The sequence below is a fragment of the Electrophorus electricus genome, chromosome 6, assembly GCF_041902795.1.
Source record: "Electrophorus electricus isolate QZ-2024a chromosome 6, ASM4190279v1, whole genome shotgun sequence".
Lineage (NCBI taxonomy): Eukaryota > Metazoa > Chordata > Actinopteri > Gymnotiformes > Gymnotidae > Electrophorus > Electrophorus electricus.
The window spans coordinates 18,173,744-18,317,922 of record NC_137502.1 but is presented as its reverse complement, the minus strand read 5'-3'; the positions used below and the strand labels follow the sequence as shown (position 1 = coordinate 18,317,922).

The window sequence follows — 144,179 nt, the reverse complement described above, 5'->3', positions numbered from 1 at the left end:
TATTGTTTTAAACCAAAGTGAATAACTTACAATATTTTAAGAAAACATATATTTGAAGTGAAAAGATTTTATATAGGGGAGAACATATTTGTAATATGAACATTTAAAGTAGTTGCAACTCTTGTTTTACAAGTCTAAGCACAACGAAACAGTGTTTCCACGCAATGTAAGCGGCTTATACACCGTTTCAAAGCAATACTTATTGTTTTAAACCAAAGTGAATAACTTACAATATGTTAAGAAAACACACATTTGAAGTGAAAAGAGTTTATACAGGGGAGAAAAAGTTGTTTGAAATATGAACATTTAAAGTAGTTGCAACTCTTGTTTTACAAGTCTAAGCACAATGAAACAGTGTTTTCATGCAATGTAATCCGCTTATACACCGTTTCAAAGCAGTAGTTATTGTTTTAAACCAAAGTGAATAACTTACGATATGTTAAGAAAACACACATTTGAAGTGAAAAGAGTTTATACAGGGGAGAACATGTTGGTTATATGAACATTTAAAGTAGTTGCAACTCTTGTTTTACAAGTCTAAGCACAACGAAACAGTGTTTCCACGCAATGTAAGCGGCTTATACACCGTTTCCGAGCAATACTTATTGTTTTAAACCAAAGTGAATAACTTACAATATGTTAAGAAAACAAACATTTGAAGTGAAAAGAGTTTATACAGGGGAGAACAAGTTGTTTGAAATATGACCATTTAAAGTAGTTGCAACTCTTGTTTTACAAGTCTAAGCACAACGAAACAGCATGTCCATGTATTGTAATCGGCTTATACACCGTTTCAGAGCAATACTTATTGTTTTAAACCAAAGTGAATAACTTACAATATGTTAAGAAAACACACATTTGAAGTGAAAAGAGTTTATACAGGGGAGAACATGTTGGTTATATGACCATTTAAAGTATTTGCAACTCTTGTTTTACAAGTCTAAGCATAACGAAACAGCGTTTCCATGTATTGTAATCGGCTTATACACCGTTTCAGAGCAATACTTATTGTTTTAAACCAAAGTGAATAACTTACAATATGTTAAGAAAACACACATTTGAAGTGAAAAGAGTTTATACAGGGGAGAACATGTTGGTTATATGAACATTTAAAGTAGTTGCAACTCTTGTTTTACAAGTCTTACACAACGAAACAGTGTTTCCATGCAATGTAATCGGCTTATACACCGTTTCAGAGCAATACTTATTGTTTTAAACCAAAGTGAATAACTTACAATATGTTAAGAAAACACATATTTGAAGTGAAAAGAGTTTATACAGGGGAGAACATATTTGTAATATGAACATTTAAAGTAGTTGCAACTCTTGTTTTACAAGTCTAAGCACAACGAAACAGTGTTTCCACGCAATGTAAGCGGCTTATACACCGTTTCAAAGCAATACTTATTGTTTTAAACCAAAGTGAATAACTTACAATATGTTAAGAAAACACACATTTGAAGTGAAAAGAGTTTATACAGGGGAGAACATGTTGGTTATATGAACATTTAAAGTAGTTGCAACTATGATTTTACACCTCTATGCACAATGAAACAGCGTTTCCATGCATTGTAATCGGCTTATACACCGTTTCAGAGCAATACATATTGTTTATAAGCAATGTGAATAACTGACATATGCTAAGAATACAAATATTTCAAGTGAAAAGAGTTTATACAGGGGAGAACAAGTTGTTTGTAATATCACAATTGAAAGTAATTGCAAATCTGTTTTTACACCTCTAACCACAACGAAACAGCGTTTCCATGCAATGGAATCAGCATAAACACCGTTTCAGAGCAAGACATATTGTTATTATCCAAAGTGAACAACTTACAATATGTTAAAAAAAACACATATTTCTAATGAAAAGAGTTTATCCAACTGCAAACAAACTGTTTTAACATGTTTGCAATGTGCACACTGCAATTGTTTCAAACTCTGCTCTTTCACCTCTGCCCTCTAAGAAAAAGCATTTCAAAGCATTCTAAGTGACTTTTACACTGTTTCAGTGCAAGGCAAACCATTTTTGACTAAAAGGAAAAACAGGTAGTAACTCGTATTTCAAGTGAAAAGAGTCTATGCAGGGGAGATCAAGTTGTTTGTTAAATGACAATTGAAAGTAATTGCAACTCTGGTTTTACAACTCTAACCAAAGCGAAACAGCCTTTCCATGCATTGTAATAGGCTTATACACCGTCTCACAGCAAGACATATTGTTTTTAACCAAAGTGAACAACTCACAATATGCTAAGAAAACAAATATTTCAAGTGAAAAGAGTTTATACAAGGGAGAACAAGTTGTTTGTAATATGACCATTGAAAGTAAATGCAACTCTGGTTTTACAAGTCTAAGTACAACGAAACAGCTTTTCAATGCAATGTAATCGGCTTATACACCATTTCAGTGCAAGACATATTGTTTGTAACCAAAGTGAATAACTTACATTATATTAAGAAAACACATATTGCAAGTGAAAAGAGTTTATCCAACTGTAAAAAGTTCTAACATCTTTGCAATATGCACATTGCAAGTATTTGAAACTCTGCTCTTTCACCACTGCCGACAACGATTAAGCGTTTGAAAGCATTCTAACTGACTTATACACTGTTTTAGTGCAAGGCAAACCGTTTTTGACTAAAAGGAAAAAACATGTGGTAACTCGTATTTCAAGTGAAAAGAGTCTATGCAGGGGAGATCAAGTTGTTTGTAATATGACAATTGAAAGTAATTGCAACTCTATTTATACACCTCTATCCACAACAAAACATTGTTTCCATGCATTGTATTTGGCTTATACACAGTTTAGGAGCAAGATATATTGTTTTTAACCAAAGGGAATAACTCAAAATATGCTAAGAAAACACATTTTTCAAGTGAAAAGAGTTTATACAAGAGAAAACAAGTTGTTTGTAATATGACAATTGAAAGTAATTGCAACACTGGTTTTACAACTCTAATCACAACGAAACACCCTTTCCATGCATTGTAATAGGCTTATACACCGTTTCAGAGCAAGATATGTTTTTGACCAAAGTGAATAACTTACAATATGTTAAGAAAACACATATTGCAAGTGAAAAGAGTTTATACAGGGGAGAACAGGTTGTTTGGATTATAACAATTGAAAGTATTTGCAACTCTGTTTATACACCTCTAACCACAAGGAAGCAGTGTTTCCATGCAATGTAATCGGCTTATACACCGTTTGAGAGCAATACATATTTTTTTTAACCAAAGGGAATAACTCACAATATGCTAAGAAAAGACATTTTTCAAGTGAAAAGTGGTTATAGAAGGGAGAACAAGTTGTTTGTAATTTAACCATTGAAAGTAATTGCAACTCTATTTTTACACTTCCAACACTAAACTGTTTTTACATGTTTGCAATGTGCACATTGCAGGTATTTGAAACTCTGCTATTTCCCCTCTTCCCACTACGAATAAGCGTTTCAAAGCATTCTGACTGACTTATGCACTGTTTCAGTGCAAGGCAAACCGTTTTTTACCAAAATGTAAAACACTTAGTAACATGTAATTCAAGTGAAAAGAGTACTGTCACAGTGTATTTAGTCCAGTACAATGCTTGTAAATCCTGTTTCGTTGTGTTCAGGCCTGAAAGAATAGACATGCAATTATTTACAAAGTGCAAATTACAAATGTTTTAAAAGACTTTTACATAGCACATAATGTTTGAACGCATTTCATCCTAGATAGTCTTTTCTTAATATACATTACATTTTGCTTAAAAACAGTATGTCTTGTACTGTCACCTTGTATTTAGTCTAATACAATGCTTGTTAACGCTGTTTCGTTGGCGCCAGAAGTCCAAGCACAGAGTTGCAGCTACTTACAAGGTGCACATTGCAAATCTGGTAAAAGGCGTTGTTTTAGATTGCGCATACTGATTTCACGCATTGCATACAAAAAAAGTGTTTTCTTAATATACATTACATTTTGCTTAAGAACAGTATGTCTTGTACTGTCACAGTGTAATTAATCCAATACAATGCTGGTTAATGCTGTTTCACTGGTTCCAGAAGTCTAAGAACAGAGTTGCAACTATTTACAAGGTGCACATTGCAAACCTGGTAAAAGACATTAAATTTTTCTTAAAAACAGTATGCCTTGTACTGTGTATTTAGTCCAATACAATACTTGGAAATGTTGTTTTGTTGTGTTCAGACCTGAAAGAATAGACTCACAACTACTTACAATGTGCAAATTGCAAACATTTTAAAAAGCACATACTGTTTAAACGCATTTCATCCTAGATTCCTAGGATGTGCACATTGTAAGTAGTTGCAAGTCTATTCTTTCATGTCTAAACACAGCGAAACAGCATTTGCAAGCATTGTATTGGAGTAAATACACTGTGACAGCACAAGACATACATTTTTTAACCAAAATGTAATGTATATTAAGAAAACACTTTCTTGTATACAATGCATGAAAACAGTATGTGCAATCTAAAAGTCTTCTACCACGCATGCAATTTGCACATTGTAAATAGTTGTGAGTCTATTCTTTCAGGTCTGAACACCATGAAACAGCATTTCCCAGCACTGTATTGGATTAAGTACACTGTGACAGTACAAGACATACTGTTTTTAAGCAAAATGTAATGCATATTAAGAAAACACTTTCAAGGATGCCATGCGTGTAAACCGTATGTGCAATCTAAAACAAAATATTTTACCACGTTTGTAAATAGTTGATAGTCTATTCTTTCAGGTCTGAACACACAGAAAGATAATTTGCAAGCATTGTATTGTACTAAATACATTGTGACAGTACAAGACATACTGTTTTTAATCAAAATGTAAGGTATATTAAGAAAACACTTTCTAGTTTGCAATGCGTGTAAACAGTATGCACAATCTAAAACAAAGTCTTTTACCATGTTTACAATGTGCACATTGTAAGTAGTTGCAGCTCTGTTCTTGGACTTCTGGGCCCAAAGAAACAGCATTAACCAGCATTGTATTAGATTAACTAAACTATGAAATTACAAGACATACTGTTTTCAAAGCAAAATGTAATGTATATTAATAAAACACTTTCTAGGATGCAAATGCGTGTAAACAGTATGTGCAATCTAAAACAAAGTCTTTTACCACTTTTGCAATGTGCACATTGTAAGTCGTTGGGACTCTGTTCTTGGACTTCTGGCCCCAACGAAACTGCATTCACCAGCATTATACTGGATTAACTACACTGTGACAGTACAAGATATATTGTTTTTAAGCAAAATGTAATGTATATTAAGAAAACACTTTCTAGGATGCAATGCGTGTAAACAGTATGTGCAATCTAAAAGTATTTTAAAATGTTTGCAATTTGCACATTGTAAGTAGTTGTGAGTCTATTCTTTCAGGTCTGAACACAACAAAACAACATTTCCAAGTATTGTATTGGACTAAATACACAGTACAAGGCATACTGTTTTTAAGAAAAATTTAATGTCTTTTACCAGGTTTGCAATGTGCACCTTGTAAATAGTTGCAACTCTGTTCTTAGACTTCTGGAACCAATGAAACAGCATTAACCAGCATTGTATTGGATTAATTACACTGTGACAGTACAAGACATACTGTTCTTAAGCAAAATGTAATGTATATTAAGAAAACACTTTTTTTGTATGCAATGCGTGAAATCAGTATGCGCAATCTAAAACAACGCCTTTTACCAGATTTGCAATGTGCACCTTGTAAGTAGCTGTAGCTCTTTTCTTCGACTAAGTCCAAGGAAAAAATTGATGAACAGCTACAAACAGTAAGGGCTACTATGTCAAAACAGAGGTGTTCTTTGCATGAAACAGTTTCAAAAACAGGAAGCAGTGTCAAAGCTGTACTGTGAGAGTACATGATTTATCGCTAATAACTGATAATCATTTCCCCACATTTAGGGTGGTGCCCCGGAAGCAGATGAGAGAGGGAGGCAGTAAAACAGGAAGGAGTTGTTATTGTAAAGATCGTTTTTGGCTTGCGTTTGGTATTCATGTGATTTTTGTGTTTGACCTTTTTCGCCCCCATTTGGACATCATTTTGCTTCATCCTTCCTACTTTGGTTGCTGTACATATTGTATAGATAGTGTACAGTGTAGATATTGTTTGGTGTATACTACTTTGGTGTTGGATACTGGCAGTAGGCATTGGCCACCATTTTTGTTGGGTGTGGGTTTTGCCTGTTTAAGTAATAATCTTCTTGTTGTAAGGATTATTTAGTGTGTATTTTCTTTCATTAGTGTAGGTCTTGTTTGTTGTTTTGGCCTGGGTCACTCCTGAAGCAAATTGCACCAGTGTGTTTTTGAGTAAATACAAACCTCTGTATTATACACTAATACACAAAAAAAGACTACTATTTGTGTTTGTTTCTTTTTTTTTTTTTTTTACATTTACATTAACAATCCACTAGCCATTGTCATCATACTTTTTCCTTGTTAAGGCCTCACAGCCTAGACAGGGATACATGTCCTTCAATAATTTTATACCTGAGGCATTGTAAATCTGGCTCCCATAGCACACTATGACAAAACATTATTAGCATACTAGTTCACCTGAGCACAACCATGTTTAATTCAAAGTTTCTCATGTTCATTTGCTAGGCTCATGAGGATACAATTTAATAATAGCAACTAAAACATTCATTGAACTGGCTTAAATAAGGTTACAAAAGACACAGATACATTTCCTTTATCCTGGAAGACACATGGCATAAAGAAAACAAAATTAAAGAAGAGAAACACATAAAATTTATAAGGAAATAGGAGCCAGATAATTTGATGGCTATACTAATTTGTCAATATTTAGGATTATGACACAGTTCTATGTCATTATGCATACTGAGCCAAACTTCTCATCTCAAATGTATACATATATTTTGAACCATGCTGGTCCTTATACTTGAAGGTTCACAAAAGTTGAGGGTACAGCATGATTGTCACTGGGTGGCACTGTAGGTCCATAGAAGAAAACAGTTCAACGGCACAAATATAACTTTGGGAAATGTAGAATGTGAAAATGTGATCTTGGGATGGAGAGATACGTTGTTGAAGCATGGAATTCACAAGACAGCTGAAGGTATCCTTTGGTAACGGGCACCAAGATTTTGTAAGACGATCCTTTAAATCACCATCAAGTTGCATGGTGGGTCTCCATGGATCACTTGTTTTTTCACAAAGGTTCAAGGTGATTCCCACTGATTGAAATATGGGGAATTTTGTAACTTTTGTGAATTTCCTGCAAAATGGGCCCAGCCCCCCCTCTATAGAGTGAATTCAGGGAGAAGCATGGCAGAGCAAGCTATAGCAGCTGTGGGGAAATTTGTCTCTCAATCAGGTACCAAATAAATTCTCATTACAAAGTAATTATGCTGACTCTCACCATTTACAGATCATTAGCAGATTTAAACATGTTAGCTTAAGTATAATAAATTGTAGATGTTATCAAGCAAACTTAAGTGAATCACAGGTGCAAAATTACTGATAATAGCCCATTTTGTATAGGCTGGTTAGCATTCAATAGTGCCAATCAAATATATATATATGGGTGTGTGTGTGTGTGTGTGTGTGTGTGTGTGTGTGTGTGTGTGTTTTGTTTGGGTTTTTTTTTCCTCCTTTTTGTAAGCCATCTGTGTGCCATGAGGTACAAGTTAATCAGAGCATTACTGATAAAGCAGCTAAGAGCTACCTGAGGGTTCTGTTCCTATTTTTTCTATATTACTGATTAAGGAAGACTATAAAATGGATGACGTGGACATTTTCTATGTATAATATGGAATTTGAGTATGAGTGTTACTGTTCCAAATATATAAGAATATGTAAATAAGAATATTATGAGCTCATTATTTGAGCTCTTGCAACGAAAGCCATACTCTACATATTCCTCTCTACATTTTCCATATTCTACAAAATAAAAACAATAATAAAAAGCATTTTAATGTAATGTTAATGGAAAAACTCGTTTTAATGTAAAATGGATTACACAAAAAGGGGAGATTATTGCAATATGGTTTCTTGCTGCAAGGGCTCATTACATTTATGGCATTTACAAAGCCACTTACAATTATGACTGAATACAACTCAAGCAATTGAGGGGTAATTGCCATGCTCCAACAGTGGCAACTTGGCAAGTGGTGGGGCTTGAACTAGCATCCTTCTGATTACTGGTAAAGTACCTTAACCACTGTGCTACCACTGCCTGTAAGAAAAAAAATAAGACAAAAACAAATGCCAGACTATGAAAATAAGTTGGAAAAAGATTTTATTGCAAATTTTTAGAACAAGCAATAGGAAAATTTAGAATTTGTTAGAAAACATCTATATTAAAGGTTTAAATAGGAAAAAAAACTGAAACAAGACAGTAACACAGAGAGAAATGGTCTCCCACGATGCTGCTAAAAAAAAATCATCTCTATTGTGCTTACAGAACATTTACTATGTTCATGTTCTAAAACAGAATGCATCTTCATTCAAATCTTTATGGTCTTTAAAATAGGCCAATCACCCACTTTACATACAAGCAACATCGTAGAATAAACATCAGTTTTTAAGTGCTAAATATAGAATAGTAAACAAATTCCATCATTAGCACTAGGTTTTTCTTAAAGGCCACTGCATGATTTTTCATGCATTATAAAAATGGTTTTGGCAGGATGACAAACTGGAAAACAACAGACCACAGAGGGATCCTTCATTTATGATTCAATAAATGTGAGGCAGCAGGAGCATACTTAAGTAGCCACCAGCACAGAATGAAAACCAAAAGAGTAAACTACTATAAAGGGACTCTCCTAGCTGTACCACTAATGACTTAATAAATGCTACCAGAAATATTCACATCTCAGTAGATCCTCCTAGTACCACAGACATATGACGTACCATTAAACCATGATTTCGAACATCACTTATCCATGCTGCATTTACAAAATATTAAAATAAATAAAAAGAAAAGGCAAAGTTTCTTTTGAATCTTTCCATGAATGTTTTGAGTTTTGAAGCAATAAAAAAAGACATTAAAACCTTTAACTGTGGCTCATATAACAACAAATGAGAGACTGAAATGTCTGGTCTGATATAGTCTGAATAGGCTGTGAGAACAAAAGTAGTCAATCACTGTCTGAGGAGGGGATGCTTGTAAAAGGCGAGATAATGTTTGGTTGTATTAATGAATATTTTACATGTTCACAACTAAGTAGGTAAGGAGGTCTGATTAAATAACTACAACTGAAAAAAGCCAAAATCTTTTTGCAAAATCACAAAGTAGACCTAACTGTGTATCCACATGCATAAAAAAGATAAATGTATATTGTCATGTTACCCAATAACAAACAAACAGATAACCATTTTCCTTTTCCTGAAAAACTGCATTAAAACTTATACTCTTAAATCAAACACTACAAAACAACTTCTTTGGCTTAAGAAAAATAGCTATTCAATCCCTACATAATATGAATGCTATCTACAGAATATGAATGTTATCTACAACAATGTAAGCAGTGATCATTTAACTGATCAATAAAGTTGAAAAAAGATACCAAGTATCTAAAACAATTTCATTTGGAATATACCAAATATCTAAAGTGCTTTTGTGTTAGTCCCTAATCAAAAAGGCACGTGTAGGATTGTAAGAACATCCACTGATTTTATAAGCCATAATTTCACAACTTCATGTACAAAATGATATACCATGTAGAGAAAAAGAAAAGACTACAGAGAATAGAATGGAAGCAATATTCCCTGACATACATTGTTTCCCCACAGTGTTGACCTTTAAAAAGGCATGTACTAAAACTCAACGCAGTCTAAACAATTGTTGAGAAACAAAAACTGAAGATCTAGTTCATACTTTAGCAGCCATATTCTCTCAGACTCCGTTTACTGTCTAATCTGTTACAGTGTGAGGACAGCAAGGAGAGCCAATTGAGGGTTTGTTTTCATTTGTGCGAACAGATGAAGTAAATTAACAAACACCCCCTCATTCATTCAAGCTTTAGGGTAGACAGGCACAGAGAAGAAGGAAAGATTTATGTACTAGATGACCTGAGCTGCCAGTTTCTTGAATGGCCTCTTTCGTTAAACTGGATCAGGAAACCAGACTATACCAGCACCCAGCTGGTCACTACCCACTTCTGGGCACATCTGGGCACCTCTTGACATTCTTCAGGTATGCAGTCTGGGCTGTTTCACTCTGTTGCTGATAACACAGCACCATTAGCTAGGTGGCACTGAGAGCATTCACAGAGGCAGAGCTGTTAAGACATTTTCCCCACAATGGGATTCTCACTGTAAACAGAAAAAAGAATGCCAGTAAAAAAATGAGTGATGTGAAATCAGACTGGAATTAATTTTAGAGAACTCCCAGACATTTTGACAAAAAATAATTGATTAATGTTTAATTGTGAGTTGATAATAGTTAACCAAAAATGTAGGGGTCTTACATGGTGCCAGGTTGGACTGAGAGTGCTCCTTTGGCAGCATGGTGAGCCGTCAACTCTTCCACAACATCTCGGATCTCTTTTATCGTACGGAAGGTCTCTTTTGGGTCCTGTATAATAAAGGCTGAATACTCCTCCTGCTCTTTCTGCTGACCCAGATACACCGACATACTGGCACATGCATCTACGAGGCACACACATGCATGCACAATTACTTTAGGTAATGTTTAATAGTTACTTTGTTAGGCCCTCCAGCTTTCAAATGTAGGCTATGTAGGTAAGATCAAGTGTACCCTCATAATTTATGTTGTCATGGCTTTCTATTTTGTTTGTGTCACTTCAATTCACAAGCATTCAGGGATTTCTGAAATGATAACACCTGCAGCAAAAATGACCCCTAGGATATTAATAAAGCATATGCAATCCAAGTATAAATAAAAATATTTATAGAAAAGAAAATGTAAAGCATGTTTTTCATAATTCAGCATGTCAGTGTTAAGTAAGCCAAATGGACTACTTTTTTAATAGATGAACATACAACTACAAAAACTGCCTCAACGGCTTCGCTTCCATGGGCTCTCCCTGGGTGGCTTGCAATATGTGGGCTTTAGTCCATCTCAGCACATCTCGATCACATGGTACGGCATGGAGTCGTGTTTGTTGACCGATTTGTTGACTGCTCACACCTTGTTAGCACACACCTGCACATTGTTTGTTCCATCTATGTAAACCCCTGTGTTTTGTAACTCATTGGTCATTGTATCTTGTCATGTTCAATGTTCAAGTTGTTCTCAGGTTTATGTATTGTTTATATCACACTGCAACGTTGTTTTTTGTTTGTGTGTGTGTGTTTCGTTGTGTTTGAATAAATGTCTGTCTTCGTCAAGAGAGGTCTGTGCACACTGCTCCTTGCCCTGTGGCACTCAGGCTGTCACAAGGGTATTACCAAAAAATAAAGAAATAAAAATCCAAAATTCATAGTCCTTTAATTTTATGTTTTTCCAAGACTATTCAAGATTTAGTTTTCCTAGGCCACACTTTTTCTTTACCAAGACTTTTATCAAGACTTTTTCTTTACCAAGATCTTTATCTGAAGGCCTTGTTGTTATATAACCATACTGTAGTTCTGCAAGTGTTTCCCCATGCTAGGCACCCATTCATATGTGCCCTTTTGTAGTTTACAGCAGTTAAATAGATTTTTTTATGCAACAGAGTAAAACTAGGCACCATAATGCAAGAACTACTATTAATGACTGTGTATTACATACAACACTAAAAACACCTGACAAAGTTGTTAGCAGCTGATACTTTAAGTCCTTTAAGCTGTGAGTTAGAGCCTCCATGTATCCAACTTGTTTTCTAGCACATCTCAAGCATGATTCCGGCTTAATCAAACTGAAATTCAGAGGACAATTCAACTCAAATTCATGTTTGGGAATACTGCTGCCATGAAGGTGTGTACTTGGTCTGCAACAATGTTTAGGTAGGTGGCATCAAAGTAAAATCCATAGGAATGTCAGGATCCAACATTTCCCAGCAGAACATTGCCCAGAGTTAAGGTTCCCTTGATAAGCAACACGTGGATGTCAACATGATGTTAAACCATAATTCATTAGACCAGGCCACCTTGGTCCATTACTCCATGGTCCAGTTCTGATGCCCATGAGATGTGGCTATGCAATCTGTAGCTACAAAGCCCAACACAGCAAGTTGTGTTCTGGCACCCTTCTATCATAGCAAGCATTAACTTTTTCAGCAATTTGTGCTACAATATCTCTTCTGGGGGATCACACCAGACAAGCTATACTTTGGTCTCCACACACATCAGTGGGCTTTGGACTCTGACCCTGTCAATTAGCCATCACAGTTTAGCCCTTGTCCAAGTCGTTCACATCCTTATACTTGCCCATTTTTCCTGTTTCAAACACATCAATTTCAAAAACTGACTGTTCACTTGCTGCCCAATATATCAGAACCCTTGACAGGTGCCATTATAACAAGATATAATTACCTTCTCATGTAAATCAGATTTGTATCCAATTTGTGGACATACAACTTGAGAACGGTCAGGTTGGCATGCTTGTAAATTTTTTACTATATGCATGCACTTAGCGCCGTCATTGTCAAAACAATAATGCAGGAGAGCAACAGCAGTAACAGTAGCTGTGAAAACAGAAAAAGTTGTCTGGATTTTTTCATCTTCTGAACCTTATGTACATCTGACCATTTGCTGTCCTCCAGAACCAAATGCAATGCATTGGTGAGTTTCTAGTGTGGCTACCAGATTTAATACCATGAATCATCTCACAAATAAGATGTTTTTATGTTGTTGGTGATGCAAGTGACTTGTACAAAAATGTATCAATCCTAGCATGCATGCCGTTTCAGAGGACAGACTTGTTCACATTCATACAGTGACCTTTAACTGTCTATAATGTGAACCATCAAGATGGGTCAATCCAATTAGGCAAAAATGTCAGAACTGAACAATATGGTTTGGAATGTGAACATAGCCTTCATAGCATTTCAATTTTTTTAAATGACCTTTATTGTCATGTATTCATGTCTATTCCATTTTTCAAACTTCTAGCTGTGAACTTATAATATGGAACACAACTAAATTACTATTTTCACATGGAACATGACGACATTACTATTTCATGTTTGTACTTTGATTTCTCAGCTCTTCATTCTTCCATAACTCTTCCAAAAACAGTTTTGACTCCATTTGCTTTTATTTGGTAATTCTTTAAACAATTTACTTACCAAATTATTTTTAGATGCAAATGCATACTGAAATCTATACATTAAATGAAGTCAGTCAACACACATTGGTTTAAGTTCATAACCTTGTTTTAGTCTGTACTAAATTTAAACTTGGTTATTTACCTCTGCATCTGCCTGCGTGTGTAAATACAAAACATGTTTTGCAAAGTCACATTGCTAAAAATGTAGTATAAACAAAGAATAATTTTGGAAGCACTTGTGAAAGTTTGTAGTAAACCATACAACATGTTTACCTGACACTGACTCTAGCCTAACCTACATTTTAGACAAGAAACCTACATTTAGACAAGAAACAACATAGTAATTCATGTTAATTAGTTACTTCTCTGCTAATAGACTGAACATATACTGATAGTATTTATTTCAAATGCAACACATCCACCCATTTAACTCAAGGCAAAACTGCCATCAAGATGGAGAGAAGGCTCTCAGTGATGGTATTCAGATCACATTGGAGACTTCAAAGCTACTAAGGTACTGACAATTTCAAATGAATGTCAATTGGCGTATCTGCTGGTTTTCCAAAGAAAAAAAGAAAAGAAAAAAGAAGCCTCATCTTCTGTATCGCACCTGCAAACCAAACTCATAAGTGCCACAAGCTTTTCGCAGAGTTTCAAATCGTGGCAGCATGTGTACATGCTATACAAATTGTGTACACGTTTGCAGGTATGCACTGTAATTAGTCACGGGACAAGATGTGAAGTATCCTGTGCCAAACCACTGGAGTTTCACATGAACTTCATTCCATAACCACATCACAACTCTTCACAGGGGTCATCACGTAGGCATCTCCCTTCATAAGCGTTTTGCTGAAATAAGCCCACAACACTTCCAGAAGGTTCAACAGCGAGGTTTCGTGTCCCATCCCCAGTCCCCTCCAAACTCACTTTTAATCCAACCAAATGTCTTTAAATGTAAACCCAAACTGGCCTCCATGGTGTCTAATGCAGTACACAGCTCAAATGTCACCATTAATGCATGCTCAATACCACCAGTTCCATATTGGCTTTACGAACTAAACACTAGCACCCATCTCTACAGGTCTTAAATACACCTGCATTGTAGCAAAGATTGTTTACACCTTATTCCTCTGAACAAAATTGTTTTGGTAAGGTTGAGTTGTCTCACCTCCTGTCCATGGACAGGAACCAGGAACTCTGTGGCTCCATGATGTCTAGCAAACACAACAATAAAACGACACTAACTCAGGGCTCATCACCCCTGCTTGACCATTTGAATTTCTGCTCCCTTTTTTCAGGACATCGAGAGAGATAGAGAGATAGAGAGAGAGATAGAGAGATAGAGAGATAGAGAGATAGAGAGAGAGATAGAGAGATAGAGAGATAGAGAGATAGAGAGATAGATAGATAGATAGAGAGAGAGAGAGAGAGATATAGATATATATAGAATATATATTTCACTATGCATCCCTGTTTTCTTTTTCCTCAGTTTGGACAGAGCACTCAACCATTTCACTGCGAGTTATACTGTGTATGACTATGTATGTGACAAATAAACCAAACTTGAAACTTGAATATGTATAATAAATCTATTCGTCTTTCATAGATCCATTGTGCCACAGAGATGAAATGTTGATACATATTTCTGTGCCCACAGGAATAAGCTCTACATCACTGTCCGGGCAAACAAGAAACCATGGATGACATCTGAGATTCAGGCATTGCTGAAAGAAAGGAATTCAGCCTTTAAATCTGGCAGTGCTCTTGCCCTTGGGTCTGCACAAGGCCATCAGAAGGATAAAAAGAACCTATAGTCAAAAAAATATAGGGACACTTTCAGAACCATAGACACTAAGAGACTGGCAGAGAATTCAGGTTGTCACGGACTACAGATCTATTCCTCAAGCCTGTGATGGTAAAAGTGACTTTCTAAACAGTCTCAACAACTATTTCAGTAGGTTCTAGGCTTCTAACAATATACCTGCAATGAAAGCCATACCGCATCCTGATGTTCTTGTAGCAAGTCTAGACCAGGAGATATCAACCGGACCCTAAGGAAATTAAATCCACGGAAAGCTGCAGGTCCTGACAATATACCAGACTGTGTTCTAAAGGGATGGGCAGACCAAATGACTCATGTCTTAACAGACAAATCTGTGCCTCACGCATGAACCTAACTGCTTTATTCATATCACTGGTAGACAAAGTATTAACTTCAGAGTGCTTATTATTGAATAAACATGCTAATGTGCTAAGCAACTGATTATGTCTCCATTGATCCCGTGACAAACATTACATACTGCTCTCCACTATTCCTCTGGCTAACATCAGTTTCACCTTCTTGTATACCTGTGCTGGAATTTTCCTCTGATATGCAGCGAACTGTGGAATGTAACTGGACTTCCACCAATTAGCAAGTATTGTTCAATGTGGAGCCCCTGTACTCCCTTATGCAAACACCTTTTTCCTTGATAAATACTTGGTCCCTTTGCTGACATCACCTTTCTCCATCTGTACCCACACCCACACCTCCAGCCTCTTTCGTTCTCCTACCACTATTGTTGCTTCTATGCTTATCTCCTTTGTCATAGTCAAAACTGTTCCAAAGTCAAGTGCCATGTAATCCTCCTCTTTCATCACTGATCTCACAGACTCATGGGGTATTGTATTTATTTGCCTCACTGTAGCTCAGATAGGTTGCATGCACATGGTTGAACAAACCATGGATGGTGTTGCCATGAGTTGCTAACCTATGCCAGCCCCACTAGGTGATCTGCTACTAGGGGATCTAAATAAGCAATTGAAACATTTTACTGGTTAATGACTGGTTAACTTACTTCCCCTGAGGTTTCCAAAATAGGATTACAAGAACATAAGGACACCTAAGCACAACACAGTGATCACACAGTGCAATGATGGCAGGTGTCATTTACCCCAATGCTAACCAGGTTAGCTATTTTGATTAGCCAACTTTGAGCTACACATTTGAAGTGGATATAAACTATTCATTTAACAGTATAGAGTACATCCAGATGTTTACTGCTATTGATTTCAGAAAAGCAATAAAATATGAGACATATTTTCATGCCACCAATGTCCACAGCACATACATGCAAATATTTTGATATTTCGACTCTTTAAAATTACAGTTCGGCATAGTGACAGTCACACTAGGATATACTTTGAGCAGTACAGTACATTAAAAGTAAATATAGGGCATATGCCAAAGAACCTTGCATTGCCTTGTATATGGCTTAATTACTTGAAGTGATCATTCTGGTTTTGTTGGTGTCACCAAGCTAACTTTGCTAATTGCAACAAAGTAAAGGAGCATCTAAAAAGTCACACAATAGCTGCCAGAGAACCTAACATAAAAATCTAGCAAGATAATCTGCCCAGTGAGGTACTAGGAGTGGCATATAACACCGCCAAGTATGAAAATAGAGGGGACGACACACAGCCAGGCCACACATATGTAGATTTTTCTGTGAACATTTACTCACATATTATTTACTTGCACAAGGACAAACACACACTCACACATACATGTCCATACACCTAGTGTTGGAAATGTTTGTGTTGGATCAGTTAAACTGGGAAAGCATGCCCATTTATGTGACTTGGACAAGTGCCAAAATTGTGATCGCTAGATGACTGGGTAAGAGCCTCTTCAACACTGAAGGTCTGGTGCAGTGTTTATGGTATGCAGTGATTAGATATTTCCACCACTTTGGACTGCCAGTATGTGCACATTTGCATGGCTCTGGAGGCTCCATAGTATTTTAGCCTTGTTGTTCACTTAGACTTTGTGATTCTTCCGATTTGAATTTGGGGTGGTCTAGCTCATAAATCTTGCATATGTTTTTGTACATATTGTCTCTCAGTATATGCTTTCCATGCTACTAGGTGCTGGATTGTCTCAGAAGCTCATTTGCACTGTCTACATCTTGGCTCTTCTCTGGCGTGACACACTTCTGCTTGATTGACCTAGTGCTTGATCATGTCCTGCCATGATCAGTGCCTTTGGGGTGTCCTTCAGTCTTTCCATCTCTTGATAGGATTATCTGTAATTATTTATTTATTTTAAAAGAATGGACACTTTCTTCCACCTTGTAGTCGCTTCCCTTAACTTTTCAATAGTGGTCCAATAAAGGTGGCTTATGAATTATTTGTACACAAGGACAATTTTGAATTGATTGTTAATGGTTCAATAACAGATGATAATGTTTCTCTCTCCAATAGATTATACTTTCTGTTTACTTTAGGTCTCATTTTTAAAAATGTAGGCTGTTTATTTATTAAAAAAAATATTTGGTGGCTGTGTAGTTTTGCAGTAATGTTTATTCTGGGGGCTTTGCAGCAATAGGCTCTCTTATACCTGCACCAGTTAAAGGCATAAAACTGCACTAAACATTTGAGAAAGGTTTTAAAATAATAACATTTATTAAATTATTTAGAGTTTAATGTCTTACTTTGAACTTGATTTTAAATGAATACTGGTAAAATGATCAGTTAAGACTGCTACTGGCCAGAAAAAGGTGCTAATGATCAGTTATTGTATTGGCTAACAAAATTCAATATTGCTGCATCCCTAGCTGTAAAAAAGCAGAGGTAGTTGGAAAAAGACATGTGTCCATGCCTTGTCCTCTTTGGAATACAATCAACAGAAGTCCATTGTTTCAACTGAGAACTTTATTCCCTGTGTACAGGGTTGTGGCTGATGGTAGTTCTGCTCCTGAATTTCACCCATACCTACTTTTTTTGATAATCTGCCTGAGAGGATTCAGGCTTATCCAGAACAGCAGTGGCGACAGTGAATCTCCTTGATACATACCACACAGAGTGAGAAACATCCTGTTTCTCTGTGAACCTTGTGTAATTCCCTGAAATTTCGACTACATCTATCCCTCTATCTATAATACAATATAGATTTTAGGGTAGGCCATCAAGACTCCAAGTGAATATAACATGGCAGACTAATACAGTCTTATTCTATAGCAATATTAAGATTAATCTGTATTGTCATTGCTTACTACAAGGCAATGAAGTGCAGTCTTTGCATATCCCAGCTTCTTTTTTTGGAAGCTAGGGTCATTGTAGAGCACCCCTGGAGCCTTGCTCAACAGTGGCTGCAAGGTTGATCCAGGATTTGAACCCACAATCTTCTGACTGAATGGCCAAAGTCCTACCGACTAGGTTACCTCGACCACCATTGCTTCAAAAAGAACAGTGTGTCCAGAAAATGACCACTGAAAACTCATGAGGTCCACCAGGTCCCACTCACCCTCCATCTTCTGCAATCGGGGCAAACTGGTGTTGAATAGGGAGAAGATCCGCTCCGTTTCCCTATCACAATCAATCTCCAGCTGGATGTTAGCCAGGGTGGATCTACAGAACAAACCATATAGACACCCCCCCCCCCCACACACACACACACACACACACACACACACACACACACACACACACACACACACACACACACACACACACACACACACACACACACACACACACACACACACACACACACACACACACACACACACGTTTGTTTGCAGCATAGCAAATGCCAAAAATAAAACAAAAGGGGTGACAGTATATTATTTCATACGCAGTGCAGGGCTTGCAGCCTGGAACACTTTCCACAGTCCCCTTGCAGCAGAGCCACGCTCCATTCACATAGGCTGATGGGTGGAAAACGCTGAGTCGTTCAGGGTTACAGCGGCTAACCTGGTTCAGGACTTCTATCCACTCACTAGTCTCCACACAGTTACCAGCCTGCACATATAGAAGCTTCTCACTGTGGATTACCTGGTACATCTGTGGGGGGAAAAGCAGCAGAGAGCAAGTTTTAATAAAGTGTAACCTCTGGCAGTTGAATTCTGGAGGCATGGAGGACCCAGTACTGATGCCAAGGTGACCTCCCATTAAAAGGGCATGCACGCTCCTCTAATGAACCTGCTCAGAATTGCACACAGGCTGAAACTCACATTTTTACGGTTGAAGGCACCCTCATCCAGTTTTTCAACTCCCCGGATGTTTTGCACAGGAATGACACAGAGTGGATCCTTCCCTGCAAATACACAAATATATAGAGAAGAAGCAAATATATGTTTACCATTCTATAGGCACATTAAGATTCTCTATAAAAAATATTTAAAATAAACAACGTCCATGTGTGGGCCACTAAAAAACTATGTTGATTAGCTACATTTCACAGCATGTATTAAATAACACTTACCTACACAGCTAGCTAGAATAGTAATAACTTGGCCTCATTGGCCTCACCAGGCTAGCCTTCAATGCTAAACTAATAGCCTACCTTAGTGTCTGAGTGGTAAGCACTGAAAATCAGGAGATGGTGTTAGGCTTCATTCTCTCTCAGAGAGATGAGAATACTTGTCTGTGATTTGACATAGCTCACTCCATCCAGGTCATTGAATTGTCAATAGGCAGCACCATTAACTAACATTAGCTTAGCAAGATGTCGGAGCCTCAAACAACTTCCAAAATATACAATGTTTGTAATTGTAAAAAAGTTGTCAAAATCAGGAATGCCAGTGTTTATTAAACTGAAATCCACATCAGAAATCAAAAGCTGAACTTGTGTAGGTCAAAAATTCATAAAAATATGATGATCTTGTCTGACATGATTTCAAAGCAACAGAAAAAAAGTGACAAGTGAAGGCACATATCCGATAATTTGTTTTCCCCAATTTTCCGGCATTTCCTGCAAGACTGTCATGAGCGAGTGTGAGACATGTCTAGACTCTGATTTAACTTTTAAATCACATATTAAATGATATAGTAACAGTGAGTCAGGCAGGGGAGGCAGGGTCGAATGCAAGCGTGTAAGCGATAGTTTTTTATTAACATAATGGGTAGACATCTGGATAAACTTAAATTAACAGAGAAAGAAAACATAGGCTAATGGAACCTCAAAAGGGGAGACAAACAAAATGGAAAGAGACAATAAACCGAAAGCAAGTAAACTGAAAAAAGGAGTACAACGAGCAGGCTAACAATAGAAAAGCTCACAAGGGGAATAACAGGGTGCATATACAAAGAATGAAAATGGGGGAAACAAAACACAGGACTTAAGATACAGAGACTAACAATCATAACTAGGAACAGGTCAAAAACAATCAAGGGTGGAGAACCGAACAAGGAAGCAGAAATGGAAAAAACACAAAATAAGTAAGCACATGGAAGGATGTCACTATGGGATCTGCAATGCCCAGGAAGGGCAAAACCATTACATTTATTAAATGATTAAACGCTTGGAGTAATAATACAAGAACTTTAGATCCATACTTTTGATTTTTCTCAACAAATACTGTAATGTATTGCTCACAGAACTTCCAGCAAATACAATAAATAAATACAATAAACAACTTATACAATATATAAACAATTAATAAATTAACAGTTTGTTTTTTTGCCTTTGGTTATTAAGGTTGTTGACAATAGCTGTTTTTATATTTGTTTCTCATGCCTCTTTATCTGCACTCGTGTGAACATGAGCCTCACTTTAGTTTGTACTAAATACACATGTGCTTTATATTATTGGTTTGGTGTGACTCACTGTTATAAAACAATGTTAATATGTACATTCCTAAATGCTGGATTTGTTAACAGATGATAGTCACACTATTCTTTACTTGTTTGGCTTTTGAATGTCTCTGCATTTCTAAACAACAGTGAAATACAAGAGAAATATTGGCTTATTTGGTGCATTTTCCCCCATTTTTGTTAAGGACAATTTTAGTTACAATTAAAAGTTAACATATGATGCATTGTATTCTTTTAAAACTGCTTGCTCCTTACTTAGTTTCATGCTTACATATCTCAGTGACTAGGGCCAAGCATCACAGAAAAACTCACCAGGAATAATCAATGCTCTTGAGAAAGAGAAGGGGAGATTCTCTTTATGCTTTGGCTATTCCTGAGAAAATACCACATCCAATTCAAGTACTGAAACACATGCACACAAAAATAAAAAGTCATATGCTGCTGCATACACCCACACCCACACAAACTGTACTCTTTGCATGAAGAATGGAAGCATTGAGCGAAAAGAGCTTGGTAAGGAAAGAAATAAGGGGGGAATCAATCAAGAGTTTCTGTACTAGAAATCTCTACAATCAAATTTGACTACATATTTATTGTGTCTGCCATCATCAAACTCACAAAATGGACAGAACAGGGGTAGAGGAATGTCTACTGTACAGAAATCTGAAAACCTTTTGCTTGCTAAGCAGCAACTTGGTTTATGGAAGAGTGATAACTCCAGAGTGCACTGGCAGTACAGAACTTCTTACCTATTGAGAAACTGGCTTGCTATGTCATATACTTCACAAATGTTTGAGAAACAAGTGACTGCAATTATTCATCCAGTGTCCTTAACATCATTAAAACTTGTTGCTGCACCTGGCCCCTAATGATCCTGCAAGCGGTTACGATCTGCATACCCAAACAAATCACTTAATAGCACTGAATATTTGTAAAGTACAGTACATCTATAACATAACATTTCTTAGAAGTAATACAAACACCTGCTTACTGATTCTCAGCTGTTTACATGCATCCATTGGCCAGAAATCTCAGGCTGAATACACCATGGTTTTTTGGTAAATTTCCACAACAATCACACCTGTCCTTTTAAAACATGCTTCCGGTATAAGATAACTTCAGATTGCCATAGAACATTCAATTACCATCAAAGTAACTGCATGACATGTTAAAAAGTATATAAAATGCTAGTAAAGTTCTTTATTTGCTTGTTCACTTCTTTGCGCAAAAACGTGTTCCTGTCCTTTGTAAATTCCTGATTCACCAGGGTCTTGTCTAATAAAAATGTAACACTTTTGAACATACACATGAAATTACTCAGGAAATTACTCCGGAGGTACACAGTATTTTCCACTAGTTGTCCTAGACATCTTCAAAGTGTGCAAAACCTCTCCAAATGTCAGTCACTATACATCGTGTGTGCATGATTGTTGTGATGTTTTAGTAACAAGAATGCTCAACAAATTAATAAAAGTCCATTTTAGCTTCATAGCATCATAGTTATTAAGGGAAAATACTGTAATACTGTAAATGCTGGGGAAAATACTGTAAATGCTGTAATATTGTAAAGAAATAGTGTTCTCATTTATACTTACAATTTGTAGCAGGATTATGAATTTTTACAGCATTGGATGGAAACATCCAGTGATCTGTGATGCAAACATCGTAGATAGTCCATGCTAGATGCCACTAACTGTCTCTCAGCTTCCAGCTCATAACTGTACCCAAACAACTCCACACAACCTTCAACTAAAATAAGCATGATCAAAACATTATTCACTAAAAACAGTATCCATGACTGCATCAGTTTCGCCAAACAGTGTCACATGCATGCACTACACTTTATCTGATTACAACACACAAGCGATGTTTTGCTGTGCACACGGCTCTAAGTCACACAGTGGGTGACCATATAAGGCTAGTGAGGTGTCTACATTATCGTCTAAGTGTCCTCCATTTGTGGAAACAGCTGCCAATCATGCCGATTGCACCTGGAATATACTTGTGAAGTAATTGGATAGGGCCCCCTTCCCCCTTAACGCCTTGGTAATAAGTGTGAACGAGCATCAGTCAAAGAACACAATTCTTTATGGCCCAACAGCAACCACGGAATCTAAGAAAGGAGGGTGTTGGCTGTCTATTTGGGAACACTGCTATGTGAGTAACGTGCATTTTGTGTTATCTTATTTACATATCTCAGCAAGCTAGCTTGCTTATTTTGTGTTAGGTTACAAAGGAAAGGAACATGTGTTTTTATACAAAGACATGAGCAAGCAAATGAACTTTATTACCATTCTATATACTATTTAAACAGGTCACGCAGTTGCTTTGATGATAATTGAATTTTCTATGACAAAATCTGTACTGAAATCAGATTTGGTGTATTCGGGTGTTCTGGTGTAGGCTGTATTCAGCGTAGGATTTCTGGCGAAATGCATGTAGATGGCTGAAGAACGGTAAGCAAGTACTTATAGTAGTGCTAAGAAATGTTATGTTGTTAGTTGTTGTACTGTATTTAAAGAACATTCAATGCCATCAAGTGATGTATGAGATTATACCAGATTGGGCCTGCTGTAGAAGGCACAGATGCAGTAGGAGGTTAAAGCCAACATTTTAAGAGGTTTCCTTTGCTTATGGCCTAGAGGTTTGTGCATGAGGGTGTGTGGAAAAGAGCCTTTGAGGGCATCTAGATATGTACTATAATAGCACTTGTGTTTGAAACCATTGAACCACAGATAAATATTTAGATTTGCAAAAGTGCACATGCATGAAACTATGCCTTTGGTGGCCTTCTGCATCTCCTGATTTTAACATGCTCTTCCAGACTCTGTATGGGAAGGCTGCCATGAAAGCAGACATATGCTGTGTTGGCGCGAGCATATAGTCAATCACCTTTTTGCTTATGGTACGACAGCTGCCGATTGGTGACTTGAAGCCAACGTTTCTGGAAATTCTTTTTCCCCAGACGCTTTTTACCTTGGGTTCGCTTATATACCTCTCTGAAGACAGACACACACAATGTTTTATTTTATTTTTTTTAAATAACATAAAACCACTGGTGCTACTCATTGCTCACGTTTTGAAGCTTCATCTACAACAGTGTGTTTCAATGTTCAAGTGTCTGATGACTAACCCTTCCTTGAGCACAACTGAGTCCTCCACACCACTCGTTCCTTTGCTTATGTTCGAGGAGATATCATCTAAAAACTAAAGCAGGAGAATGGGAAAAAACAAGAGCAATTAGCACAGTTGATGTATACTTGCAGCCTTCAGCACACAGCAAAATATTGTACATATTCTTGTGTCAGTATAGCAAAACAGTAAATCTTACCTTTTTAACTTTTTCTATACATTTATCTTCTTGGAATAATTTGAAGAAATCATACATGTATGATTCTTTAAAACTAGACTGTCAAACAAACAAATAAACAGTTAGGAAAAAACAAACAAACAAAAAAAAACAGTTAGGAGAGACATGCATAGCCTCAATACTGCTCTTTGTGTTCATTTGTCTGTGTGTCTACACTATTTATGTATTTTTACCAGTTTGCTTTTTGACAGACTGCTCCAGCTGCCCAGAGTCTGGATGGTTTTAGAGATGAGGGTGAGAGTTCGGGACATGTCGGGGTCCTGACAGATTGTACACAATAACAGCAAAAGCAAACAAACAAATCATTAAAAATACAAATGTGTCTGTGCATGTCTATGTGTGTGTGTAATGAAACACTTACTGGATGGTGTGGTCGGAGCTGGAATGTGTGAGGAGACAGAACAGCCACAGCGAAAAACCTCAAAAACACAAAGCTACTGACTGCAGAGTACTGGACATGAGGGTCTCCTAGAACGAGAGAGTGTGAGAGCAAGACAGAAAAATTGTGTCAGTCTTCGGTTCCTCCTAGTGTTTTCTCGATGACATTGCAGGTTATGGCTATTAGTCCACTGCAGGTTTAAAATTTTACCCATTGCAAAGACATAAGTAGGATTGCTATAGTTTTACATTTCTCTCACCAGGAAAGCGATTGCAGGCGAGTTGGCGGAGAGCCCTAAACATATCGCACATGAGTGGGGGACAACTGGCACTGGATTGGGTGATTGAGGAGAACACCTTTTGAACATAGCCCTGCAGATTCTCCTGAAGACCCCAACACAGACACACACAAACACAAACAATAACAAACACATAAATATAAGAAACTTTAAAAAGGTAAATTAGGAGAATATAAAGCATTTTTAAACAATAGATGATGTCACAAAGCAACTATACAGGGAAAATGGTCAAGACCAAAACCAAAGGCAACAGTGGCAAAAATTCCCTATATGGCATATTGGGGGAAAAAAAACAAACTTTTGACTCTGAGCCAGAGTCAAAAGGGAACCTATCCTCATTGGGCAACACTGGATAGCAGCATTCATAAATAACTCAGTAAATAAAGACAGTCCAATAACAGTAAATTATAATCTCTCTTTGTGATTTTTGTAAGTATCAATTTCAAAGACCTTACCTTGTTGACCTCCACATTGTCCCCCTCTTTCAATTTGATGGGATCAATCTCACAGGACTTACTGGATTCACAAATCTGTAGACATAGGTAACAAATTTAGTTTAAAACTGGCACAGCTGTCACAGGTTCTGATACAGTGTAAATGGCTCTAACCACACAATTTACATAGCCCTGCCTAACTGCAAAAACACCATCTAACATCTAGTGTAAAGCTTCAGAACTAGAGTGATTGGCATAGTGTTGGCAGTTCGTATAACTTGGACGCTGAAGCTGCTGTGCATGCATGATTTCTGCCTGTTAACAGGCCTGACCAAACCCTATCTTTCAGTGCTAAATGTCTAAGGAGATTACCTCATCCAGCACAGGTTTGAGTGTGATGGTGAGATAGCTCCGCCCCACCAACTTCATCATGTCGTCGATACCACGTGTCGCTAGAGAATTTCCCCGAAAAATGGTATTAGCCTCTCTGCAGAGAGGAAGAGAAAGTGTTAGCATGTGTATGTGCATCTGTATATATATAAAAAAAATAAATAAAGAAAATTAAAAAAAAAACCACCTAAAAAACAAAACCCAAACCACAAACTTTTTGGAAATGCCTACCTTGAACCTACACTTTCTGGCCACTCTGTTGGGAACATCTATTAGGTACAATACTGCAGTGCTGCTCACATAACAGCAGCATGGTAGTGGGTGCTATAGTGGTATTAGTGCATCAGGTACAGCAGTGTGTGACAGCAGTGGTCTAGTGATCAGAAACTAACCATTGAGTTAGAGAATGGAAAACTATGACATCCTTTTTGTGCCATCTAGTTTTGGCAGGAAAACACAGGGTGGAAAATATGCAGGTTAACATTTTGTGTGCGTAAATATCCCAATTGTGAGCATAAATGTGAAAGTCACAAGCACAGAATAATGTTGTGCGCATTTATCAATGTTGCGTTCATTCTTCAATTTTTACTATTGATTTGATCATTGTCCTCGTGCAACAAGCCCATTTCCTTATGGAGGACGAGGAACTTAGACAGTTGAGTTAGCTAGGCTATTTTATAATAATAACTTAGTCAAGCCTAATACTTTTGTTTCTGAAACAAACAGACGTTAAGGAAGGGCTTTCCAGGCAGTGGGACTAAAAGGTTTTGCTTCCAAAGTGAACAGTTTAGTGTATAAAAAGAAAGTTGGCCTATGCCAGTGGATCTAAGTGAATGGGTTGATGTTTAGGGATGAAGAATTTGAGGTATGTAGGAGGGTACAATGCCATTCAGGGATTTCCATGTGATGACAAGGAGTTAAATACAGCCAACTGTAGGAAGCCAATGTAGCTGCAAGAAAGCAGAAGTAATGTGTGCATATTTCTTTTATTTTTTTATCCAGCTGCTGGACTTTAGATGGGCTGCAATTTATTGAGGTATTTAGCAGGAGGAACCAGAGAATAAGAAGTTATAGTAATCTAGACAAGGGGATGATGAATACACTGACTGAATCATGAAAACACAGAGGGGAGTAGACAAAGTTGTGAGGGTGTAAGAATTCTGCTTTAGTTACAGAGTTTATATGTGTTTGGAAGAGGACTGTGGGGTCACATTTAACTCTCAGGTTATTAATCTTTTGAGGGGACATCTGAAGAAGTATGAAAAGATGGACATCAACCCTAGAAAGAGCTGCTTTTGAACCCTATAAACATGACCTCAGTTCTATCAGGGTTTAACTTGAAATTTGATGCCATTCAGTGCTTGATATCTTGAAGGCAGTCTAACAGAGGCAAACACAGGAAAAGTAGCAGTGGGTTAAGGGTTACAATTTTGAGTGCCATCAGCATAGAAATGGAACTGCAGACCATTATACTCAATAGCAGAGCAGAACAGCATGAGAATTATTACTGCAAAAAGAGACAAAATGCAGTCTTTCAGAGAGGCAGGGCCTAAACCACACTAAAACAGTATCACTGATTCTTAAATTAAAGTGAAAATGAAGAGGGGTACTGTGATTAACTGCATCAAACAGCACAGACATTCCCCAAGACCTTTGCAAAATTAGAAAGACTGACTATAGAGGAACCTGATTTTAGAGGGAGAAGAACCAGGCCAGAAACCAGAGAACTGTTCACAAGATTAAAAATGAGAGGACTAGAAAAGGAAACATGATGCTAGATTTGAGATATTGCATTTTATAATTAGTTCATAAAGGTATACTGGGCCAGTGAGAGTGAAAATGAATAAAGGACTGAAGCTACATGTGTTGATGCAGGTGGACACACACACGTTACTCACTGTGTATTCTCCAGCTCTAAAGCAGCTATAGTAGTGAGAAAAGGCAGCAGCCTGTTGTGATGTAGCAATAGTCGAACTACAGGCAGTGAAGCATCATTCCGATCCCTACACACATCCCACAGAATATGTGCGGCAGATGCTGAGATCGGCTAGAGAGAGAGAGAGAAAATTAGACATATTCTTAAAAACACAAACAGTGACAAGGACAAATTTCAGTGTGGGTCCTCCATGTAGCTACCTTAACATCAGGTGATTTGAGCAGCAGGTCACGCAGAGCCTCGTAACAGGTGGCTGGAAGAACATTGTCCTCAGTGTAGTTGACATTCAGCCGCAGGGAGCCCAGGTCATCAGGCTTAGCTTTCGTCCCATTGCCTCTCGGCTGCAGCAGATACCTATTGCACACCAATGCAGACAACGACACCCACACTCAGTGCACATGTAGTGGCTACATTTATATGCAGCCTGATAATCCATTAATAATCTGACTAATATCTCAATTGAAACAGAATTATATCCTTGTATATACCTTAAATAGAATAGACTACACTGATTAAGGCCACTGCGAATATGGTTTCTATCTGACTAAAAAAGTAATGTAAAAAAAATTAAAAAATTTAAAAATCAGAAAACAGAAAAATAGCCACATAAATGCCAGTATCTGATTACATTTCTCATCAGAAAATGTCATTCTGTACATGTCCATCTGCATCATAATGAAAGGAGACAAAGTTTATGCTTCAAACGTTAAAATATTAAAAATATTGGATGAAATGGATGACCATAAACTTGCAATAACAAGTTGTGCAGATAAAGTATAAGACCAAAGGAACAGGTTGACATTAACTGAAAAGCAAATTAAAATATTCCCTCACAGAATGTTACAGGATATGAGGTTAACCTCTTGCCCCATCTTTAATACTTAATACTTACAAATGCAGTACACATTCTTAAGTCTGCCATAATTTAAAATAATTAACCTCTTGAAAATACAAATACATCATCTTAATAACCAGGTAACATACTGTTGTTCACCTCACACTGATTGGATTCATGTGCTACTCATTGTCATGGTAACAAGCAGCATTCTATGCATGGGTGTGATTTTGGATCTGATTACTTGTTTACTTGTAGTGTGCATGTAAGGGGATGTTTTTATCAGATTGTTGAGTAGTGTGTGCATATAAAACAGCTCAGTCTCAATTTATTCAACTGGATTGGCAAAAATATCTGCACATAAACATAGCCAAATGTGTAACAGTTCAGACGAAGCTGACTTGCTACACAGCTCAATGGAATATTCTAATAGGTAACCGTGGCCAATGTTCATTTTTTAAATTGACGATGACTGACAAAATTAAGTCTAACATTTTGAAACAATTTCCATATGTTCAATGGACAAATGAAACAGACATACTTCAACACACAAACACTACTACTTAGTGCAGAAACTGGCTGTAACCAAAATACTACAGTGGTACTTTTTGGTTTGTGGACCTTTAGAATTTTTTTTTTATGCATAAGTGACTGATAATACAGCAATATCATCATCAAATTTCCAGTCATAAAAGTTGATAAAGAGATCCCAATTAAACAAATAAGACAAATATACAAATATACATGGTCACTTATCTATTGAGGAAAATAACACATTTTATGTCTGAGTGGCAAAAGTATGTGAAGCTCTAAGATTAGCAGTTCATTTGAACATGAAATTAGATTCAGGTGTTTTCAATCAATGGGATGACAATCGGGTGCAAGAGGGAACTATCAAAATCTCACATTCACAACACGTAAGTGGAAGTGGTTTTAATGCTCATCAACCTAGTTTATAAAACTATAACTAAAGAGCTTGGATTCTACCAGTATACAGTCACACATATTGTGCACAAATGGGGGACATTCAATATCATCGTTACACTCCCCAAGATTAGTCAACAAAAAAAGATCACTCCAACAGCATTGCATGTAATAGTTCACAAAGTCACAAAGGAATCCAGGGTAACTTCTAAGCAACTAAAGCCCTCTCATATTGGCTTGTATTAAAAGTTCATGAGTCCACCATCAAGAGAACACTGAACAACAATGGTGTGCATGGCAGGTTTGCAAGGAGATAGCCACTGCTTTCCAAAAAGAACACCAGAATGCTCTTGGAAAAATTGTTTTGTGGACAGATGAGACAAATAGAACTTTTTGTTTTAAATGAGCAATGTTATGCCTGGGGGGGGAAAAAAAACAAAAAAACACTGCATTCCATCTTAAGAACCTTATCCGTGAAATATTGCGGTGATATCATGCTTTCAGTCCATTTGCTGCATTTGGGCCAGGATGGCTTGCCATATCAAATTCTATAAGAAAATGTCATCTGTACATGAACAGACTCTCAAAACAATGCAACAAGAAAACAAACCTAAAACAAGTTGATCTACCAAAGAATGGTTAAAGAAGAATAAAGTTAATGTTTTGGAATGGCCAAGTCAAAATCCTGACCTTAATCCAGTAGGAATACTGTGGTACATGAAGTATCTGAAGCGACCACTTCATGTGAAGAAAACCACCAGCATCTCAGGGTTGAAGCTGTTTGGTATGGAGGAATGGGCAAAAAGTCCTCCAAGCCAATATGCAAGACTTATCAATTACCAGAAATGTATGGGGTCGTACCAAATACTAAATACAAAGGTTCACATATTTTTGGCAGTCACAGATATTGGATCATTTTCCTCAATAAATAAATGACCAAATATAATGTTTGTGACATTTGTTGTATTGGGTTCTATTTATCTACTTCTCATTACATTTTAGGTCATTTAAGCAGAAATATAGCACATTCTAACAGGTCCCCAAACCTTCAAGCCTCTGGGTATATACTTATAGTATAAACCATATGCATTCAAAATTTTATAGCATTCAAACAATAATTTGTTAATCAATGAAGGGATACGTAACTCTAAATACTTTGCTGTTAACTGATAACTGCTAGCTACCTAGCCTCACAGTAAATGAAAATGTGCGATTTAAAGCTGATGTGATGATGAAGTGACTAATTTTAAAAAAAACTTCAGCTAAACTTTGCCCTGATAGCCATCACTGAAAGAGTTCATCTGAGGGGCAAAAAAAGTCTCAGTGACTGCATTCAGAAACTAAAAATTTTAACAAGGTTCAGTTGTATTAACCAATCAGGAAACGTTTGGTCATCCTCCCTGTCCGTTAACCTCTGTGTGCACCTCCAACTTTAACCCCCCAAGTGCACCTACAGCTTTAAGCTCATTTTTGAATTTGTATTTGTTCACTAACAATAGTTATCTAAAATTGTACATATAGCATAAATATCATTCAGGATTTAAACTGAAGTAGACACTCCAAGACATGCGTTTACATCCGGGTATTTTCATCATTTAGGTTCCATTTGAGCTCATCTAATAGAAAAGAAAATGTCAAAGAAATTAAAAAGTGACTTCTTTTTGGGGTTTCATTTTTAGGAGATTCATTTTTAGTCATGGTATACATTACTTGATTCACCAGGGTCTTGTCAAATAAAGTGAACAATTTTGAGTATATACTTGAAATTACTCAGGAGCTAGACAATATTTTCCTTTAGGTGTCCTACACATCTCCAAAGTGCAAAAACCTCTCCAGTCACTATACAGCGAGTGTGCAATATTTATTTTTTGCTAAAACATCACAACAATGTTTGATGTTAGATTTTTGTCCAAGTGTCCTATTTGTGGAAACAGCTGCCAAATCACCCCAATTGAGCCTGGAAAACACTTGCAGATCAATTTGTCATGGTAATTGAATTTTCTATGACACATTCTGAAGTTATCTTATACCGGAAGCATTTCTTAAAAGGCAATTTAAAGGGACAGGTATGATCACTGTGTAAATAAAAAGCAAAAACATGATGCATTTAGTGTGGGATGTCTGGCAAACAGTTGCATTTAGATTGCTGAAAACTGGAACTGAGGTAGTTATACTAATTCTAAGAAATTTCATGTGGATAGATAGACTGTATGTTAAGAATATTTGATGCTAACAAGTGATTAGTTTTAGTATGCCAAAACGGGGGTGCGTGTTCAGGTTAACCATTTTGTTTGCTCAAAAATTATTTATTTGGATTGCTTTTTTTTGTGCATGTCAAAAGAAATGTTTTGAGAATTAGCTATGCATAATGTACAGTCATCTGGTCAATATTGCAAAATACAAGCCTCCAGCACAATATAAACATTGGTGTTAATTAACCTTGGCACAGACCTCAAATTTGACTGAATGCAGTCCTTTGGCCAGTACACTGTAAAACTGCAAATATTTTAAATGTAACTTTTCATTGTTGATTTCAATAGATATACTTTAATTACTTAAAACATGATTACTTCCTATGGCTGTTTGTGTTTGAAAAAGCAGGATCTGCTTGCACTTGAAATAAAGCCAAGAATCAATTCCCTCACCATAATCTCACCTCACCTCCACATCATCTACTCATCAATGCACAATGCACCAGTTGGGAACGACCACCCCACATGACTGTTTTTCATAACAGCACCACATCAGTAGTGCTGGGTCAAAAACAGTTGTATTTCTATAGTGTGTTGGTCAGAACACAATTCTATATGTTGAACTTTATAATTGAATGTCAACTTCATGTTTTGGTTGGCTGAAGTAACCCAATGCAGATTCCACATGGGAAAAAAATCTGCTTTACGGAAACTGAAGGTGTGCATACATGTTCACATGTTCCATGCAAAAGTTCACCCACTCTAGACTCACTGCTTCTATTCAAAACATTCAAATCAGCATCAACAGGTTCCCTCATCACTTCATTCCAGTAACAAACATGCATACAAACACATGCGCGCACACTCACGTACACGCGCGCGCGCACGTTGTTTACACAACTCTACCAGCAGGACCTTGTGCTCAAAGCAGCCTGAGGACACAAGGAACATGGAAGGGGCAAACCGAAATGACACACTCCTGAGACTCTTCACTCTTCTTACAAGTTGTCAAAAATAGTACTACTATACACAAAGCAGCTCAGCTAACAGTATCTGCATTCAGTAAGCCACAGGAGAGAAATCTCTGGGTTCCCAACTCCATCATGTAACCGGGCCCGCTATACCCTCAGAGAGGGAACAACATATTCTAAAAATATTTTTAAAAGTCATCAGTTATAATATTATCAATTTTTTATTTCACAATTAACATCTAAACAAATATAAATTTAAACCTGCATATTCTGTTTGTGTTTGAACGTGAAGGAATAATGAAAGAAGCCCCTTTGTCTCCCTATTCTGGCATCTTTTCACTTGCTGGAAAGAATGTTGGTAATTGGTAGCCCAGCTATAAATTTACAGAGGGCTGAGCAATAGTAAGACATTGAAAGAATATTTTCAAACGGCAGTAAAATTGACCAATCATGTCTCTAAATGGGTGTGATTTGTCTCTAATGTCATGACTTCTGCCCACTGTGGGAGACATGAATCACAAGCAAAAAACAGATAAACAAAAAATAGCCAGCTTGCAACTAGATTGTTGATTAGTGATAAAGTGAGTACTGCTAGTGAGGACATTGTTGAGAATTTATCATAGCTGTTTTCTAACCTTTTAATGAAAAGCTGGAAATTATGCATGAAGTTTCCCAAATAAACCGTAACATTTATATTCAGAGTATCAATCTAATAACATCTTATTTATTAACAATATTGATCGTTCAGGTGGTTGGTTCCATTCAATATCCATGGTTTTGCTGCTAATCTCTCAGTAATAGCATCTTGGCTGTGTCATGACGTTAAGGCTTTTAAGAAATTTTGTGGGGGTGGCAGTCTTGCTTTTTGCACACTAGCCCATTGTCTTCATATGCCATGGAAATGCACACGCAGCTTGTATGATGTGATTATTTGTAAGGAGGATTTGCATTTTGCTTTTAAAATCTGTTGTTTTTTGTTTTGGTGATAACTCACCCTCTCGGTGATGTTTGTTCTAGGAGATGTCACAGTAAGCTAGGCTGGTAGTTTTTTGTCTTTCTTCAGGCGAGGGAAAGGGGTAAGAGTACCAAGATTTTTAAGAGTAACAAACCATGACTCTTAAATACACACTGTGACATCAACCATGTCTGCTTATCCATGTGACTGTCAAGATAAGTAAAGCTGCAAGCTGACTGGCTTATGACCCCTTTTCATTGGTTTATGAGCATAATTCACTCCGACTGCTTGCCAGAACACATTCCACATTACTATAAGCTGCTGAGTTTACAAACACACATAAATGAATGATTGCTTCTTGTGCAAGTAGTTGCTCACATACAGACACCACTTTCTCACCATGCTTTATGTACAAGATTGTTTCTCAGGATCTTGAGTGATACTCTTGTTTCCCCCAAGAACACATCCTGGGCCAAATTACCATTATTCCACAACTCCACCCTGAGAGAGAGAGAGAGAGAGAGAGAGAGAGAGAGAGAGAGAGAGAGAGAGAGAGAGAGAGAGAGAGAGAGAGAGAGAGAGAGAGAGAATAAATGAGTTGAATTAATTAATTTCATATGAAAGACAAAGTGGAAGTAAAAAAAAGTTTTAATTTGAATAAATGGTATGGGTGTAAATTTTGATCAAAATGAATGTACTTATTGTGAATGTAATTAATTTTTAAAGCATGAATTTTATAGGCAATCCAAAAAGCACATTTTAATAAGTGGCAAAAATTCAAAACATGAAGCATAGCTTTGTTTAAGCCACATCAAATGTATTTTAATGCAATTTCAAAGGAAAAGAAGACAACAGTTAAGGTTTCAGGGAACCACAAAAGACCTTGGATTTCAGGCAATCACATTTCCACTTGAATTGCCAATTGAACTGCCAACCAGAGCATCCATTAAACAAAAAGCCTAGATGGGCAGTTAAATAGATAGTAAATAGAACAAGTATTTTTATAATGCAGTTTAAAGCTGGGAACAACTTGGGTAATTTTCATAACTAGCTAATATGGCAGTTATGTTGTTTCGCAGTCCAAATATAGATGTTAGTAGTCGGTAAAGGTAGAGATAGGTAGACAGTTTGTTACAGCAGTTTAGGAAAAGATTGAAAACAAAGTAAGCCCTAAAACAAATGATTTAAACTAATTATTTGCTAAACTTATCTAGTGACAGAAATCAGAATATTGCGATGGAAAAGAATGTCATTATGTTCCACCTACCTTCACTTATAAACCATGAGAACACTGCTTCAAACTACAGCAGCAGGCTCTTTACTTCAACCATTTTAAAAAATCGTACCTAGTTAATAAAACATTTAACATTTAAAATGTTATTATTATTATTATTATTGTATTTTATACCTTTATATTGCAGAATCATAACCGGTAACCATTACATCCCTAAACTTGAGAAACAAACTGAGAACTGTGTATCAATCCGAAAAAGAAAAAAAAAAACAGATTTTTTTGTATTTGTGGGGGGTGCCGGGTTACAGTAAAGACTGGGCCAAGATATAGTCCATGCGTTAACTTGTATTTAACTGGTGCCTGTGTACTATGCCAGACATTCTTTAGCTGACTGATTCCACCATACACCCAGACTACCCTTGTCTCAATCAACTTAAGCATTTAAAAGCAATTAGTTGTTAAGAGTGTATAAGAATTTTTATGGTTGCTCAATAGTCTCAAATCTGAAATATGCAAACTTCATAGCGAATTATTTTTGTGAATTTTTTATAGGTCTTTTGGTCCTAAACTGGAGAGATAATTATTACACAAGTGAGTGTGATGCACTTGAGTGTGATAAAAGGGAGGTTTGTGGAGGTGCTTAGCATGCTGAGTAACAAATTAATTTAGTTCAAATAGAGGTTTTTTGAAGTACAGGGATTTATTACAAGGACCTGGGCACAATATATGGCAGCTACATCACAAGCACATCTTTGGCTTTATGCATGTGCTCATGATACAACTAGACCACTACTGATACTACATACTTGATTTTTATGTTGCTTTGGTGGGAAGCCATTCAAATACTTTACCTTTAACCTTCATTCATCATTTTCCTTCTGAAACTGATTTATCAAAATAGAATTTGGTTGAATAGAAGAACTTGTTTGATGTTTTAAGTTTAAGTTTGTGGTGGTACTTTTTTTTTTTTTTTAAAGAAAGAATTAAAATTGAAACCTCTAAATATTTTTGAAATATAAAAATAATAAACAAAGTTACATTCACAATAAATGTATTCAACTTCACTGATCTTCATATACATTATAAAAATTCTAAATATAGAATCCAAACATCCTCACATGCAACCTTCAGGCCAAGGTATCTCTGTCAGGACCCAGAAATATATGTCACTCATCAGTTTTTAACTGACTATTAGTAAGAAACCCCCACACACAAACACACAAGCACACCTCTCCAAACATTTATTAGGTTAGTCATGTCTGGTCACAGATAAAGTATGCTGAGAAGTGAGAGGCTCTGGACACTACACACATGCACACAATTAAAAGCACACACAAACAAAGATACAGAACATCATCCAAACACCTTAATTTACCCTCTCCCACCCCACCAAACATACCCACAACCAAATGCACACAACATTTCCCTGTGTCAAGTCATTGCCATGCCCACTCTTACCTGTGTGCTTTGGCAGAGAGCTTTGGGGCAGTTTGGAGAGAGAGAGGCATTCATCACAGCTCCAACACCACAGTTTACAGTTACCCAATCAGCCCCAAACAGCCCTGTCCCATCTGGCCTCTTTCCCACTCAGGACCCCATAGCTCACAGACTGACGTGTTAACACCAAAAACATACACAATGTAGCCTAGATACTGATTTACAGTCTTAGTTACTTCATTTACTTTTCTATAAGATTTCAACGATTGACATGATTTTGGAAAGAACAGCTAAACATATGCCAGACCATGCAAACATCTCAGAAACTCAGAATGTCTAAAGAAAAGAAGTGACAGAAGGTGAGGGACAAAATGTGTGAACAAGAGAAGATAAAAACTAAAAAATATGACAAAAAACCCACTTGATCTCCATTTTCTCAATATCCTCCTCTTCAACCTGGAAGTGTGACTTTTTGCCATAGCTGCTTGACCTGGATACCTGTACACCATAAAGTTTCATTCAGTAATGATTTTAGGCCAATGAAAGCTGGGCTCTCCCCATATTTTCCAAAATTTACTTCCTTTGTGGTGTATAATAGATTCATTGAACTGTAACAGAAAACGTATTATCTGGTAATAACTTAAAATATGGAAGAAATGTAACATTCAATGAAAGAGAAAATGCTTGAAGAAAAGTATTTTTCTTTTTAAAAAAAAAAAGAATTATTGGCACCCCTATAATTTCATATAGGGAAAACTTCACATTTAGCAATCTTAAAGAACTTGTCACCTACATACTAACAGGCTATGTGGAAGGCAATCAAATCATAAATGTGAGCTGGAGTTTGTTAAATGTTTAAATGTCATATGACCTTTTCTTACAGCTGGGTTTCATGTTTCTAAGACAAAAAAACTAGAAATTGCTGCCTATAGATGCCACAAGAGAATTTGGTGTAACAGAAGGAAGAGTGGCTAAGGGCTTTGTGACTTCTCACAAGGAGCCATCCATAATGCCAAATTTCCATAATGTCACAGCCAGAGAGCACAACCAGAGGACACAGTGGTTCTGTTCCTCTCCTGTCAATATATATTTGTGATGACCAATCACAGGCATCTGAAGACTCACATACACAGACATTGACAGCGAGCGTGTGTGTGTCCCCCCAAAACGGTCTGATAGTGCAGGGCCCTCTGGGGAACTTTAGGCTACATGGGATCATAGATCCAAGTTCTATGGCCATGGCCATTTTTAAAGCAAACTTGCCTTATATTCTAGCAGATCAAAGAGTACATTTGGCATTTTTATTAACATTTGACAGAAATTAAATGACGATTATCCTGGTTTGTTCAGGGTGAATAAGAGTGCCAATAATTCCGGAGGGCAATAGGGAAATGCGTCTGTCCATAAATGACAGCCATTTACCTCAAAGAAAAATGTTTCTTCAAACTGAGGATCACTGGTTTTCTTCTTCACTTTAGTCTTCCTCTGATCAGACCTAAGTGAACAAAAACAGAATGAACAGAAGAAAATACTGAAATAAGCTAGTGTTTGTGTGCTACAGTCAATCTGTTAGTTGTGAGTTCACACTTTACTGTGGCTTTGTTTACCACTTCCTTTACACAAGTTTACATACCTTTCTGCAAACTTTACATAAAAACTTCCTTCTCACTTTCCATAAACATATTTGTGCATACGTCAGCTCATAGCTTTCCTTTGTAGTAATTGTCTTTGTTATGGAAAGTTTCATCACCTCTCTTTTGTAACAAGCGTAAACACACAGTTGGAGTGCAGGAGGGATGGTGAGAGCATTCAGTTACTTTCTGGTCTAGAACAGCCTCAGTAATCTGCCACTGACTACATATGCATTGGAGATTGAGAGAGAAAATGTGTGCATTCCAGTACGCATGTACTTACCTAGCAGGACCCATGAGTGTTACAGTGGCAAAAGGGTCGCAATTCTGCCCACTTATTAAAGGTAAGCCATGGCACTCAATTATTCTACAAAGAAAATCCAAACAACCACCACCACACACACACACACACACACACACACACACACACACACACACACACACACACACACACACCTTAGTTAGCAAACCAGTAAGTTTGATTAAAAGCAATATTTAATTATGACAAACTGAATCTTACAATTTCTGAATAGCATTGTAAATAATTAAAAAGGTACAAAAATGTTAGGATGCAGGCAAACTGTAGCCACGCCTTAATCCCCCAGCGAATGAATAAATGAATGGCAGAAGGATAAAAAGAAAAGGAAAAGTGAAAGTGAGACATTCAGATGGGAAAGTAGAAATTTTGCTACAGCAGGCTGCCATGTCACATATGTAGCAGTCAACCTCAGTGATAAACCAGTAATAAGTTAACAAATACGTGCCAGCCAACACAAGGGAGAAAATAAAATGAGCAATTTTAACAGTGACGCTGAAACAGAAGGACAGTAGCACAGACTTCCTGCTATGATGGCTTCACTTCCTCTTTCATCAGCCTACTCAGTGAGCGGAATAAACAGACTGCTAGTGCATCTGATATGCACACATACTACTGAGAGACAATGTGCAAACAGGACTACAAATGCTTATGATATGCACCCCATTACCTGTCTTAACGATTGCATAAATGAACACGCACGGGTCACTCACCTGACCTGTAGACGAGGAGACACAGGACCGTTGTCTGTGATCAGTTCGTTAAGCTTCATCTCCAGATGAACCTTCCCCTGAGAGCAGAAATGCACCTAAATGACCTGCTCAATCAGTTAAAATTTACTGCCTAAAGCCTGTATGTTATGTTATCACCACACACAAACATTTACATTTACTCTTCTACAGTTATCTGCATCTGCAATGTCTTTTACAGCCTAGTTATGTGACCATGTTTGCATTTCTGGGTGTCGTTCAGCATATGTGAATATAAAATGTTTAAAAAAACAAAAAAACCCTCATTAAACCTATAAACAAGCATCACAGTAGATCAGGTGAATACTTATGTTTGAGTGATAGAAACTGCAAACTGCATCAGCTACATGAGACAAACTCCTTGTCCCCTAATGCAGCATGTCTGTGGAGTGTTTTTCAGTCGGTGCAGTAGGCAGTGTTTTCCATACAGTCGAGTGCCAGGTGATTGACACGTTCTGGGAGGCTCTAGTAGTTTTTATGTAATGGATCAACTGCCCAAATACAATTCAAATAAACAGATAATTAAATAAGAAAGGCCCTCTGTGGACCTTTATGTGGATATGTTTTGGAAGTCAAGTCTTTAATTCTGCCTTACTGGTCTCCAGAACACAATACGCATCACATACAAGAAATATACAGGAATAAGAGATACAATGTGAAAGAGCTTTGCACATTGTATTATACCACACATCCTTATTTATGTACATTATGCATATTGTGTACTGTGCATTAATTGGTATGGACCTTGTGCTCAACTCGCATGTTGTGTAGTGATATGACAATAAAAGCTATTTGATTTGATCACTTTTGAATAGTTTAGCACACATCTAATGTGTGCACTGGGAAAGTCTGAATTCAACATTTCAGGGAACAGGTGTCCTTGAGTGCACCCTCTTTATGAGACTATATCCTATGAGTCCTTAATTCTGCTGAAAGGTGAAATGTGTGTACAAAACAGAGCAGTGCATATACCATACACAAAAACAGGATGTGGAACAGGGCTCACATCTGCTCCACTATCATTGAGCCACCAAGAAAGAGTGACTAATCAAACATCATTCTATTTGGACCACAAAATGACTGAATAATTATGCATTATCCATAACAGTAATGTGATCTGATTAGCCAAACCATGACCAGTGACAAACCACACACGGGAAGCATGGTGTATTGTTCATAGACACAATTTTCACAAATATGGGAACACATACACACAGCCCTGTCTTATAGGCTGAAACATTGTGGGTGACAGCAAATGTTATGTCATATAACACTTCTTTCTCCTGTAGAATCAGTGCTATTCCTGACAACAGAACATACGCTATGCCACACTAATTCAAAAATGTTAAACAGTTAAGCTTCAACTCCAAGACCACCTAATCAGTAGCAGCTTGACATGTACTACCATCTGATGACTTACTGGAAAGGTTTCATCTCTTCCTGCTTTAATACACCTGAATGAGTTCTTCAAAGGCTCTGCAAATGAGCTGATAAATTTGGTGAGCAAGAACTATAGAGCAGTACATAAAGCAATGGTTGCCTTGCCCTGGGGACCCTTAGGGAATTAGACTAGACTAGTAAATGCATCTCTTAAGAGTCTGGAAATAAAATTTTAAAAAGGAATAAATCAATCAAGTGAAGCAGAACCTTGCATTAATGAAGCAATATGACTAAGAAGGTGTGCCATGTTATGTGGGTTTAAGGCAGAGATCTAATGAGATCCACTTTCATGTTGATGAGTTTGATTAGAATAATACTGTGTTACTCACATTAAGCCACAGGTGACCCAGTCTAGTGCAGGGAAGCTTGATGTGATTAGGCAAAAGAGCCATTAATGACCCCAATCAATTTGGTGGATTGATCACCAAATCCAGTTCTAATACCATGAGAGACCACTGCCTGCTAAACTCACCTGTACCTCAGAGTTAGGATCCACAGGCTGTAGAATAAACCAGTGCTCCTTTCCACTGTACTTACACAAGTCTTCCTTCCTGATGGCCACCTTCCCTACACACACACACACACACACACACACACACACACACACACACACAGTGTATACATTACTACATTCATAACGAATTAAGTCCATTGTGTCTTAATATGTCTGATATGTGAATACACTTGGAGAGAGAGAAGGTAACTGACCTACTGGCAAATCCCTTTGGAACACACTCTTGGCATACACATAAAAAGACAGATACTGGAATGGCCGAGGAATTTCAAAGTAGAAGTCTTCTGCATAGAATGGACTGAAACACAAAAGAGAAAAACAATCCAGTGAGTAAGCACCTATCGGTGCCTTTTCAAATACAGATACAGCAAATGGAGGCACAGAGCATCCAGTTTATGTAACTGCAACTTTCCATCACACATTACATTAAAATCCATATACCATCATGGGGCAGAATACTAATACTAAAAATATTATGACCCATTTTACAGCAATTTGGGGTTTTAATAGGTTTCTAATACTCTATTAGGGGTTCTGACCAGTTCTAGTATTAGGCACATGCAGGACACACAGAAAAAGGCAGCAGCAAGTTTTTCCCTGGTAACTCCAACCACTCTAGGACAAAATCTATCAAAATCTACAGAACAAAACAACAAAACAAGTGTTTTTGACTGAAGTATAAACACCAAAAGAGCTTTAAATCATACAAAAGGAATTAGGACTGTATACCACTTCACTAATTTTGTTTTCTCAAACTGAAGGGTTGAAAAATGGCACTATATTTCTGTGCTTAAATATTCCTGCAGCAGGTTAAACCAAAACATGAAAATGCATGTTTGAGACATGTTTAAATCTTTTTAACTTCCTATTTAGGCTGATGGACTCAAATACAAATACTTAAGACATGATTTGTGAACTTGTAAACTTTTTTCTATTTTTTCTGAAAGAACAAGATTTTAAGAACCTTTACATATTAAAAGGAGCACAAGTATATCTTCTCTTCTCAATTCTTTTCTCCGAAAGACTGGCCTGAGTGACCCAATGGTGTAGATGTCAATCAGCTCAAAATGAGAATTAAAAATAAATAAATAAAAAGTACTTGTGTCCCTTTCAGTTCATAAAGATGCTTTCTTTGGTGCAAGACTAGCCTAAGTTCTTTACAACCAATCAAAAAGATACATTTCAAACATGCACTTTAGCATTTTGTGTTGCTTGAATATTTGAAGACAGAAATATGATGCCATTTACCAACTTTCCAATTTTAGAAATGCAAAATAAAATGCAAAAGTAGAGGTAAATTTTCCACTTAGTCTAAGAGGCTTAGTAGTTATTACAACAACTGACTTCAGTATTGCGTCTTCCCTGAAGCGTTTTCCAAAATCAGAGTCATTGGCCATTTAGCTTTAGCATTTACCTTAAGCTAAAGAACAACACGTATATGAATATAACTCAGGCACAGGTATCTGCATATAGGGTTTCCAAAAGGTGTCGAAGTCCAACAATTACTAGATAAATAATCCTTTTATCATATTTAATTATCAGGATGATGGTCTTTAGGCAATTACGATCCGTTTGGATAATTTTCATCAATTATCAGCAGCACTTGGCATGAAGCACAGTTACTATGTAAAACAAACACACACACAAAATTGATTTAACTTATGACCCATGGAATTTTATGCACATGAACATACAGAATACCCTCACTGCTGGAAATCCTGTGTCACAAGTAAAACCACTTGACCTTAAAACAAAACAACCTGAACACACAAACATCCCAGAGAGTTAAGGAAAAGGAGAAAAAGAAGAAAGCCAAGACTGACTGACAGAGCACAAAAGTGAAAACAAGTTTGCATGAGATCGTGTAAAAGACAGAGACAGGGAGAGAAGCAGAGGAACGCGTGGGTGGACATACTTCCTTAGCCACAGCCAGTGGAGGACTTTGAACATAGAGAAAAACACATAGTTGTGAAATACTAAAAAAAAAAAGGAAAGCCTTTGATGGAGGAAGCAGCTGCTTTAAGGAAAACGGACACCAATAATTCTGTTATCCAGCAAATGGTGACATCCATTCACATCCACGTGTGCATTTCTCACCTCAGACTCTTTTCATATACTTTAGTGCGGAACACCTCCTCCTGGTCCAGACTGATGGTGCAGAAGGTGCCAACATCTCGTAGGCGATTTGACCCAGAGCCTGCACCCAGATTCTTCCCTTCACCTGGAAACAGACCACCAGCAGCACAGGACAGCATGAGTCCACATACAGATGCCTCAACAGAGAACTTCAACAGAGAACTTCAACAGAGTTTGTCACGGCACAGGCATGGAGAGCACAATGTACTACTTAGTCTGTCTCCTTCCCTTTATCAGTCATGGGGTACATGCACATGTGTGAGAGTGGGTAGCTGATGTATGACTTTCTTCCCACATGCATTGTGTCTTACATTTGAGACATACACCTACTCACATGTGTAAGAACGAATGACACATGGCTTATTTTCCAAACTCTAAAAACAGAGAACCTTCACAGCTACAAGATCTACAGACACAATAAATCCTGCTTATGACCACACTTGTACTGCAACACCCTCACAGACAAGGCAACATACACCAGCCTCATTTATTAAACATGCGTACTGGTACTAATAAAGGAACTTAAGAGTTTTCAGTCGCTACAAAATCTTTGTATGCACACCAGGTGTTAAAGCTGCTGATCTAGCAATGATTATATTAATTACTTTATATTAATTAATTATATATTCATTACAATTCTTTAAATCTAGTTCAAATAGATCAACAACATCTTCAATAATTTTAGTATTAAAATACACTGCGAAATGCATAACAGAGACCAAGGGAACTATTTACATAGTAATCAAATACCAGCAATACATAAACAAATAAATTAATTAATAAAAAAACAACCACAAGACAAGAGATTTTTGCATTTGAAAAATGTGAAATTAGTTTGCAGCAATCAAATTATCAACAATTCTATGATTACTCCACCAATTAATCGAGTAATCAGATAAGAAGTACTTTTGCTTTATTAAGGGGAATATTAAATATAAAAAAATATAAGGCAGGTCTCTTAAAATGAACTAATTGACTTTTTTAGATTAGCATTTCTTAATTAACATACAATAATACATTTCAAAACTAAAATACACTAAATTGGGTACCATATTAAATTCTGGGGAAATAATTTTTTAAATAAGTTAATTAAAAAGGAATCCATGATATTTTTCAAGTTTTTTTTTGTCTTAAAGTTGATGTAGCCATGCTAACTGATTGTTAATCTCAAAGGCTGAAAGAAGCCACCCTACCCAGGAGTCAAATCTGGGACTGACAGAAGGTAAATGTGAGCTCTGACCACTGGACCAAAGAACCAGTTCCCTGGTAGACCAGATAGAGCACCTCCAAGTGACGAAGATATATGAACGGTACACACAAAACAGTTAAGTTGAAAAAAATATACACTTTGCCATGTTACCTCACTTTTACAGTGGGCCTCATCATTTGCATGAAAGCAGAAACTGTTTTTGAATCCAGTAGTAGAACACAGAACCCAGAGTAGTTTATTACTTCCCCAGTATACAAAAGGTGATTCCCTAACAGCAGATTGCCTAACAAACATTAATTTGTCTGTTAGAAATACAACTGTACACAACAAACCTTCCTCCAGTCTATACTATACTAACTACTTTATAGATATAAAATGTCAATTTCGACATCTATGCCCGTAAACATGACAAGAAATCGCTTTGGCACAATTCAACACATCTGTAGTAATTTAATCTGAAAAAGCTACTCTGCCAGCTAACGTTGTGCAAAAATACTGGAGAGGCTACCCTTTTCACTAGAACCTGCTCGTCCTTACTGCTGTGAAGATATTGGATTCTGGTAACATGTTCATAGCCTCACTGTTGCTTGCTAATGATTCAAGAAAACACAAATACATTAAAAAATAATTTGTGGCTGTTCTTTATATCCTCCCAGCAGTCAATGGTTGAAAGAGGAGACAATATCACCTCACTTTAACATTGTTTTTGTATGTCTCACATTTCTGTTGTTGGTCAGCCTGGTATTAGCTACCGAATCTGTACGTCTTTTCAGATATTTTGCACAAAGCATGGTGAGATGCTGCTTAGCATGAAACAGCTTTATGTGACACAATGACACTTTGAGACTTTTGAGAAGTACTTCTGTAATACTAATTTCAGAATTACATTTGGCACCTCACCCTGCATGCACACACAAACACAACAGCATATGGTTCTTTATTCTATATTATTCTGCACACACACACACACACACACACTTTTACAGTAGTATATGCCTGAGTGTGGAGTGCTAGGTAAAGTCCTTTCCCCTCTAGGGTCTTTTCTCCTCCACATACAGACAGAGAGGAAGCAGGAATTCCCAGCAGGAAACCTTTGGGGAGTCTATGACTGCAACCAAACCCCCACCCCCCCACCCCCATCTGCTTGGTCTCTCACACACGCAGGTGCGATCTGTAAGGAAACAAGTATATACCACTGTATACATAGCAACGGAAGTGCACCCAAACCAAAAACATGAGGCTTGAACAAACAAGCTACGCAGATCTCCCAAAACATACACACTAGGCATGATCAAGAAAGTTTACCCAATGATTGTTATGCAAAAAAAAAAAAATAATTGTGATTAAAGGTTTAATTGTTTTTTGTTCTACTACCATTTCACTATTTATAGTATGTATGTAGGCCTATAAATATTCTAATAATATACATACAACCCTCAGGATTAAGAACAAACTTAATGAACAGTGAACTGGGGGGGGGGGGAAGATATAAATTAAATTTGCATGCTTATAATAACTGCAAATTAAACTGCATCATCAAAATAAATGTACTACTGCTAAAATAGCTACTCATTAAAATGATTGTGTTGTTGGCAAATTATGTCAAAGTTGTGTCACATGTTTTGCTGCAAGGCTTCATGTTTATTTTAACAGCCTATAAACAAATGTGTAGGATTACCTAACAAATAAAACATGTTTTAAGTGGATTATTTTCAAGGCAGAGTTCAGCATTAGCAATCAACCGAAGCCTGGATTTGGTTGCCAATTTTGTTAATGTTTATACACATACCAGGTCAGAAACCATAGAAGCAAGGTGTTTGTGATTACTTACTAACTTGACACGGTTTGAGACAGTGTCATAAAAACATTTATATAATTGTGGCTTGCAGTTTGAATGATATTAAATCAATGTACATAAGCTTTCATTACTGGGTAGCTATCTTAATTAGCCTTGAAGCTCTAGTTCATAATTAAAGCAGATGTCAGACACGAAAAACTGAACTACATTGTTACATTTGGGGGTCAGGGAAAATTGCATTTTATTGTAAAAACAGAGCAAATATGATGAGAACCTTAATTACAAGCACTCGTATTCTGTTTGAAAAATAACACCAAACAGAACAAATCATTGCCTGGTTGCACTCATTTGCGCTGACCATGATTATGTCATAATCATGACAGGCCTAACACACACACTAGCACAGAAATGCTCAGACACACACAAAAACACATACCAGGTGAGGAAATGCTTTCTTGCATAGTCAGCACCAAAATTCTTTGCATTCAAGCAGATGCCACATTCTGGTTGATTGCATCACTGAAATGGCAACATTGCTTCCTACAAGCCAAAGAGTAAGAATGCGCTGGACCAACAAAGGCTCTACCCATCGAACACATAGCTCAGCTAACCCAACAACCAGCTAACACTGGTGGTACAGCCTGAATACGGAATGTGGATTTGGATTTGAACACAACACATCACATCACCACAGTGGTGAAATGGCATCATACAGCATGTAGTTTTATAGGTTAATATACGAAGTCTTCACTCTCCAGACCACTTAACGACCTCACTGTTAACACTTATGAACAACATGCACAAATAGTGTCATGCACATGCAAACCGCACAAGACAAACCGCACAAGAAATTTAACAAGACAACAGCACAGAAGCTGTTGGCTATACCTGGACCAGGTACAAATCATTACTTTGTGCTTGCAACCTTGCTTAACCCCATCTTGCAGGGTTCAACGTTAACTTTTTTCCAACTTGCCCAGTCACATGTCCCAAGCAAATTTTTGTATTTTAAAGTGTTGCTCAAATATTTTTAAAAAGCATATATAAGCTAATATTTTAGTTATGGTCATTTATTCTTAAAATAAGTGTATATTCTCTCAATACTTTCCCTTTATTTTTGCTATAAATAAACAAAAGGTTTCATAAACATATTTCTCTTTTAACCCCGAGACATGCTGTGAGTAACTTGGTCAACTTGGAATCGGCTTTACTGTTCATCCGTCTTTATACAGTGGTCCTGATGTGCTAGTGAATTTTTCCGCTGCAATACATACTGACCAAGGGATGTCAAGCAATTTATAAAATTGGTAGGCCTTACAAAAAAGCCACTTTTATCTGCCTTGTTAGAATACAAACTTTGCAGAACATTGCAGGTACAGAGGTGTCAAAATCAACCCATAAGGGAATGAAGCTGCGGACTTCCTTTGCTTCCTATTCATGCTTGACCACCTTCCTACACACCTCGCGCTGGCATTGTTTGTCAAAAGATTTCAATCACTGAATCATGGGCTTTCTTGCAGTCAGTCAAGGCAGTCAATTGCAATCATCTGTCTGGACTTAGTCTCGATTGACTGTTCCAATTCACCAATAGCTGGGGTTTGGCTCTTCTGATGTTCTGGCCAATGCCTTTCTGGGCCCTACTCACCTTAGAACCTCCTGTTAGGCATAATTGCAGCTATGTTTTGTAGAGGCAGGTTATCAGCCAGTAGTTAGATGGAACTGTCCTTTTCTGGGGGCCCTTCAGTTAACCATTCACAATGTGTTCCATCCATTAGCAGCTGGATCATGTGAACTGCCAGGTGCTCAAGGAGTGCAGTTAGCATCTTCAACCAGTAGGCATTGCCCATGTCAGAACCTGGAGCTGTCCAGCGCTTCATGCTTGGAGACTCTTTCTTGGACATCTGCTAGCATGGTGGTTAATGTCCAGGGAGGTTGCTGTGAGCTGTTCTCAGGTTTACTAGCCACTGGGTACTGTTATTGTGTGGTGTCACCTTCTCCCATATGCCTTTGCAGAGGTTAAATTTAGCAGACATTTCAGGCGATGACTCCTTTCTGAATTCTGATTCTAAGTCACGGAGTACTTATTAAAAAACAACAACATATGACTGCAAGGCAGTTGCTCACTCAATCAAACCTGGAAATCAGGTCTCAGTGCTTTTGCCCTTGTCTGGATCCACTCATTGTACACGCTTTTATGGCCCTCATATCGCACAGAAAAAATTGTCCACGACCAACTAGTTTGGGTAGGAATAGTGTTCCTTCCGCTAGACTACAAAACTTGGAAGCACTTAAATTACTGTCCACAAAACTCTCTCATTTACCATTAGCAGCCCAATCGAAATGTCATGATCTAATTGATCAATATCCCTCACTCTCTGTCAATGTGCCCACTGGTACTTCTGTTTTGGAACATGACATTGATGTGAAAGATCACCCCGAGACAGCATCCTGATCACGTAAGTAGAAGTGTTTGATATTGAGCAAAGAAACTGATTACTTGTTAGAAAATCACCTCACCAAGCCCAGTAATAAGCGCATGGTGTTCTCCATGCATTAGTGCAGAAGCCCAATGGTATTTAACATTTATGTACAGATTACAGATATTATTTCTGTAACTGTGTCAGATTCGCTTCCTCTTCCTCGTATGGGAGACCGTGTTGATAGCGTAGGACTGGCCAAATTTGTTAGTAAATTAGACTTGTTGAAAGGGAATTGGCAAGATCCTCTTTCGGCTAGAGCTTCGGAGATTTCTGCTTTTGCTACACTTGACAGTGTCATGCAATACTACATTATGCCTTTTGGCTTACAGGACGCACCTGCTACTTTTCAAAGGCTTATGAACATCATATTTAAAGGAATACCATACTGTGAAGCCTACCTCGATGACCTATTGATTTATTCTGATACTTGGAAACAGCACTTGGAGACCTTAAATGCAGTGTTGGCTGTATTGCGAGACACCTCATTAGCATTACGTTTAGAAAAATGTGAATTAGGCAAAGGCACCGTCAATTATCTCGCCAAAATTGTCAGGTATGCGCAGGCTATTACTACCTTTCCTATCCCCTGTAGAAAAAGGGATTTGCAGTGATTTTTTAGGGATGACCAGTTACTACTGATGTTTTTGTAAGAACTTTTCCGATGTTTTGCCTTTGACTAAATTGTGTAAATTGACTGTCTTTGAATGGACTCAGTTGTCAGAATGCCTCTGATTCACTGAAATCCCTTCTTTGTCGCTCCCCAGTATTCCCAACTTCATGAAACCTTTTAAGTTAGAAGTGGACGCTAGTGGCACTGGGGAAGGTGCTGTGTTGTTACATGCCAATTCTGCCGGAATGAACCACCCTGTCAGTTACTTCTTTAGAACATCTGTCAAACACCAATTGAATTACAGTACAACTGAGAAATAAGCACTTGCTCTTTTTCTAGCTCTACAACACTTCGAAGCATATCTGGATAGTTCTTCAAATCTGGTTACTGTCTTAACAGATCATAACCCTCTTGTGCTTAGCCAAAATGTCTAATTCAAACCAACACCTCATCAATGATTGTTCAGGGAATTCATCTAGATATTGTGCACAAAAAAGGTTTGGAAAATGTGATGTCTGATGCCTTATCCAGGGATTAAGATGCGTGATATGTTGTAGACTAGTTTGTTTGTCTCCCAACAGACACTCCCCTGGCTGCTAAGAATGCTGCACTCCCTTCCTGATGACTGATATTTTCCAGTTCGGTTCTTAAGTACAACTGCTATCTCCATACTGGCTCCTCCCTACCAATCAAGATGGCCTATATATGGACAAAGTTGGAAGACTGAAGGTGGCTTCTTATGGTTTGTTGTTATTAGCGCTTACTCTTTGTACTTGTTCTTGTTTAGCTTCTTTGGACTCGTCACCGTTACCCTGTAACCCCCAGTTAGCTTAGTAGCCCTTAGATTGTTTTGTTTGTTATCCCTGTTCTTAGCCTGAGTTAACCTTGTTTGTGTCCTCCCTGTTCATCCTATCTTGCTGATTGTTTGTGTGGGCCCCATGTGAAGACCTGTGAATACTTGTAAATAGTACTGGTTTTAGGGTGTTCTGCCTGTTTGTTTGGGATTGAGGCTTGTGTCTTTTTTTCTGGTTAGAGAGAGTAGGATTGTATATTTTTTTGTTTGATGGTAGATAGGTCTGAGATTTATGTTGTTGTGTGGGTTTTGTTTGTTATTTTGGCATTGTAACCATTCCTCACGATTTACCAGTATGTACTCTTCTGAAAGTACAATACATCACTTTTTAGCCATATACCTTATGCTTTGGGTTGTTTTATTGAATACTCTACCTGGCTCAAGTATACAAGTTACTCACTGTTGCTGTTATGACCACACTGCCTAGACTGGGATTGTAACAGTCCAGCACTGGCATAAGAGCCAAGGGGCAGCCTACAGAGCTACACAAGGGGAGGGACTGTGCTTAGCACGCATTCACATTCCCCCATTGGTACAGTTGTTCAAGAAATTGATTTGCTCACCACAATTGTCACACCTCTCCTACACATTATACTATGAAGGCATTTCCTCTTAGATTGTGAGTGATGTCTGGTCTATGAGCTTGAATTTATTGTTTATGCATGTAAATGTGCCAGTTTAGGTGAGAACCACAAATAGATACCAGAGAAAAGGGCACCCTAGGGTGGGCCTAACCCTATACTCCATAGATTCCTCTACTGCATTTCCAGAATACAGTGAACAAACTACTCCACAATGCCATTGAGGGGAGGAGCTACAGAATTAGGCCCATTTCAACATGTTGGCATGTATTTATTAAATAATTAATAAGTGATGCATGAAATCATGTTTAATTTAAAATGTTACATTAAGAATTTCAAAAGCACCGCCAAACAACCTTTTTGAATGTGTACAATTAGAGCTAATGCATGGTCCTGCTGATGCTTCTTTCATTCGTCCTGAAATCCTGGCCTGGGGGAATGTGGGAAACTTCCCATATTTTCTTCAGCAGCATTTGCTGTTGTGATTCATTTGCATACACCGCAAGAGGAATAATCAAATGTTGGTTTCCAACATTTCAATTATCACAAAATGCTGCCGATATCAGACAATTTGTGGGTTTAGCAGTGAATATGCTCATCAGCAATTTTAGCTCAACTTATGAGAACTTGATTACCGAGAAGATTTTTTGTATTTATGTGACAGAATATCTAAAGATTTGTCTGATCTCTGTTAAACTTTAGTTTTTTTAGTTCATATTTGGTACACTACTAAATCTCATTCCAGATTTGTTAATAATGTGATCAAGAAAAGGGATGGGGCATTTCAAATTGTCATTAGGGCTGAATGATTAATTGTGATGCAAGTTGTCATGATAAACACATTGTAAATGCCCACAACAACATGCCGAAAGTTGTGAATAACAGCTCCACCCACACACAAAAAGAGTGAACCTTTCACTCTGCAAACATTACATAATTAGAGCCATAGTGAGGCAGAGTGGTTTAGCCATGGAGTGAAACAAAATCAAACATTGCAAAAGTTTTAAATCACTGACAATACTGAGGAAATTGTTTTGTTTTCCAGTACATACAACTGCCATTTTTAAATGGCATAGCATTTATTTAACCATTGCCTTTGGAGTTACAAGTGAAAGAATGCTTGGGAACATGTGAAAGAAACTAGTACATCTGACCTTCTCTCTGGACTCTCTTATCCAGAAGTGTGTCATCATAAAAGTTTGGCAATATTTTGGTTCCAAACACAATGAACATGGAAAACTTGTTTAGATATCAACAGGGCTACATAAAATAAAAATAAAATCTAAAGCATTAGTACGCTACCTGCTGCCCTCTAAATTTAAACTGCTTCTTGCCACAAACAGCTGAAAATGTATAGTATGAATTGTATAATTTAAAGATAAATATAGCAGTATGTGTCATGTTGAGAATCAGTACATATTAGTACCCAACTACTAGTGAACTATACATGAAGCAAAATACAGAACATTTGTCCTTTCAGAATTAAGATTTGCTATTGTTTATTCCTCTGTCACTCTTCCACTGAGTTTCAGAAGTTCACATAGCAACTGCAAGAAAAGGTCATGTGACTGAAATGAGGAAAGGCCCAGTAACGCTCACATGGGATTTGATATTTATGGCCATAATGCTCATATGTATAAAGAGCCTGAAAGCATGCTTAGATTTGCCTCTCATGATGAACCACCCCATGTATAATAACGATCCAGTAATCACAGCTTTGAAAGCGTGACACGATGGTTTCCCTGCATCATGAACAACTGATGCAATCACATACTCATTAAGATACACTGAATATATTTCTCCCATGTCACCATACTAGAGATACAATCAGTTCCATGAATATGTACAATAACCTATTCTTTTCAGGGTTCTGCTACTGTTCAGATATGCACTTCAATTCTCTATTGTAATAATTTATTGTATTTCACATTAATATTAGAATACCCAATAACATTATGGCACATCGGGTTGTTGTCCATATCTTGCATGCATAATTGACATTACTGATGTTAGTATGCTACTCAATGTTCTGACCAGCAAATAAGCCAACTTAAATCATTGTTAAACCACTTGCTCAAACAATTGCACAAAAACTCAACTATCTGCCTCATTCTGAAAGACAGCTTTCACAAATACAAGATTTCACAGGCAGGATAGCTAGTCAACTTGTGGCAAGAGCAAGTATGAAAAGCCAATAACATTACTGCTGAATGGTGACACGGTGATGCAAGATGGGGTGTTCCATTTGTGTTCATTCACTCACCCCATGGCCCACTTGAAGCTGAGATAGTATTCAAGTTATTAAAAAAGGGAAGAAGATTGAATGAGCGGATGTAGTCTGTGACATTATAAAAATCATGTAGCATGTAGGGGATAAGGAATCCAGCATCAAGGGTCACACTATATACACCATGTTATCCAGAAACAACTGTTGGATTTCACTGGAAAAAACAATACCAAGTCAATCAACCCGAACTTTTCCTTTCAAACCAGGAGGGCCAAGTCAATTTTGTCTGCGTAGAGTAAAAAGGAAGTGGTTTACTTGCATGATCAGCAAAACACACCCGTCCATCACAAGGTGCTACATCTGCTGTTTCCCTACAGTGGCAGGCCACTGCTTCTGAGCCCAGCAGCACTGAAAACAGACTTAATGCCCCATATCTGCACCCTCAATGCTATCGTAAAAGTTGTATACTCCTGACCAAGAGAAATATGAAATTTACAGAACATAACAATCAAAGGCTCATCATGTTCAGAAGTATATAAATAACTGTTTAACAAACACACTGAGATAAACGTATTGCCAATATTAGCACACTGAAGTCAGTTTTTCATGCACTAATGGGTGAAAAACTGAAATGAAACAAACTGTTTTGAAGCATGAAGTTCCCCCTGCACTGCTCTCCACAGCAAGGACTCGACTGGCTCGCACCAAGGAAGCAGTGACGGGTAGTGTAAATATGTACAGTAGTATACAGATGAACTAGGTATCATACTATATTATGACAACACATGGAGATTATATTGCAACACTGCTTTACAGTTTCCAAGAGAAAACAACTCTGGACATTTTATGTAATTTGGAAAAAACAAACATTTGTTCTCACCAAAAGCCAGAAACAATTCACCAAAAACATGAGACTGACCTGCTCAAATAACAGTAAGGACACCAGTTAATTGGTGCTGCACACATGCACATACTGCAAGTACTGCAGTATCAATTCACTGGCTAGTGCCAGTTCTATATAGCATGCAGAGATATACATAAGATTCTCATTCCAGTGTGGACATTTACTGTGAAACACTGCAATAGAAATTTCATTGTTCAATGGCAGAAAGGGTTTTTCAGAATGGTCCACCTGTACAATGCTGGTTGTCAAAACAATATAAATAAGTAAGACAATAATAAGAAATTAACAGTACCTACAACAGAGAGCTACTCACCAGGTGTTGCAGTCCTGTGTCTACTTACAGAACCAGTCCTATTGTTAGTTTTAATCTCCTCCCACCCCCCCCCCACCCCCGGTAAATACCTCACATCTTTAGATTCAGCAGCAACAGTTACAGTAAGGGATGACAGGATCTACCCTCATCCAGGTGACAAGATAAAAGGAATGTTTTGATGGAAACATCTCCAGCCACACACACACACACACAAACAAGCAGGCCCGCGCACGTACACACAAACACACAGTAATCCCTAAACAAACAAAAAAAGCTCGCTATGGCTAGCTACATGCTTAACGCTATGAAACGATCTGAAGAAGCATAGGTTAACCAACGCTGATTTGTCCACTGTCAAAGAAATTGTTAGCGTTATATAACTATGAAGCGATGGTTGCTTAGCCCTTAACAAATCCGTTTTTCATTGTTAAAGTTGGTAGAACAACGAAAAACTATCACGCAATATCGACAAATGGAATAACCCTCACCTCTTTGAGAGGGACAACAAGGTAACCTAAGCGAATGATAACGTTTGAAGTAATTGAAGTAATATTAATCGATTTTAAGTAGCTAGCTAATTAAGATGACCAATTTGTTAACCATCACATTCGATTTAAGTGACTTAAGTTAGCTAGCCAGCCAGTCATTACATGCACTGGTCTCCCTGGTTCAAGAGGAAAGTATTTAGCGTTAGCTAGCGCATTAGGTAGCTAAAACATTATGGTGCGATTAAAATGAAATTGGTCTAGCTAGCTTCATTCCGAGTATGACTCACTGGCTACTTCCAAGCGATCGTAACGTAACAAATCCCACTGAGCGACCGATCCACGGAACTGAATTTAAAAATTGAGCTCACCAACTCCATTGTTTTAATGGCAAACTGAAGGCTGCAGTGGGAGGCAAACCACTTTAGCTAGCTAGCTCACGGTGTATTGAATTTCTAGGTAACTCGTTTGTTAACCTAACTAACACTGGATGTTAGCTAACGCTTATGCCAGTGAGCTTCAAAACTGACTAGAACCCATGATTCAACCTGGCGCTCTCTCTCTCTCTGTTAGCTAGCGGTTAGATTAGCTAACTTGGCTACTGACTATCTAAACGTGCGGTCGTATATATCGCATTTAATACTACTCAGCACTGGCGCTTGTGTAAAAATAGGTAGACACCTTTTCATTTAAACTCACGACTACAAATGATGTTTGGTTCTTTGCGTCCATCAAGTGGAACTGAGTAGATTGCTCGCTATACGCGTCAAATCCGAGTCTGTATTTGGTGGTCCCCTCACTTGTCCATATCGACCACTTTTTGTCGTCATCTCTCCAAATAACTTTTGTTCTCAGAGTAAAGCCATGTTTTGTACTTACATATCTTTCCTCGTAGACTTTGTAAAATCCGAATTTTTGTATCGTCTTCTTCCGCCATGTTCCAAGTTGTGTACGTACAGTAGCTACAGTCAACACTTACCACATCCGTTTATGAGTGCGCGCAGATGGACGGCCCACTGCGGCGTCACTGCCAAAACGATTGGATGCGAACGCAGTTTAGATCTTACCCATGATTTGTGTGAATCGCACAGAAGCCCGACGGAGCGCAAACGACAGAGCGGTTAATAGGGCGTGTCCTATTCCTCCCTCAGCCATAAAAGACAAAACGAGAAAAGAAGGGTATACCTAGGTCACTGAGTGACATGGTAAGGTCGAGTGGGTAAACTGTTGTAGAAGAATTCTTTGAAATACTCTCTAAATCCCGATAGCAATGAATTAAGCAAAGTCTATAATAATGAAAAGCTTTAAAATGTAGCAGCTGCTGGACTGTTAAAAAAAACCCTGTTCGTTCATTTCATGGCTTACCTGCCTGTCTACCTACCTCAACCTGCCCATATGCAAGCCCTCTGCAGTCTGCACATGTACTTATTTGCTCATATGCAGTCCTCCACACAGCTGTACCCATAGACTGTATGGACTCAGACTCAACACACTTTGCTGAAAGTTAACCAGTTGCAAAAGCATGGCAGAGAAGGGTAACTCCCCAGACTGCACTGCTAAACAAAGAGCGAAAAACAGTAGAAACGGTTCAGAACAAAAATGGGTTGGATACAAGGGGGAATCTGAATTCATACAGTTAGAGCATTTGGCAATCAGGAATGTAGCTGTTTCATCAACCTGTGCTACAGAAGAGACAGCTGCCCCATGCTCCAGTCACCTTGGGAGGGTCCCTATGATTGTGGCAGAGCACTTGTGAAGGGTATCAGACTGTCATGGAGGTCTTTGTGACCTTCCCCCATTTCCACACCTTGTCCTTTTTCTGTTGTTGTACTTGAATAGTGTGTTTACGTAATAAGTAAATGCAAGTTGGACGCTTGCGGATTAGGATGCTGGATAGTGATTTACTCTGGGAAAGAATGGCAAAACATAACCAATAAACTGCAGTAGTCTGAGTCTGTACAGAGATATAACAGGCAACATTCTTCGAATTGTCATTAGGGACATGCATGGGTTGAAACCAGAGTAATAAATCATACAACGTACAATAGTAGGAACATAATTTTGTAGTGAAATAGGATGCATATACATAGGTTTCTTAAGAGTAAGCACTAGAGATTTTCTTCAATTACCTATTCTTCATTTTAGATCTCTTCATGTTACTGAAGCCAAAGGGGGAAGCTGAGACCCAACAGGATACAGTAATGGTATAAAATGTTCATGAGGCTCTTGGGTCAGATGCATCAGTTGTCATGACAAAACCACAAGGGAATTTATTTTAATTTAATTCACCAGATTATATTCACCTGTTATTATTAATCCCTCATATGCTCTCCTTGTGTTTAAATCAGAGACTTGCCCCATCACTATGTCACTTACCAGAGAGTAGAGCTACTTATTACATCAAGGAAGTACACTTACCTGAGATCCCCATTCCAAAAGCATGAACACCGTAGCAGCTCCAACCCTTGTACATGTCAGAAGGGCCCATGACCATACAAGGTAAGGGGGAGCTGCTGAAGTGGAATACCTATAGAGAGAAAAGTCAACAAATCTTCAGATTTACCACTAAAAGTATTAATGTAATGGCCAATAAACTGTGCACAGGACTGTTATTTAAATATTGTAATATATTGAGGCTGATTTTATTGTTCTTTTGTAGAGCCAGCTGCCTGAGATATTGGTTTAGTCCAGGGTGGGGCTTCCTGTATTTAAGGGGGTGTAGCAGAGAATGTAGAGATTAGAGAGAAGAGTGTTGTATTCATTGCAGCGGCAGCGGCGGCGTCTTTGTTAATAGGAATGTTAATTCATGTTTGAGGAGCATTAGAGTCCTACTTAAGTTGTTTAATTTTAAAACAACTTATTTTCCTTTTTCTCACTAATAAATGGAGCACACTAAACTTATCTGGAGGTGTCCTGTACTCTTGGTGGGGTGAAACACATACTCTGTCCTTAACAAAAAACCATGCATAAATCCTGGGATTCCTGTGGATTATATGATTCTTTGATATAAAATCTGTTCATCCAGCCATTCATTGACAAGTCTGCCTGCCTTACGGGTCAGAGCATTAGCATTTGTTATTGATTATCTGGGGTTTTTTTTGTCTGTATTTTTATACCTGTTACGTGCATTTACTCTTCTGCCTGTTCCCTGTTGGATTTGTTTGCTGGATATTATATCATCTTATCTGACTACACCTTAGGATTGCTCCTTTTCATTAAAACCTTTTACCTGCATTTGACTCAGTCTGCTTGTCAAACCTGACAGTATGCTTTTAATACATTTAATCATACAGACATTACTTGTTTTGAAGTTTTAATTTCTGTGAATTTCACTGCCCTTTATTAATAAAGCAGCCATGCATTATACAAAATGTATATGATGTATACAGAAATGTATACAGAATGTTTATGAAAATAAACCTGTCTTGTTTATTGCTGGCCTTCCCTTAAAGACAACTTAATTAGTCTGTCATCCTTAAACTGGCTGTAAATTTGTTACAGCAGAATTTGTTACAGAATTAAATGCTGCTATATTCTATGTAAAACACACCTTGGCACAGGGTCATACCACACATCTCTGACCTGCTTGTAGAATATAAAACCAACTAGTTAGCTAGAACTACAACCTAATATGATCTACTATGTCACCCATAGCAAGTAGAAACTCCCAGATGACATCAGATTTAATTTATTAATTGAATGTTATTCATTTTAGTGTCCCTAAAGGATTTTTTTTTGGTGGGGGGATGCTGGTGGTGGTCCAGTGTCAGACTCTGCAGAGTCCTACCTACCGTCGCTGGGGTACCAGGACTGGTACGATCAAGAATACACAGTACCCATGGTTGTTACTTTGCAAAAGTAACTAAGTAACAACCACCAATGAAAAAATGGCCATCCCACTTTAACCAACAACAATTGCGGGTCATTTTTGTTTGTATGTCCTCTGTATTTCAGGTTGTGTGTCTCCTTATTCCTGGATCAGCTGTCTCCATCCGTGTGTTGTGCCAGGTGCTGATGATCCTCCTTGATTGCAGTGCTCTCTGCTCTGATTTGTTGTCCCACCTCACCACTATATACATCCCTCCCGAGTGAGAGACTGATTTGTGACTTTGCGAATTCCTGTTTTCATCGTTTTTGAGTGAACTAGAGTTTGTGTTTATTCTGGTACGATTGTGTAAATCTTGGTGGAATGTATTTCATTTCCACATCGTGTATAGACTGAATCTGTGGTATTTTGACCCTGGCTTTGTCATGCTGTTGCTTAGGCCCCATATTGGACCTGGCTGCTGTTGTAAATAATTGTGTACATAGTGTGTAATACTTGTTTAACTATTCTGTCATTATGTTTGTTGTAGTTTGGGAAGTAGGGAGGTGATGCCGGTCTTCTGTTTTGGTTAAGGGATTTAGGGCAGGTTATTGTTGATTATATATTTGATTTTTCTGTAAAGTAATATCTGCTCTATTATCATTCCATGACTTTGTTATTTTGGCACTGTCATCTCCTGAAGTACACTTTCTCTACGAAATAAACTTTTTTTTTTTTCTTCAGTACTTCCTTTTCCCTGTCTCTCCCTTCCCTGTTACAGTCCAGAGCCTAGATCAGGTCGTAACACAATCTAAATTGAAAGAATTAAACTGAGCCCAAGATCAAACAAGTGGCTTTTCAGAGGTGGAAAGAGCTACGGGACCTGAAGAAATTCTAAACCGATGCCAAGTTAGCCATATTTCTGCTTGATAAGTAGCGAACTGTCCCTTTGTTAAGCCATCCCTAGAATGGCCATTGTCCAGTCCTATATTAGCATTCGTAACTGGGTGTGGCAGGCCTATCAAGCTTTCGGAACATGGAAAAATGCGGAAACAGCGTACATATAAACCTGCAACTCTGACAGCAGATATACTCAAAGTTTAGTGGAGGGTGTCATATTTATTTTTGTTTTTTCAAAGCCAAAGGAAGATAGATGTCAGATATAGATTAAACATTGTGGTAGGCTTCACTTACAGCCAAGTCCAGTAAAAGATCAACAAAATCTGCTAAGATGCTAACTAACAACTGCTATCTTAGCACAGTTATTTGCAAATAAATATGGTTATTCATTCTAAATTAGCTACATTTGTTATAATCTAGTTGTGTAACAGTTCAGACTGGGCAAATATACCACATAAAAGAAGCACTAATAACATTGCTTATAAGACAGAGACACATTTTAAGACGTAGTATATCTCAGCATTTTGTGAATGGGTGGCCTATTCGCGAGTACCTCAATCCTGTTCCTGCTCTCTCCGTGCCCGTCCAAAATAGGATACATCACAGGGCTGCCAAAAACTCCATCAAAAAGTTTAATTTGCAAATCAGAACATAGTATTCAATATTTTACAAAATTAGACAAATCAAGACATAAGTATTCCAAAGACACATAATTGAAGTATCAGTACGTACTACCATTGGCAGCTTTTCAAACTATTTGAACGTTCTGCTCATTCCCCATATTATAATTAAGTGGTTTCTAATCCACTTCTAATCCTAAAACAGAAAAAAACGAGTCTTTATCTTTTATTCATTTACTGAATCGGAAGTGAGGGGATTTAGAAACAGCTCACTTTTTAAAATGATGTTTCTTTTATGCACAAGAAAGCAGGACAATTTGCCCAAATTCTCGTTATGGCGTTTAGGTCCACAAAAACATGTTCCTTTTTTTGATTGGGAAACGTGGGTGGGCGCTAGTTGTATGCCATTGGCCAGTCTGACGCCACTTGTTTTTTTTTCCACAATGTGCTATGACTAAAATAAGAGTCCTTCAGTTATCGCTGTCTGTGGGTTAGTATTGTTTAGCAACGTCAGAAGAAATCATGCATAATATGAGAATGGCAAGACAGTTGTCCTTTTATATGAAATGCTGATAACGGGGTAACGGGGACAGGCACAACACCACACATATTAAACAGTCCGGGGAAGAAAAGCGGAACTCCAGCCAGTCCCACAGTCATCGGCTGGGTCGGATACCGACCAGCCTGGGGGGATTGTCCTTCGCCGATTAGGTTAGCGGTGGCTGCCCTGACTGTGGCGCTTGCGCGTTGGGAAGCGTACCAGCTGTGTTGCCCGTTTCCGGTTTAAGCACCGGTGCCTCTGCATTTTTGCCCCCGAGGCTTAGGCTTAGGCGTAGGCGCATGCGCTCAAAGGAGTGTTCTCCTTTGACGATGACGCCGCTTCTCTACCAATCACCTGGAGCAGCTTGCTTGCTCCGGAGCGGCACCTTAGGTGCTGGGGGCTCGTTGTTCTCGGAGCCTGTAATGTCACTCAGAGGGAGGATCCCCATGAGGATCCATCTCCATCAAAGGGTCCTCACGATCGTACCCCATACCAACGTCACTGTACCCCCCTCCATACTCAGCGTAGCCCTCTGAATAGTCGTAGAACCCAGCGGAGTCCATCTCCGATTGCTGGTTATCGTACTCCGGCTAGTCTCCGTAGGATTCAGCAGCGTTCGACCCCGGACCATATACAGCCCCCCCCAAAAAAATCCTCCAGTGGTCTCACCATGGTACGGGAGGAGTCCAAGGAGTCCGGCTCCGGAGACTGGAAATCGTTATACCAATCGTGGTAGCCAGCCCCGCTTCCGCACTTGGACCGCACACACCTGGACCTCTCTCCAGTATTGTGGGAGTCAGTAGGGTGCCAAAGACCACAGGGGGGGCTTCCTTACAAGTGCTGTAGGAAGGTGTTTACCTGCCTTCTTTCCCTTCCTCTTTTTACCTTTCCCCGGTATCCTTCGTAGGTCAGTGTTTCTGTAACATGAGTAGGCTTTAGCAGGATGCAAGGACAAGGCACGTTTAAACATAGCTTTTTTTAATTTCATTTAACACATGACATAGCACGTAGGTTATATTCAGGATCAGGTGGACAACACGAGAGGGCGTGGCACTACAGACGAACGAACACGAACAGACACACACACACACACACGGAGACGTTTGAGGAGGAGGAGGGAGTGGCCGTATCGTGACATCACTGTATTTAAACAAGTCAAAAAGAGTTTACCACTGGTTTATTTTTCAACCTCAGACAACTGTGTGCAAATTGATTAACATAATAGCAAATGTTTATAATTTTATGACTAGGATTGGCAGATATCCAGTTTGTGCTATTTGTTTATGGCAATTAAATTATTAGCAAATATAGACATATTGATAATTTCATAGAAACACTAGTGTTTCATATATAATAACGTAAATGTCTTGCAGCTTGTACATGATTTCTTCTCGCTAAGCTTTTGTCTGAACACAGCACAAATTTCACTGCGAGTTGTACTGTGTATGTGACAAATAAACCAAACTTGAAACATGAAACTTGAAGGACTTATTTTAACTGGAGAGCTTTGAAGAAAAATAAGTGACCTTGCAGGCTGACCAATGGCATTTCACATTTTAAAAAAAAGTTCATTTTGTAGACATGATGAAAATTCGGACGAATTCTTGTTTCTGCTTTCTTGTACATAAATGAAAAAAAAACGAGCCGTTTCTTTCATTTCAGATTCAGTGCATGAATCAAAGATAAAGGTAAATTTTTCATTTTTCTATTTTAGGATTAGAAACAGAAAACCAATTAATAAAAGGTACACAGGACCAATTATACTTGCTTGATGAAATTTTTCTTTTGGAAAAAAAAATCACAAAGCTATGATGATGATGGTTACAGGAATACTCAGCAGCACATTTCTCATTTTACTGTGATGTTGCAGTTGGGCTAACTTAAGCTTGTTTCTGATGCTAAGGTTATTGGTTAGTGTTATTTTTATTTGGATGTTGCTGGAAATATATTTGTGAAGTACCAAGGCAGTTGTACTGTTTAGTATTTGGTTGGTGTAGTGTAGGGGGTAACAAAAATGCCTGCAGGATTTTGCTTTTCTCATTTTTTGTAATTTTCTCCTCTGTATATTTCCATCCAGGTAGTGTATGGAGTGGAGTGGAAGATTTACTGTTCAGACCAGTGTGCTGCATTTGGTGGTGGTGGTGGTGGTGGGGGGGGGGGCTGAGAGACTGACGATATCGCTCTCTGATTCTTTCCATACTGAAGTGGGAAACGGATCATCAAAATGCTTTATTACTACAAAATGACATGACTATCCAAGAAAACACATCCTCTCATTGACACACTACACAACATTCAACGTTAAATTAACTAATTAATAGCGCCAGGGAGATGCACAGCACCCTGGGAAACCTGGCTGTGAGCTCCCCGCCCAATTTCTCGCTGGCCATGTTGTAATTAGTGAATGTGTAAATGAGTAGATAATTTCAGACACAGCTAATTATTCAGCCATTTTTTTGTTACATATATGTCTTACAACAAACAAATATTGTTAATTATTTTGGTTGGGAAATGTGGGTGGCCATTGTGAGTCTGTGAGGTCATTTGATTTCCAAAAAGCCTTCTAGTTAAAATAAGAGTCCTCCACTTTGCTCTGTCTTCAGGCATAATAACATTGCTTAGCAACGCCAGTCGAGTATGATATGAAAATTGTGGGACATTTATACTGTAGCACTGGTTGACTGAAGGTGGGTATTGCTGAGGTTAAATTGTGTAACAGTGTAAAGGATCTGTAACAGTGTAAATCAGTCTTCAGTGTTCAATGCTTATGTGCTTGTTGTGTTAAATGTCTGGTTGATCTTGTGCTTGTGCAGTGCTCTAGCATAAGTTGTGGTACTTACCTTATTCTTGTTGTGTAATGTTTGTTGTTTCCCTCCCCCAAGCTTAGTATATAATTAAACTCCATTACACTACACTGCTTTACTGTACATTACTATATTGCTATATTGTTTATATTTAGTGTACATAGTGTAATTACACTCCATTCATCACTTTTGTAGTTTTATATATTGTATTTTTTAGATTTCTTTTTAATATTTTAGATATTTTTTAGATATCTGTCACGGAAGGCCCCCCTTCCCCGAGTCACGTGGTACAGCCCGCCGCTTGCAGGGGTACTCACATGTGTATTGTTCATAACCATGCCCCCCTGGGATAGCACACACCTGCACAGGGTTTAATATTAAGTGTTTGTCTGTATTTAAACCTCTGTCAGTGTGTGCTCCCTTGATGGTCATTGTTGCTATGTGTGTGTTAATTCCAAGCTCTGTAGCTGTAATGTTAGTTTGTGCAGTCACATGTTAATGTGTATGTGTTCATCGTTTAATGTTAAATGTAGTGTCATGTTTACTGTAAGTGCTGTTTGAGTGCCAACTGTGTTGTATGTGTTCAATGTTAATAAATGTCTTTCACCGTCGAGGAAGTCTGTGCGTCCTGCCCCACGTCATGCAGCGCTTGGGCCAGCTATGTTACAGAATGATCAATCACCACAGGACACCTACTCCCTCGACTCCAAACAGACTTCCTAGTGGATGATGCTTATGCATATCCAAAACTGCTGCCGGGATCCCAGGAGATTGGGGAGAGTACCGCGACCGATGTTTGCGGAAACTCCGGAGGCGGAGAGGAACGCCCCTGGAAATTTTTAGGGGGTGCCTAGGGCTATCGAGCCGGGGCCGAGGAGAGCAGAGGCAATCCACGAGGTCCACGGTGAAGGCGTTAAGGTGGAGTCAGCAAGGTCTCTGGCCAAGGAGGGGAATGCCCGAGTTCTTCCGCTTCTGCGGACTCACCAGGAGAACTGGAAGGGTTCACCCAAAGCCCCGGAGGGGGAGTTCCTCTGGGACGTTCCTAGAGTGGCAGGTGTAAGGAGGACTGTTAGGGGGAGTGGCATGCTCGTAACTGGGGCAGACATGCACCCCCGCGTGTCCATCAGGGCCGCGGACACGTTTCCAGAGCTCCATATGTGTTGGTCTAACGGTGCAATTGTTTGTGTGTACTCACGCCTTTTGTATGTTTACAGGGGCAACACATCACATGGAGCTTACTGGACTGCCTTGAGAGAGGCAAGAACTCTGCCTTTCATGGTTTGGGCCTGTTTTGCTGCAAAAAATGGCATGACTTTTCAAGTCAGCCAAAAAGGGGGGCTGAGTTGAGTACAGAGAGGTCTAAAACTGGAGGAGGTTATGTGACGCTGAGGAGTTATAGCAGGATGCAGGGACGAGTCATGTAAAACTGAAACATATGTTTATTACGACACAACACAACTCAACACACCGAAGACGTAGCACACAGGCTATCGGTTAAACATCGACAATATTCACATTTAGGCAAAAGACTTATATACACACACACTAATGATACACAATGAGGAGCAGGTGTGGAACACAAGGAGGGTGTGGCCATACAGACGAACACGCGCACACACAGGGAGACATTTGCAAGGATGGGCCATACCGTGTCAGGTTAATTGCTGACAATGTCCTTTATGCCATAGGTGGAGAGGGTCCAGGGTATATAACAGCAAGGAGTAGATATGTAACTAAATGAGCTTCCATCAGCCTCACAATAGACTGCCTCTTTAGTGGTCTTTGCTAAGAGATATAATAGCCTTCCTTTCCTGGAAGGTGAGGTTGGAAGAGGGAATTTTTGTAATGGAGAAAAACAAGAATATAATCCATGAGGCAACATGGATCGTATATGTCAGTCGTAAGACCATCAATGTGCAGCACTGCCTTCCTGGACCTGTGAGTTTAAATAACAAGGGATTGGAATATGAAACAGGTGAGTATGATTAATATGAAGGTGATTGGGAGCGGGGTAGGTGTGTGCTGTAATATTGAGCTGAAGTGCGCGTGTCCTTCCTTCTGGATGGCCGGCCACCCGTGACACTGTGGCTGTGATGAGATTTACTAAGGGCAGCTTTTGGGGACCAGTGTAGATCTGCATCTGGATCTTAGGTTAAAATGGAGGTGGTTTCTATAGTCAGCTTCCTTGAGATCCTTTCATACTCCCATTAAATCTATGATCCACTTGAAATCTTGGTTCCACTGATTTTAAAAACTAAGATTTTTAAAACTGATCACAATACCACTAATGGAGCTTATGGCAGTAGTGATAACAGCATGCATGGATCGATTATGGAGAAAAGAGCTACATATGGAATTGCTTGAGTCAGTGCTTTTGATTGGACAGTACCTTACTACTGAAATACATCATAACTGAACCAGGGTTGCTGAGATTATTAAATTTTCTCAATGTAACGTTGAGCAGTAAGGAGGCGGATGCATGTGCGGAGAAGAACGAGATTTAATTGGGGCAAATCCAGAATTAGAGTCGTTAAGGCAGTCCAGGGTCAAAGAGCTGCCACAGAGAGCACAGGGATACATGATTAAATGGGACAAGGGCTAGGATACATGAGTAAACACAAACAGAGGCTAGAACTAAACACAAGGAAGCAAACAGGGGAGCAGGCTATAACATAGACTAGGAAACACAGAGGCTAGGATAACACAAAGAAACAACCATTAGAATAAACATGCAAATGAACCACCAAAACACTGGGATCCAAACAGGGTTTAAATACATTAACTTAATACTAGAAATGAGGGACAGGTGTGGAAAATCAAATGAGGGGAGGAGAAAACGAAACCATGAAACGGAACAAAAAAACACAAGACAGGGAAAACATGGAACACGGAACCCAGGAGGGACTGATCATGATGCTCAACCCAAAGCAGTAACATTATATTTCTACACTGAGCAATTCTGTGAATTTTGCCTCAAGAGGAACTGTAGTAGAATAATTACTGACAGAAACAGTTTGGGTAAAAAATCCACAGTTTTTGATGCTACCTCAGAAAAACTGGACAAAAAGCCCAGATGTCAGGTGATGATGAAGTTTTGTAAATCAGAGGAAAAAGACTTAGAGGTATACACTGACAAATAGGAACAGCAAACACTACAGCAACATGGATTCACAATAACCAGCTACAAGACTGCACAAATACAGGGATTAAATAGATGGGCTAATGACAGCTAACAAGGAACAGGTAATACAAATGGAGGGCAGGAAAGCTCAAATGGCTGCAGTATTCAGTGCCAGGTCTGGAAACTGGAAAAAGGCTGGGTGGTGTTCTTCATGCCAGGAACAGGAAGTGGCAGGTTGACGTCATCCACGCCAGGAAGAATGTGGCAGGGTTGTTTGCAGGACAGCCACAGGAACTAGCAGGCTGACTCTGGAAGAACACACAGATACAGAACCCTCTCGGTGGTTCCCAAGGCTCACATGGGTTATGGGGAGCTTGCAATTGCGCTTGAGAGCACAGCCAGTACTCAAAAATGGGTTATGTGAGCTTTCACTCCACCTACTCATGTCTTGTGCTGCAGCCTGCTACCCCCTGCAGCATTGATTAAAATAGGCAGGCTCATGGTGCTTACCTGGGATTGCATCATAGTCATAATATACGGGATCCTGTTTTTTCCAGGAACAACGAGATGCCTGTGTACCCGCAGTGCCAGGGGATTTGCTTTCTCTGGCTCAGTGGCACTGAGACGCGGTAGATACGGACTGTGTGAAAACCGTCCCAGTGGAACAATCATATACCAGACTCTTGCTTTCTCGCTGCATCCTTGGAAGGCTGGTTATTTTGTAACATTGAGTGGTTAGGAGGCGGCCATATACATGGAGAAGAGCGAGATTTATAATGGACAAATTTAGAGTTGTAATCATTATAACAGTCCGGGGTCATAGAACCAATACGTAAAGCACAGGAATACATTATTAACCAAAAGGGAATAAAACACATGACAAAAAAGGGGAAGCAGGCTTCAAAAAGGAACACAACTTACACGAGCAGAGGAAAAGACATAGGTGTGCACTGACAAATATGAACAGTGAACATGGATTCACAATAACCAGCGACAAGACTGCACAAACACGTGGATTAAATACATGGGCTAATGAGGGCCAACAAGGTACAGGGGATACAAATGAAGGGTGGGGAAGCTCAAACGAGAGGTGGAATATCAAGGAAGCAAAGCAAAACAAAGACAAGACAGGATAAACATGACAATGAAGACCCTATGGCGTGGCCAAGCATGATACATTTATTGTGTGGACAATTTATTTTTCATTTACTAATTTTATTGTTTATTCAATTGATTATTTACAACTGAGGCCTCTGATGGTAACAGAAATATTGATATTAGATATTAGTGAAATTTGGGTATTTTTTGTGCATTTGAATTGTTTTCCCACAGATCATTTATTGTACTTCTGTTGAATCGGTATAGCCACTACTTTTGTTTCTTGATTTGTTTTCTGTTATTTTGTTTATTTCTTTACTTTTGTGCAGGGTTTTTTTTGTGTGTGGATAAAGTTGTCATTTTTGGGGGTATTTTCTAACCTGTGTATCATTTGGGTCATTAACCACTTAGGGTTTAAAATGAGTAATAACTATCAACATAATAGTATTACACACATTTTTTGAGGCACTCATTACATTGTAATGTACATTAAATTATTTCTGAGATGTCTGAATGTAATACCCATAATCATGTTTGTCTAGCCTGTGTTAAATGTTAAAGGCATTAGTGTTAAGTGTGTCTGTGTGCATCGTTAATGTTATTTGTGAGTGCCACCATTGTCTATATGTTTTTGTATCATTAAATGTTTTACTCCGTTGAGAGAGTCTGTGCATCCTTCTCCACGCCCTTCCGCACTCGGGCATTCGTTACATTAATAATTAAATAAGTCCCTGTTTCCTTGGTTTCCCTGTCTTGTCTGTTTTCCTTTACGTCCTTGGTTTTGTTTTCGTCCCTCATCTGTTCCTTAATTCCAGTTCTTGTTTTGGTTCCTGATGTTCACCTCTGTCTGGTTAGTGCCTAATTATCTTGGTTATTTAAGCCCTGTGTTTGGTTTCCTATGTTGTTGGTTATTTGGTAAGATTGGTCAGGTGTGTAGCCGGTGTCTTTATCTCTATTATCGTCCTTGATTTATTTATTTACTTAGTTCATGTGTTACCTTGCCTTAGTGTTTTCCCTGTGTCTCTGTTTTATTTGCCTCCCTTGTTTCCTGCGTTTAGTAAAAAACCTCCTGCATCTGCATTCTGCCTCTTGCCTTGTCCCTGCTATAACGTTACAGAATAACCGACCGCTAATGAGAATGCAACAGGAGGGACTCATTAAGTCACATCGTGTTCCGTCCACTTCAGTTCAGCCACCTTCACACCGTGCTACGAACAACACTGGTGTACTCCCAGAAGAAGAGTTTGGTTATCTCAAGGCTCTCCTCACTATGCTCAAGGATGGGAAGCCTTTGGTTTTGCCCAAGTGGCAACCCCAAGTGAGTATGATGGGGAGGACAAGTCAGTTGTGAGATTTATTATGCAGTGCGGCATACACTTTCAGAACCTGACCTGCCCTAATCCCCCCGAACTAGTGAAAGTGCTGTTCATGAAAACCTTTCTTCGGGGTAAAGCATTAGAGTGAGCTGAAAAAATATTCCAACACAGAGGCTAGGACAGTGGACAGCTGTTAACAGCATGATTTGTTGCAAGCCCACCACACCAGCCTTCTATATCTACTACCCTGTCAGCTGCCTAGCCCCTGCCTCCAGCGTGGAAGACGCCACCCAGCCAGCCCCTGCTTCCAGTGTGGAAGACGGCGCACATCCTGATCCTACTCCTTTTCCTGGCACGAGAGACGTTGCCTGTCCTGATCCTGCTCCTGTCCCCGGTGTGAGAGATGATGCCCATCCCAATCCAGTTCCTGCTCCTGTTCCCGGCATAATGTATGCAACCCGTCCTGTTCCTGATCCGGCATAGTGGAAGCCGCTCATCTTACTCCTGTTTCCATCTTACTCCTGTTTCCTAGTGGAGGCCACCCAGCCTGTTCTTGCCACCTGAGATGTCACTCAGCCTGTTTCTGTTTCCTGTATCAGGTCTGTTCCTGTAGCTGTGCTCCTAGACCCACCGCTGACTGGTGCAGCCACACCCCCGAACCTCCCAGACCTGCTGCAGAACGCCGCAGCCACACCCGCAGACCTGCCACCAATTGCTGTGCCCCCAGACCCACCGAAGAACACCACAGCAGCACCTCCGGATCCGTTGGGTCCTGCTTCTGGTGCTAAGGACACCTCACAGCTTGTTCCTCTTCCTGGAATGGAAGTAACCAGGCCTGTCCCCGCGCCATGTTCCAGGCCAGTGCCTGTGGTTGTTCCTCATGACTCTCCTGTGCTCAAGAAGGCTGCTACAGGTGTGCTCCCTGAGACACTTATGATTCCTTCGGCCACACCTTGCAGTCAGCCAGTGACTTTTACGGCCTCTCAGTCGACTTCTCAGACCCATGTTACTCCTCTGTCCCATGAGCTCCCGTATCTTCTTCTGTTTCGTCAGTTCTTATTTTGCCTGCTCCTGTTCCTGGTTTTGTCTTGGTTCCTGTCACTATATCTGTGCCCATTTATGTGACCTCGCTAAAACCTGTTACCCTATCGTGTGGCATCAGTGTTCCCTTGCCAGTTCCAGTACCTGTAACCATGCCCATTGTATATTTTGTTCCTGTGCCTGTCTCTGTTGTGTACTTACCTCTGTCTTTGCTTCTGTTCCTGTCCCCATTCCCACAGCTGTGCCCAATCCTCATGTTTCTCCTTTCCTGTCCTCTCCTGTCTCTGTGCCCAACTCCTGTCCCAGCCATGTCTCCAGTCCAACTCCTTTTCCCCATCTGGCTTCTGTCCCTCAATCTGTCCCAACTCCACTACCTGTCTATAGTTTAGCCCTAAGACCCATACATACCCCTTGTGTTGTCGCATTCTCTGACTGCAGTCCTGCCCCGTCTCCTATGCCTGTTTGTAGTCCTGCCCCTGGTCCTGTCCCTGCTTCTTTGTTTGCTCAATGTGTCCTCTCATCTATTTCTGTTCAACCAGGTTCTGTTTCTGTTCCTGCTTGTGTCCCTTGAATTCCTGTGTCCAAATCAGCTTCCTCAATGTCCTCTGGTTTTGTCTCCTGTCCTAACTTGTTGTCCCTAGCTCCTCCTTTTAGTCCTGTCTCTGCTTTATGTGGTACACCTTTTCCTACTCCCTGTCCTGCCTGATCGTCTGCCTCTGTTCCTATGTCTGTTCCTGGTCCATATCCTGTTCCCCTGGTTTTTGTATCCATTCCCTTGTCTGAGTCTCCTGTCTTTGTCTGTTCTTGTGTCTTGTCTGGGTCCTTGTCTGGGTCCTGTCCCTGCTCCGTATCTTGCCCATTCAGTTTGTCAGTGTCTCATCCTAATCCTGTGTTCTGTTTGCGTGCCCACTTTAGTGTCGGGGGTGGGTGGGGGTTCTGTCATGAAGGGCCACCCTCCTGGCATCCCTGTTTCCTTGGTTTCCCTGTCATGTCTGTTTTCCTTTACTTCCCTGTTTCGTTCCTTGGTTTCATTTTCTCCAAACCTTGTCTGTTCCTGAATTCCAGCCCTTGTTTTGGTTCTCCCTGTTCCCCATGTTCACCTGTGTCTGGTTAGTGCCTAATTGTTGTTGGTTATTGTTGGCTATTTGATAAAATTGTGTGTAGTTGGTGTCTTTAGCTCCCTTGTTGTCCTTGTTTTATTTATTTGCTTATTTATTGTGTTACCTTGCCTTAGCGTTTTCCCCGTCTTTGTTTTATTTAGTTTCCCGCATTTAGTAAAAAAAAAAACCCTTCATCTGCATTCTGCCTCGTCCCTGCTATAACATTACAGAAAGAGGACTTCCTTGAAGGTGTCATGGTTGCCCCTACCCTGGCCTCCCCACTGTGGCACTAATCAGGTATTCCATTGTTTTGGTTTTGTTCCAGTTTAGCCCCTTATAGTCTCACCTGTGTCTTATTAGCCATCACTAGTTTGTATATTTAAATCCTGTGTTTTGTTACCTTTTATGTCTGTCTTTGGATGTGTTCCCTATTGTTCTGATGGGTTTTTTTTGTTTTTAGCTTGCTCGTTGTTCTTATTGTTTTCTGTTTTAACTCCCTTTTGGTTCATTCTGACACTGGAAACATATTCATTCACTAAAGCCATGCATCAGTTTATATCAAGATGAGGACAGAAGGAGTTGTGTTCAGACAATCAGACTAACTTTGTGGGTGCCAACTGTGAGTTGAAAAAAGCTATTACAGAGTGGAATTGGAGAGAGGTTTGTGAATAACTATTGTAGAAAGGCATTGAATGGAGTTTTAATCCTATGGCTCTCATTATGCAGGAGCATCGGAAAGTTTGATTAGTTCTGTGAGAATGTTTCTTAAAGGTGCAACATGTCAGAATCTCTTCCAACTGTGTTTTGTGAAGTTGAGGCTGTGTAGAACAGCAGACTTATTACTAAGAAGTCATTACACCAATGAACTGTAGGCAATGACACCTTATCATCTCTTGCTACTCAAGTCCTTGCCTATATTGCCTGCAGAAACATTTCAGCAGGATGATGCTAAATGGAGATGGAGGCAAGTCCAGTACATGCTTGAAATGTTTTGAAAGAGGTGAGATGAAGACTACCTTCCACAAGTTCAAAAATGACAGAAATGGACAGTTGCTAAGTGCAGTTTTAAACCTTGAGATGTCGTACTTCTGGTTGATGTCTCTGCACCTTGAAATTCTTGAATTTCAGTGTTATGTCCACCTGTGTGTCTGTCTTCCCTGTTTTCCAGATTTTGCCTCTTATGCTCCAGTATCCTCCATCCAAATCCATACCAGGTTTTCCTGTGAGCAGGGGACCATATAAAAGGAAGAGGAAGAGACGAAGGGCTCGGCTTAGGGCTCAGTGCCTCTTTTACTTTTTCTTAGGGCTACAGAACAGAGCTTTGACTTTGATGTTGTGAAAGCCGTTATTCTACGTGCTTATGAGTTGGTGCCAGAAGCCTATAGGCAGCCAGACACATGCAGAGTTTGCAAGGGAGTAAACTTGTTTTTTAGAAGTGGTGTAGTGCAAGCAGTGTGAAAACATTTGACCAGTTAAAAGAGCTGATTTTACATCAGTAAAAATTTTAGAGTTTAAAAATTCTCCTGGAAATGGTTGTTGTTTACCTGAATGAGCAGAAAGCAAGCATGGTGAGTTCTGCTGCTACTTTGGCAGATCAATTCATCCTAACTTACAAAACTGAGTTTGCTCTGTGTACCTATGTGACTATGAATCTGCCTAGTCCTAGTCCCCACAAAACCCTGAAACCACCATGAGCACCTGTTTCCTCTCCCACAGTGAAAACAAGGGAGTGCTTTTATTGTCATGAAAAAGGGTATATCATTGCATCTTGTCCAGCCCTACAGCACAAAGCAGCAAGAGCAGCTAAGAAAATAATTGCAATGAGTGTTCTACCCTCAGATATGTTTGAATATGTAGAACCTTCTTTTCAGCCCTTTATTTTCCAAGGTTCTGTTTCTCTCACCAATGATGATGAGGGACAATGGCCAATCACGGGATTGAGGGATACCAGTGCTGTTGTATCGCTGATATTGGGAAGTGTGTTGCCACTTTCATCAGACACATATAGTTTTAATGATGTGTTGGTGCAAGGTGTAGGACTAAGTATTAAGAGCCTCCCTGTACATAATCTGTAATTATGCTCAAGTGCATATTCAGGGCCAGCTAAAGTACAGGCGGTACAATCTGAACTGCCTGTCCATGGTGTATCATTCATTTTAGATAATGACATAGCTGATGGTATGGTGTTCCCTCTGCCCGAGGTAATAGAGAATCCTGTGGAGGTTAGTGAGTCTGCACAAGAGGCATTAGGCACATTTCCTGCTTGTGTTTGACTTGTGCTCAGGCACGGAAACTCAGTGACATGGTTTCCCTGAAAGGAACATTCATGTGTGATGTGCCAGTAGGTGATGATGCCCCTGTGTTTGTAGTGCTTGAAGAAAAAGTTGTGCCCATTGTTCCTTATTCCGAGATGCCAGATCTCATGTCGCAAAAGGAGCTAGCTGTGGCTCAGAGAGCCGACAGCACCCTTTTACATTGCTTCACCCTCACAGATAAAAAAAAGTATAAAAAGCTACAGGATATATTAGTGAGTATTATGTTGAAAATGAAGTGTTAATGCAGAAGTGGTCTTTGACTGACGCTAGTGAAGAGTGGAATGCAGTGATGCCAATAGTGGCACCAGCTAAATACTGTGCCCATATCTTATTTGTAGTACATGATCACCCATTGTCAGGTCACCTGGAGGTGCAAAAGACCACACAGTGGTTTTTAAAACATTTCTTTTGGCCACGAATCCAAAAAGACATAGTGAACTATTGTCGACATGCCAATTGGTTGGTAAATCAAACCAGGTTATTCCCCCTGCACCTTTGGTTCCAATTCCTGCGGTGGGTAATCCCTAGGAACGAGTTGTCTTAGATTGTCTAGGCCCCCTGACAAAGAAAGAGGCAGGACATCGTTACTTGTTGACTTTAATGTGCATCACCACTAGATACCCAGAAGTGATCCCTCTTCGTTCATTTAAATCTAAAGCTGTGATTAAAGCATTGATTAAGTTCTGTACTACCGTTGGCCTACCTAAATGTATTCAAACTGACAGAGGGACTAATTTCACCTCAAATCAATTTGCCCAAGGTTCATCAGACTTTTAAAAATATGCAGAGGTCTTACAGTGCTGAATATGTTGAAGATTGGGATGGTGTTCCTCTGCTCCTTTTTGCTATTTATGACACGGTTCAAGAATCTTTTGCACACACAGTGCGTGGTCCACTGAAAGTTTTATATGACCAATGGTTGTCATCCAGTCCCAAGAATAGTATCCCCCTTTGTGATTTCGCTGCCAAATATCTGCTTGATAATGGTTTAGCCATCCACAGTAACAGCCTTTGGTGTTTCCCCTGTCTTCTGGTTCCTAAACCTGACGGAACCTTTTGCTTTTGCATGGATTATCATAAAGTGAATGATATTACAGTGCAGAATTCATTCCCCATACCTCACATGGAGGATTGCATCCATAGGATAGGATCTGCTAATTTTGTAAATAAACAAGACCTCCTAAAGGGTTATTGGCATGTGCCACTTACTCCTCAGCTTTTGCGACCCCTGATAATTTCCTGCAGTACATGATTAGCTTGTTTTAAATCTAGACAAATGAGATTTTGGTAAGGGCAAGGTAGCATACTTTGGCCATCTGGTTGGCCATGGGATGATTCATTCTCTAGATGCCAAAGTCCAGGCTATTCTGTCCTTTTCTGTCCCAGACAACAAACAGAGACGTTTTCTGGGTATGGCTAGTTTTTACAGATTTTTTTTACAGTTTTTGTAGAAATTTTTCTAACAAATGTACTCCATGAGAGAATTCCCTTTCAGTAGTTTCCTTTGTGCTGGGAGGCTTTTGATGCTATTAAAGCATTATTATGCCATAATGTTCTGGCTGCGCCTGACTTCTTGTCCCTTTATATTGTAGGTTGATGATAGTGGCATAGGTGCTGGTGCTGTCCTTATGCAGGAGGATACCCAAAGGAAACACCCTGTTTGTTATTTTTCAAATACATTTGTAAAACATCAATTGGCATATAGCACCATAGAAAAAGTGGCACTTGCTCTCGTTAGCACTGCAGCATCTTGAAGTATATATTGAATGAGCACGAGCTGTTCCTGTACAAGCCATGAGCCACTCCTGTGCTTAGAGAAAGCATAAGGTGGGCTTGAACCCAGGTCAGCTAGGTGAGGACACCAATAGCTTACTGGGTGAACAATCATGCTCTAACAATAGTGGGCCCAGGTGCAGAACAGTTAGGACTTGCATTAAGTAAAACAAAAGGAAAAAACTAAACACCACCCCGAGCACGAAAAAGGGAGAACAAAGGACGCCACAGGAAGAAATGGCAACCCCGATGCACTGGGGAAAACTCAAACTAAAACTTCCCAAACAAAACCAGAAAACAGGGAGGAACTTGAATGGCTAAGGGAAGCCTCGGGAGAGAGACAGACTCGAGAGAGGAAAACTGGAGAAGGGAGGGGACGTGTAAAAACACTGACAGAGCAGAAAAGTGGCATAGCACAAGGGCTCACAGACCTCAATACCCAGAGTTACCAGATAGGAGCTTGGCTCAAAATTTTAGCAAGGACCCAGCACCAAATGACTGGGTCACTGGGCTTATATAAGGTCTAGCCCAGCTGTTGGGTGTTAAGCCTGATTAGTAGTGTTGTTGACTCGAGGCCTCCCTCTGTTGGCCAGAGGAGGCCTCAGCCTGGTGCCAACCCTTACAGAAAGACAGGGCGAGCAAGAAAGAGAAAGGGAGGGGTAAAGGAGACAAGAAGAGGGATCGGATGACCTCAGGTGACCAGCTTGCTGTCAAGCCATCATATCATGGATGATGAGCAGGGACCTTGCGTTGGGTGCCTGAAGACAGAAAGGCTCCAGTGTCTAACACTCCCCCTTTTAGGGCTAGGCGGTATCTACCTCATCACTGAGCAATGCCAGGGCGTTTTCAGTCCTATTGGCTAAATTAAGTACCTGCCATGCCAAACCATTAATTTTGTTAAGGGTATTATTAACTATCAAAGTGGGTAGGCTGGAATATGCCATCTTACCGCATATCCACATGATGGCTGCAGGTGCTCCAGTGCCCAGGATTACAGGGCCATTGCCCTGCAGTTACACACTGGTGGTAGGAAGTGGCTCCCATTCTGTTCAGGTGTGGGTTTATCTCTGTTTCTAACAGTGTAGTCATTGTATGTCATCTTTTTGTTTCTTTTTTGTTTGTTTTGTTTGTTTTGTTGGCCTTGGTCACTCCTGACGCTATTGCAGCAGATTCTTGTCTTTGAACACCAAAATTTGTAAATACGGTAGACCTTTGCTGTCACCTTTATTGCCTGGTTTGCATTCCATTATTCATTTCTACTGCTGTAACACTCAAACCACATGGTCTCCCAGCCTAGACAGGGTCGTAACATCAGGAAGATTTGACGTTGTGCCGGTAGGCAAGAGTTTATGAGAAGAGTAAAGGTCACAAACTGCTTGAACAGGCCAATTACAAAAATGTGTCAGTAGGTTGATGATTCATATCTAACCCTGAAAATAGAATAGGAAATATAAATATCTTTTAATTATAATTTGTGTATTACATAATTCTTGTAATTGTTATTGTGATAATGTGTGATGATGATTGGGGGCTGAGATGAGAGATTTAAGTTTGTTTAAATGTATTGTCACTAATTATGGTGAGCGTGGTTATGATTAAATATATTATGTGTACTGTCTGTTGTGTGCTTGGAGGGGATGTGTTGGAGTCTTATTTTCTGTTTATTGCTGTTTGTTCTTCATAATCAATGTGGTCAAGGCATGTTAGCAAGAACTCAAAATTACCTTTGCCACCTCTAATTCCAAAGGTGCATCAGAATCAACTCAAACCATTTTTAGTGCCAAAATCTTATAACAATCCTTGAAGAAAAACCCCTTTATTCTCAACAATCATGTATTATAGCTGCAAATATTTCTGTGGCAGCTAAACTACTCCTTGCTGTATCTAAAACTATTTTGGAATATGGTTCCAAAGTCATATAGCTATCTAGGTAACAGCGTAACTAACAATTAGACTGTAACAGTGAGCGCTAGGCACATTACGAGCGAAAAAAGTCTGGTCACAGAAGAATTAAAACACTCTTTTTTGTGTGATTTTATTTTCTGATTTGCAAAGAAAGAAAAGCTATAATTCTATTTTGCATTTTGTACCTGATTTCTGTTTCTTGTTATTGGATTTGGAAATAAAAATCAAGCAACCATCAGTTTTTCATTTTTAAATTCTGAAATGAAGAGATTGAATAAAAAGTTCACAGGACATAACGCATGTTTTCCATGAAAGAGTATGCACCTATTTTGTCAGAATAAAATAAAGAAGAAAACATGTTTTGTTATTATCTGATTTTTATTTCCAGTTGGACATGGATTGAAAAGAAGATACATAGATTTTTTTTATAATGACCTTTTGGGAAACAGCCTACAAAGACGTATACTGGAAAGAGTGGAACATCTGCTATGAAGTGAACTTTTCAGATGGGTTAGAACTACATATTACCTCTAATCACAGAGGAAGCGGTGCAAAGGGAACTGCACCAGAATGAATCAGCTTCTGTTTTGAGAATTTTAAAATCTGTAGGTCTGTGTTTTGTTCATGTACCTGACCCACACCAAAGACACACATTACCTCCTCTTCTGTGTTTTATTTGAACCTAAACAAATTATAATTGTAAGTTCCACATATAATATTTTTTCCACTCAAACTATTGTGATAGTTTGATAATTTACACTTAATATGAATATTTGGTTAACAAGTGGTAATAGGTGGCCTACTGACAATAAAAAAAGAATAAATGACAAGAATATTGACAAATGTCAAAGAAAGTATGTTTGTGTTTTACAAAGAACTGTAAAACAGCCCACCTGCGGGATATGCCACCCCTACATACATATCACACTTGCCCTGCTCCCAATCACCTGATTATTAACCATATTTAGTCAGTTTGTGGCTGTGCTCTTTTGTTGGTTCCTTTATTCTGCAATGGAGAATAAAGACCCTCCTTTACAATACTCCCGTCTTGTCACAGAATTAACTTTATGGGTTTATGTAATTATTATTTTCTCTCTCTCTCTCTCTCTCTCTCTCTCTCTTATATTTACAAGTTAAATCCCCATTAAGACTGCACTATTATACATATGTTAGTTAAAATTAATTATAAGATTTTATTATGCATACTTCAGAGAAAATAATTGTTAAATATTTTTAAGAAAATTTTGTAGGTAGTCTTATTTGCAGCCACAAGCTTTCCACAATATTTGATGGTGCTTCTATTTGCTTCATATATCAGGGAAGATGCCTGATGGGAATGTAGTGAGTGATCACCTAATGGGAGCACAGCGAGTGCCCTGGACTGGGATGAGCTTCTTTCATTGGCGATGGCTGCTCTGGGTAAGCAGCAGCAGGAGCACAGTGAGCTCCAGTCTATGGATGACTGCTTTGCCCACTCTGTGGACAGCCTCTATGTGAGTCCATGCACCCAGGCTGGTGAGTGCTGAGGCCCTCCATAGCCAGAGGGGTGTTTTGCCATATCACCATCCCTGAAGTGTAGAGTGGAGCTACTGATCCTTCTCTCATGTCAGTGATCATGCAGGGTGTGAGGGGTTTGTGGTCCAATGCATGGTCTAACTCTATTTCACTTACCAGCCCGGGCTGCCTGACCAGCCTAATGTGGTGATCATTTTCTCCCAACTCATGGGGAGGCTAAGGCCTGCGAGACTGTACTGGTATCTTGCTTCTCTCTGCTGCTTTCCAATTGAAGAGAACTGAATGCGGTGTTCCACCATCCGTGCTGGGGTAGGGTTTCTGGCTGAGCCCTGCTGTGTCTGAGGCAGGGCTCCCATTCAGCGGTGGAGTATGCAGTGGAATTCTAGACACTGGCTGGACATCTCCCATCTCAGCAATGTTTTGTGTGCCAGTGAAGTTGTTGCACAAAGGGCACTCTTCTCTTGTTTCAGCTGTAATCTACTTTGGAGCAGCAGGAAACTTAATGGACTGGATCTCAATGGACTGGAACAGGAAGCTGCTGCTGCTGCCCCCCCACTGCATGTGCATGCACTGGATGGAGGTCCTGTGGGCAAGGGACATATCACGTTACTCCCCATGTCTGGCTATACGCAGATACAGCCCACAACTTGCACAGTTATTTTTATTTATTCCCCTATCCATTCCAGCCAATCACACTAGGGCTCCCCTGGCTTACGTGCAAACGATCCAGATATTTCCTGGTCACGTAATCAGATCATACAGTGTGCTCCTTCTTGCTGCCTCAAAAGAGGGCCTTGCCTCTCCTGGTCACCTTGGCGGAGAGCCTGGAGGCACATAAAACCATCCCCATCCTTGTTCACTGCAAATAAGACTACACCATCAACCTGAAGAAGATAGCTGTCTCCCCTAGGTGCTGGGTCTACCCTCTCTCCCAGGATGAAGAGAAGGTCTTGGACCATTACCCTGAGGTTTTAGCCCAGGGTTACATCCACCCCTTCAACTTACCTGCTGTAGTGCTCTAGTTCCTGCTGCTGTTAAGCAGCTGAGGAAGGGGGGGGTCAGTTCTTTGCTAAAATAGACTTGCATAGTGCCCATGATCTTATTAGGATTAAAGAAGGCAATGAATGGAAGGCAATGAATGCAGCTACAGCACTTCCTGGGGTTAGCAAGTGGTGGTTCATCCAGTCCTTTAGCACCTTGGCTAAGCTCATAATGGACTTGTTCCACAGACAGGCAACCCCCCCTAAAATGGACCCTAGCAGTAACTGAAGCCTTCACTGCACTCATGAAGGCCTTCACTAGTGCACCAGTACTGCAGCAGCCTGATCAGACCAACCCCTCTGTTGTCAAATAGACATAGGGATGTAGGGGTGGGAGCCATGCTGTCTCAGCAGTCAGGGTCAGAAGCCCAAACATAAGCTAGTAGCTGCCTTCTCCCAGAAGCTGACCCCAATGCAGCAAAATTATGGGGTTGGCGACTGGGAGCTACTGGCAATGAAGATGGCCTTTGAGGAGTGGAAGCACTGACTGGAAGGAGCATGACACCACTTGTTGGTCATTATGGACCATAAAAAAATAAAATACCTCCAAACCACCAAGAGGCTAAACTCCAGCCAGGTTCAGCAGTTTGTGCTCTTCTCATGGTTTACATTCCAAGTCACCTACAGACCAGGATCGAAGAACATGAAGATGGAAGTTCTCTCCTCACAGTACAGCACCAAGGCATGTCCCACCATCCAAGAACCAGTTCTCCCCCTTTTTGCTTTGTAGGGGTTATTAGCTGGGACCTCAGTTGTGACATTGACACAGCAAACCCTTACTGACCTCCAGGCCGGCTTTACGTTTTGCCGCAATGTCGCACATTGCTCATCACCTGGGCATACGCTTCACTAGGCTCAGGACACTCAGGCTCCATGTGTACCTCTGAGCTGTTGGCAGCACAGTCCTGGTAGCCAGAGATGCAAAGGACATTGTGAAGCATGTTGCATCATGTGCAGAGTGTGCACAAAGCAAGATACCATGCACACCCTCAACCAGTAAGCGACTTTCCCTCCCAACGGCAAATTGTCCCTGGTCTCACCTGGCTCTTGATTTTGTCACGGTCCTCCAGGCCTCTGAGGTAAACATGGGCAATCTCATAGTTGTTGACTGAAGATGGTCTTGAAGATGGTCTGGTTCAACCCCCTCCTGATGCTTCCTACCGTGCTCAAGATAGCTGACTTGCTCTTCTGCCACATCTGAATACTCGAGTGGCCTAAAGACACTGTGTCAGACCAGGTATTTCAATTCACTTCCTGGGTATGGCGGGAATTCTGGGGAAGTTCAAAATAATGGTAAGCCTCACCTCAGGCTACCATCCACAGACTAATGAGCAGGTGGAGAGAGTGAACCAGGAACTAGGGAAATTCCTGCACCTGTACTGTCAAGAGACCTGATGCTGCTATCTTCCCTGGGCAGAGTATGCCCAGAATTCTCTCTAACATGTGGGTATGGGACCCACGCTCTTTGAGTATGTCCTGAGATTTCAGCCCCTGCTGTACCTGTGGAACTCCCCAACCTATGACCAGCCTGCTGTCCAGATGTGGACTCACAGACGATTGTGAAAGGCCATTGCAACTTTCAAGAGCAAGGTGGAGCAGACCCCTATCTACTGAGATCAGGTGTGGGTAGCAACCAAGGATGGTCAGGGGGGAACCCAATGGCAAGCTTGCCCCCAGTATGCAGGTCTGTACACCATCCTCTGCCATATAAACAAGGTGACCTACAGGGTTGGCTTGCTGGGCAGCTGCTGTAATATCGTTGGCTTTCCACATCTCTGCCCTGAAGCCTGTGGTTGTGGGATCCCTTGAGGAGAGCAGTGGTGCTGCCAGATCACCACCACCACTGGTGGAGCTCGAGGGGAGTCCAGTGTACAGGATGAGTGCCCTGCTAGACTTGCAGCAAAGAAAGAGGCAGCTGAGGTAACTCGTGGAACGAGAGGGGTATGGCCCAGTAGAGAAGAGCGGGGTGCCTGCCTGGCTCTCAAATCCTGGATCGTGACCTGGTAGCCTACTTACTTCCATTGGGTGCACCAGCCTAAAACAGCTCCCTTTCACAATGCGTTAGGCACATCACCCGAAGGACACCAACTACACACACACACACTGCTCCTCCCAATGACTTGATTATTAACCATGTGCACCCTTGCCTAGTTTGCCTTCTTTGTTTCTCATCTTATTTAAAGCCCACAGGTACACTTATCCAGTACTGTACATTGCTCGCCTACCATTAGCAATTATCTGTTTCTTTTATTTAGACAGCTCACTGCTGTGATCTTTTGTTTATTCCTTTATTCTATGATGGGGAATAAAGACACTCCTTTTCCACAGTTGTGTCTTGCTCCCTCCCTCCCAACATCACAAAATGAACTTTATTTATTACTTTAAATTATATTACTATTATTTATATATAGTTTTACTACTTAATTCCTAAGGATTAAGACTGCATTATTATTCATGTTTTATTATTTTATTATTCATAAAATTATTTGTAAAGATTTTATTATGCATCTTTCAGAGACAATTGTGTTAAAGAATTTTGAGAAACATTTTGGAAGTAGGCTTGTTTGCAGCCACAGGCTTGCCACAATGTTTGATGGTGCTTCCATTTGGAAGTATTCGCTGGATATGCCAGGGAAGATACCTTACATTAATAACTATCAGTGACTACACTATACTTACTCATAAGAATACAACTCATCAGAATTTGGATCTGGTGAAAAGTATATAATCAATTGTACAATTGTTTGTGAAGACTTTCCTGTAAATGTATTAAATGTTGTGAATGTTAAGCAGTAAATAGAACAGTTGAGTTGAATACAGTGCAGGAAGTTGCAATGCAGCTTTCTTACAGTGAGTATTAAATGTGATCAGCACATGCAGCCAATAACCCATTTAAGCTAATGCATAATGAGCAATGACTTCCATGTAATTCACAGAGACAAATAAAAACTTACAAAAATAACTTTTTTTGTCTCGTAGAAAAAATGAAAAACTACAAACATTATTTTGTGTGAACAAAAAAATACTCTATATTTATACCATTGCTTTATGAGTGACAATAACACTTTCAATTATGCTGTACAATTTCTAAAGTGCAACTTGATATTGCAAGGTAAGTCATTCTCATTAACATCATTTCAGTTTACTATGTGACATCAACAGGCAATGAATTTCCTTCCTGCAGAATCAGTTGTGGGTGTAAAAAAGTGATTCCTCTTTGCACAAATGCCACTCTGACTTTGGTGACTGCAGGGAGGCTCCTGTGGTAACAGGCACTCTTCTCAGGTATGTTGGATAGGGCCTGGAATTGTTCAGAGGGTAATTTGTTTCAGAGTTGGGCAGTGGACCCTTTTGGCGTTCTGTCTCAGCCCCCACAGAGTCCTGTCTGTGCCTCTCCACACTAAAGTCTTTACAATGTTCCAGAATGTTTTTTTTCTTAGCTTTTTTCCTCTGAATCTCAGGGAGGATGGGAGAAAAAGGCCTGTTGCCTTCACAGCAAAATGACAAAGAGGTTTTCTTGAACATGTGGGTGGTTTTATGAAAAATCCCTTCCATTTCTGTTTCTACTGGTTCCTCTGTTTTTGAAGTGCGTGGTGAACAGATCTCTGCACTTCCCCATGGGGCAGGTTGGTTCTGTCCTTTACTGTCCTTCACAGGGGAATATGGCTCAGCAGTGACTTTATTCTCAGTGTTCTTTAGCTGCCTTACCCCTATGGTGTTGCTGAAGTGCTTGTTGTCATGCATGCTCAGTAGTGCTGCAGACTTGCAGACTTTAGGGCTGTAGCGACAGCTCCGTCCAGTATTGAGTTTTTCTAAATGTTTTGCCTCATGGCTTTTTTTAGTGGCAAGGTACAGAAACCGTTGTGGGCAGTAGGAACAACGGTAGCGTTTCTCAGTGCTCAGACTGCAGGCTGCCACATCCGAGCTGAAGCAGGAGCCATTCTCTGTGCATCTCTGGCACATAAAGTCACCATTTTTGTCTGTGAATGCTAGATCTGCACTGGGACACTCCTCCAAGGGACATTGTTTACCACATATCTTGCAGTGAGGCTGATGGCAGCTGACAATATGCATGCTGAGGGAGGTTGGAGTAGAGAATGAGCTGCTACAGCTGTGGCATGGGAATGCCTCCTTTGGGCCGTGACTCCTTAGTTGCCGCCTACACTCAGAGCTCTCTTCTGGAATACTTTCTTCTGAGCTGCGGCCAAACTGTATGAAGTCATCACCATCTGGTTCAGGTGACAAGGGCTTTGTATAGAACTGTACAGATTTCATCCTTTTTTGTTTTGATCTTAATTTTTTGCCTTTCCTTTTAGGTTTATATTTATAATATGGACGCCATAGTTTGTCATTTTCAGGATCATTCACATCATCATATGGCTCGTTTTCTGTAACCGATGTTGTAACCTCTGCCCGTAAGCGCAAGCTTGGGCATCCTATACTGTTCTGTAGTGGACTACTTTGATCCTCAACTTTTTTCCAGCTTCTCCTCTTTTTCTTCTTTGGGAACAGCTTTGAGCCTTTAATTTTGCGCCGAATAATGGCCTCATTGCCAATTTTCACAGTTATCTGGCACAAGGGCAAGACTTCACTGTTCATAGATGGACCAGGACAGGCCGGTTTGGCAATGTATGTTTCCGTTTTTCCAGCAGGACTGAGGCTCTGTGGTAGTTTCTCTGGCCGTGGCTGGAACAGTTGGTTAGCCATTGCTTCAATGGTTTGTGCTGCTGCTGATAATTCACTAAGCTTACTCAAGCCCTCAAATGAGCAGACAGGTGGTATGTTAAGGAAGGGCAAAACATCTCTATTTGTGGTGCTGCTGTTCTGTGTATGAGATGAGTTATTTTTGTGCATTACCATGGAGGACTCTGCATTTTCTTGTGTTGTCACTGAGGATTGGTACCCATAACTGAAAACAGGTGATCCAGTGCCCTCGAAGTTCTGTAGTCTATTTTTTATAGCATTATTAGTGGCATGCAAGCCTCCCTGTTGTGGACAAGTCACAATCCTGTCAGCTGTTAAAGCCAATTCTTTATTTTGGTCACATGGTTGGTCAAATGTAATACGAGGCATTTCAGAAGCCACCATTTTAGGGGTTGCCATGAAAGTCACAGGCATTGAGAATAATGACTGACCACTAATGGCACTGTCTGCCACTGTAGGATCTGTACCTTCCAGTGAAGCAGCTGGGGAATTGGTGTCGAGTACATCAGAGAAGGACTGTTCATGGTTGCTCATGCCCTCAGAGTAAGTTTGACTATAAGACTTGTACCTTTTCTTTCTGAACTTCATTGGTAAAAGTCTGTAGAGCTTTATAGGATAAACACTTCCCTTCAAACCACCATTAGCTGATTTTTTATTTACTGCCAGACGTGGGTCAATGCCATGGAATGACTTCTGGTGGTTCTTGAGAATGTAATAAGTCATGAATGTCTCCAAACAGAAGATGCATTGATAGCGTCGCTCACCTGTGTGCCAGATCTCATGTTTGGTACGGTATTCTGCTAGAGCAAAAACCTTATTGCAGTAATGGCAAGGATATGCTCTCTGCCATGAGTGCACATTCTCATGTCTTTTTAGGCTAGACAAAGTCACATAGGCTCGTTTGCACATGCTGCATTTATATGCCCGTTGACTGTTTGATTTTGCAATTCCATCTAGAGGCGTTTCCAATGGGCATGTGAGTGTGGGATCCATTACTGGAGGTTCCTGTCTATCAGGAATAGGGAAAACTGTATCATCCTTTCTGAATGTATTATTTGAGTCTAGACTGACTGAATCCTTTTTGCCATTCAACTCCAGCTCTGGTGGGCCTTTCATACACACCTGTTCATGATTGTGCAACCTTTTTAAGTGCATGAAATTTTTGTGGCAATACTTGCAAAACAAATGACTGACAAATCTTCTGTTGTGGATTTGCATGTGGATAGTGAGAAGTGCTAAGTTGCTGAAGGCCTCAGTACATTGCTGGCAGTGGTAAACTGAAGCAGAGCTTATGTTTTCAGGAATTAAAGAGGGTGGATCAGCATCTTGTGGGGGTGTAACCTCAACTGGAGCCAACAAGTTTGGGGAAGAACCACTCAATGCAGCTGGAGACTGCACAATAGATGAAGGGTCAGGAACAATATTTTGTACCACAGGGCTTCTACCGGGATTCTGAATGGATACTTTTGTTTCATCAGATATGGAGGTTGTGCCTTTGCGGTGGATGTGGCGCTTCTTAAGGGGACCAATTCTATTGATGGTGAGAGTCTTAGATGGTATCACTACAGGTCTGATGTTGCCTTTATCACATAATTGTACCCCCTCTTTGAGGTCAGTACTTTGATGGCCTTGGCTCACGGCATATGAGTGTTCAGACAGGGCATGTGTGGGTTCAGTCATGGCATAGTTGGGGTCACTTTCTGTTGAGGGCATGCCTGGTGCTGTGCAGACAGATGGATGGTTACTTGTGTCTGGTGATTGGGGACCATTGTTACTCAAGTTCATTGGGGTAAACGGGTTGCTAATTGCTGCCACTTCTGTAATAGAGAAAGCATTAGTTATTCGTGGGCCTTTAGAACAGTCCTGTTCCTCAAGCCGTTGCGTCTCCTTCTTCAGTGCACAAGTTCCAGACAGTTTTAGCTGACTAGAAGAGCTCTCTGAGTGAGTACAGGCCAGTCTTTGGAACACCTCAGACTCCTGAGGTGTCTCTAGTAGCTTCTCTAGAAAGGGGATCCCTAACCTTTTCCCAGCAGCTACCAAGTTCTTGTTGTTCTCTGTGTTGGCTGACTCCACCCTGGAAGAATACATGAAGTTGAGAATGCTGGCAAACACCTCAGACTTTAGGTCTGGAAGCTCCAGCACTTGGCCAGACATGAAAGTGTCTGAGGCTGTGAAAGCATTGTGGAAATATCCACTAGTGGCAGCCAGGATGTTCCGGTGAGCACGGAATTTGATGTCCTCCACAACAATAGTGACATCGCAGAACAGGCCTTGTAAGCGTTGTTCACTCAGCCGAGTGAGGATTGTGCTGGGGTAGGAGTTTTCAGTCATTCCATGAGTGCTGGACTGGACCACCATCATCTGCAGGGAGGATAACAGAAGAAATAATCACAGTGTGTAGAGTGTTATAGAGTAATTCCACAATTATGTTTATTATTTCTCATAACAGTAGTTGTATAATAGTATTATATTTTTTTATTTGTGCATTTAGTTGTGCATTTTTAGCTTGAGAAGAAGTACGTACATAATAGACTGTAGACTGATGTGTAAAAATGGAAATTATAACCAACCATTTCGAATTAAAACCACAGCACAATGTGTGAATATTTTCTGAATCAATAAAAAGAGATGAGTGCTTTCATTTAATTATTAATATTTTCAGAGCATTCGACATGTAAATTGCTTGCAAATTCATATAAACTCATACCACTTTATATTGTGCATTCATATTATTCTTCCCCAAGTGTGCAACATTTTTAAAAAGACATTGAATTAGTGAATTAAGGTGCATGAATCAATGTTTTTCAGCATACTTGACTACAAAATACACCTTATTATGTCAAACACTAGGGGGCAGCAACGCTCAGACATTTGAATCTATATGCAAACTTCTAAGTACACATCACTAAATGTTTATCAGCTGACTACTTGCAGAGTACCAGTCAGACCAAGCCAAGATACACCAAGTCTTTACACAAATGAGCCTCTTAAATGTCTTTCAACTTTAAGAATTATGGTTTAAATAAAGAAATGTAAGGCATTTGAAATAGTTTGAAATATTTATTAATAACACGAGGAAGGGATTGCAGAGTTTTGTTTTGTTTTTTTATAGCAAAAACTGACAGTTCACTTGATTCAACAGAGTAGCTCTTACCACTTAGCACCATGTAACATTTTATCAAAACTGATGGAAAGTTGTGTATATCCAATCCAATACTACTAAGAAAAACTGCTATTTTAGTACAACTGTTTCTTTTTATCTACTGTATCTATCTTGGTAGATGAGATGTTTACTCAGACAGAGGTAGACTGAGCATGTGCTAGTCATCTGGTTTAGAAGCAAACACCTGTGGGAGTGTGGGAGTTGCTGCTCTGGGCATGGAGACAGAGTGCAGGTTTCTGCTGTGAGTGATGAGTACTATTAGAAAGAACATGCTCAGAAATTCACTCATACTCTTTTGTGTGTGTGGTGTTCTTTTAGATAAATGGTGTATCCATTCCCTAACAGAAGTCTCACACATGGTTTGAGTAGACAATACATTGTTGTTTAGGAACACAGGGAGTAGCAGAGTGATAAGGAAGAAGACTTTTTCAGAAGTCTGTTGTTTTCCTTTTGATGGTGGTCCTAACTAATGAGAGTGAGAAGGTGTGTAAGACAGCCACTTTGAGGGCCATAAACTTTAGAGGTTAGCAAAAGATAGGTAGGCTGGGACGTTTCAAAATACTGTAATGGTGATCCTTTGCTGGAACTGAAAACAGTCTTCACTGGGACTGGAATGATGCAAGTAAATTGTCTACACTCTTGGCAGAACACTGTCTTGTTTTATGAAGTGGCATTTTCAATTTAAAAAAAAAATCATTAGATCTGTTTATTTCCTTCCACAGAACACATCTCTAACCAGAAGCTGTCTTTAGGAAAGAGCCCTTGCCTTATACACAGAGATAACATCATAGTCAACCTGCTGACTCAGCACTTTCACATAAATGAAGGTCAGTCTGTCTCTCAGTCACACACTCTGCAAGATCACACATCCTGTGGATGTGAGAGAAGTGGGTCAATAATTCTGCATTTTCTTTATGATGTGCAGGATACAGGAGAGATAATGAGAACTGAAGTGAGTCTCTCCACTGTCATGTGAGTCATGCATGCCTTCAAGTTTTATATGATTAAAGATAGATGGCTTGACAAAAACATGAAATGTTTTAAAGACATTTAATTATAGCCTATTTTTGTTGTGCAGGTATTTAATTTATAAAAATGGTTTCTACAGAGATAATGTAAGGTGATTCATTTGAAAATGAGTTTACCATTATAATACCCTTCATGCTTAGATTTAGAAAACAATTCAACAAAATGAATTAAGACCTCAGAGTACATGAAACTAATACATAAAACATGCCAGTTAAATGTCACATTTGAATTATATAGTCTCCTGCATGTTTTAACCACTGCTCCACATCAAATTATTAAGAAATAATAGAAATAATTAACTACCCTAACCATCACACATGTAAAATGTTTCTGATGAGCAGAACTCCAGTCAGTCACTGCAAACCTGGTTGCAATTATTTCTCTCGGTTTATTTTTCTCTCTGGCACAATGCATATTACTTTTTTTGTCCCCTTCTTTGTCACATTCCTTTTGTGTCATTGGTCTTTTTGTCATTCTTCTCTTGGATTTCTGTCTTTAAATTAGTTGTTTCTCTCCCAGCCAGAATCTCACAAATTAGCTTTTACACCTGTGGTCATCTGCAGCATGATGGCATTGCACTTAATCTCCTATGTCAGTGTCATGGTGCAGTAGAAGTAGCAGAGTGCTCATTTCCTTACCAGCTGAGCAGCCATTTTAAAACCCTGATGGGAGGTAGCCTTGCTACAGGTAAAATGGCTGCCAATGTACTGCTACTTTAGCCATCAGTTCATATTGCTGTCAACGACTGAGTTGCATTAAATTTCAAATACATTGCTTTTCGATGTTTATTACTTTTCAAGAAGATGAGCTGGTTTAATTTGTATGCAGTTGGTGCAAGCTAACAAATGGTTATTGTGCAATACATATTGCTCAAAGGGAGTATAAACTACCAGCAAAGCTCAACACAGCAGAATTACACAGCAGAAAAAGCCACAGTCCATCCACCCACACAACTCTGCAGCCCGCATTGATGAGGTCTCGGACAGCAGTGTGTGACCAGCAGGATGTCTTATGGTTGCTTTTAATATACATTTTCATAAATTAATAACATTGTATATTAATTTATATAGTCTAGCCACTGCACCTAAGCTGCATTCTGTATACATTGCTGGAGATGTTTGATTACTATGGGGTGCTGCTAGACTTGTGGGAGAGACCGAGCTTTTAATCGGTGCAAAAACATTTGCTAGTCTCTCCATCTAACAGGCCTCCGTTGTCATGGCAACATGCTGTGGCGCAGTATTTATTGTGCATGAGCTGATCGGTGGACCATGCACCGCCCCACCAGGGAATTTGTTATAGCTCTGCTGAAAGCTTCGCATTAAGGAACCATATAGAATTTAGCAACACAGACAGAGTTGCTGATCGGCTCTGTGTGTTTAAGACTGTGTGTGTGTCTCATCTGCAGTGGAAGCAAAGCTACTGGACTGCCCTTTCTACTTGCAGTGTGAGCTTGCTGCATCTGTTCCTGCGATGGCGGCGCTAATCTGAGTTGGTAACCCACTTTTTAAAAAACACTAGGATTGCATTGTGTTTGTTGTTGCTATTCATGCTGTAAATGTTTTACGTAATGATTTAATACTGTTTTGTAATACTTCATAATACTTGTTGTTTTTTTGCATTCGCAGAAAAATTCTTGCTCATCAATGGATGTATCAGTCTAGCCACACCCTTGTTATACACCCTGCACAACAGCAGCAAAGTGAAACACAGTTATTCAGAGTAGCATATGAATAAAAATAAAATCCCCTTTCCTACCTCAGACAGAACACTGCGAAACAAGACCCGCTGCCATGTTCTCATATGAGCTGTCTAGTCATACAAAGAGCCAGAAGCTCATCACTGAGCTCTGCAGCTTAAGTCCTAGCAATTTCTACAGTAGCCTGGAGAAAAGGAAGCATGCTGAACATACCTTTATTTCTGTTCATCAGAGAGCGTGACGAGGCAGAGTGACAGTGCAACACATCACACTCTCTTCCACTTAAGGGTGAAAAAAATGGTTTCACAAACTGCAGACGAAATTTTTTTTTTGAGAATGACTCGTTGCTTGCTGCTCAGTTCTCCTCTCACAGGATCTTAAAGTCTCTTTCTCTCTCTGTCTTTCTTCGTTTCTCTCGTTTTCTGTATCTCTCTCTCACTCTCTTATAATGCCATGCTATCAGTACCCTCTTTCCGCTGGGCTCCTGGTCCAGTGGTGGAAGGGTGGCATCCGCTCAGCTCCCTTCTGCTGGTGGTGCCTGCTGGAGCTTTTGCCTCCACTGTGTGGTTTATAAATAGGTGAGCACTGCTGCTCCTTAGCCGCCTGAGCACAGGCACGCAGCTGCAGAGTAGCAACTTTAGACACCATGGCTGACAGACAGCTATGAAAGAGGAAGAGCAAGAGACACAGACAGCTGCAAAGCTAATGTCAAAAGCACTTTTGGTACAGGGAACTAAAGGAGAAGATAAGGATGGTAAAATTCAAAGCAGCTATACTCCTGCACACTAGGTGGATATGTGTTAGCAGCAGTGCAAGAGCATAGTGGCTTTGGGATTTCCAGAAGTGCAGCAATATGGTGAGATGGGTTGCTGCAAATTTAAGATGGAAAAAAACAGTGCATACACTACATTTGCATACACATGTATACATGCATGACACTCTTTGTCTCATTCTCCCACATATTGTTTTCTTTTTTTCACACACATAGGATAGCACTGCAGGCATTTTAATGCATATTTTAATGCAGCCAAGCTGCATTAAGCAGAATGAGATAGAGTATGAGAGAGAGAGAGATACAGTGAGAGAGAGCATGAGTACATCCTCTGAGCCTGTTTCTCCTGCTGCTTGGCTGAAAGAGGAAAAGGGGGAGTGTACTATAGCAATGGCAAGGCAGAGCAATGGGAGAGGAGGAAGATCATGTGAAAAACAGGAGCAAAGGGTGAAAGAGAGGGAAAAAACAAGAGAGGAAGATGGACAGAAGGATGTTACTGAGGAATGAGAAAGAAGGGTTAATGTAATGAAATATAATAAAAGGATTTTGCTAAAATTAAAAGATGAGAGGTATATGTAGACCGGAAACAAGTGCACTGCAGAGAGAGAGAGAGAGGGAGAGGGAGGAAGTTACAGTGAAGAGGAAAAATATGACAAAAGAGAAAAGACAGCATATAGAGAGGTTGTAATCAGAATCCCAAAATCCCAATTAGACTGATAGAACAGCACTGCAGCAATATAAATACATACAAACACACACACACACACACACACACACACACGTGTGTGTGTGTGTATCCCAGTCTCTTGATTATATTTTTCAACCAATTGTTCAGTACTTATCTACATATGTTAAAGACTGTTCACATTTTCTAGAAATCCTTCAAAGAACAAACACTACCTGCCAACTCTATTTTTTTCAGTGGACATTAAATGTTTATACATGGTTATCTCCAAGGAAGATAGTTTGAGAACATACATATATATATATATATATATATATATATATACACATATATATACATATATATATATATATATATATATATATACACACACATATACATATATATATATATATATATATATATATATATATACACACATATATATACATATATATACATACATACATATATATATATATATATATATATACATACATATATATACATACATACACACATATATATATATGTATGTATTTCAACTCTAGCCAGGGCTTTAGACTGATTGTATTATAGTATTATTAACTCCTACATATCTATTCTCACATAGATATGTATTTGATAGAGACAAAAAAAAAACAAAAAAAAAACAGGCTCATAACAAATGTTGATAGATGTATTATGCATTTCACTGGCTGTAATGGAAAAAAAACTAAGCATTTTTAAAAAGAAATCATCATTAGTAGCAACTGAAATGTATAAAATAAAAAACAAATATTTTTAAATAAATTGACTTTTTTTTTTACACTTTGCCCTGAAAACATTCACATATATATTGTTACTTAATGAAAAGTACATTAAAAATAGAAATGGTTAAAAATGTATGGGAATCTTCATTAGGCCAGTCCAGTCTAATACTGATTCCTTAAATTCATCCCAAAATCCTTAGATACATCCCATAGCTTTATACATTTTCTCAGACAACAAAAGCTGCTGCATTTTCTATATGTATATTCTGTGTGTATTCGTTCAAATTCATAGTAATGTATTTGTGCAGTGTGTGCATGCCTTAGATGCATTGCTCGTATAGGAAAATTATAGGATGCACCACAGCAGAGACAAGATGTGACTATACTACTTAACGTGCCCCCACAGGGAATTTGTTGATGTCTGGAGTTTGAGACTAATAAAACATACAAACTCAATGACACATATGAACTCATATGACATATAAGAACTCTAAAACACATTTTATACATATTTTAGCACTGCTGTAGTGATTCTAAAGTGTAAGGCCAGTGTTATAGGTTATAAAATGGGTAATATGTAGTTCTATTTGATTTTACATGTAATAGCATTCTTATGTGTGTGTGCTCTGTAGATGTACTAGGTAATTATCCTGGTAAAGCTCTACCAGATCTGTACTGCATCCATCTGCAGGTTGTGGTAGTTTAAACAAAGGCCTATCTATTTACGGTATGTTCTGGCCATGTTATTTACTTATCCAATAACTGGTTCTTGAATTTTTGGTCCTAAATAACAAAGACCCACCAGATGAGGTTTGTTCAGATGACTAGGCCAGATTTTTCTGCAAAATCCATTTTGTGACTGTGCATCTCCAGTTATATGATTAATATATTCAAATATTTAGTATTGTGGTTCAGGTTGATGGAGCACTGATCGTAGTGAGTAGCTGAAACATTTCCTCTGACACTCTGTCTATGATTTTCTCTCACCCTCACTTTAAAATACTTTATCTCACTTTAAAAATGCACATATTTTTGTTAAACACTCTTCGTATTCACAGAGCAGATAGCAGTTTTTACTTTTACTTTGGTTCATGCAGTACATGGTACTCATCAGTGTTATGGTAGTGAACTCTGAGGTTTTTAGTGTGTAGCTGTTCATGTCCACACTTTGCTGGTCCTAATCTGTTTTTTTTATGTTGTTTCTTTTTAATTTCTAAATGGAATATTATTTGGTCTTCCTCACCTTACCCAACCAACTCATTTAAAATAGTTCTGCTTACTTTCTTACACGCCAATAAATTTGAAGCTATTCAAATTGTTTAAGCTTAGGTGTTCCATGTAACTGCAACTCTAATAATTGTTGCAATAATTACTGCTGAAATGAAACATTTACAAAATATAAATATGTTCTAAAGGTGCTATAATTGAACTTATAGTAGATTAGTACATTGAAATTGAGTACATTTAAATTGTGTGTCACTGAGGCCTTGTCAATCATTACCAAAAAGGTATTTTTCTCCAAGGATACATTTTAATGCAGATTTTGTCATCAAAATGCACTTAAAGCCCAAGTTTGCACATAAGGTTATTTATAGTTAAATGCAATGATGAGTAAACAACATTAAATACAATGAGTGTTAAATTAAAATTAAAAATATGCTTTTCAAATCAGAAATCATGTATGCTGACTACAATTCATATGTAGCCTGCTGACTGTGCTCTCAGAAACCTGCATCCTGAAATGAATGCCTCAAAGCCCTTGACTGAATGCATTCTAACTGCAGCATGTTAGCTTAGGATAGCACGTACATTATGTATGTTACCAGGAACGAATTTTTGGAATAGAATTGCCAAATTGCAGTTATTTGTCCCTAATTATCAGTTAGAATCTAATTTAGCCTAATTCTGCATTCCAGTAAAGCAAAGCCCAGTAGATTTTTATTGTACAGGTAACTCAGGTTGTGGGTAAGCATTTTATCTAGCCTATACTCAGCTACCAGCTTTTAAACCACATTTTAGTTAGTAATGAGTCACAGATCTATGTGAGTTGAAGCTTCACAGAGCACTTTAGCTTCCACCTAATGGTTGCTCTCAAATAAATATTGCTAGTTAGCTAACTCTGTTAGCTAAGGATCTCTCTAAGTTACTATTCCCACCCTATCACTCACTTCCTGTTCTAAACAGGAGCAGCATTAACATGTTAACACTAGCTCAGCCAGCCTGGAAAGAGGGCATTAGCTGAGAGGAGTCCTATGGATTGTTGTGCCAAGTCACCCTAGTGATAAGATCACTCTCTCTGTCACCCGCCCAAGGTTGTGATACAGCAAGAACATACAAGAACAGGCACACAGCACACCAGTAAGTCCTGTGCCTGTACCAAGCCCTTCCTGTTTCCAAATTTAAATACTGAATATTGTCAAAGCCAAACTCACTGTCACTACAGAGCACAAATATTAACATAAAAGTATCAATAACATCAAACACAAACATCAAAACAACAGATTTCTTACACATTGAAGTTATTTAAGTTGTATCTAGAAATATGACACTGCCTGATTAGATAGCCAGTAAAATGACTGACTTGGAATATAATTAGAAATTCTTTACCAACCTGCAGTTTGTTCATTTTGCTGTTTGTGACCAGGATCACATTTCCTCTGTTCCTTCTCTCAGCAAATGCAATTCTTGACGTGAGCTCAGCGTGCAGTACCACCTTGTGGTCATTATGAAGATCACAGAGAGGTTTTCACCGTAACTTCAGCTCCTCCTGTCTTTACAGATTGCTTTGTATATTACTGATAATTTCCTATCCCTGACTGGTTTAACCTTACTGGTATTTTGCATTATTAACCTGTGGGGTTATGGGGGAGGGGGGTGTCTCTATCTATCTAGTGATTATGCAGAACAGATAAAGCAGCTCCAGCATCTCTGTGGGCTCATTTCCAATGTCAGCTCTAAACCAAACACACACAATTTCAACTTTTCTCAACTTTTTCTCGGATTTTCTCAGTATTCCCTCAGCAAATTGCAGATGTGAACACTCAAATTGCATACTAAAAAACAATACTGAACATTTATTTTCCTTTTTTTCTGTGATGCACCTTGGGGGAGAAGGAGAATGAGATCTAAAACACCATTATAGAGGCAGACAAATACTAAAAAAGTATTAGCTGAAGAGTTCAAATATCTCTTCTGATCTTCCATCTCATACCTAATCTGCTTTTTCCTTTTCATATGGTTATTCTTGTGTCTGGGTTCTTATCTGTCTGGCCTGGTTTGTTTGAAATGGACATACCCAGTCCCTTTAATTGTTTTCTTTTTGTGTGTGTGTGTGTGTGTGTGTGTGTATGTGTGTGTGTGTGTGTGTGTGTGTGTGTGTGTGTGTGTGTGTGTGTGTGTGTGTGTGTGTGTGTAAGGGGGGCTTTAGCACTTCCACAGGCCTCACTTAGATGTATTTACTATGACCAAGAGCCTGTGGGGATGGAAATGATTAAAAAGCTAGAACAGACATATGGAGGTGTCTGTGTTTGGTTGATGCATTGATGTACCTGAAAACAGCATCTCATTAGATAATGTGTGTGTGTGTGTGTGTGTGTGTGTGTGTGTGTGTGTGTGTGTGTGTGTGTGTGTGTGTGTGTGTGTGTGTTTGTGTGTGTGTGTCTCCCACCATTTAGCTGAGAAGACTGTTTGAGGCTATTAATAGAGCTCAGTCCCAGCCAGGGACAAGCTGTCAAATCCCATTCCATCCACCTCTGTGTCTCTCTTTCGTGAGTGTGTGATTCTGTCACTTTTTAGGATACAGTGTTGAAATTGAAATAAGTTTATTTCAGATCTTTTGCATTGAGTATTACATTTTAACTTATATTTAGTATTCTGCTTATGTTAAAAAGTACATAATTATTTTCTATTTAAACTGATCATTTTTATAACAACTGTTTTCCCTCACATCACGTTACGTTCCATCATCCAATAGGCTAATGAATGTTATGAAATGTTTGCGCCATCTGCTGGTTACTAGTGCTGGTTTCTAACTGACGGTGCCTTTAACATTACCAAAGCCTAAATAGTAACAGAACTAACCGCTAGGGGGTAGAATTGTTACAGGGTTTTAAACGCCAGACATTACCATTCGCTTCGATGTTATATAAAGCAAGAATGAAGGCGTTCAAAGTGATTCTCAGTCCAGGCACTAGGGACCTCAAATATTACACATTTTTGGATTTGTTCTAACACAGCTTTAATTTATTAGGCAATTACCAAACCTCTATGGACTGATATGTTAGATCTAGATATATATCAGTTGCCTCTGAAAGTGATTTAAGATCATGAAAGGCATATAAGTCCATGTGCTTTTTTGTACAGCATTTCCTGTGATTTGAAAAATATTTATGAAACACACATTTGGCACTCCATAAACACTGTATTTGGAAACAAGTTATATCAAAAAACTTGGAATTGTATTCATTCCTTTCAACTGTGTGCATAAATTTAATTAACACTGTCTCAGATGTTGCTGCCAGAGTGATGCTGCCATGGTGACATTAGGTGTGGTAGAAGGTGAAATAGATCCTCCTCCAGCCAATTGCATTGGCCAGTATCTCCATATCTGGTGTGATATCATCGCAGCAGCTCTGTACCGCCTGCTCCCTCAAATCCTTAGAGTCACAAAGCTGTACATAAACAGATATGCACCAGATATTCACCAGCCATTATATCAGAAACATGTACCTTGTATTCACTTACTACTTTATAAGGTACCGTAGATGTTTTAAAATCTTTGAAAATGAGTTTGATTTTGAATGTGAGTCAAATCTGAAGTCTTTGAGGGAGAGGTCTTAACTGAAAATTAATAACTGAAATATGAGTCAAGTCTGAAGTCTTTCCTTTTCATGCTGAATGAAGTGAGATTGAGGATTGGACTTTTGTTGTTCCAATCAAAAGAAAGATCTTCTTAAAGAGGTTGGCCTACTGCATGTGGTATGTGTGGTGTAGATGTTGAGGCCATTATCCACTTCACTTTCTCTGACCCCTAGATGCATAATATAATTCAAACGGGTGGGGAGCTAAGACAATTAAAGAAAGCCAAAACACATTTTTCATGAATTTGACAATGGCACTATTTCAAAAACAAAACAAAATAAAACAAAACAAACAAACAAACAAAAAACAATATAATTTTTATGAATCATTTGTATTCAATTTAGACAGGTCTGAAGTTATTTAAGGTTGAGTTGCAAGTCGAGTCTGAAGCATATTTTTATGCAATTTAAGTATCAAAACTCAATATACTTATGTTTGTAAGTCTATTTTATGTAAATGCATAATGACCAGATATTTGCTTAGTGGACAACTCTCAACAAAGCATAATCTCTCACATGTAGTGGCAGGGTTGTAGGTGTTGAGCATGTCCATACCCTTACTGTACTATTGTTGGTGTTTTTTGCACATGGAAGTGCCAATGCTGTAATAAAAGTGTCTGCCACCCAAACAAAATTGGCCTAAAGTGGCCATTTGATCAGAAGCTAACCACTGATGAAGACCCAGAGTGTGGCTAACACAAACTGTGCATGGTCTCAGGTGGGCTTTAGACTCTATATTACTGTTACTGGTTTAGTAGGGAAAATATTATGAAGTTACACTCTGATAAATCCAAAGAGGAAATGAACCAAACTCAAGCAAATAGCAAAAGGGGTCCAGGCCACAGACAGAGTCAATTCTACACCTAATGCTCACACTAACCTAACTCAGACTAACTCTTGTACTGATAGGAACATGAGGCCATTTAAATTAGTTTGAGTTGAACGGAACATATTTAAAATTGTTATATAAACACTGTTACAGCAAAACCCACCTGCAGAATTTCTTTGAAGCAATGGGTAATTGTCAAACATTTCTCTGTAGAAAATTAGATTCATATTAATCTTAGCTACAGAAAAACAATGCTATTATGCTGCTAACTATATAAGTATGTCAATATTGTGCAAACTTTATTATATTAAATGTAGCATTCAGTGAGGATAGATAAGTCTGGTCAGACCACTCTAGAGTAACTGGGCTGGTCAGAACAATCTGGAGTAACTGGCTAGGCTTTGGATGGGGTTCTCACCTTCTTAAACTTGTGTGAGGTCTGGCTGAGGCGGCCAATGTCCCAGAAAGTCAGGTAAGAGAGGATATGGAGCAGCAATTGGTCAGACAGGCGCTCCAAGTAATTAAAGCATCCTTGGAATAGAGCCTAGCTATATTCCAGGATCCTAGAACCAAACACTGCACCTACCTGGTCTAAAGAAGGTCACACTTGGTATAAGATGGTTGATAGCTTCCTTTACATCTTACGTTTTTGTTGTACCTTAACTTAATTCTGAAGGTATATAACAATGCAACGTTTCTGCAGTTAACCGTGTTTTACATCTGAAGCAGTTTGCATGAATTTGTAATTTTTTTTCTTGTGGTCTCGGCTCAGTTATAGAGTAGAATGAATGATACATAATTTTACAAATCTTACAATGAACTCTAGCATCACTTAAAAACTCATCACGAGACTGTTTGAGCTCCCCATGTGCCAACCCCTGAAACTGTTCTCAGTGAAATCTTCCACCACCTCCATATCACCTGTCCACATATACCAAAAGAATATTGGGATAAATTTTTGAACGCATGGTTATGTGTGATCTTTTTTAATACCCAAGAGCAGATAGATATCTTAGATATTTGTCAGTGAGGTTTTATAGGTGTCATCTATAGCTAATACAACAGATAGGTATTGCTGTTTGTGCTGCTACAATAGCTATCTATCTAGCTAGCTATTATCAATAGCCCTATGCTAAATTTGAACATATCAGATATTTGCAATAGATATAAAACATTTCAAATGAACAGATTCTTGTTACTAATACAGTTATTATACCTCAGTTTTTGTTACAACAAGTTGGAAAAAATATTTTTAAGGACGTTGGCCTTGGCCACTTGTTTCAAACAATATTTCATTTAGCAGAGACGCCATTTTTGGACGCTAGATGGTTACCATGACAACCAGAGCCTTTGACCTAATAATTCGCTTTAAATAATATTTCTCTGAATGTTTAGATTATTCTGTAATGAGCGATCCAGAAACGTTTAAAACACATCATAGTAAAATGTGGAAATAATTCTAAATTTAGCTCTATTTGGCAAAAATCAAGAAGTCATGATATTTTTTTTTAAGATTAGAGGGTCACGACCCAGCGGAGTGATATTTGATAAGGGATTTGTATAAACAAAAGCTATATACAATTTTATACGCATAAATGATGTACAGATTAACATTTTTGCTATTTCTACACGTTATAAAGCTTTTATATTAATTCCCATTTCATCTAACCATTCACACAATATTCTTTTATACCAAAGTAGTTCCTAGCGGAAGAATGGACCGGTCTTGAGCGGAGCTACTTTGCAGATGCAGGTCTCTCAGCTGATGAAGGTAGCCTAGCTTGCTGAGATAGTGGAGCTGCTGCAGTGTGTAACAGCAACTACAACACTGGAACAAATAGGTAATAACTAAATTCAACAGCAGATTTAGTACTGTCCTTGACTGTGGCTTAAAGTTTCGCTTTATGTATTAGTTGCCGAATAATATGACGAAAAACAGGGACCGGTTCGCGGAAAAAATATGGTTTCCAATTGTCATCTCTCGAGTCCTGTTCCTGCTTTCCTGTTTTTTGTGTCTGTGATGCAAGCAGTGAAGAAGGTTCAGAGGCCATTACGATTTCTTTGGTAGACACAATAAACTACTTGAATGATTTCTTGACAACGTGGGTAAGATTTCGAGGTGAATTACACACTCTTCCCAAAAGTAGAACAAACATGTCGCACATAAGTAATGTTAGTTTTTCAGGGAAGCTAGCTATCTCTATGGCTAACCCGGTAGCTTGGTAAGCAGCAAGTTAATGCAGTGTGGTTTCTTGTGAATGCCTAACGACACGCTAGCTAGCTAATAAGGTCACATCTAGCTAGCTAACGTTAGTCTTATTTCAGTTAGCTTGGCCGATGGGATTAAAATGTTTCTCTTATTTGTAGTAACAAAAATAACTTTATATTAATCACAATTAGTTGTCTTGCCTGGCAAAAGTCGAATAGTAATTTAGTAATTATCAACGCCAACTTTGTCATAGCTAGAACTGTATTGCTAGTTAGCTAAGCCAGCTAGCTAGTCAGTTCACTAAAATGGTCATCGCATCAAAACCCGTCTGTTTACTTAGCTAGCTAGTCATTTTGACCTGATCTTGCTCACACACGTCAAGTGTCTTTCTAGTTAATATTAGTTTAGCCTGCTTAAACCACATGCAGTAGGCCGACCTCTTCAAGAACGGTACGTTTATTTTCACGCTATTTGCGACAATGTATTTCTAAGTATTGCAGTGTTGTGCAGTTAGACGTTCTAAGCTTAAATTAGGAAAAAGAAAGTCGCTACTGTGCCGTTGATCGATGACCAAGTTTGTATTTATGTACGTTATCCTAAATTTTAAGGCCGCAAGAGATTCTGCCGTAAAAAAGGACAGATAACAAGCTAGTTTAGCTAGCCAACTGGAAGTAGCCTTATGGATAGTTAACGTTAGCTAGCCAACTGGTTTGCTAGAATAGAATGTGGCTAGCTACAGTAATGCTAATCATGAAAAATCGTATTGTATAGTAACGCCGGACAAGACAATATATCAGTGGTATTTGTTTTGTGAAAGACTTTTGGCGTTTCTACATGGAATATTTGTCTAAATTACATAGGGAGTCATAATTGTCAATTGTTGGGGAAGCAGAGCTAGTTTGCTATCTAGCTAGCTATGCATCTGTGTCTCGTTTAAGTTAGTTTGTGTTGCAGTGGTGGATTTTCTGCTCCCAGTACAGGTGTTTATTGTTTAGGAAACAAGGCCTCAAATTTAGTTATTACATATTTAATATGATCTTATCCATGTGTCAAACTGAGACCAGTGGTGCTGGCATGCTAACTAGCGTAATACGTCAGATTGGGCCTCTTGAGTAAGAAAATAAACTTGGTCAGATATGGCAAGGTAAACATTGCAGCCAAAATAATTAGGAACGTTAAATTCATCATTCCGTCATTGTTACATTTTTTAAGTGATAAATACATTGAATTAAAATCTAGTTTAAAAAAAACAGACTACAATAATCGTACAGGCCCGAACATGGCCTTGATAATTATGTCGTATTTTCACGTGAACATTTTCAGTATACGTAAGTATAAGTTTAAACTATTTGCATGATATAACCTAATATTCAGGAACGACATAAGGAGTTTTTAAATTCTTCGGTTTCTCGTTATCGTTTATTAGCTCATTTAACATCTCTGTTAAATTCTCTAACTAAATTACTCCTACGTTTTGTACAAGTGTGATACTGAAATAGCTAGCTGGTTGCATTTTGGAATAATTCACTCTTTGTATCTCAGATTTAATAACATTTTTACTTAATTGGAGGGTAGGGTGAGGATGACAGTTGACTGTTCATAAGAGATCTTGCTGTTTTAGTCTATGTTCATCTAAATAAGGATCTCTTTTTAAAGAAGGAAGCCTACATTCTGAATATGTTCACATGTGATTTGAAAGGATTAGCACTTTGGTATTCTCAATTTACCAAAAGGGTAAAACATCATTGCACAAGCCAACATGAGAAAATACAAAAGAGATCACTGTTTGAGGTGAACACACAATTTACACAAATGTAATGCACTTTAAATTTTGTAAATAATCAGCAATGCAACCAATCCCAAGTTTGATAACGTAAACGTTAAAAATCTAGATACAGATTGAGTGTTCTTATGCAGTCAATTGTCAATTCAACACAGTGCTTTTCAGTTGACATTGATTATTGTAAGTGCAACTTAACCCAAATGTAGTAATGTAAAATTTAAGTAATTTTAATTTGCTTTAAAGTAGAAATGTCACACTTTGCTGTCTTGTTGGCCAGTTTGCTCACCACGTCATATTAGTGGCTCACTGCTTGTCACATGACTAGCCCTGAAGCTAAACCATGTGTGTGGGAAAACTGGTTTAAAAAAAGACTTCTTCCAAGCTAAAATTTCAGGAGATGTGAAACATTGAATGGATTTCACATTTAAACAGTACACATTTTCTTGACGTTTTAAGAGGGAACCTTTTGCTCATTTAACTTGCATCTTAGTACGGCCTATTACTTCTACCATTTGGTTTTTCTTTTGTGTCTTTTTTGGTGGATTAGCTCTTTTAAAGAGGTACCCTTATAGATTACTGTGTAATGTCTTTGAATTTTCTTGAGTCCAGTAACATTCCTATAAGCATTTAGATTCTCCTGAGCCAGGGAATTGCATTTGGTAATGATTTCTGTCTTATTATAAAAGCAAAATGGCTGCCACATCAATCGTTTGTGTAATTAAGCTGCTTTCTGAAGGTTTTTGTACCACCATTACCAAATTACAATGTATGATCAACAGAAGGTATTTTCACTTATTTTCTTGTTCCCTTCCCATTTCTCCTCATCACCACCAATTTTCATCCTAGGCTGCCGGTTGGGGCATTTGCACACGGCTGGTAAGTTCCCACAATCTTCTGCTTCCTTTTCAGGCACACAGGGTGATGGGCAGATCTCTAATTGGGCAGTGGCTGCTAAATTGGAGAGCATACACAACACCAATACTGGCAGTATAGAACCAGGAAGAATAACCAAACTTGTTCATTCAAAATACATGTATAATATACTTTTAAAAAGAGAGCTTGTCTGCCTACTCCCCATATGCCTTTACTGTCTGTACCTGAAAAGTTTATCCAACATTGCCATCTTTCTTGTAACCTCACCAACCATTTGAAGTTTAGGAGTAATACTGATTGATTGAAAACAGCACTGGCGTCTATTCATGATATTACTCAACACCAGTGTATTGTAATCATGCTGTAGATGTACAAGTTAAAGCATTGGTTTCCTGGTGCCAAGTTTGCTATAAACATTTTTTCAGTGAATATAATAGAATATGCTGAAGGAGCATTGTTTGAGAAGGTATTCACATTCATTAACATTCACATTTATTTACTTACAACATTTGACATTTCTTGACAATATTTAACATGTATGCCTACATGTTTGTTTCTCCTCTTAAGCAACTCGAATCAGTATGTTGTATGCAGAGCTCTCAGCATTGTCTCTGGCTTTGTGTATTCATATTGTGCATTTCATCCTGCATTTGTCATAAAACATGTAAGAATAAATGAGTGAAATATCTGGTGGGTGTGCTATCAAAAATATTTTAATAATGATCATGAAGTTTAGGTTTACTACTAAGTTTATTAGTGGTAAAAAGTGCTGTGTGTAGGGTAAACATCTCAAATATTTATTATAAAGAAAATCTAGTCATAGACAAAATGATAGGTCATGGTTACTGTTATTTTTGCTTAGAGAAGGGGACATTAAAATATGTGTTGACAGGATTTTCAAAGTACTTGCAGTAATGTGTTTGTTTACATGCACAATAATCAAATTGATACTTCAGAGCATGCATAAAACCTTTTCACCAAAACATGACACCATCTCTGTCAGGGTCTTGTGGAATATTTGGCAGAGGTTTTGTTTATTCCTTAAAAATGTACTTCAAATTGGTAGTGAAAGTGTTGGGATTCCATTTGACCTATTTTTAAAAATTGATTACTTTGGCAGGGTAGATTTAAGGGAAATCAGATATATATTGCTTATATCGGTGTCAATCTGAATAATTCATTTGGCAGATGTTCTTAATGTCGATTAATCTCTTCCCTGATTATGAGCTTGCCAACCTTACAAGACCATTACAATGTCAAGGATATGTATTGTTATTACTGTTTTTTCAGTTTTATGGTGTTGGGGTTCTGTTTTGCTCTCTTTAAGATAACAACTAATAATTATAGATTAAGATTTAGGTCTATCTAAATATAGAAGTCTGCACTCTGTCAGAACTCTTGGGTGTCCTTAGAGAAGCAAAGTGTGCCTTATGTGACACATGTGATTCAGATTTGTGTGTATGTACACAGTTGTGCATGGGAGGTGGAGGGTGAGATCTTGCAGAGACACTTTCCAGATTGTAGCCATTGAGGCATACTATTGTTGGGTTTATGGGAACCTTTGAGAACTTTTATGATGTGGTTCTTCACTGGCTTTTATAGAAATTTGGCAGTGCTGACATGATTCATTTGGCAAACCTCACTGCCCTCTGCAGAGCAGGCTTTGTGGTTTTTTGAACTGTAGTTCTTTGGCTGTAGTTCTTTGGCTCTTTGATGTTCCTAGTGAGGATATTCTCTTCCTGGTGAAAGGTGCTTATTTTGTCTCATTGTGTTAGATGTAGATCTGTCCTTGTACATTTTCCGCCAGCATCAGTAAAGGATATACTAAGGAAAAGATTATGACTAAAAGAAAGTGAATTGTGAACCAGATTGGATTTGGTATAGTAGACACCAATGCTACCAGAGGGCTCCTGTTTCGAAGATTGGGGAGGGCTGTTTCTGTTTTTCTTTGCGCTTTTTTTTATTGCCACCCTCATGTATAAATCTTGTCGAGTCCTTTTTTTGGAAGCTATATCCTTCATTGGGCTATTGACTATATCATATGAGGATCAAATACCCCCCTCCCCCAGTCAACGCTCGTCAACCATCATACTATTGATCTGCTTTGTATGTGCCATGGCACAATATATGAGAAACTCATTGAGGCACCTTAGTGTCATCCTGATTGAGTGGGTGCTTTAGAGCATTAATTTGTGGAATTTGACTTCTTAAACTTGGAAACGGAGAACAGGATAGTTGTGTATGTGGAATTGATCATGGATTGGTTGAGGGGCAAAGGTTGGAGTGGCTCAGTAATAAGGGCTATTGAGACTTCATACAAAAAGCTGTAGAATGGAAAGAGATATTTAACTGTAATTGTTGAGTAAGATGGTCAGGTTTAGTAAGCTAGTCAAAAGGTAGGTATATAAAGATCGTGGTCAGTAATCAAGCAAGCTTGGACCCAACCTGTTCTGTTTGCCATGCTTTTTCAACTTTGCCTCCACCTCAGTGACGAGTGTTGTAAATACTGCTTTAGTCACTAAGAAGACCTGGTGGCAGTGTTTACAGCTTGCCTAGTGTTGTCTTTACAAGTGTGCATTCCCTTTCAGCCGTAAAACATACTTGTACGTTTCAGATTTTTACATTTTTTAATGGTACCTTAGTTCAAAACCATCCATAAGAGGATGGAAACTAGCTCATTCTCATGTAAATATGCATCTTAAAATGTCACAGCATGCTATACAAAACATATCTGCAGAACCTCCAACAAGAATGTGTCCCCTTTGGAGTTTAATTGGGGAAACAGCAAGACCAATATTTCCTTTAGTAAGCATATGATTCACATGGGCTATGTCATGAATTAGGGCTGTGCAATATGGCAAAAATATGATAACACTTTTTTTTTTCTCCCCTGGATTTTTTTTCAGTATTGATGTATTACAGTATATTATTTGATAATGTTGCCAGTTTGAAGAGTATCCTGAAGAGTATGACTGAAGGAAACCATAGGGTTCAATAGTTAAACTTTAGAATATTTGCAAAAGTAGAATAATGTAAGCATTTACCTGTGCAAACATGCTTTATCTGCCTTAACAAAATCTCTATTTTAACAAAATAAAGTAATATTAATTATGTCCTGGTTTTACATCTCAAATATTTTAAAGGTAGAAATCTGTGTAAAAAGTGCAAAATGTAACCACTGTAATCTAGTCATTATGCTACATATGAGTTTGTCACATCATTAATACTGCTTGTTATATCCTTGCTCCTTTTTAATTGCTTTTCATATGGAGTAATGGCTGCAAAAGACAATATGATTTATTGTTGTTTTGGTAAACCCTCACTAGCAATGCTAAAATGTGGGCTTGTCGCTGTGGTTTCTGGGATTCACCCTTCAGGTAATGAAAAATGCGAGTTGTTTCCTGTCTTGATTTGCCCAGACCAACAACATATTTAGCAGGATGTCTTAATCTATGCCTCATCACTTTTCAGATATGCAAAGCACTTGCATATAACTGATGCTGTGGTAACTTTTGTCAACATTTTCCTTTGGAGGATATCAAGTGTTCGCATTTTATGTTTGCTTTTATGGCACTATTATTGCTTTTATGCCACTGGTTCCACTTTTCCTAGTTTTGAGAAAGTTCTTTAGCACCGGTAGCATATCTATATTTTATTGAATTAAAATGTTAAATGCTGTCAACGTTGTCAACATATTGTATTGCGATTCTGTTTCAAGATCATTTTATTGCCCAGCACTAATGTGAGTCAAATTTAATTGAAAGAATTAGTGATAACTAATCCCTCACCTGGAGCCACAAGAACATTTGAACTAAACAAATGTTATGGCAAATTTGTTGACTCTCTCATGTTCACACTGCCTTCTTGACTGTCTGCCTGCCTGCCTGCCTGTCTCTCTCCCTTAGTGAATGGTAGTGTCTAGAAAGGGTATGTCCCTTCAGGAGAGAGGTGCCAATGTCCAACCGGCCTAATTCCAATCCAGGGGGGTCACTGCGCCGTTCACAGAGGAACACAGCCGCGGCCCAGCCACTAGACCATATACTCACAGGAAGGTCAGTGCATTCACAATGCATACTGTGTGTTGTAGAAAGAGTGCTGCTTTCTGTGGATGTGTGCATGTGTGTGCATGCATTTGCAAGATAGTAAATAAGGCTGTTTTGTTTTTTGTTTGTTGTTGTTGTTTTACTTTCTTGCATGGATAAACATTTAAAATTATGATTAAAGACTTTACAGCTGTACAAACTTATTACAGTTCACATTTTCTGTTGTAGTCATTAATAAGCCTGATGGGTTGGTATTTCTGAGGGTATAAGTAGAATTGAAACTAAGGTTTTACTGTTATTTCCCATCCCACATACATTCGCTCTATAATTTCCAACCTCTTCAGGTTGCAGTCAGAGCACGCCAAAAAAAACCCAAAAAAAAACGCAAAATCCCCTCCTGAAAGTAGATAATTTACTAAAGCTTCCAAAGCCCCACCCAGCTCAGCTGTTGGCTCTGTCTGTGGCCACACCTCCCAAAGGTACTACTAATTCTCTGCTGGACTTGGGGTGTGTGTGTTGTGGGGTGGGGGAGGAGGTTTAAGAGGGTGTATTAGAATATGGACAGAGTGTTATGATTTAGCTGCACTCCTTTTGTGAATGTTTGTGTGCAAAGCATGGTACAAACTTGCTCCCTGTTTTAATGTACTGCATGTGGGTTTGGTGGATTGAGAATGAAAATCAAGAGTATTGTGCTGGTTTGGTCTGCTCATTGCCAACACATCGAGCACTTTCACATATAAAAGGTTGCATTCATTTAGAGACCATTTTGTGACACGATCTGTTCTTAAGTAATTAAGTTTAGTTTGATCATTGGCTAATCTGGTACTTGCTGTAGACCTGAGTCCTGTACATTGTAATCATAAACTGGCAATAATGACACTCTAGCTGTACTAGAAAAGCAAATGTATTATGTGAAAACGCCCTATACATAGCTTTGTCTAAGATCTTGGTGTCTTTGTTCTGCTTTCTTACTATATTATTGTATGTAGTAATATTTTTCTTCCTCACTTTTTTTTTCTCACCCATTCTTTCTGGTCTGCATGTTGTTGTTGTTTTGTTTTTTTTTGTTTTTTTCCTACTGTATTCATTCTTGTGTGGGTGTTTCACCTCCTTTGCCCTTTTTTCTCTGTCTGTCTCTGTATTTCTCTCTGTCTGGGTGGTGTGCAGAAGCAGTCTCTCTCTATCTGTGGGAACCCACTCAGCGTCAGATTCAGCTCTGACTTCAGAGGCAGCAGGGAGTTCAGGTCAGCAGGAGCAGCGTGAAGGCGGCAGCAGCAGCCACGCTCTCAAACGCAGTTCTGCCCCTGAGCACAACAGCACCTACTCACCAAGCCCAGCCAAGCGGCCCAAAGCCCTGCCTGGCCCCCATCCTCTGGAGAGAGCCAGCACCTCTGAGACGCCTGTGCCTGGAACCCCAGAGCCCAAGCGTCCGCACAGCACCAAATCCAAAAAGAGACGCTTAGCTGCCGAGCCCCCTGCCCCTCCAAGCAGGGTCCTGAGCAGGAAGAGCGGCCCCTGTCCCGGCCCCAGTGGGGTCTCTGCCGCCTCCTCCCACAAACGCAAGAAGGCAGACACTTCATCCTCCTCCTCTTCCTCGTCCCTCCCTAGCTCCAGCAGAGCGGCGGGCCTTCTGCCACCCCGCAGCGAGGGCGGCCGGCCAGCCAAACCCACCAAGCTGGCGTCCAAATCGGCTGCGTCAGCCAAAGCTGGGTGTGGCACCGTGACTGATTCCTCTTCTTCCTCAGCTTCTTCCTCCTCCTCCTCTTCTTCCTCGTCGTCTTCAACAGCTGCAGGTGTGAACAGCTGTGCCCCGCCACAGGGCGCTCGGCTGAAGCAGGGTAAGGACCAGAGCAAGGCCCGTCGCTCTCGCTCTGCCTCTTCGCCCTCCCCCCGTAGGAGCAGCCGTGATAAGGAGCAGGCCAAAGCCAGTGGATCCTCCAAATTTGAGTGGACATCCCGCTTCAACTCCAAAGTGAACCTGCCAAAGCCCAGATTGTCTTTGCCTGGATCTTCCAAGCCCGAGAGCTCGTCTAAGCCTGGACCATCGGGACTACAGGCCAAGCTTGCAAGTGAGTCACCCACACAGAGAAGATGGTTTGAGGCAGCAGGCACAAAATATATCCCTTGGGATTTTTTATTTGCTTTTACTTTTGATTACATTTGATTATATCTTTTTTCTTTCACTTTTGCCTCTTTGTTGGAGTCATGCTGCATGAGAGAGGATAGCAACACAAGATGCTCTCTGTTTTGGCTATAAGATAGGAGGACTGAATCCCAACTGCCAAGTCGGCAAGTTTCTCTTTATCTAGGCAGTTATGGTATGGCAGATAAACTTTTTGTATGCAAGATATGGAGAGGTATACTGTTGTAGCTCTAGTATTGCTAGAGCTCTGGATTCCATCTGAGACTAGGACTGGACACCTTGTGTAGACTGCAAGATTTTGCTAACTCTACACATGTCTGCAAAAGCAAAGACACTTCACACATGCATGCACACACTACATATTATAGACTCAGATTGTAAGTGTAGATTTATGATAAACTCAGTTTGCATGAATACTCTCACATTCATTCAGCAATTCCCCCCATCAGCAAGTGAACAGTCTGGCTGTGCATAATTTAATATTATATCATATAAAGCATAACTAATCCTTCCACACTGGTCATGTGCTCTTCTTTGAAGTGCCTAGCAGAGTTTAGGCAGTCCTGGCCTGTTCTCAAATCCAAGTCACCCATCATCCCCTGATAAACGATTTCTAACGGGCTCACATCCATTCCTCTCTGTGACTTGGTCCTGGTGGTGGGCTCTCATCGGGCCAAGGGAACTAGCTCGAATTTCAGCCCAACTTGGTGCCAGTATGCTGGGCTAAAAATACTCACTAGCTGCTGCTGCTACAGTAGCTTATGGGTCGGTACTCTCACTGGATGAGTGCGGAGGTAGCACAGTATTTTACTGTTGATACACAGCCAGGCAGGTGAGGCTAGCAGAAATTTGGAGACTCTAAAAGCTCAGGTAGGTCAGAACATAGGCATGTATAGACTTATGGGAACTTGAATCAACAGTGGTGCTGAACTGCAAAACTATAAATGAGAGCTTTGGGCATGATTGCACTGGGGTGTCAGACTTTACAGGGCACATGCAGTGTGCTGCCTTATTTTTGTGGCACCGATGGCTGATCAGGAACTAGAATAGGAATGAAATGCACGTGTACAGCATGCCCTCTGCTTTTATTTTGTGTCCGGACCCCTTTGGTTCTGTGTACATTGTGTTATTAGGTCAGAATTGGGTAAGAATTGGTCCATACTGAGCTAAGTTGAACTGCTTTTTGATTGGGGAGTAATTTGGGATGATGGCAGAAAGGGTGTGGTGCCATAAACTAAGACAGTTCTCAGCCTGGAATAGGGGTTCAACCAGCTGCAGGGGGGTTGGGGGCAGGCCACCAGGCTCGGAGCTGGATATGGCTGTGGGATGATTCACCAGGTCATCAATGGAATCTCTTTCTCAACCCACCCCCTGCCCTGGCCAAGAAATATTGTAGTTTAATCTGGATGTAAATGTGTGCACCCTTACCAAGTATGTTTTCTTTTTCTTTCCCTTAGTCACTGTGTCTGTGTTTCTGTGCTTAGAGATTCATATGTCTCAAACACACATGCATACGGGGGGGGGCACTTTTTGGACGACACTTTTACTGTTTCCATTTAGACTCTGGCCAGGGCATTAGCCTGATGGTATTCTTAACATTGTCCTATCTATTCTCACATGTGGGTATGTATTTGATAGTGACTACAAAGCATTTCTGTAGCATTTCTAGACAAGGACGTATACCAAATGCTGGAAACATATAAATGCCTCTGTGTGTGGGTCCCTGTTTGTCTGTGTTTTTGTATGTGTGGGTCTGTCTGCGTTTGTGTCTGCCTTTGTGTGTGCATGCCTGTATTTGTCTTTGTTGGTCTATGTGTGCCTCTCTTTCTGCATGTGCACTATCCAACGTAACACTTTTTCTCCTGCTGGCCCCTGTAGGCAAATAAAAGAGCAAAAAAAAAAAAGCTGTTGGCTGTGTTTTGGAAGTTGTTTGAAACTAGCTTTAGCCAGTTAGTTAACATCCCAGGTGAACTGACTAGTGACTGTAATTGATGTAAACGCTGTCACTGCGGTTCTGTGTCTGTTTGCTTGTGTGCAGTCTTTCTCTGTGGTTTTCATAAGTGGTCAAGTAACTAATTTTAGTGATCATTTGCTAAGCTACAGACCTGTTCACATAGTGTACCTAATTCTTTTTGTTGGTTTTTGTCTTACTGTTGCATCAGAATTAGTGTAGCCTTGCTATTCTATTTTTTTGTAATGGCATATTCATTAGTGTATATATAACATAACATAACATAACATAACATTTTCATTGTTCACTCCAATGTTTTGCCACGTTTTGCCTATTGCCACTAAAGGCCTTACTAAGCGAGCTGAAAAGAGAATTTATACCAATGTAATGGATAGATGATGTGATTCATTCCTAGATCAGTAAACAGCCTGTTGTACTTTCCTCCTGTAAGCCCACAGGGAGGCTAGTTTTTGAATCTGCTACACTCAAATTAGTTTTTTCTGACCACATTTGCAGCAGTGTTGTTGGTGTAGCCATTGAATGGCTGGTGTGCCAGGTCATCTGTGATCTTAGGCCATGAAGTTAGGTAGTCATACACGCTTCAATACTGCAATTGAGATTCAGGTGAGCAAGGGTGAGTGTGGTGTAAACCTTGTTTCTTACTCAGAAATTACTATGTTATTAAAACAGTGTTCTTCTCTATTCATGCTAATGGCTTATTCCATCACTGCATGTCAGCATATGTGAGTGCTGCCAAAGCATTATGGTAGGTGAGCTCAGGTTGGGATGTAAGAAACACTTAGCCCATATTGCAAATTCACTTTAATATCAAGCCCAGTACTTGACATACCTGTTCTTTCCCTATCTCATCCTGTGGAGCATGTCTCCCTAAGAGACAATCTGATGTACTCTACATGCTAAGTGCATGCTAGTGGAATGTTGCATGCTAAGTGCGTGCTAGCAGTACTTGCGCATGTCTAGGGCTGCAGTAATGGGTGGTGGTGGTTGTTGTTGTTATTGGTTGTTGTTTACTATTTATAATAGTAAATGTATAAAAGAGAATATGACAGGTCTATTACAATGAACTTTATATTTTAGAAAAAACTTTTTTTTTTCTTATATAGCATACAGCATCTATCCAAACTAAACCTAATTTAGTGTATTTAAGTGATATATTACATCCTTGGTTTTGAATAAAACATTTTCTGAAATGCAAAATCAAATAAGTAAATAAAAAATGTAATAATTCAAATGTATTTTAGAAAGGGCATGTGTGGCACATCCATTTGAGTCATTAAACATTTATTTTGAAGAAGCTGGTGTAGCGAGGCTAAGTGACTGTTGGTATATATGACAAACACAAAATAGTTTGGTTTACACACACAAAATATAACCAGGTAAAACTAAGTAATTTGCTACTTTACCTAACCTTTACAGTGCACTTGGGCATCAACATGAACGTAGGAAAAGGTTTTTGAAAATGGCTAAAACAGCAGTTTATTACTTCCCCAATGTACAAAAGGTGATTCCCTAGCAGTATTTGTTAATTCATTCAGTTCATTGATTCATTTGAAATATGATTGTAGGTAACTTACTTCATTTCATTTACTATAATGCATACTGCATAGATCCAAAAATGTAAAATTGTGCCTGGTAACCTTCTGTAAAATAACAGCAGAATGACTGCTTGACCTCCTGAGTCAGGCACGAGCACCCTGTGTTGTGGTACATTACCACCACGCTATAACATTGTTTTTGTATGCTCCTACATTTTTGTTGTTGGCAAGCCTAGTATCCACATTGGAACTTGGGGATATTGTGGGTATAGTTATATGGATTAAAAGAAGTTTTGATGCAAATAATTTTATTTATTTATTTATTTATTTTAGTTTCTTAGTAGGCTACTGGTGTCCATGTTTCTGACCAAGATGTCAAACAGTCTCCAGAGGGTGGCATGAGGGCCCTACATCATCTAGTGGGACACACAGCCCAGCATTGTGCAACTTCATTGGCATTCACCAGAGAACACCTGAATTGGCAGGCCATTAGTGCCTTGTTCTTTTCACAGATAAGAGTAGGTTTACACAGATATGAGTGTGACGCATGAAACAGTGAAGATGCTGTGGTGAATGTTATGCTGCCTGCAACATCATCCAGCACGAGTTGTTCAGTGGTGTCTCAGTAATGGTCTGGAGAGGCATATCCTTGATTGTCAGCGGTACCCTGACTGTTAGGTGTCGGGGTGAAATCTTCAGAGCCATTGACAAGATCTTATTCTGGTGCAGTGGGCTGTGGTTTTCTCTTCGGTATTAAACTACAGGCCAGTGCCCGGCCTCGTGACCAGTGTGTGTAGGCAGTTCCTGGATGATGGTCATTGATGCCATTGACTGGCTCTCATGTTCCCTAGACTTGAATCCAGTTGAGAAATTTCCAGACTGTGCAGGAACTCACTGGTGCCCTGATCCATGTCTGGGATGAGATCCTCCAGGACACTATCCGCTATCTCATCAAGAGCAGGCCCAGACGTTGCATGCATAAAAGTACAGTGGGACCATACACTCTACTAAGTTGCATTGAAGTGCTGTGATTAAAATTCATTCATATTCAGTCAGCTTGTGATTTTGAATCCAGTCTTCCAGTCCTTGATAATTTTAATTTCTATTGACCATTGTCATTGAAGTGCAATTTGTTGAGAACAAAATGATGCACAATTTATATTAAAGATTTTTATCTTGGCTCTTTCAGTAGTTAGAATCCGATGTGTGATTTAAGTGTTCCATTAATTTTTTTTGAGCAATGTATAAACCTCATTGTTATAATTGTGCTGTTCACGTGCTTTCTGCACATAGTCAAAAAAATTTAAAGGATTACGCATCTATTTTGTTTATTTATTACATTTTAAAGTAGTAGTACTACCAGTTCAGAATCAATTTCCAACAAACATGGTAACAGTCTGTGATTGGTTTGCTTGCATGTGAGTTAAAATGCCCTCTCTGGTTAAAGTAGAAAGCTCCAGAGCTGATTCAGTAGTGTGGCTAATAGTATGCTGACAGTCACAACTTTAACTTGCAACATTGCTGCTTCTTAATCAACTAGCAAAAGCTAAATTATGCAAATGTAATGCAACAATTTATTAGAAAAATCTTTGTAAATGGTAAACAAAACAAAAAAATATTGCATACTTAATAGTCATTTCTTGGACCTTGTCGAATGCTTATAGGGCACAAAGACACAAACATTCATCTCAAGAATGGAATATTTTTAATTAAAGCCAAAAAAGGTACTGATTGGCCAAATCCCTTGTTGTTTTGTTCTGCCAGATGGTGATGTGAATGTTTTGAAATAAAAGTACCAAATATCCTACAGCTGTAATGATTTGGGCTATAGTTTATACAGTTGAATGTGCTGAGGGAAAATAAATTAACCAGCATAGTCATGTGCAGCCATGTTTCTTAACTCCAAGCCAAAAATAAATGCTTTCATTTAGTTATGGTCAGCAAGACCTTGTTTTTTTTTCTCGTTCATTAAATATCCACCATGTATGATGGTCACAAATGTGCTAGAAGTGGCAGCAGAAGTACCAATGTAACATGTTTGCCCAGTGGATTAGTGTATTTCCCATCAAGTTAAAATGGGGTTTTCTCTTCAGTGCAACTCTTATTTTGCATAGTGAATTCTTAAAATATACTAACTTCTGAAGTACGTTTGAGAAGACTCTGGATACAAAAATCTTGAGAGATTCTGTACAGTGTTTGAAAACCCACAAAGCAATGGTGTTGCTCAGAATATGATAATTTTTTCTACATATATTAAATTTGCCTGTTTTGAGCACTTTTCTTACTCAAGTCTGTGAATGTACAGTAACCTGAACATTTATTTTATTCTGTTTTTTTTTTCCCCCAGTACTTTTAATAAAGCTAAAACCAAAAATAGCCTAACCTGTAATATAATATTACAAATGGCGTTTGTTTCCTATAGCACTGAAGAGAAAAACAAAAACTTTAATGCAGGTGTTTTGGAATATCAAAGTATTTTCAGTATTTTGTAACAAAGTAATAGGTGAATATTTGTAATATAGGTTTATATTACAAAGGTTATGTATTTGCAAATATAGGTTTAAGGAAGCCTGTGTGTGTGTGTGTGTGTGTGTGTGTGTGTGTGTGTGTGTGTTAGGTTTGAGAAAGTCCAGTAAGAAACGTAGTGAGTCTCCCCCAGCAGAGCTCCCCAGTTTTCGGAGGAGCACACGGCAGAAGACCACGGGCTCCTGCGCCAGCACAAGGTCAGTGCTTCATTACTTTGGTATGTCATGGTATGTGTGAGAGAAAGAGATCTACCACAGGCATTCTCTACAGCTCTAGGTTGGTGGCACTTTCTGCTTAATCTGCTTTTTGTCTCAAGTATTAGATTTGTATACTGTAATCATAGTTGGTGCTCAGTACTCTTTCATATGTCGTTGTCAGTCGGCGAGGCTCAGGCCTGGGAAAGCGTGGGGCAGCCGATACTCGCCGACAGGACAAAATGGCTGACTCCGATAACAACCAGGATGGTGCCAATTCATCAACTGCGCGCACAGAGGAGGCCCCCCAGGGAGCTTCAGGTACGGGAGCGTGCAGTGATGGAGTCTCAAACGCATGCAAATGCATTCACATGTCAAACTCACCTCTTTCATAGATACAGCCAGATAACTTGCAGTAAATTCCCTCCGGCCCAACCATCTTGACCTGTGATTTGTTGATGGGAATTTACAATTGACTTAATTTCTGTCTTATCTCTGCAGCTTCTAGCTCAGTTGCAGGAGCTGTAGGCATGACCACTTCTGGGGAGAGTGAGTCAGACGACTCTGAAATGGGTAGACTCCAAGGTATAGCCACCATTCACATGGTTGCTTTAGTAGAAACTGCTGTAGCCACTGTGTAAATTATGAGCCTTCACTAATTGCCGGGCTTACAGCAGACTGTACCCTGTGTTGTCAGGGTCTGTTGTTTAAATTTTCTGGCATGTTTCTCTCTGGTTGTCTTGTTCTTTGCTTTGCAATAAAAGTTCATTTCTCCCTGCAGCTCTCCTGGAAGCCCGTGGTCTCCCACCTCATCTGTTCGGGCCCCTCGGGCCCCGCATGTCCCAGCTGTTTCATCGCACCATCGGCAGTGGAGCCAGTTAGTAACCATTCCATATACGTTATCTTCCTTTGGTTGCGACATGTTTTGGTTTCTTTTAACCCACTGATGTCTCAAGGGATTCTCTGTTTTTGCAAATTTTCTTACATTTACTTTAAAGGTACTTACTTATAGCATGATGGTCATGATTCAGTGCAAAAAGAAATATGGCCCGTAAAACTGAAATTGAGGTCCAATTTTAGAAGTTTCATATGCCCTCTGAAAACATTAGTTGCAATAGGTTTACCAAAAGTTTACAAAAGTACTGAAATACATTTGAGTAAAGCAGCACATAGGTATGTGTAATACATTGTCTAAAATGACACTCTAGATATTTATTTAGCCATACTGAATGGTATTCACCTACACTTTCACACAAAGTTTACAAAGTAAGCACTCATGGACAGTCAATTTTGTCTATCAAACATTTTCCACTGAAGCAACATTTAGCTAACTAGTAGTAGACAGTGTGCCTAAATATGACCATAGCTATCCATTCCAATATCCGTATTGTAAAATAACATGCATTTAGCCATCGATCTCTTATTTTTTATTCTTCATCAAAGGAATCAAACGCCTCTGGCTCTGAAGCGCAATTATCTTCTTCACTACTTTCCAAAATGGCTGCAACTTCAGCAGCTGTAAACATTTTGCACAATTTAACTAGGTGTCGATTGAACGAGAGAGATTTCTGACGACATGAGGGGTGACGCCTTAGTGATTTCATGATTGTCTATTGGTTACTTTCACACAAATTGATGCACACATTCATCAATTATGGTAGTAGATGGGTAAGACTTCCATGACGAGCGAATGACATGGGACAAGGCAGATGACATGTATTTTAACCTATATCTCCTAGCCTTCCATAGGCTCTTATCTTCCACTACCGACAAAATTGAATTGGCGTCACAAAATGATTTAAACGATATTTATTCTGTTATTGCAAAGATATTCATTAAAAAATTTGAAATATCGAAGCAGACACACAAGTGCATACATCAACCACAACGGGTTAACCCCAAACGTCTACTACTCATTTCTACTACCTACCCGTCCCACTCATGTCTTTCTTTCCCACTATCTCATCTTGCCCAACTTCTCTCTGATGCTTCACCTCTTACCCGTTTTCTCTTAGGTTCTAAGGCTCAACAGCTCCTGCAGGGCCTGCAGGCTACAGGAGATGAGTCACAGCAGTTGCAGGCTGCTATAGAAATGTGCCAGCTGCTGGTTATGGGCAATGAGGAGACACTGGGAGGATTCCCCGTTAAGAGCGTTGTACCTGCCCTGGTCAGTGTCTACCCCTCCAACTCTCTCTTTCTGTCTTAACTCTGCATGTGTGGTGAAGCTATCCTGGTTCTTTTGTGCAACAGCTGATTTGAGATGCATTTATGTGTTAAGACTTGGCATGTCCTCAACTCCTCTTTTGTCTTTTCACAGATCACACTTTTACAAATGGAGCATAATTTTGATATAGTGAGTATAAGTAATACTTCATATATATATATATATATATATAATATAAAAATATATAATATAAAAATAAGAGGTTCAGGGAGAAATCTTGTTGAGTGAGGTGTGTGTGTGTGTGTGTGTGTGTGTGTGTGTGTTCGTTCTCCAGATGAACCATGCCTCTCGTGCTCTTACCTACATGATGGAGGCTTTGCCCCGCTCCTCCGCTGTGGTGGTAGATGCCATCCCTGTCTTCCTGGAAAAGGTGAACAACCCTTTAGTCCAGCCAAAATACATGGAATCCATGTTGATTGTGAGAAGGAAGTTAAATGCATGTTTCAACTCTTACTCTGCTAACAGCTTCAGGTTATCCAGTTTATTGATGTGGCAGAACAAGCTCTGACTGCCCTGGAAATGTTGTCACGGAGGCACAGCAAGGCAATCCTGCAGGCTGTGAGTACAGAACACACTACTACTCAGCTTTAGTCTGCGAACTAGACATGTGTGCAGGCATGTGTGTAGGAATTAAACAATATGAAGGTAGTCAAAAGTACCCCACACACACTCCACTGATGAAGCATTTGTATTAGCCACTAATTTACACTAATATACAGAGTTTAATTGTAGTTGGAGGGACCATTCGTGGATCCTGTCCCTTCAAACCTGTTCAGGGTCAGGTGGATGTTGCAGTTTGATTACCCATGTGCCTGAACTTGATTTACCCCTTCCTCTGTAGGGTGGACTTGCCGATTGCTTGTTGTACCTGGAGTTTTTCAGCATTAATGCCCAGAGAAACGCCTTGGCCATAGCTGCTAACTGCTGTCAGAGTATCACCCCGGATGAGTTCCACTTTGTGGCTGACTCTCTCCCTCTGCTCACGCAGAGGCTCACCCACCAGGTCAGAGCTCCAACCCCTCACACTCGACTCACAGGACCTTAGGATGATTCTTAAATGGCACCTTCGCGTCTCTTAAATTGAGAGCCACTACAGTGTGATCCCTACATCTTGTGTCCAGTCCTTTGAGCACATCTGTGATTGAAACATTAATGTAATTTACACTACACCTGCTTGTTCAGGTGTGGTGGTGGTGATGTTTTTGTTTTTTTGGGAGGGGGTTGTTTTTTTGTGGTAGATGAATAAAAATTGTAAATTTAATATGAAATTTTTTTTTTTTGGTTGGTTGTGTGTTAAATTTGGCCTTGCTTGGTGCATTTGTTTTTTTTGGGTTTTTTTTTCATTGTGAAAGTGAATCAGACTGCATGTTGTCTAATTGATAAAAGGATTTATGTAGTTTTATGTACATTAAATGCATGTTGCATTGATCTTATTAGTGATTTTGTTTTCTCGCTCGTTTTTTCACGATGACTCCCTATTCTGCTGTGGCCCTCGGTTGAGAATAACTTTTTTACTTTCTTTAACTGTCTTGTGATAGTTTATTGTTGGCTCCCTTTCTTCTCCTTTCTCCTGTAGGATAAGAAATCTGTGGAAAGCACATGTCTCTGTTTTGCTAGGCTGGTAGACAACTTTCAGCATGAAGAGGTGAGATATGAAGACACATGCGTGCTGAGTGTGAGATTAGCCTTAGTCTCAACTAAAGTACAGGTACAAGGTTAGTGTGTTGACTTCATCTTTTGTCTGGTGTAGAACCTTCTGCAGCAGGTGGCATCACGGGACCTGCTAACCAACATCCAGCAGCTGTTGGTGGTTACACCCCCTGTGCTCAGCTCTGGAATGTTCATCATGGTTGTGCGCATGTTCTCACTGATGTGCTCCAACTGTCCCACCCTGGCCGTGCAGCTAATGAAGCAGAGTGAGTCTCTTGCTCGCCTGCTTTCTCACTGTGTAATTGTCACACTCTCACTCACTTCACTGTGCAGCTGTTGAAGCAGTGTAAAGGCTGAATTATACATGTACGAAGATTTGCGCATCCACAAACGTGTGGTTGTGATAGGCAGACATTGCATAACATGAACGTATGCATTGGGGGCAGAATCCAATTAAGAATGTATTAATGAGCAACGTAGAAAGTCTGGCGCCCAGTAGTGTCCCCATATGAACTGAAGGAAAATGGTGGAAAAAATAAAGAAAGAAGTGCTTGAACTTTCTCTGCTCCTGGCCTGGGGTCCCCACTCTTGGCCTTAATTTTATTAATCTTCACCTAAGGTTTGTCTTTTCTGTTTCTAAGATTTTATACTGATTTCATCATTCTTGTACAATTTTAAGGGCTTGTCATATAAATGTGTGTAACATCATACCTTTTCTGCAGACAAATCTTTAAACTGCTCTGTGCTGTTTTTCTGCTACTTTGGGTCGGGTATCACTTGGGTCTTGTGAGCAGCCACCAACTACCGGATATCCAATTGGCATTGATGCACAGATTTAGATTTTGGTTTTGGAGGTGTGCATGGCAGGGCATATGCCAACCACTTTGTGCCATTCCAATTCATGTCCCCCTTCTCTGCAATGGGATGCAGATACATTTAATTGGATCTTCGCAAAAGTATAAATCAGCCATAAGCCACGCATGGACACACACCTCACCATGCAGTTGTTAAAGCAGAGTAGGCCAATATGCTTTTTCTTAAGCACTTGTGCACGCATACATAATCTAAACACATCTCTAACTGTGCGCATCTGAGCCTAGAACAAGCCCTGTTGTGCTGAGACACAAACTTATAGTGGTGTTATATTACACTAGTGGGTATTTATCCTGAGAATCTGCCTCTCGTTTAGCCATCATTTTCAGATTTCAGGAGCAGGGAGACTTTTTTTTTTTTTTTTAATATAAAGATGAAGGAGGAGTTGTCCTGCAGATACTGTTTAGAGGGCTTTAGCATTTTTAGGGTCAGCTATAGGGCCACATTATAATAGTCAAATAAATGCAGTTGCACATCAGCATGAATTTGTGTAAACTCTTCCTTAGCTGGTAATCTATGATTCGGTTACCATCTGAGGACTAGGAGGCACCTAAGAGAAATTTCAGAGTTGGCTGTTGGGTAAGGTGCAACATTGTGTCTGTGTGTGTGTGTGTGTGTGTGTGTGTGTGTGTGTGTGTGTGTGTGTGTGTGTGTCTGTGTGTGTGTGTTCTCCTCTGAGCACAGTAAGTCCGGCATTTTTGTTGGTCTGTTTTAGCCAGACCATGTAGTTGGTGCATTTTTGCTGGTTGCCCCATTGTTCAAATATGCATGCACAAGGAATCTAGCTAACCATCTTTCAGTTTAGCAGACTTCTAATTTGTAAGCAGTGAGTGATAACAGAGATATTTGGTAATTTTTTAATACACTACATCTGCAGATACACTGTACATTGACCTTGCGCTCAGGAAAAATAAAGAACGATGGTAGTAACCAATTTCTTTATTTATTTATTTTTGCTGGGAAGAAAGTCACTTTTGTCATTTTGAAATGATTGCAGAGATGGGATGCATGTTGGCTAAAGTTGTCATTTAATTTGGGTGTGTATCTTAAAACCCCTAAGTGCACCTCCAGTTTTAAGATAATTTTTGAATAATTTGTAACTGTTCACTAGTTATTTGAAATTGTACATATAGTACAATAATCATTCAGGATTCTAATTAAGATACAGATATTCAAAATGGACACTTTGGCCAAGACATTCATTCACATCTAGGATTATTTAGGTTCCAATCGAGCTCATCTAATACGGAAGAAAATTTCCAAAAACAAAAGCACCTTCTATTTTTGTGGTTTATAATGTGTGTTTGGATGCTGGAGATTCATTTTCAGGCATGACACTGATGAGTCAGGAAATGTAGAGCTTGTCAAATAAAGTGAACAATTTTGAGCAGATACATGAAATTACTCAATAACTACACAATTTTCCACTAGGTGTCCTAGACATTTTCAAAGTGCCCCAAAACCTTCATTATAACTATATTATAGCTTAGTTGGTAGAGTAAACAATTTAGCTTCATTGCTGTTAGGCTAAAAGGTTATGCTGGGGGAAATGCTGTAAATGCTGCAATATCGTGAAGAAATGGTATGCTTTCTTATTTATACTTACTATTTGTAGCAGGATTACAGGTTTTTCTGCCATTGAATGGAAACATCCAGTTATCCACATCTATTCAAGAACACTGCTACATGAGTAACGTCCATTTTGTGGTAATTAAAGGCTTGCGTGTAATGTGTTAGGATACGAAGGAAAGGAATGCGTGTTTTTGTACAAAGACCTAATAAGCAAGCAATTGATGAACTTTGCTAACATTCCATATACTTTTAAAATGTCACGAAGTTGCTTTGATGGTAAATGAAAATCTGAAGTTATCTTATACCGGAAGCATGTTTTAAAAGGCCATTTAGAAGGACAGGCATGATTGTTGTGGAAATTTACCAAAAGAACACACTATTCAGTGTGGGATTTCTGGTGAACGGTTGCATGTAGACAGCTGAAAGTCTGTAAACAGGTACTTGTATTAGACCTAAGAAATTTTATGTTGATAGCTGTACAGTATTAGAATATTCGATTTTATCAAGCTAGAGGGTGCAGGTGCAGAAGGAGGTTAACTTTTAAAAGAAGGGGTGTGAGGTGGTACTGTTACATAAATGTGTAGCTATGTAAATATTGAATGTTCTTACATCAACCATGTTGTCATTTTCTAATATTACTGTGTTTTGGCTTAGTCATCTAACATTTTTATTTCATTGTATTTAAAATTGTAAGTGAGCAGTGAATGATGCATATATATCAGCTGCTTTTCTCAAGTTGCTAGCATACACATTATTTACTGGAAGTTGCAGAGACCAGAGGCAAGTTTAGCACAATAGTGTAGTGAATGCATTACTCCAAGTTGATGATGAATGGATGTGTGGATGCATTAGTGCATCTGTAGCCATGTGTTGGCCCATATTTATATTGACCATTATGCTGTTTACTTGGCTAGCTATAGGCATAAGTGCATGTACTAAGCTTAACTTGCTAGTTTGAAATCTAGCCACATTTCGGTCTAAATAACGTTAATTGGCAAACGTTGAGAGATACCTGGGACATTAGTGGCCACACTAGTCATATTGTTCAAAAGATGTTGTGCATTAATTGAAAGTTTGGTTAAAGTAGGCTTGCTTACTTTGCTTATTCATTTATTTGTTCAATTATAATAACAACCTTTATCTGAAATGTTAACTACTGTATTTTCTTGTTATCTGTATGCACTGATAGAAGCAACCAGGGAATATCTGTGAGCATAAATGATCTGCTCAAACACTTCTTGTTATCTATGATTAGTATATCCATGATTAGTAATTTGTGCTAGTACAGGTTGAAATGCCATTACTGCCCTTGCTATGAAGTGTTCCGTGGGATAAAGCTTTGTTTTCTGACTTTATGTAGGGCCATGAAATTAATATGGCACTTTGGTGTGCTTTGAAAGTGTTTGTCTATCTATTAGATGAAGATAACACAAGTAAACGCACAATGCAGTTTTTAAATGAAGGTTGTGATTAAGGGGGGAAGAAAATTCCAAACGTCCATGACCCTGTGTGAAAAAGTGATGACCTCCCCCCCCCCATTAAAACATAAATTAACTGTGGTTTATCACAGCTTTGGAAAGCTGAGTTCAATTTCTGTAGCCACCTCCAGGCCTGATTACTGCCACACCTGTTCTCAGTCAAGAAATCACTTAAATAGGACCTGCCTGACAAAGTGAAGTAGACCAAAAGATCGTCAAAAGTTAGATGGCATGCTGCTATCCAAAGAAATTCTGGAACAAATGAGATACAAAGTAATTGAGATCTCATCAGGCTGGAAAAGCCATTACTAAAGCTTTGGGACTCCAGCGAACCACAGTGAGAGCCATTATCCACAAATAGCGATAACATGGAGCAGTGGTGACTGTTCCCAGGAGTGGCCGGTGGACCAAAATCCAATGTGGCCAAATTACAACAATTCTGCAAAGATGAGTGGGCCAAAATTCTTCCACAGCGCGGTAAAAGACTAATTGCCATTTATCGCAAATGCTTGATTGCATTTGTTGCTGCTAAGGGTGGCCCAACCAGTTATTAGATTTGGGGGGCAATCACTTTTTCACACAGGGCCATGTAGGTTTGGATTTTTTTCCCCATAACAATAAAAAGCTTAATTTAAAAACTGCATTTTGTGTTTACTTGTGTTATATTTGTCTAATATTTAAGTTACTTTGATCTGAAACATTTCAGTGTGACAAACATGCAAAAAAATAAGATATCAGGAACGGTGCAAACACTTTTTCACACCACTGTAGAATAAGTTCTGAACTGAACAAATTAAATGGGGTGTCCCAGGCGGAAATGCTATGTAAACCAAAAAAATCCACAGCTCGTAGTCCCAGCTCCTGTGGTAATGAAAACAATTGGTAAATACACACTTAATAATGAACACATACATGTGGTTTTCATGTAATACATGATGGTAATGTATTCACCATTAAATATTGTTTGCCATGGCACAAACTGCAAGTAAATAGTGCACAATAGGTCAATAATTGTCTTTGTCTGTTTGTACTCAGATATAGCGGAGACTCTGCGCTTTCTGCTGTGTGGGGCATCTAACGGAAGTTGTCAGGAGCAGATTGATCTGGTACCCAGGAGCCCCCAAGAGCTTTATGAGCTCACCTCCCTTATCTGGTTTGCACTTTGTTTCTCTTGCTTTGCAATTGTGGCTCCTACCACACCCTGGCTGTCCTGAGGGGGGAAAAAAAAGAAAAAAAGACAGACAGTCATTAGCTATTTTGGTGCTAACCTCATGTTAAACCACACTGCTAACAAAATCCTGGTGGTGTTATAAAAATCTCTACCTTATTCCATGCTTGCTTGCTCTTTCTCTCTCTGTGCACACGCCTTAGTGAGCTGATGCCATGTCTGCCAAGAGAGGGCATTTTTGCTGTGGATTCCATGCTGAAGAAGGGCAGTGCCCATACTACAGAGGGTGCTGTCTGGCAATGGAGAGACGACAGAGGCCTGTGGCATCCTTACAACCGCATTGACAGCCGTATCATTGAGGTACTTGAAGACCGGAGCATTATATGTGAATTATGAGCGATTCATAATGTGCGCAGATTAGGATGGATCCGGTTTCTGATGGTTAACAATATGACTGTGTCGGTGTTTGTGTGCATGTGTGGTTCTTTTTGTGTGTTTCTGTGCTGTCAGACGGCTCATCAGAATGGCGAAGATGAGATTAGTCTATCAACGCTTGGCCGTGTTTACACCATTGACTTCAACTCTATGCAGCAGATTAATGAGGATACTGGCACCGCCCGTGGCATCCAGAGAAAACCCAACCCACTGGCCAACCCCAGTGCTGGTGAGTGAGAGAAACAGAGACAAGCACGATCTGTGTATCCACATGTTAATTCACACACTTGAGGATTTCAGTAAACACCCTGACATAATATTGTTAGTCTCTCCCTTTATCTTATCTTTTCCTGCTGTGTGTACCTGCCTGTCAGGAGGCCACCTGGAAGTGCGTGGTGAGGATGCACGTGCTCAGCTCATGAAGGAGGACCCAGAGCTGGCGAAGTGTTTTATAAAGACATTGTTTGGTGTGCTCTATGAGGTGTACAGCTCTTCTGCTGGACCTGCAGTCAGACACAAGTGCCTTAGAGCCATCCTGCGAATCATCTACTTTGCTGATGCTGAACTCCTGAAGGATGTACTGCGTAACCATGCTGTCTCCAGGTTAGTCAATGACCACAATGCTGGTGGTGGTGTGGCATGTGTTTCTAGAATGCTTTCTGAACAGTCAATTGGGAATATGTGAGTGCCCTGTTTGACTTTTACAAAATTGGTATAAAGTAACTACCACTATTACTTGGTATATAAAGCAGTGACTATCAAATGTCCATGTTCCACCATAATCCAGTGGAAATTTGGGTGACCTTTTGATGAAATAATGCTAATTTGAAATGGAATGTTTTTACAACAAAGGCAGTTGTGGTTCTGTGCCATGCTTGGCGAGTAATTGGGGGTTAGTATGAAGCAGTGCAGCATCATGGACAAAACAAACACTTTTTAATATTGTGTTCTGACATCTTGCCTTCAGTCATCTGAAATATTTCTTATTTGGAATATTCTGCATGCTCAATTGTGTTGCTGCTGACACAGTGTCAGCAAGCCTGGGCTTAAGAGGGTCATGTCTTAACTCTGAGACATGAGCTTGAATCTTGATGACTGCTAGGACTTTTCTCCTCCAAGCACACTCAGACAAACTACATGGCACAGGCTGGTTTCAAATATCTTGAAGAAAGCATTTGCTTGGTTAATCTCCCTAATTGGCAGGAGCAGTACAGTTGTGACCAAAGGTTTTGAGACTAAAAGCCAAAGTTTTTTGTTGAAGTTTACTGCCTGTTTTTTCTTCTTTTTTTTTTTTCTTTTGTTTTTGTTTGTCAGATGTTTATATGGTATAGAGTACGGTTATTAGCATTTCATACGTTTAACTTTTTACTGGCAAATGCATCCAGTTCAAGCAAAGAATTAATATTTACTGTGTAGAAGCTTTTAAGACCTCTGCAATTTGCCTTGGCATGCTGCATATCAGCTTCTGGGCAAAAGCTTAACTGAATAGCCCATTCTTAACTGAACAGCCCATTCTTACCTAATCAGTGCTTGGAGTGATCAGTTTCTGTGTTTGTGTGTTCACCCTCTTTTTGAGGGTTGACCACAGGTTCTCAAATGGGATTGAGATCTGGGGAGTTTCCTGGCCATGGACCCAACATTTCAATGTTTTGATCATCACTTTTGCCTTGTGACATGCTGTGATGTCATACTGGAAAAAGCATTGTTGTTCACCAAATTGCGATTGTGATTGTGATTAAGTTAATTTTCATGGCAAGGAATAAGTTTGCAATTCATCTGAACACTCTTCACAAGCTAGAGTTAATGCAAATTGCACTGAAGCAGCAAACTTTGTGAAAACCTAATCCTGTGCTAGTCTCAACTTTTGGCCAAGACTATATTGAAACTGGTGATGCCAAACAACAAGGCTGGTAATTGGCATCTTAATAATAAATTAAATACGCTTGTTTTATTTGATTTTATGCCCACACAAAGTATGAATATGGTGTATGGCAGTGTTGAATGAATCGTTCTGCGGCATTGCTGAACACGTGTGTTCTGTCCATAGCCACATTGCGTCCATGCTGTCCAGCCAGGACATGAAGATCGTTGTGGGCTCTCTGCAGATGGCTGAAATCCTTATGCAGAAACTGCCTGATGTGTTCAATGTGTATTTCAGAAGAGAAGGTAAATGGGAAAACATTTACACTTGCGGCAACGTGTGCACAAATGGACATTTCTCCACAAGATGACAGCCTCTCTAACTAAATGTGTTCAATTAAAACAAACAAAGAAGAACTTATTGGAGTCATTTAAAGAGTGTGATATGAGCACTGCATCCTTTTAATGATTAAAGCCCTTAATCTTCATCTTTGTTTATTTGCTGAAAGTAATTCTTTAAAATAATCCTCACTAGACCTCATGATAACATGCTACACAACTCCAAAAATTATTTTTCACACTTGTGTGTCTGTCTGTCTGTCTGTCTGTCTGTCTGTCTCTTTGTTTGGTAATTTGTTCAGGTGTAATGCACCAGGTGAAGAACTTGGCAGAGTCTGAGACGTTCCTCACAAGCCCACCTAAAGCTTGCACAAGTGGCACAACCAGTCTGTGCACCACCACTATCACCGCTGCAACCACGACAGCTGCCTCAAGTGTCACACAAGACTTGGGTTCGCCCAGCTTTCAACACAGCATGGACGACTCACTGGACCTTAGCCCACAGGGGTACAGATACATGCGCACACAGAGAGAGTGCTCCTAGCAAGCAATCAAGTAGCAATAACATGAATTGTTCTTTTGGTTTGTGTAAGCAAAGTTTATATTTTAGCATAAATAAAATACTGGGGTGGGTGTTTGTGGGTGTGTGCACCTGTCAGTCGGCTGAGTGATGTTTTGAAGAGGAAACGGCTGCCCAAGAGAGGACCCCGCCGTCCCAAATACTCTCCTCCCAGAGATGATGACAAAGTAGACAATCAGGGTAAGTTATGTCTCACTGACTTTTTACATAGCATGGTAAGTCTCATCACACATGCAGAATGCCTGTTTATGCTGTCTCTATGGTAATTTGTGATCATTGCTTTGATATTAACTTGCACATTTGTTTAGTTTGAATGAATAATTTTAGCATTCTTAAAACAAGAATTTGACTGTGACCCCACACACCCTCAGCTAAGAGTCCGACAACTACCCCATCTCCCAAGTCCTCCTTCCTGGCTAGTCTGAATCCCAAAACCTGGGGGAAGCTGGGAACACAAACCAACAGCGCCACCTCAGAGCCTTCTCGCACAGCTGGGGTCAGCGGCCTTGCCCGCACCGCACCTAAAGATTCCATCTCTAATAACAGGTATGGTCACACAGTTCTTGTTTCTTGCAGTTCTCTAGCAAGTTTGTTTAGATGAGTGCTCTGTGTAGGGCTTTGACCCTGTTTCACCTTATGCTGTGCTTGTGTGCCCCCCTGTCTACTCTCTTCTTACGACAGGGATAAGATTAAAGTGTGGATAAAGGAGCAGGCCAGTAAATTTGTGGAGCACTATTTTAACTCTGAAAATATTGATGGCAGCAACCCTGCACTGAATGTACTGCAGAGACTCTGTACTGCAACAGAACAGCTCCACCTGCAGGTAAATGCTCACATTGTGATCAGAACTACTCATAAATGCGTTATACATACATAGTGTGTATGTGGGATAAAAATGAATGAGAATCCAGTTTATTTCTCAAGTACATTTAAAAACAGCCAAAGCTGACCAAATTGCTGTGCAAAAATACAATATGATTAAATAATATAAATTAATAGCAGGATAAAATTTAACCAAACAACCAAAACTGAGAAATAGAAACCATAAAATGCCATACCAAAGCTATATAAATCAACAATTGAATATGGGACGTTCTTAAATCAGCCATACTCATAAACCAAGGAAAAAGGTTGAGCGTTGAAGCTAGATTTAAATTTTGCGATAGAAGGAGCCTTCATCTTAGTTGGTAGATCATTCCACAAATTTGGATTACTATCCGAAAATGTAGTCTCCCTTGAGTTTTGATCAAGATCTCAGAACTGTAAGCAGTAATTTGCTTGAGAACCTAAGGGAGCTGCTAGAAGTGTATGGGCAGAGCAACTTGCAGATATACTGTGGTGCCAGGCCATGCAATGCCATAAAAATAAACAACAAAATCTTAAAATCAGTTCTTCTGTTTACTAATGGAAATTAACTATCCTTGTACCGGTTAGGAGTGTGGCAGCAACATTTTGGACAAGTTGCAACTCTGCTAATGAGTATGGACTAATACCTTTTATACAAGGAATTGCACTAATCCAGGCATATCTCCAAATCATGGGATGATAGAATAGTCTTCATCTTGGTGGTTCCACTTAACTGATAAATACCACAGCACCTATTTGCCTGTCATTTTAGAGAGGAGTCAAAAATGATGCCAAGATTCTTTGAGTGTTAGGAAAAATAGACCTTAAGATCACATCAATATTATGTATCTTCTCTGCCATTCCAAATACATAATATTGATGTGATCTTAAGGTCTATTTTCAATAGTCATAATTTTAGTTCTTAATTACAAGCTGAAAGTTATCTCCAGCAAGTCCCCAAAAGACTTTACTCCCCAACTGAACTGAAGATGTATAATTTTTAAGATATGAAGAAAACCAGACCAATGCCTTCCCTTGAAAACCCACACCAAGGTTCAGACATTTTCAAAAGAATAGCATGGTCTGCTGTATCAAAAGGAGCAGTGAGATCAAGCATAATCAAAATAGCGCATTTACCAGAGTCAAGTGAAAGCAATAAATCATTAGATAATTTCAGAAGAGCTGATTGTGCCATGATGGGCCCTAAAACCTGACTGAATATTGCCCAAAACATTATTTTCATGTAAAAAAAATATATATATGTATTTTAAGAAAAATATGCTTTTTCCAATATTTTCGATAAAATCAGTGGTTTAGAAATTGGCCTACATAATTATTCAGGACTGTCTGGTCCAGATTAGGATTTTTAATATGCAGATACATCATAGAATGTTTTGCACTTGAACAATACAACTGGCATGACTATTTTATGCTGGTCAAAACACTAGGTACAACTATCCTATACTTCTTTAAGAACATATGAAGGGACAATTATCGCAAGATTTCATATGGGTTACAATGCAAGTTGGATATAACAGACACAGGGTTGAATTCAAGAAAGTGGAGCATGAGTGAACTTCAGGAGGATCATAGGTTGACAGTACAGCAAATCTAATGGCCTCAACTTTATCAGTAAAAAATGATTGAATTTCTCACTTTTCAGGGATCATATCAAAATGGGAAACAACAACAGGTTTTAAAACTGAATTTATAGTACTAAAGAGGACTTTGGGGTTGTGAGAACTTATTAATCACACTCGAAAAATATATATTTCTTTCATAAGAAATCTGTAGCTGGTAGGACTTGAATTATGCGAAAGGTGTTGAAATGCAGAATTATACACAATTATCAGATATACATATGTCCTGTGCCTTCATTTTACACATTGGGAAAACTTGATTTAAAATTACTAAATCAAGAGTATGTTCGTTTGAGTAGGACCAGATATAATCTCCGTAAAGTTAAAAGAAACAATTAATTGATGGCATTCAGTAACCATTGACTTCGAGGGACAACATGTGGATATTATATCCTCTAAAACCAGCAGATAATCAGTACTAGGCACAAGCATAGAGAGAGGGGCTGAAATTTCCCTGGACAAAATCCCCATTAGCATTCGGTAGTAATGTAAGTCTAGGAAGCTCAATTTGAAGTACTTGAGCGCTAAATACATTTCTACTTGTGTATGTGTCTTTTAAAGACATCCTGAAAAACCTTTGCCAGTCCACCATCCCTAATAATAGATAGCCTTGGAAAAGTAAAAAATCTAAAATTAGGAGAACATAAATTCAGAAATATGGTTTGAACACCTATAAAATAAAATATAGATGATGACTATAATAATTGTCATTATTGACTGTTTTATTTGCAGTTGATCTCTCATGAATTAATGTTTAAATAGTATATAGAATGTTAGTAAAGTTCTTTAATTCCTTGCTCACGTCTTTTGTTCAAAAATGTGTTCCTTTCCTTCGTAACCTAACACAAAATATGCATGCCTTTAGTTAGCACAAAATGCATGTTAGTCATGTAGCAGTGTTCCTGAATAGAAAACCAAAACCCTCCTCTGTTAGATTTCGTGGTTACTATTGGGCTATAAAGAGCTATTTTCTTTCAGTGATGCTCATTCATACCTATGAGTACCAAGGTGTTGGGGTGGAAGGGGAAAGTGGGCTATCCAGTTACTTCATAAGTGTTATCCAGGTGCAATCGGTGTGATTGACAACTGTTTTGACACAAACAGGATGCTTAGACAAAAATGTAGACACCTCACTTATGGAGTGTGGGAGGGCAGTGTGCACATCAAAACATTGCATGTGCTTTTTAACCAGAGAAAGTGTAGTACATGCATGTCACGCTGTTTGGCGAAACTGATGCAGTCATGGATATTTTTTTGTGATTATTTTGATGAGCTATACTTTTGGACATCATGGAAAGGAAGAAGCTTATTTTAACTGAAGTTTGTAGAGTTGTTTGGGTGCAGTTATGAGCTAGAAGCTCAGACACGGTTCAGTGTTTATTACAGTTTGAATCCTGAATGTTCATTGTGGGGAGGGGATCATACTACCAGAAGGTAATAACAACTACCAGTACCTTGGAAACCCACAGGCAAATGGGAATCATGAAGAGGCCACAAGGAAAGTAGTTACAGCCAGATACCTCCAAAAAGTGAGGCATGTCCTGAGAAGTCATCTGAATGGGAAGAATAAGATCTGGGTTATCAACACCTATGCTCTGCCAGTCGTCAGATACCTCTCTGGTATAAGTTGGCCTAAGGAGGAGAGGGAAGCAACTGGGCAGACCATACCAGGCTGGATCCCAGATGCAGGCTGTACAAAGATGCATCCTGCTATTCTGGGCAAGATGTTAGCAGGCAGGGCTGACATAGTGTACAGAAATATCTGTGCTTAGTATGGGCTTGAAGTTCCAAGGTCTAAGTGGGACATGCCTCCAAAGGTAAGACTCCCAGATAGGCAGACAAGATGGTAATGGCTAACCATCCGGACATAGTCATGGTGGATACACAGCAGAAGAGGGACATGGTGATGGATGTGGCAATCCAGATCGCTCCGGAACATCATCAGGAAAAAGGAACACGCGGAGCTCGAGAAACACCAAGGACTGAAGGAAGAGCTAGAAAAGATGTGGAGGGTGGTTCCCATGGTACTCGGAGGCAACTGTGGTTCCTGTGGTAATCGGAGCACTAGGGGTGACCCCCCCCCCCCCCCCCCCCCCAAAACAGAGTGGCTCCAACAGATCCCAGGAACAACATTTGCGATCTCTGTCCAGTAACGTGCAGTCCTGAGGACAGCTAAGAGTCCTACATAGTATATCAAGCTTCCAGGTCTTTGGTAGATGACAGGAGCTTGAAGGAAAAAGACCACCAGGACATATATGTACACCAGTGGTAGCTCAGTGGTTAAAGTACTCGGCACTCGACTTGTAATTGGAAGGTTGCCAGTTCAAGCCCCACCACCAGCAAGTTGCCACTGTTGAGATCTTGATTGTGGCCCTTAACCCTCAATTGCTCAAGTTTTATTCAGTCAGAATTGTATGTTACTTTGTATAAAGGCATCAGATAAATGTCAATGTAAATATATGTGCTTTCTTGTATTTTTAGGTTGACAGAGGTGTGGAGTGTCTGGTGGAGATCTGCAGTATCGTGTCTGAATCAGATGTGTCATCATTTGAGATCCAGCACAGTGGCTTGGTGAAGCAGATGCTGCACTATCTGACCTGCTGCAGTGAGCGAGATGCTGTCAGTAGAGATGAGCGAATCAAGAGGTTTCTGCACGTCTTCTATGGCTGCCCTGTGAGTACCAGTGCCACCTGGTGGCCTCAATGTCATCCATTTCTGTACCATGGCTTTCATGCCTTTCACAGGCCAAAGATGGTGTGTGCAGCTCTGTGTGTTTGTTTGTTTGTTTGTAATGAAGGTATGTGTGCGTTTTCAGATGCCAGGGCAGGAGCCCCTCTTTCGGTTGGAACCGACAGAGAATGGACCACTGCTGGCCCTAGTGCACAAGATGAACAACTGCCTGAGCCAGATGGAGCAGTTTCCTGTTAAAGTGCATGACTTCCCTAGTGGGAACGGCAATGGCAGCAGGTAGTGCCTCTGTCCCATTTAATCTCATTGTTTTAGTTGTTTTTCACTATACATCCTCTGCCCAGGCCACTTGACCCTTTAGAATAAAATGTTTGTGCATGTTTGTGGGTTAATTCAGAGGTTCTCAAGCCCTGAAGTTCTTTAACACACATCAGCTGAAGTGCCAGCTGCAGAGACACCCAGACTGCACCAATGTGAAGCAGTGGAAAGGGGGACCTGTTAAAATTGATCCCCTAGCATTGGTACAGGCCATTGAAAGATACCTTGTTGTTAGAGGTATGTATGTTTGTACCCTCACTAATCTAACAGGCATCGTTTCTGAGTTTGATTATGTAAAACTTGGTTTCTTTTCTCTGCAGGGTATGGCCGAATCAGAGAGGAGGATGAAGACAGTGATGATGATGGTTCAGATGATGAAATTGATGAATCACTGGTATGGTTCAATTCTGAACTCAGAAAGGTCTAACGTTTTAGACATCCAGGCCAGCATCAGTTCATCTGACAAAATTCTGTGTTCCAGGGTTGAATAATTGAGTGCTGTGAGAATGTGTTTTAATCCTGCTGACCTTTTGGCTTCTGGCTCTGCTGTAGGCGGCCCAGTTTCTGAACTCAGGCAGTGTACGCCACAGGCTGCAGTTTTATATTGGTGAGCACCTGCTGCCCTACAACATGACCGTGTACCAGGCTGTGCGCCAGTTTAGCCTCCAGCCAGAGGAGGAGAGAGAGAGCACCGATGACGAAACCAACCCACTCGGGCGCGCTGGCATCTGGACCAAAACACACACTATATGGTACTCATTCAAGCGTACACATGTATACACATGGTGAATTAAAAATTTCTAATAGTTCTGGTATTTCCATGTCCACTTTTTAACCTCTTTGCTATTAATTTTTTAGGAATGTTTTTAATTTGAGTTATCAAAATCAGTTAAATGTGTTCAAAATTAGGACAAGCAATTTGGACCTCATTTTAGTAGAAAAACATTTACTTAAGTTATGCATTTAAATACCTCCTGAAATATTTTTATTAATAGTACTTAATTATTTATGTAAAGTAACTAATCATTTTCAGCTTCCTTTGACATTATCGTTGCACATGCAGTTCAATATTAGGTTTTTTAAGGCTTATAACCACAAATGCCAGACTTGAACATTGCTTGGACCCAACTGAGGGTCAATGACTGACAAATCACAAATTATAGATTAGGGTAAAATGGTGGTAATTTTCTTAATTTTCTCTGGGCTGGGGTGTGGTGTGCTTCCATATTCTGCAGGTATAAGCCAGTGAGGGAGGACGAGGATGGCAGTAAGGATGCTGTTGGAGGAAAGAGAGGACGTGCACAAACGGCTCCCACCAAAACTTCCCCACGCAACGCTAAGAAGCAGGATGAATTGTGGCATGGTATGATCAGAACGAACCTGCACTAAACCACTTGCCTGTTTGCACACTACTGATTCAGGCTATGTGTTTCACAGGGAGCATACAGACAGTATGACATTAGTGAAGAATGCTGTCAATTATGATATTGTTTGTGTGAGTGTTGCTTGCAGACGGTGTGTGTCCAAGCGTCACTAACCCATTAGAGGCATACCTCATATCTGAGCCTCCAGAGGGCATCACATTTGATGATCCCTCAATGGAGGTCATCCTGCTGCTGAGGGTTCTACACTCCATTAGCAGATACTGGTTCTACCTCTATGAAGTAAGTGTGTTAAACCCCAACATTCCTGCGTGTTTATATATATATATATATATATATGCGCGCGCGCGCGCACACACACACACGCATGCTTACACTTACTTGCTTGTCTACTTATACTCATCCGTGAGCCAACCCTCCCTTGTGTGTGTGTGTGTGTGTGTCAGAATGCTGTGTGTAAGGAGATTATCCCCACGAGTGAGTTCATCAACAGTAAGCTGACTGCCAAGGCCAACAGGCAGTTGCAGGACCCACTGGTCATCATGACTGGCAATATCCCCACCTGGCTCACTGAACTTGGCAAGACCTGGTACTCTCTGTCTCTCACTGTGTTTGTCTCTGCATATTTGTACATGTATTTACATTTTGATTTGGTTCATGTGATTGCGTTATATTGTTTAGCTTTTTCTCATGAAGGCTCTCTCTTTGTCCTAGTCCTTTCTTCTTCCCATTCGACACACGACAGATGTTGTTCTATGTGACTGCGTTTGACCGAGACCGTGCCATGCAGAGATTACTCGACACAAACCCTGAGATCAACCAGTCAGATTCTCAGGATAGTCGAGTAGCCCCACGCCTGGACAGGAAGAAGGTGTATAGGAAGAAATGTTTGAGTTGCATATATTTAAGTCAATCTTTTAGTTTATTGTAATTATGGCTAAATGCTTTGAATGTAACTGGTTTTGACAGTTTTAACAGCTTTGGTTTATATTCCTCTCTCTTTCTCCCTCCTTCACTCCCTCTCTTTAGCGCACAATAAATCGAGATGAGCTCCTAAAGCAGGCAGAGTCAGTGATGCAAGACTTGGGCAGCTCCAGAGCTATGCTGGAGATTCAGTATGAAAATGAGGTGAATCCATATCTAATTAATGTTTTAATAAAGCTAATGTGATATAAGCTTGCTTTACCCATTAGAAAGTGTCAATACCACTGTATTTCCTCATTTGTGTTCCTTTTGTCATTCAAAGACCCTTATGATGTCCACGATGCCAAAGCCACTGCTGTATTGATATAGATGTGAAATAGTACAGTTAGTTACTATTCGCCCAAAATCTTTATTCCAAACCACACTGTCTTACTCAGGTGGGTACAGGTCTGGGTCCGACACTGGAGTTCTATGCACTGGTGTCTCGGGAGCTGCAGAGAGCTGATCTGGGGCTGTGGAGAGGGGAAGAGGTCACATTGGCCAACCCAAAAGGTTTGAGTACCAAATACTCAAAAATGCCAACACACAAAAATGTCTAGAGTGAATTGTCTTAATTTGGCTCTTCATATTGTGGATTTGAAAATGACATCTCCTCTGTCTGATTTTCTATGTTGCTTCCTGTGTGCAGGCAGCCAGGAAGGCACGAAGTACATGTTCAGTTCTAGAGGGCTGTTTGCTGTGCCGTTTGGCCGCAGCACCAAACCAGCCCACATCGCCAAGATCAAGATGAAGTTCCGCTTTCTTGGCAAATTAATGGCCAAAGCCATCATGGACTTTAGACTGGTATGACTCTTCTACCACTCTCTCCTACACTTAGATATACTGCAGTTCACTACTACTGCCTGGAGCTTATCTTCAGAAGGACTGGTACACTGTTATTACACTGGCATAGTTCTCCCCTAATACTGGAAAAAAAAAAAAAAAAGTTTTTTCTCTTTGTATAAAGCACGCATGCACACAGGCACGCACGCATGCATGCATGCACACACTCCCCCTCCCCCTAGGGGGTGTATGTTAATACAACTGTCCAACAGCTGCCATGTCACTGAGTGTGTGGGCTTGTGGTTTTGACACTGTCTTATGTCTGGGGTACTCTAGCTGGACCTGCCCCTCGGGTTGCCCTTTTATAAATGGATGTTGAGGAATGAGTCATCCTTCAGCTCTCAAGATTTGGTAAACATTGATCCTGGTGTGGCCAAATCCATCCAGCACCTGGAGGATATCATTAGACAGAAGAAGCGACTGGAGCAGGACCAATCCCACGTAAGGCTGGAATGAGCACAGACAGACATCCAACACATACCCTCCCTGATTAACATTCCTGTCTAAGTGAATGTCCACACATTCAGATCTGAATTCTAAAAGACTTTGTCTTTCTTGCTTGCTCTCCCTCACGCACAGACAAGGGAGACCCTGCAGCAGGCCTTGGAGAGTTTGAATATGAATGGTTGCTCAGTGGAAGATCTGGGTCTAGACTTCACACTGCCTGGCTTCCCCAACATTGAGCTGAAGAAAGGTGGGAAGGATGTGCCTGTTACCATCCACAATCTGGAGGAATACCTCAGGGTAAGCCACCCTGTGTTACTCAGCCTACCTGTACACACTGCATACACTGTATACTGCTGCAGCTGTAGACACTACACACAAACTAAACACTACTTGTTTTAGTTGTAGTATATTGTCGCTTATGTGTGTGTATGTGTGCATTTGTATTTCTCTTGGTATAGCTGGTTGTGTACTGGACTATGAATGAAGGTGTATCACGGCAGTTCGAGTCTTTCAGGGAAGGTTTTGAGTCTGTCTTCCCTCTCCACCATCTGCAGTATTTCTACCCTGAGGAGGTAACCTGCTCTTCGCTTCACAGAATCCAGCTCCATCTCTTTATTCCGTTTGTCACCCTCTCTTTCACCACTCTTTCATTGAATTCAATCATATTTATTTTTCCCCAAGAAGCATTTAATAATTGGACTTACATGAATGATAAACGCATGCACATAAACATGATAAATACATTATAAATTCTGATAAATTCTAACAAACTCAATCAGCTGGACCAGCTGTTGTGTGGCAGTAAGTCTGAGGCATGGGATGTAAAAACACTTATGGAATGCTGCAGACCTGACCATGGATACACACATGATAGGTAAGTCATAGTTGTGTCTGTAAGTCAAAGTTGAGATGTCTTTGTATTGTATACTATATCCTTCTATCTGTACAAAAAATATTAACATGTTCATACGTGTGTGTGTGCGCTTACAAATTTTCTTGTATGTGTGTAGTCGGGCAGTGCGGTTTCTGTTTGAGGTGCTGAGCAGCTTTGATGCCGAGCAGCAGAGACTCTTCTTGCAGTTTGTGACTGGGAGCCCCAGGCTGCCGGTTGGAGGTGAGAGACAGCCCTCAACACTCCCCATTGGGTTCTGTGTATTTAGTGTGTAGAACAGCTGTACATAGTTTGATTTCATTGTTCACATGGTTTAGAGTTTGCAGAATTTTGCCACTAAAGATACACTCCTCATCCACTTTACCTGGAACAGGTTTCCGGAGTTTGAACCCTCCATTGACCATTGTACGCAAAACGTTCGAGTCAACAGAGAACCCGGATGATTTCCTGCCGTCAGTCATGACATGTGTGAACTACCTGAAGCTGCCTGACTACTCAAGCATTGAGATCATGCGTGAGAAACTGTTAATGGCAGCAAGGGAGGGCCAGCAGTCTTTCCACCTGTCCTGATCTCACCCTCAACCTCACGTGCGCAAAAATGCCTTCAACCAACCCACCGCAAAACCCACACAGATCATGACGTCCTTCCTTGTTAATTTTTTTATTTTTCTTCTTTTTTTTGGGGGGGGTAAGCACCCGCGTTGCGGCAAAATATGTACTGCCTTGTTTAGGGAAAAGCAGCTTCTAGAAATAAAAGCTGAAGAGACTTGTAATGTTATTTGCTGCCCTCCTCCTTTTCCACTGAAACTGGAAAAAGGCATTGAGACTCCCCAGGATCTCAGAAACAAGACAAAACAAAAAAAAATTACATGTTGATTTAAAGCAGATCTGAAGTATATATATCACTAGCTAAGTAACATTTAAAGAGGAAAAAAAGGTTGGAAGGTTTTAAAATCTGTGTTGTGTGATATTTAAAGATAAAGGGGATGTTTTTCTCTGCAGAGTGGTGAACGACATCACTGTGTGCTTTGGGGGTGGGGTGGGGTGGGGGCAGGGATCATCCAGTTGGCAGCAATCTCTTACAGCTCCAAAGATCATTTGTACAGACCAACATTTGCAAATTTTACTCATTCTACACATTTGATAGAATAGCCGTGTGGCCTCCTGTCAGACTGACCGTACATGTTACACAATCCTTCTGCTTTCTGTTCTGTATTGTACATCCCTAGTTTGTGTTGCAATTTAAATTGGTTTCTCTTTCTTTATTATTTTTTTCTCTCCCCCTCCCCCCTTTTTTTTGTGTGTGTGTTTTCGCGAGCATTTGAAAAATTGTAAGAAAGTTGCAGGTGGTCAAATGCGGGTAGTGATGGAAGTATAGTTTATTATTATTATTATTATTATTAAGTTTTCTTTTTTTATCAAAGTTGAAATGGTTTTCTGGCCAACATTTAAATCTAGAGTGTCTACTCCATGCTAAAAAGTATTCTTGCGTTGGATAGAGTAGACTTTTTTTTGTTATTAGGTGGGTAATGTGCCTGTGCTGGAGACGTGGGCTATTGCAGTGTGCTGCTTAGCTGAAGTAGCTCTGTTCTTATCCCATAATGTAGCTGAGCACAAAAAGGTTAATTTAAAAAAGGGGGGGGAGGGGCTGTTGATGATGACTGGTTGGTCTCATTTTATCGTTTCATGGCCAGATAACATTTCAAAACAACAAAAAAAAATCATTTATGGAATAAAATTTATATGCAGTTTCCTCAACCAGTTCAAGGTGGAATTCTCTGCTTTTGTTTTTTTGTTTTTTTGGTTAGGGCTTTTTTTGTTGTTGGGTTTTTTTTGTTTTTGTTTTTTTGTTTTTTTTTTGTTTTGTTGGGCACTGCTCTGGCTTGGATCAGACCATGGTGTGTGTTGCTGAAGGGGAGTGCTGTTGTACACTCTCCTGACCCCAATGTTCATGTGCTGGTTTCTAAGATCTGCAATAATTTACTGCATCAGGTTCTTGTTTTTACCTGGACATAAATAAAGTAACTGTTTGACTCAGCTTGCATATCTTCTTCCAAATTTAGGAGTGACAATAATGAATAGAGATGAAGTGATATGCTTGGTACAGTCAGAGCCCACTCAAAATGATTTTGATTTATGATAATTAGGTGCTTTAATTAGTAATAGAAGAACTTGCTGTACTAGTGCATCAAGTTGGATTTCTTTTTTTTCCCCCTTATTTTTTGTCTAAAATCTTGATTTTGTTTTTAATACTGTCTTGGTAGGCTTTCATACTTGTTTCCAGCATTGTAAGATCAAACAAGTGAGAGTCATCCTGTAGGTCTAGTTGAGCATTCTGTTTAGAGACCCATCTTACTTATATAATAGTGTATCAACATAAGCCATATTTGTTTTTGCAAACCTTGAAGAAAATTTTTTTAAGTTTGCATATGTCCTATTTATGCTACTGTAAAATCAATTTTCAGTGGCATTTAGCCAACAATTCCTATTCCTTTTTATACATAATAGATTTTCTCAGGCTTTCCCAAGCTAAAAAAAAACAAGCCATTTTTGTCTATTTTGTACTTTGTTACATGGAAGGATTTGGCACCTTCAGCATCTCATGTCCTATTCAGTGCTTTGGTTTATTTGCAATAATTCCAGTCCCCAAGAGAGTTCCTGGTTTACATTCATATCATTTCACAGATGCTTTTATCCAAAGCAACAATTCTGACCTGAGTATGGGGCCTAGCAGTGGTAAGAGCTTGAACCAGCAATCTTCTGTTTGCTAGTATAATATCCTAACTGATGAGATTCTCCACTGTTGGTTACCTTACAAACAAATTTGGTTCCAAATCTGCCCGTGACCCATAGAGCAGTAGATACTTTCCAGACATCTGACATTGGAGTCACTGCTGCTGTGTGTCCTTTATTGCACAGGCATGCAATATTACTCTTATTACTAAGTCAGAGACAGTGCTGCTCACTCATGCACATTGTTATTGTGACTTTTGTGGCTAGTTTAATGCTGGGTGTTTTGACCATGAATTAATGCTCTACATCATTTGTGCATGTCTATAGACACAATTGATTACGTGACAATGAATTATTTTTTTTTAAGTTGCATTGTGTTCTGAAATGTCTTTTTATTTCAAAGAGCATCCTGTGTGTATACAATACCAAGTGAGACCTTTTTGCTGCATGATCTTGAAGATGAAGGGCAACAGAACAAGTGCTTCACACTGCCATGTGGTTGTCATGGAAACCAACTGGTAACTGAGGTGATTGCCTCTTGAGAAACAACAGTAGGAGAGAGGGGTAACCTGATTTGACTTCCAACACCTGCTTCGCACATCCTTGTCCTGTATGTTAACAGTGTCAAGTTCTAGAGCATAAGAGCTGAATGGCATGCTGCTCCAGATATGTAGAAAATCAATCAACTGATGAGAAACATCAACAGGTAAACTAGAAACTACAAAAAAAAAAAAAACACTAACCAACTAGACGAAGAACCTCTAATAATGAGTACTTGCTGTTATTTGTGTTTCTCTATGGTGTATTATCCAAAAGTATTTTAAAAATAGTTTTCACTATGCTTACTTTAGTATGAGATTTTAGTTACTGGAGTAACTTCTCCCAGATTACAATAACCCTTTTTATCGCAACACACTAACCCCCACAATGCTGGCCTGAGGCACCTAGTACACTCACAGACTATAACTCGCACCCCACCAAGCAATGTAAACCTTTCCAGGTGCACTTGCAATCTTCAACCATCCAACCTGCAATAACATGCTGCATATACCATACACTGCAGGCACAGTGGTTACATCATGGTTAGTATGTTTCATGCTGCATAACCAATATTTCAATAAAGCATTCTGCACATGCAGAAATCTGAAAATGCTTATAATGGTAATTCTGAGAGTATTACCATGCTAATACAGCTAAATTCACAGTTTGGACCCATGTGATTTTGTATACATGCACACTGAAATGAGTGTGTACCACAAGGTCAGCTGATAAATGCTAAGACTCGAAGTAAGGTGTGGTGTTAGAGCTTATTGGGAGAGGGTATGTGTTTGTATCAATTTCAGAAAGGATATATACATCAAATTTCAATGGGTTTGATTTAGAACTGCGTTTTGAATGTGTATTTCTGTGTCCGTGTATGCTGCTTCCTGAGAGAGCTTGTGCGTTTGTTACTGTCGTCACTGTGATTCAGCACCCATCCTCCCCCTCTCTGCTTCTTCTCTCTCCCCCCTTCTCCTTTTCTCCCTGCCTCCTTCTGCCTACCTCATACTTTGTCCACCTCTCTCTTTATCTACTTGTCTTCTCTCTGCCTTCATCGGCTAAACAGCAGTCCGCTTCTTTGTAGCATCCTCACATCCTTTTTTTTTTCCTCACACGCACGCGTGCACACACTCTCCAGCAGTCAGAGAACAGTGGCTGAGCTTGACCTTGTGCTCTTGTCTAAAATAGCGTGACAGGCAGAAGAATTAATTCCATTTAAACGTCGTTCTGCAGACGTGAGGCAGTGAATGAACGCACGATACGACTCTCATGCAGCTACCAGTAGCTTTCCTCTCACTGCTCCTCTTCCTCGGTGTGAGGGGGGGGCTTGGGACCCCTATTACAGTGGGTCCCAGAGAGAACACCACAGCTCCCTTAGATCCCTGTGAGGGGAAACCATGTCTGAATGGAGGAGTTTGTAGTCCCATGGAGGGGGCAGAGGAAAGACAGCCCAGCCTCTGGAATTACACATGCATTTGCAGTCCTGCCTTCACAGGACACAACTGTGAGGTGAGTGTGTCTGTAGTTTTGTCAAGCAAGACTTTTGTTGGGAGTTAGTTATATAGGTGCATTGTCAGCTCAGTGGGATTTGGCATGTTTCCTTGCACAGATGGGTTGGCAGTAATTGGCATGGAAGGCTCTATAATATGTGTATGTATGTATGTATGTATATATATATATATATATATATATATATATATATATATATAATGTATGTATGTGTATGTGTGTATATATATATATGTATGTATATGTGTATGTATGTATATGTGTATGTATGTGTATATATATATATATGTATGTATATGTGTATGTATGTATGTGTATGTATATGTGTATGTATGTGTATGTATGTGTGTATGTATGTATGTGTGTATATATATATATATATATATATATATATATATATATATATATATGTATATATATATATATATATATGTATATATATATATATATATATATATGTATATGTGTATATATATATATATATATATGTATGTATATGTGTATATCTATATATATATATATAGATATACACATATACATACATATATATATATATATATATATATACACATACATACATACATATATATAGATATACACATACATACATATATATATATATATATATATATATATGTATGTATATGTGTATATCTATATATATATATGTATGTATATGTGTATATCTATATATATGTATGTATGTATATGTGTATATCTATATATATGTATGTATGTATATGTGTATATCTATATATATGTATGTATGTGTGCGTGTGCACTTGTACTTGTTTGTCTGCATGTGTACATGCAAGTGCTTGCCTGTCTGCTATCAGAATTATGTGAAAAGGAGGACTGTGTTGCTGTAGCAACCGAACAATAGGGAATTGGTGGTGATGGTGGTGGGGGGGGGGGGGGTTGTATGTGTTTGTGATGGAGCGCAAATCTGTAGTGTGTTCTGCGAACTCGGTCATTTAAAATGTATATACGGTGCATCTTTTATATAAATGTTCCAGTGTAGGACACGTCCCCTGTGGTAGAAGCATTGCTTACCTCTTCATCATGACCCAACTTTGTCATCATCCTAATAGTGGGTGACGGTGTAAGCTAAATCTCTGCACCTGCACACCAACCTCTCATCAGCTGTTGTGCTACTGCTGGAGCATTATTATAGCCACTAATAGTTAACCAATATTGTGCTACAGTTTTCAAGCCTTGAATGACACACACACACACACACACACACACATGGACACTTTACATAAGCACACAGGTGTGGCAGAATTTGGCAACTGGGTGGTCATATTCATGCGTCACCATGTTTCTTTTATCTGTCAGACCAAGGAAGGGAAGAATGAGGCAGCAACCATCCCTGCTGTGCAGAGTGTGTGAAGGGGGGGGGCTGTGGATTTGTAGGGTCAGACTGAGAGTCTGAGGGAGAGAGCTGTTGATCCTCTGGATCAGGGCTGAGGGAGAACAGAGCTTCCTTGGGCTCCAGGTAGGGTTCATTGCTGCCACCTCCGTATGTCTGGTCCAGGGCTTGACTAAAGCAACTTTCTACATCTGGAACCACTGAAACTGTTGCAAAATCTGGAGAGACAGACTAGCAGTCTGACAGAACATCCACACACTTCACACTCATCCACAGAAAATAAATCAATACTTCGAGGGTCTGGTTGAACTTGATTTTATTTGATTTTTATTTTATTATTATTATTTCTTATCATTTTCCTATTTACTTTTTTCTTGCTGAGTGGAGGAAGGGGGCAGGAGGAAGGTCTACTTAAGCACTTGTTTACCTCTTATACTAAGATGCATAACAGTTAATGTGTAGTTATGATAATGCCAACTTCCCTGTCCTCAGTGGCTCAGTCAGTATACTTAACATTTTGTATTGGCAACATTAGAGCTTTTGATGTAGTTTTAAATGTTTTAAGACTTTAATTCACCCAATTCAGCTAATCAACTCCTTAAAGTAGATGCACCAAGTACCAATGCTTTACAAGAACAAAATGAGAGGTAAAAATATCTTTATGAAATTAATTCTAAATTCTAATGTCTGTTTCCAGCCCAGTTCCAGCATTTTAGTTATGTCAAAGGCCTAGCCCATGTCATGTAAATCAGCCCTCTACCAGAAAAATAGATCCTGAATGGGGGGTTAGTGTTGGGTGTATACCTGCTCAGGTCTCCTTTC

The 144,179-nt window shown here is 39.4% G+C and overlaps 5 protein-coding genes across 14 annotated transcripts in view; 2 read left to right on the top strand and 3 right to left on the bottom strand.

The window, feature by feature from the left end:
* Positions 1 to 8,247: 8,247 nt before the first annotated feature.
* rasa2 (RAS p21 protein activator 2) lies at positions 8,248 to 55,396 on the bottom strand. 3 transcript variants are annotated; one of them, XM_035524922.2, is made up of 24 exons: positions 55,242 to 55,396; positions 42,863 to 42,986; positions 40,960 to 41,063; positions 40,724 to 40,818; positions 38,776 to 38,852; positions 38,030 to 38,113; positions 37,538 to 37,610; positions 36,537 to 36,613; positions 33,844 to 33,945; positions 27,768 to 27,921; positions 27,530 to 27,678; positions 25,614 to 25,728; positions 25,263 to 25,337; positions 24,769 to 24,892; positions 24,492 to 24,598; positions 24,304 to 24,390; positions 24,092 to 24,169; positions 23,894 to 23,967; positions 23,653 to 23,759; positions 19,179 to 19,261; positions 18,800 to 19,008; positions 18,470 to 18,573; positions 10,442 to 10,622; positions 8,248 to 10,286 (listed from the first exon to the last, which is right to left on the bottom strand). In XM_035524922.2, exons 1-24 carry the CDS (start codon positions 55,297 to 55,299, stop codon positions 10,256 to 10,258), a joined length of 2,472 nt encoding a protein of 823 aa, XP_035380815.1. In that variant the 5' UTR covers positions 55,300 to 55,396; the 3' UTR covers positions 8,248 to 10,255. The 3 variants fall into 3 exon arrangements, with proteins under 3 accessions (XP_035380815.1, XP_081572057.1, XP_081572058.1); XM_081715931.1 differs by having other exon boundaries at positions 40,730 to 40,818; XM_081715932.1 differs by lacking the exons at positions 40,724 to 40,818; positions 40,960 to 41,063; positions 42,863 to 42,986; positions 55,242 to 55,396 and having other exon boundaries at positions 38,781 to 38,835.
* A 26,569-nt stretch (positions 55,397 to 81,965) lies between these two features.
* zbtb38 (zinc finger and BTB domain containing 38) lies at positions 81,966 to 94,742 on the bottom strand. Of its 3 annotated transcripts, none has more exons than XM_027026354.3 (2): positions 94,651 to 94,742; positions 81,966 to 86,321 (listed from the first exon to the last, which is right to left on the bottom strand). In XM_027026354.3, exons 1-2 carry the CDS (start codon positions 94,663 to 94,665, stop codon positions 82,443 to 82,445), a joined length of 3,894 nt encoding a protein of 1,297 aa, XP_026882155.2. In that variant the 5' UTR covers positions 94,666 to 94,742; the 3' UTR covers positions 81,966 to 82,442. The 3 variants fall into 3 exon arrangements, with proteins under 3 accessions (XP_026882155.2, XP_026882157.2, XP_026882154.2); XM_027026356.3 differs by lacking the exon at positions 94,651 to 94,742 and adding an exon at positions 90,065 to 91,588; XM_027026353.3 differs by lacking the exon at positions 94,651 to 94,742 and adding an exon at positions 89,911 to 90,039.
* Positions 94,743 to 96,580: 1,838 nt separating this feature from the next.
* fbxo36a (F-box protein 36a) lies at positions 96,581 to 99,039 on the bottom strand. The gene is given in 5 exon segments (XM_035525725.1): positions 96,581 to 96,709; positions 98,146 to 98,318; positions 98,542 to 98,615; positions 98,617 to 98,648; positions 98,944 to 99,039. Coding segments are annotated over 5 exon segments (504 nt in total).
* A 413-nt stretch (positions 99,040 to 99,452) lies between these two features.
* trip12 (thyroid hormone receptor interactor 12) lies at positions 99,453 to 139,240 on the top strand. Of its 6 annotated transcripts, none has more exons than XM_081715929.1 (42): positions 99,453 to 99,568; positions 102,566 to 102,595; positions 106,498 to 106,644; positions 107,809 to 108,704; positions 114,903 to 115,008; positions 115,190 to 115,326; positions 115,507 to 115,590; positions 115,787 to 115,882; positions 117,021 to 117,172; positions 117,323 to 117,358; positions 117,504 to 117,599; positions 117,695 to 117,787; positions 118,071 to 118,232; positions 118,806 to 118,874; positions 118,980 to 119,145; positions 123,838 to 123,955; positions 124,174 to 124,330; positions 124,481 to 124,634; positions 124,780 to 125,008; positions 126,453 to 126,571; positions 126,907 to 127,111; positions 127,264 to 127,364; positions 127,556 to 127,730; positions 127,866 to 128,007; positions 132,152 to 132,343; positions 132,486 to 132,637; positions 132,756 to 132,913; positions 132,997 to 133,070; positions 133,229 to 133,428; positions 133,912 to 134,039; positions 134,189 to 134,340; positions 134,505 to 134,647; positions 134,773 to 134,929; positions 135,088 to 135,186; positions 135,420 to 135,534; positions 135,671 to 135,825; positions 136,141 to 136,305; positions 136,444 to 136,608; positions 136,770 to 136,883; positions 137,091 to 137,185; positions 137,322 to 137,425; positions 137,577 to 139,240. In XM_081715929.1, exons 3-42 carry the CDS (start codon positions 106,547 to 106,549, stop codon positions 137,771 to 137,773), a joined length of 6,156 nt encoding a protein of 2,051 aa, XP_081572055.1. In that variant the 5' UTR covers positions 99,453 to 99,568; positions 102,566 to 102,595; positions 106,498 to 106,546; the 3' UTR covers positions 137,774 to 139,240. The 6 variants fall into 6 exon arrangements, with proteins under 6 accessions (XP_081572055.1, XP_026882174.3, XP_026882178.3 ...); XM_027026373.3 differs by having other exon boundaries at positions 107,803 to 108,704; XM_027026375.3 differs by lacking the exon at positions 99,453 to 99,568 and adding an exon at positions 99,757 to 99,846 and having other exon boundaries at positions 107,803 to 108,704.
* Positions 139,241 to 141,450: 2,210 nt separating this feature from the next.
* Positions 141,451 to 144,179, top strand: part of dner (delta/notch-like EGF repeat containing) — a 46,311-nt gene continuing 43,582 nt past the window's right edge. Inside the window, exon 1 of the mRNA XM_035525579.2 lies at positions 141,451 to 141,985. Coding sequence (XP_035381472.1) covers positions 141,746 to 141,985 — 240 coding nt within the window. The 5' untranslated portion in view covers positions 141,451 to 141,745. The remainder of the gene's footprint in view (positions 141,986 to 144,179) is intronic.

Excerpts from the sequence above, each read along its gene's own strand:
- rasa2 (XM_035524922.2), bottom strand. The coding sequence starts at position 55,299 with ATGGCGGAAGAAGACGATACAAAAATTCGGATTTTACAAAGTCTACGA. Across the intron at positions 24,893-25,262 it reads ACAATGTGGAGGTCAACAAG|GAGAATCTGCAGGGCTATGT; the intron begins GTAAGGTCTTTG and ends TGGGGTCTTCAG. Across the intron at positions 24,599-24,768 it reads CGCCTGCAATCGCTTTCCTG|GAGACCCTCATGTCCAGTAC; the intron begins GTGAGAGAAATG and ends CTCTCGTTCTAG.
- zbtb38 (XM_027026353.3), bottom strand. The coding sequence starts at position 89,955 with ATGAGAACATGGCAGCGGGTCTTGTTTCGCAGTGTTCTGTCTGAG. Across the intron at positions 86,322-89,910 it reads TTCGCAGTGTTCTGTCTGAG|ATGATGGTGGTCCAGTCCAG; the intron begins GTAGGAAAGGGG and ends TCCTCCCTGCAG.
- trip12 (XM_027026373.3), top strand. The coding sequence starts at position 106,547 with ATGTCCAACCGGCCTAATTCCAATCCAGGGGGGTCACTGCGCCGTTCA. Across the intron at positions 137,186-137,321 it reads CATGGATACACACATGATAG|TCGGGCAGTGCGGTTTCTGT; the intron begins GTAAGTCATAGT and ends GTATGTGTGTAG. Across the intron at positions 137,426-137,576 it reads CCCCAGGCTGCCGGTTGGAG|GTTTCCGGAGTTTGAACCCT; the intron begins GTGAGAGACAGC and ends TACCTGGAACAG.